General features: G+C 38.9%; 5 protein-coding genes across 9 annotated transcripts; 2 read left to right on the forward strand and 3 right to left on the reverse strand.

Moving 5' to 3' along the window:
• Positions 1–5,961: 5,961 nt before the first annotated feature.
• Positions 5,962–17,255, reverse strand: tmem102 (transmembrane protein 102). Its single transcript, XM_087790153.1, has 6 exons — positions 17,048–17,255; positions 15,148–15,366; positions 13,517–13,864; positions 13,262–13,455; positions 12,062–12,274; positions 5,962–11,656 (listed from the first exon to the last, which is right to left on the reverse strand). Exons 2-6 carry the CDS (start codon positions 15,347–15,349, stop codon positions 11,057–11,059), a joined length of 1,557 nt encoding a protein of 518 aa, XP_087646279.1. The 5' UTR covers positions 15,350–15,366; positions 17,048–17,255; the 3' UTR covers positions 5,962–11,056.
• A 595-nt stretch (positions 17,256–17,850) lies between these two features.
• On the reverse strand, positions 17,851–20,539 carry tmem256 (transmembrane protein 256). Its single transcript, XM_087788314.1, has 4 exons — positions 20,453–20,539; positions 19,974–20,011; positions 19,827–19,907; positions 17,851–18,245 (listed from the first exon to the last, which is right to left on the reverse strand). Exons 1-4 carry the CDS (start codon positions 20,529–20,531, stop codon positions 18,102–18,104), a joined length of 342 nt encoding a protein of 113 aa, XP_087644440.1. The 5' UTR covers positions 20,532–20,539; the 3' UTR covers positions 17,851–18,101.
• A 4,836-nt stretch (positions 20,540–25,375) lies between these two features.
• nlgn2a (neuroligin 2a) lies at positions 25,376–103,664 on the forward strand. 3 transcript variants are annotated; one of them, XM_087790154.1, is made up of 9 exons: positions 25,376–25,857; positions 51,509–52,278; positions 66,651–66,704; positions 75,288–75,437; positions 93,376–93,561; positions 95,979–96,244; positions 97,936–98,089; positions 98,312–98,678; positions 98,762–103,664. In XM_087790154.1, the coding sequence occupies exons 2-9, from the start codon at positions 51,801–51,803 to the stop codon at positions 99,594–99,596; spliced, it is 2,490 nt and encodes an 829-aa protein (XP_087646280.1). In that variant the 5' UTR covers positions 25,376–25,857; positions 51,509–51,800; the 3' UTR covers positions 99,597–103,664. The 3 variants fall into 3 exon arrangements, with proteins under 3 accessions (XP_087646280.1, XP_087646282.1, XP_087646281.1); XM_087790155.1 differs by lacking the exon at positions 25,376–25,857 and adding an exon at positions 41,405–41,493; XM_087790156.1 differs by lacking the exon at positions 66,651–66,704.
• A 10,173-nt stretch (positions 103,665–113,837) lies between these two features.
• epoa (erythropoietin a) lies at positions 113,838–123,500 on the forward strand. Of its 2 annotated transcripts, none has more exons than XM_087788316.1 (5): positions 113,838–113,974; positions 120,552–120,682; positions 120,769–120,855; positions 122,499–122,663; positions 122,733–123,500. In XM_087788316.1, the coding sequence occupies exons 1-5, from the start codon at positions 113,962–113,964 to the stop codon at positions 122,895–122,897; spliced, it is 561 nt and encodes a 186-aa protein (XP_087644442.1). In that variant the 5' UTR covers positions 113,838–113,961; the 3' UTR covers positions 122,898–123,500. The 2 variants fall into 2 exon arrangements, with proteins under 2 accessions (XP_087644442.1, XP_087644441.1); XM_087788315.1 differs by lacking the exon at positions 113,838–113,974 and adding an exon at positions 114,137–114,265.
• A 710-nt stretch (positions 123,501–124,210) lies between these two features.
• pop7 (POP7 homolog, ribonuclease P/MRP subunit) lies at positions 124,211–126,013 on the reverse strand. Of its 2 annotated transcripts, XM_087788317.1 has the most exons (3): positions 125,911–126,013; positions 125,563–125,616; positions 124,211–125,060 (listed from the first exon to the last, which is right to left on the reverse strand). In XM_087788317.1, exon 3 carries the CDS (start codon positions 125,047–125,049, stop codon positions 124,594–124,596), a length of 456 nt encoding a protein of 151 aa, XP_087644443.1. In that variant the 5' UTR covers positions 125,050–125,060; positions 125,563–125,616; positions 125,911–126,013; the 3' UTR covers positions 124,211–124,593. The 2 variants fall into 2 exon arrangements, with proteins under 2 accessions (XP_087644443.1, XP_087644444.1); XM_087788318.1 differs by lacking the exon at positions 125,563–125,616 and having other exon boundaries at positions 125,911–126,000.
• Between the last annotated feature and the right edge of the window lie 18,166 nt (positions 126,014–144,179).

Consider the following 144,179-nt stretch of genomic DNA (forward strand, 5'->3'; position numbering starts at 1 on the left):
TGACTGCTTTATTGAGCATTTGTGTGTGTGTCACCTCCAGCTCACCTCAAAATCCCTGCTCACATTCCATCATAGTACTTTCTGCTTCAGCAGCACCTTCTAGATTCATATACAACAAATGAGACCACGTTGCTCTTCATCACCTGCTAAGGAGGGTTCTTCACCAAATTAATGAAGACTGCAGGGGTTTCTCACGCAAAGGGTGAAGGGGGTGGAGGGTGGTTTGGCTGGAGCAGAGCCTATTGATTGCTCAAAATGATAATATCAGATGGAACAAGTTTCTGATAGATCAGCTCTATTTCGGAGTTGGTGAAAGTGTGAAACGGAAAGATATATCGCTGCAGTTTCTGTCCCCATTTGGTCTATCAGGCTGAAACGCTTCTGGCGTTCCTGACCTCTCAATAAGATCTGAGCAACTCCTTGAATAGGCGTTACAGGCTCGTCTGGGAGAAGTCCCCCATTAGCCAGATGTAATTTTCATATTCAAATAACAGCAACTGGATTTAGGTGCCCTTAGACTTAAACAATTATTTCTAAGCATAAAAGCTTTAAAAATTGCTTTCTAATGGCCCTGGCATCATAGGGTACTATTTTATTCTTCGCACAGTTTCCTAGTTTTGAAGATCATTCATCCCATCATTCACTGAATGACTTAAAAGCTTCATTATAAAAATATAACAGTGGCTATTTACTCCTGACATTTGCCTCAATAAGTATATGTTAGTACCGTAAACTAGAAACCCAATTAACAGATTTTAATCCTAAAAATGCAAAATAATGAAGCAGAATAGAAAAATAATATTTCTGAAAGCATAGGCTTCAGTCCACACAAAAGAGAATATAGAAAATAGATCTGGTTGAGTCTTGCATGTTATTGTTTGACCAGGTTTGGTGTTGTTGATAGAACAGATGTTTTGCTGTAATAATGTTCAGTGATATGCAGGCATTTAGCTCCACTAGCAAGTCAGTCAAAAAGTCATATTATTGCTTTCAATCATATCATATCATATCATCATTTATTCTATATTTTTAATGTCCTTTCATGGTCTACTTAATGTTTTGCATCGTGGGTCTGAGAGGACTACAATTTCATCTATGCTGTATGTCTTGCATACATGTATATTTGACAAACAAAATAACTTGAACTTGAACATGAATAGTGAATAAGCCAGTTAAAAGTTGGGTTTGAGGAGAGTTCTAAAAACAGTTCATGTGACGGATGCCCAGTGGGATGGCGTTCCAGAGGAGGGGGCAAAGGCTGTGAACCCCATAGTAGTCATGTGTTCAGGATCTGACTAATGCCATTTTGGACTAGCATCTGGATCAAAAGTATTTTAAAGGTTTCGTCACTATCTAGGGTGGTAAAAATAAATCTGTGTTGTGTGAAGCTCCAGAACGTTACTGCCACCTGCTTGCCCTCATTGCACCAATATTAAATGTTTATATTCAGGTCTAAGGGACAATCATGCATGTTATTTCCTTACCAACCAATCGATCTTTATAAAACAAGTTTCCCTAAAGAATAAAATTATATCTGTATCATTTAGGGTCATTGTTTGGTTGCACTTGATAAGAACTGAAAAATATTATATCGTTGTTCATCTAAAACAGCCACACTGGATCAATATACCAGTCCTTCTCTACATTACAAATGATTCTTCGCATTTTGGGTTTGGACCAGCTCTGAAGATTTCTGGCTCATTTGCTGAAGTGGAGAGAGAAAGAGCAAAAGCTCCTATGAGAGCTGCTCGAGAGTAAACACTGAGCTAAAACAGACAATAAAGACCACAGAGTAACGTATAACGAGCAGAACAATGGCAGAGACTCTGCAGAGGCCTGGCAGGAGACGAGCACTTGGACAGAAAACCCCATAAAGAGCACGAGCTGGCAGGCGGGTCTTACAGGCTGGAACCAGAGTCGTGTGATATCAGAGTGAAACAGATTGAGATTACCCTGCATGAATCCAGAAGAAGAAAAAAGAGTGGGAAAGTGGAGAATGGTGGAGTATGCAAGGCATGGAAGAGCTATTAAAGGTCACATATTATCGCTGGTTCCACTCAACAAAGTTATTCATTCATTTGTTTATCCGTGTTGTAAATGTTTATTTACTTAATTATGGGGTGTATTGATGCATTTCTATTATTATATTATTATAAAATGTTTAAAATGTCCAGCACACATCTTCACACAGCCCAGTGAGTCGACATGGATCAACTGTTACCAGATTCACACCTCCTTTATTACTCCCTTCAACCATTTCTTTATTCTTTTGGCCCCGAACAAATATTATATAGGTCCACAAAGAAGTCCTTGACCTCTATAGGTTATGAAAAGATTCATGAGATTGCTCAACTACAGGTCAGCCACCGGTAGGGACATGCCTCAAGACCACAGTTGACCTGCGGAAGGAGACAACAAAGTTGCATAAGCTTTTAAATATTCCTGTTTTGCAAAAGAAATGTAGCAGGAAATGGGAAAAACTATATATTAGGCTTCAAAGGACAGATTGATGAGAGTAGATCAGTGTTAAAGCAAGAATATGGTCGGAGTACAGGACCTGATTGCAGAGTCGGTGACTAATTAGAGGTCACTGGCCAGATCAATCAAACCATAAATCAGTTCTGTCCAACAATCGTTGTCCAAGTCATCCGTCACTGGCTCGTCTGTGGCGCCAGAGGGGATTCTGACCAACAACCCCAGCCTGATGGAGGAACGTCGAAGAAATCCCAACCGGAAATCAAGACCAACCAATAAATCAAAGCGCAGATGTCATTACAACATTCCGGAACACTGTGGGAAGAGTTACTGATCCGTGGGTGGATCAACAATCAGAATCTGTAGACAAATCTATGGATCTGACCCCCACTAGGGGAAATACAAAGGATGCTTCCTTTGCATGATGTTTCCTATCAAACCCTTGTGTTTTGAGCTTAAAAATGAAACAAAATTAATAAAGAGTGTTAGAAAATATCCATATGGTGATATATATTGCAACATTTTTATTCCATGATACTGTATCGATGTTCAACAGCTGTGTATTGAAACTCACACTTTTGTTTATGAAAAGAGTTGCGAAAAGAATAGAAACATAGGTAAGACTTGACAAGATTAGAAATAATGATTTTTATTTGAAATAATAGTTTGCCCTTTAAACTTTGCTTTCGTCAAAAGAAGCTTCCCTTTTCAGCAATCACAGCATCTCAAACTTTTGGCATTAGGCTAGCTGTTCATTTGTTGAAGTAATCTGAGGAAATTTCAACCCACACTTCCTGAAGCATCTCCCACTGGTTGGATTGACTTGATGTGCCCTTCTGGCGTACCATACGGTCAAGCTTCTCCCACAACAGCTCAATAGGGTTGAGATCTCTCGACTGTGCTGGCCACTCCATTACAGACAGAAAAACAGCTGCTACTTCTCTAAATAGCTCTTGCATAACTTGGAGGTGAGCTTTTGGTCACTGTCCTGTTGTAGGTTGAAACTGGTTCCAAACAAGTTCTCTCCACAGGGTATAGCACGGCGATGCAAAATGGAGTGATAGCCTTCCTTGTTCAAAATCCCCTTTACCATTTACAAATCTCCCACATTACCAGCACCAAAGCATCCCCAGACCATCAGATGACCTGTGCCATGTTTGACGGATGATGTCAAGCACTTTTCCAGCATCTTTTCACTTGTTCTGCATCTTAAAAATGTTCTTCTGTGTGATCTAAACTCCTCAAACTTTGAATCATCTGTCCATAAAACTTTTTACCAATCTTCTTCTGTCCAATGCCTATGTTCTTTTGCACACATTAATATTTTCCTTTTATTGGCCAGTCTCAAGTATGGCTTTTTCTTGGCCACTCTGCCTAGAAGACCAGCATACTGGAGTCGCTTCTTCACAATTCTGAAACCAGAGACTTTAACGAACTTGTCTCCTTGCTTAGTTGTGCACCAGGTCTCTGGTTAGAGCCTGTTCGTGCTGCCCTCTGAAGGGAGTAGTACACACCGTTGCAGGAAATCTTCAGTTTCTTGGGTATTTGCCACATGGAATATCCTTCACTTCTAAGAACATGAATAGGCTGACGAGTTTCACATGAAAGTTCTCTTTTACTGTCCATTTTGAGTAGAAGGAAGTAATGCCTGCTGAATATATACAGTATATATATATATATATATGTATAAAGTAATATGATTTTTTTCATTCACAATAAACATGCAGATATTTGTTCATTCTTTTGTTGGAAGTAAACGTCATTACGTCCTAAGCAGATAAGGGAAGCACAATGGGGGGTCCTAGCGATGACTAAGGATGAGAGGATACAGTGGACTCCAGCAGCATTTAAAGCTGATGTTTGGACAATTTTTTTAATTTTCATTGAGAGCAGTTACAACTTTGAGAGTTCTTCAAGAGTCATGGGGTCCGTAATTTCTGCAACACCGGAGTCAAATACTCTTTTGGTGTCTCCATTAAGTGAAGTTTACACACATGAGGGATGAGACCTTGTTAATAGTGATGTGTTGATGAGGCCTCAGGAAACAGCTGATAACGGTATCATGATCATGGCACTCTTATTTGGAAAGCCTAGCAGCGCCTGAACTTCCTGAGACAGATGAGAAAGGTGTCTCCCCCCCTCCCATCCTCTCCACCTTCTACAAAGGGACCATTGAGAGCCTACTGACCAGCAGCATCTCCATCTGGTCCGGAAAATGCAAGGCCACCGACTGGAAGTCTCTGCAGAGAGTGATGAGGACCGTGGAGAAGATCATCGGTCTGAACAGAGCCCACTAATCAATTATCAATTAATTGTTGATAAGAAATTACTCGATTTAAATAAGTGAGACCCAGAATAAATCTTTGATTATGGAATACGATTTGCATTTCTTCTTTCTAGTTTTTATATCATAAGATAGCGTTTTATGTTATGTATACAGAGTAGATAGAACCTATTCGGAAGGAGGAATATTCAGGTTCTCAGTAAAATTGCCCCTCATCAGTTAATTGTTCAACAATCGATAAAATGAAACGACTATCGATTAACGAATTACTCATTTTCATCCCTACTGTTCATATTTTAAAAAACAAACCAAAGGTCAAGGAAGCCTTTTTAGCTACAGAGGTTAGAATTATTCTAACGTCCCATAGGCGCATCTATCATGTCACAGGCATGCATGTCTTTTCCAAATGGAACTAAAGTGTCACCTTCAATCACAAACAATTAGTATCAAATTACAAACACATTGATTTTTGTGTTGCTCTGTAATGGAAAACTAGTGATTGAGCTGGCGCCACTGACAGAAGCCTTGTCTCACACGTGGTGTGTGTGTCTTTGTACAACCAAGTAAACAGAGTCATCCCTCATTGGGAATATATTAAGATGATTATGAATATGTGAAATAAGGGGGGAGACTTATGTTATCATAACTGATAAAACACAATAATTAGTCTTTGATCAACATGAACCTGAATTTCAACTGAACAAGAGTCCTTCATCATGGAGAAAATCCCATTAGAAAAACAAATGTTAAGTGTGTTAACAGTTGCAAGCTTGGTAAGTTTAGCATCTCCTTTTAGTCCCTGTATAAATGCTTAGTAATGGATATATAAACCTACTTTAACTTGGGATATTCAATTATAAATATGAAACACAAATTTTAAAGGAATTACTGGATTCTCCTTAGCTCACAACAACAAACGACAACTCTAGTCTTAGTATATAAAATCATGATTTTCTTGGACTCCTGTGTCTTATCTTATGTGTTATGCCTTTTAAAGCATGCATTTTAAAGGTGTATAGTTGTTGATTGTTAAAGCCCTTTGTGACCCTGGTCTGGAAAGGTGCTTTACAAATAACCTTTACTTACTTACTAATAGCGATCTTTTTACCTGGCGTTCCTTCAGTCCTGGGGCGCCACCTGTGGGACAAATGGTGTACCACCGTTTCATATACGATCAGCAAACGAAAGGATTCTGACACGACTTCATTAAAAATGATTTATTTCATGCTAAAGCTCCAAGATGAATCAATAATCTATTTAAATTAAATAGAGTAAATCAACACATACACGCAGGGATATGAATATAAGTTTGTAGTGATTTACAAATGTTTGACACTTTATAATACATTCATTTGAGTTTGTAAAATCCTGTTTGCATGCAAATAATACCAAAAAGTTTGAAACTTGAAATGACAATGTACATTTGTTTTGTGTAAAGAGAAACTTTGATCATCACGAGGCAAGTAAACATTTCCCTAACTCAATTTTCAACAAACAATTAAAAACAGTAATAGAAATCCTTGTGCTTCTTTGCCGAAAAAACAAGAAACTCTCGATGGAAACAGTCTTGCATCGGTTATCATTCCGATACTCAACAATCAGTGCTCACACATGGCCTCTTAGTAGTCATGATCGAGCACACAAACGCGAGAAGCCTTTGAGTCCATCAAGCTTTGAATGTCTTCTCAATATAAATGTAGGCCATTTGTAATAAGGTTTCCACAATTGCAGCGTTAGAATCAAACACAACCAATGTCCACCACAGCAGTCGATTTGTTTTTGTGCAAGAAATGTGCACAACTCTTCACGATAAATACTTCTAATACAAAACACAAACTGACTCTTCATCCACAGCAGATCATCTTTACATCCTTCCATCTACATTAAACTTTACCTCAAGCTTAATAAAAAGTTACATTTCAGCTTTAAATTATCTTTTGTACTGTGCAGCTTTAGAGACTTAAGTCAGACTTTGTACCGTTATTTAGTAGTCATTGAAGATCTGAACCCCTACCTTCTGTTTTTAGATTTAGAAAAGAGAAACTTTGCAAAATTGAAACAGAGTAAATATATAATGGGGTGATTTCAGAAATGTTACGGCATATAGAATTGATTGTTAATTAGAAGAAATAATATGTTGTTCTGTCTATTATTTCCTATTTCTTACATGAAATCTACACCTTTCTATTAATCTGCCACCTACTACTGATCTTTGGTGTACAAATAAATGTTAAAGTGAATCGATAAAGATATGAATCATACCTGAGAGTTAAGAAACACACACACACACAAGAGAGAGGTACTACACATACTTTAGTCATAAAAATGATTTATGACCCCCCTGGGACATTCGATCACCTTTTGACCCCTGGAGAGAGTCAACTTATGATGCCCCGCCCCCTGGTACACCAATCATCATAATGTTTGATGACATACAACGGTCCCCTTAGCACTCTGGAATGTGTAACTTGAAACTTAAAACAGAAGAATTGTTGTAAAGAAAACAGACATCTTTGAACAGGTCTCTACTGGAAGTGAAAAATAAATAGACATCACAAGTTAATATACATTGTAAGTCAAGCCTCTTGTTTCGTCTTGTGTTTAGAGCATCTTTTAATGACTTTGAGTTAGATTTTTACCAAAGTGATTTGTGCTTACAGAGTAAGCTGGACAGTTGTTTATTTCAACATTTTCCAAGTCTGACGTAATAGTGGAGCGAGTTCTTGTGAGACGTTCATCGGATGTTTGGACTGTAAAAGATCAACACTGACATCAAGCAGTAAGGCGTAAAAACACAGTAGTCGACTTATGGTAATTGTCTCTTTTCCTAGTTCTTTAAAAATATTTTTGAAGGTTTTTGAAAATCCTCCTCGACATATAGAGGACGTGGTTCGCACCACAGTATCCCAATGATGTCGGTGAAGTGATCGTACTTGCTCCAACATGATTTAACGCTTTTTAAATTCCTCGTGTTCGCCGGATGAAACTTTGATTTCAATGGCTTTATTCAAATATCCTACAAACTCCCTCAAGTGGGAATGTCCGGGGAAATAGTAGGCGAGAATCCCGTAGAGTTGACCCATCTCGACTTCTGCTCGTGGTTGAAAAATCCAGCTCTCTCCCAAATTTCAGATGCAGACTTTACGGTTCTGTTCTCCATCATTTAGGATGAGCAACTATGTTTTTGATGTTTGTTTATTTTAAGCTTTTTACAAAGTTTTATGGCTTCATCAGTGCAATGACTTAGGATTGCTCTTCATTTCAACACCATAAGCTTTTAAAGGGCACCTAATGTGAAAACCCAACTCTCCTGACTTATTCACATGTTGTACATTTTGAAGTTGTCCTCTTCAAAATGCAGTAGGTCATTCATCATGACGTAGCTCTGTTTTGAAGTTATTACTTAATAAAGTTCTCTCCCATCAGAAATCTCGCCAAACGAGACTACGGCTTAAATTAAACAGTCTGACGTCAGTCTGGTGGAGGCCTCCCCTAGAAGTACCTAGATGTTAATCCTGAAACAAAATAAATATTTATGTAAACATGGTGAGAGTTACTTCTGCCTTTAGGCGTTTTTGTAATGTGTACATTAAGCAGCAAACCTTATTTTTATTATTCGTTTTTAATGTACAAAACCGGAATTTAAGGGTGAGTTTGAAATTGACGAGAGTCCTTGAATGCAACTTGTGTTTTGTGACCATCAGAACAGAGTGGGCGTGGTTGCTTGGACGAGACTTCTTCTCCAGCCAAAACGGCACATCTTAAGTGGGCGGGGCTTAAGCCCATTTTCTATTGTAAATATCTTTATTAAATGAGAGTTTTGTGCAAAATGAAACATACTGATTAGTATAATAGAGGTCCTAGAACTATTTAAGAGACACTTAAATCAGCACATTAGGTGCGCTTTAACGACGACTAAGGGGCTGAATAGTTTTGAGTGGAGCTAAACTTCTTGATGTGAATGTTGGACAAATTAAAACATCTTGCGGAAAAAATGAATCCTGGAAACTTCGAACATGTACGTTTTTTTCATGGATGACCTTCATTTAGAAACAGAGGTTACATGAACAAAAAATCTGTTTTTGAAATACATTGTTTAAAGTAAAGTTATATAATAAAAATAACTATATTGCTTTTGCATGGCTTCTGTAAAGTTACAATAACTAAGTTCATATTTTCTGTTTAAACTCATTTCTATCTTAAACATTGACATTCATTTTGAATGACTAACAGAACAAAAATAATATAACCAAAGTATGTTAAACGCATTTACCACATATCATTTATGACTGCAAGCAGCGGGTTGGTCTGCTTTAAGAAATGAGGGAGTTGACTTTCAGGAATTTGTAAGAGGAACACGGCACCTGTGACCTTAAGGATAACAACTTAAAGTAGAAGAGACAGATGTGTGTGTCTTGGCACTTGACACTTGTCTTGACACCATTCTATGAAACCAAAACTATAAACCATTTATACACGATGTGAAAACCTACAATTCCAAAAATACATAGCCATGATAAACATTTTAAATGTTTCCATCATCCTGTTGAGAAAACCATTAAAAGTTAGTTATTATCGTGTACATACTTTTAATACAGAAACAGGAAGAAAAATAAAATCTATTTTTAAAAGTTGAGAATGTTATTGATAACTTTTCTTAACCCGTTGTTGTGTTTCCCTTTAGTAGTTTTGTCATATTGATTAAAAACAAGGTTAACGTACCTTTTACTTTAAAGTGTGCAATATCAGTATGTGTGAATGGCTGAATTTCCCCTCGCGGGACTAATAAGGGTTTCTAAAAAAAAAAAAAAATATTCAAGATTTTTGGTCATAGTTTTTAGAAGAAAACGTATAAGAGCACTTTTTTAGTAAAACAACAGAAAAGTAAAAACATAACACAGCACATTGAATTGTTATAAGGAAAGGTTTACAATTGCAAATTCTTAGAACAACAACTATAAAAAACTTTAGCTTTAACAATTCTTCAACCAATACAGTATAATTTTTCCAACACAGAAAAAATGTATTTCAATTTAAAACTCATTAATGATTATCAAACAATTAATTCTCCTTTTACATGGAATTAACCTCCATAAAGTCTATAAAACATATCAAAATGGATTCCTAAGTTCTTATCTTATGATACAGTGTGGGTTGTGTTTTAAACCCAAAAACACTTTCCTGTATCAGTCAATTATGCTCACTCCATTCATGTTAGGTACTGACCACTGCACAATTCTAAAATTCTAAACTATGCTCATCATGGTTTTGTTACTGGATCTGTAATTTCACTCTAAACCTTTGTTTTACTTTTGGAGGAACCTTATACTGTACAGATTCAACCAGCCCTCTTCTGAACCCTCCACCCCTTTGTGGCTCATCATTGATGTCATGGCACATAGGAAAACCTTATTTTTTCCTTTGTACCTTTATTTCCCTCTATATGTTTTTTAAAATATTTGGTTTACAAGATTAATCTTTTTATTCAGTAAAGTTTGACCAATATTATGTTTAGTTTTGTATAGTAGTGTATAATAAGATGTCAAGATTAGTGTTTTTGTTCCGTTTGTACCCTGAATGACAATCAAATGTATTTAAGAGATGTGTGAATCGGACAGTTGGAAAAAGTTGTTACAATATTGTAAGAAGTGGATTCAAATGTTAGATACGAGAGAAAACAATTTAATACGTTGGAAAGTTCTATTTCCAAAAGACCTCAACATGTATTTGCTACTCTGTAAGCACAAATCACTTCGGTAAAAATCTAACTCAAAGTCATTCAAAGATGCTCGAAACACAGAACGGAACAAGACGCTTCACTTAAAATGTATATTAACTTGTGATGTTATTATTTTTCACTTCCAGTAGAGACCCGTTTCGAAGTTGTCTGTGTTAGGAAGATACTAAGTTAAGAGATTAAGAGAGTGCTAAGGGGACCGTTGTATGTCATTAATCATTATGACGATTGGGGTACCAGGGGGCAGGGCATAGGAGGAGGAGGGGTCAGCATAAGTTGACTGGTACCAGGGGTCAAAAGGTCATCAAATGTCCCAGGGGGTGATAAATCGTTTTTATGATGACTAAAGTATGTGTAGTACCTCTCTCACACACAAACGGAGTGAGCCCTCTGCTTAAGGTCAGCTTTTTAGCAATTGGAGTGGCCGTCTCCATAGTAACAGCTGGGGGACATCCATCAGTAGTTTTGGTTATTAGTAGTCAAGCAGTGACTTTGTTGTTGTTGTATTAAAGTTCCACTGTTAGGTGGCAGCACATTCAGGTTCTGCAAACACTTGCGTGTTAGTAGAATTTGTCGTCGATGCGAAAGTGGGGACGGGTCACATCGTCAGGGTTCAGGAACACCGAGATGGACTTTCCGGGGTTCTCGGTCACAAGCTGCTGCAACCGCTGAGCGAGTTTGTCCTCAGAGGGTGAGATGATGCCATTCCCCTGCTGGTGCCCTGGGGAGTCATGGCCGTTAGTGGCCCCGCCGAGTTCCTTCTTGAGCTGGCCTGCTTGCTGAGCCTGGTCCAGAGCAGCCCGCAGATGCTCGCTGGGGTCTGAGCGGACGTGGGCCAGCTTCCTGGCCACTAGCAGGGCCTGGCTGTCCGTCAGGTGCTCAAGCATGTTGCACTGTGGCAGGAAGTAGTTGGGGCAGTTTTTGCTCAAGATGCAATGAGCCAGGTCATCCAGGAGACCCAGCAGCAGGCGACCAGCGGTGTCGGTATCGGGGCAGGAAAGGTAGGTGGCAGGCAGTCGATCGCAGGCCCAGAAGAGAAGAGTACGCAAATGGTAAAGAGTTAGACCGGTGCGAGGCCGAGTTAGGATACGAGACAACACTGCCCGAGCTGCTTGGAAGGCCTGAGCCACAGGGAATGGAATGCACTTCTTTAACTGGACCTGGAGAAGGGAAAAGTTGTGTGTCTCATTGGGGACCAACAAACAACCTATTGGCCAGTCAGAAATAAGGGTTTAGAAAAGTATTGATAAACTTCAATATCTTGATTTTTTTTCACAGTACTGTGTATTCAACAGCACCGTTAACCTTATTTGTTTTCAAATTGTCATTGATTTTTTCTTTTAAAGTCAAGGTTAGTCAAAAAAGTGAACTCAAATTATAGAGCTATTACTTTGGGAAGGTATCAATGACTTGTTCTTTAAAGTCACCTTCTTTCAGCCATTTGGTTGAACAATTCTTTATTAATCCGAGTTAAAGAACACAAAAGGTTAGGTTCAGAATATCAGTTCAATGACAATATTCCTACTCATAAACTATTCAAAATAAATGATTGAGTTTGAATATACCTCACTGCGGGAGAAGGCTAGTCTCCATTCTCTGTCCGGTCGACCCCCTAGTGGTGAGCAGCAGGGCAGCAGGTAGAAGCCCGAGATGGCCTCCTCCTCTGTGATCTTTCCATCCCAAAAGTGATTGGCTGTTAGCCAGCCTTGGGCCACGGCGGGCCACCCTCGGAATGACACAACTGGCAGGAGGTCGTACAAAACTCGACTGGATCCAGCCTACAGAAGGCAGAATGGTTTAGGAAATAGGCTGGTTAAAATAATTGATTAAGACAATTTTATAATATCAATTATAAGAGCATGAGATCTATGATCTGCAGGTCATCCAACAGCGACACATTTATGTCAGGTTTAAGCTTATTGGACGGCACAACATAAAGATACCATGGCCAGTGCATGTAAAATTACGACTGTATTAGATAGTGGAACAACAAAGGCTTCAAAAGGCTACGCAATTGTGTAACGTAAACTTCTGTCTGAAACATTCTTTCCCAGGATATATTAATCAGTAGAGAGTTGCTATAACTTGTGGCACAAGCACATCAATTGATCCTTTTAGAAACAGTTATCTCACCGTCACCAATTAAGAAAAAAATAATCATCACTGGACTTGATTAAAGTTGAATTTTGTTGAACTTAATATACACTTGGAGACACATAAAACACCCAAGTAACATTTACAGGCTTAGAATTAATTCAGAATCTTATGAAACAAAGTCAAATTGATTAGCTGCCCATTATATTCACTACTGGTTAAGAACAAACGTGCTGAAACATGTAAGTCGGTAAGTAAGTAATTTTTATTTGTATAGCGCTTTTCTATACCAGGGTCACAAAGCGCTTAAACAATCAAAACAATATTCAATAAAGTATATACTTCAAAAGGTCAAGATAAAACCGATAACACAACAGGAGTTCCAGAAAATCAAGGAAAATCCTGAACAAATAAAAATGTCTTAAAAGTTTCTTGAAGGAGTCAGTAGATCCATCAAGCGCAAAGAGAGAGGAAGATCGTTCCAAAGCTTAGGAGCAACAGCCTGGAAGGATTTCTCTCCTCTGTTCCTGAACCGTGTGCGAGGAACCATCAGTAGATTCTGATCCACAGACCTCAGAGCCCGAGCTGGGGTGTAAGGCTGGATCAGATCACTGATGTAAGGAGGAGCCTGACCATGAATAGCTCTGAAAGTATGTGTGACAGTCTTGTACCTGGAGAATGATTGTAGTGAGGGGACCATTACGCTCCAGACGCTCAGGGGTGGGGATTCCTCTCTGTTGGCTTCGTCGGAGCTCTTCCACCGCCTCGCTTACCACATTCCAGAACCAGTCGACCACCAGAGAGGGGGAGAAGTAGCACCCGTCTAGAGACTGGGGAGAGTCAAGCGATGGAATAGAACCTCTCCCTGAATTGAGAAAAAATTATTTAAAGTTGAATTCTGAATCCAAAAACATAGTGTCACTCACCCATGTCCCTCTTGTCGTCTTCCTCCACATCTGCTCCATCTGCAGGAAGTCCGTTCTCTTCCTGGCAGCAGACGCTCCAGCGAGACAAGATGTTGGAGTCGCAGAGGCGCAGACTGAGCCAGGAGTGACAGGGTGGCGAGTGTCTCATGTCAAGGGTCACTGGCTGGTTCCGGTCATGCAGCTTGAGTGCCGGAACCAACAACGTGAAGTCCAAGTCAAAGTCAGCACCTTTGACGTAGTCGCCCAAGTCTTCAGGATTCAAGTCGAGCACGCCTTCGCGTGCTCCGCCCGACAGCAGCAAGTACTCGTTCGCTACAGGAAGGCGCTGGTCCACCTTCTGAACAAGACCTATGATGGAAAATAACTGGATTGTAGTAAATAATTATGTACAAGATACACTGAAAATCATATTTTTTATTTTTCTTGCAAAATTGTATATATATATATATATATATATATATATATGTTCAATTTACTACTATTATCACATGATATGTGTTTAAAAGTGCAAATTAGCTCAAATATGTATTTTTATTACTAAGTAAGTAAGTAAGTAAGTAATATTTATTTGTATAGCGCTTTTCTAGACCAGGGTCACAAAGCGCTTAAACAATCAAAACAATACTCAAAAAAGTACATACTTTAAAGATCAAGATAATACTGAGAACAACACAGGAGTTCGAGAAATTCAAGGAAAAGCCTGAACAAATAGAAACGTCTTAAGATGTTTCTTAAAGGAGTCAGTAGACGCCATCAAGCGCAAAGAGAGAGGAAGATTGTTCCAAAGCTTAGGAGCAACAGCCTGAAAAGATTTCTCTCCTCTGGTCCTGAGCCATGTGCGTGGAACCATAAGTAGATTCTGATCCACAGACCTCAGAGCCCGAGCTGGGGTGCAAGGCTGGATCAGATCAGTGATGTAAGGAGGAGCCTGACCATGAATAGCTCTGAAAGTAAGAACCAGAATTTTAAAGTTGATCCTGAAAGAAACTGGAAGCCAGTGAAGAGTTTTAAGGACCGGAGAGATGTGAGTTCTTCTACTTGAGCGGGTCAGAATTCTCGCTGCAGAGTTCTGAATCAACTGCAGACGAGACAGCTCCTTCTTGTTAAGACATGAAAACAAACTGTTGCAATAGTCCAGACGAGAAGAAACAAATGCATGGATTACAAGCTCCAGATCATGTTCCGACAACATTTTCCTAAGTTTAGAGAGTTTTCTCAGTTGAAGGAAACAGTTTCTGGTCAGTTTTCTGCAATGTCGAACAAGAGACATGTCTTTATCAAATACAACACCCAGGTTTCTCAGGCTCAGTTTGACAGACTGACCTAAGTCACCCAAGTACTGACTCAACCCTGGAATCTTATCATCAGGAGCAATCACCAGTGTTTCAGTTTTGTCCACATTTAGCTGTAAAGTGTTTTCACTCAGCCATTGTTTGATTTCTAGCAAACAATTGACTAAGCTGTTCAGCCTCTGGGGCTCAGTTGGATCAAAAGAGCAGTAGAGCTGGATGTCATCAGCAAAAATGTGATAAGAAACATAACTAGCATAGATATGAAGTCCAAAACATGAAACCCAAAGCAAAGAAAAGCCACAACTGTAAAACAGACATGAAAAGGTAAAGAAAACATACCCAGCATGTTAAATATGAAGTCCTTGGCGGTGTGGACCTCCAAAGCAGTCTGGTCTCTGAACTCTCCCTGCTCCAGCAGAACTAACTCAGACACCTGAGCAGAGAGCTGCTCCAGAGAAGCTCCAGATCGGAAGTCCAACTCAGACTGCTTCTTGGTGGGAGCAGGGGACCGCGGTGTCACAGCACTCATTAGGGAGTCCATTTCACCGACCCACAACCCTGAGAGTGGGAAGAGTTGACAAATATGATATAAATACACAGGAATTTAAACCAAGTCTCTTATTGGAATAAAATGGGGGCATTTTTTAAAGACAACATATTCTAATAATATCTTTGTTGTTGAAATGCTGCTCACAAATAATTCTACCTCATTCATTAAGGTTCATTGATTTTGCTCCAGACCTCCATGACCCCTTTAAAGATTAAGCTGAGGAATATGAATGATTATATTTACACCTTACCAATGGGTGAATCAACTTAAAATTTAAGGGAATCACAACAGATCACAATGTTTAAAAACTAAAGGTGAAGACCCTGAGCCAAACCATCCACACACGATCGTTAAATATCAGGAACAAGAACATAATATATTTAAAATGGTATTTAAAAGTAAACAAAGTTTGAGGCACAACATGCTTGACTGGGGAGAGTCAAGCAATTGACTCTCAAAACTGAATTTGAATTATATTACGCATTGGGGGTGTTAGTAAATAACAATATGGCGATATATCGCCATACTGTTTTCCATGATACTGTGAAAAATATATATATATATATATTTATTTGGCAGCACGGTGTTGATTAATGCATGAAATTATATTTTATGCAAGTAAGTAAGACATTTTTATTTGTATAGCGCTTTTCCAGACCAGGGTCACAAAGCGCTTAGACAATCAAAACAATATTCAATTAAGTATATATTTTAAAGATCAAGATAAAAACTGATAACACAACAGGAGTTCCAGAAAATCAAGGAAAAGCCTGGACAAATAGAAACGTCTTAAGATGTTTCTTATGTGTAACCATAGTTTTTTATTGTTCAATTTAAGTATTGTGATACAATTCTTTCCCAATATAATACATCTTGCTCTATCCACGATTCATGTGATTCATCTCAGAGAAAGACATTTACTAGCAGCATCCATTTGCAATGACTTAACAGGGAAAAATTAAAGTGAAATGCCAAATTTTAAAATAATCCAGTTAAAAAAAATCGAAGATTAATTTATTGGTAAAAAGGTGTTACAATAAAATAGATGTTATGTTATTATAAACAATCTATTAATGGTAGGTGTCGATTGACGCTGAAGTATGACGTCGAATGATCGAAGAAATCTGGTGTTTTCGCGACAAATGACAAAAGAAATGTATGAAAATATACAAACTTTAATCCTTAGATGAGATGCCGACTTCCTTGCATGACGCTGTATAAAACAAACTATTTAATAGGTAGTGTGTCCAAAAGTTTGTAACGGTTCTGTGTCGCGCGAGTAAAACTAAATCTCAAGTTTCGTTTAAAAAAAACTCACTCGCGGCCTCGAAGTGGGTCAATTGGCTGCTAAGCTAATAGCAGCTAATTACCAGGTTTAGCAGATTCAACTTAAGTTTTTCAGTCGTGTATCTCCTGCGAGTGTTTATTTAAACATGCATTTATAACATATATCATAGGCGACGACGTGTAACTATAAATGAGTGTCTTTAGGATTATACCAATAATGCTTAGCTATTATTAGCAGGCTAGCCGTGTCAACTTACGTTCTCGTATAATGAAAAGCTAATAAATAAATAACGAGCGACACTGGCTTTGAACAAACACGCTGGCGGAGATATGCACCGCTTGTTTACTGTTAGCTTCACAGTTAGCAGCCACGCTACGTCGGTCCAGATCCAGTGAACACACCTTAGACGGAGCCGGAGGTGAAGCTTCTCCGCCGCGGTCACTCGCTGATCGAAGCACCGCAAACAAGTCCACGGTGCCACCTTTGACCCGGTACCATCGGTCCACGAATCATGATCCCGTCTCTAAGAGCTCCGGGGATTTGGGGCTCAGGTAGGTGCGACCTAAAGTCCTTCGTCGGGTTGGCATAAGTTGAATCACAGGCGGTGTATTTGGCCCAAGAGTCGGGGGGCCGTGAACGCAACACAATCAACCGAGTTTGCCCACCGTCTTGTCTTAAAGATAACAATTTGTCCTGAGTTTTGTCTGAAGGATTCGGAAACCTTGGTTTGCAGTCGACCTAGACTGCAAGCATAAACGTTTAAAAAATGTATAATGTATAAGTAAGTAATTACTAGTATTAGTAATTAGTATTTATAGATCGCTTTTCCAGACGGGGTCACTAAGCGCTTAAACAATTAAAACAATACCCAATAAAATATATACTGAAAGGTCAAGGTAATACCTAAAACAACACAGGAGTCTCAGAAAATCAAGGAAAAGCCTGCACGAATAAAAATGACTTGAGATGTTTCTTAAGGAGTCACTAGATCCATCAAGCGCAGAGGGAGAGGAAGATGTAATATTGTTACTAAAACCATTGCTTGCATGTATTATGAAGAAGTTATGGGTGAATTTCTAAAGCGCTTTACAAATAACTATTACTTACTTACTAAAGTTTTATTTAAAGGCACTTTAAAGGCTTTCTGGACACTCGTATGTCAATGTTCTAAACTAAACGCTATTAGGAAAATAAATAAACAGTCCCATGTAAAACCTTTATTTTCCTTCATTCATGAAATTTGACTAGAAAGCATGTTCACATGTTAAAGAATCCGACAGAAACTGCATCATTAACCTAAAAACAATATCAAGTCTTAATCAGTTTTTCCCCAATTATTGTGAGATCATAGATGATATAAATGAAAACATTTCTTCTTGCGTATGAACAACCCTTTTGAACAAGTTGGATTTTTATTTATTTTTATATTGGTTTTCCTGTTTGTCAAGTGATCTGTTAGAGGATCATAGCCAGCCAGCCAGCGATCAACGCCATGCCACCTATGGGGGCCACTTTCCTTAATCCCGGGTCCCCTGTAACAGCTTGATGGTACAAGGAGCCACAGAACATTCCCATTCCTGCCAATAAGAGCGGCCCAGCCTGCAGCAAGAGGATGAAGGTCAGAAAAAAACTTATATCATAAAAGGCATTCGAACTATGGAGATCGATTTTTTAAATTATTAAAAGTATATATACCGTATTTTGCACACTATTAGGTGCACCGGATTATAAGGCGCACCTTCAATGAATGGTCTATTTGAGAACTGTTTTCGAATATAGGGCGCACCGAATTATAAGGCGCATAGAATAGAAGATACTGCAGTCAAACGTTTGACTGGGGTTGCGTTACACATTCACTAGATGGAGCTGTGCTAAAGGGAATGTCAACAAAACAGATAGATAAAGTGAAAGACAACTGCATTCACTTCCATGGTAACGATGTTCAAATGATGTTTAAAAGGCTTCAAGCAGCAGGTCTTTAAATTGCCTGCATGACTAAGAAGTGCGCCCCCTACAGTGCTATCACTGATAGACTGGGAAAATGCTGGCATCTTCCCAGATGATGACAGTGGTCTGAGAACAGCACGTTTTTAATAATTTTCGTTAAGTTGAGAACTTAAGTTAAATATGGCCTGCAATGGCAAATGAATTTGTGTTATTTTTCATTGATTTCATTGAGTTGTTGATTGAGTATCATTGTATACAGGCCTTCAGTTTTGAAAGACAATTTGTATAGCCCATTTTACAGTTTGTCACAAATCTGTGTTTTTTTTTTGTTTCGGTTTATCCTTAAATAAAGTAACATCATGTTACTCTTTGCATATCTATATGGTTTGTGCATAGTCTGTGGAAAAGTGTAAATGACAAAATAATCTAAGATCAGTTATCTAAAATGATGTAAACTAATGATCACACATATTTTAATAATTACAGAGGGTCTAGTTGAATGTTTTAGAGTGTGTAGCGTGCAGTGTAATAAACATTGATTGATTTGTGGGGACTTCTGACTGAGATGAAGGATGAGATCATATATATCCTGGAACTTAGCCTGGTCTGTAGCAGGCTAGCTCCATAGAATAAATCTCCAGGGTAACTGATGCCATAACATATCCCACTTTCTTCAATCCCGCTTTGTGCAACGGGATCATAGATAAATTGAGCCAGGATAAGCAAGATAGCCCGACTTAATCCTTTATCCTACTTTTGTGCAATAGGCCTCTGGTAATGTTCATATATAAGGCACTCCGGATTATAAGGCGTTTTTTGAGAAATGTAAAGGCTTTTAACTGCGCCTTATGGTGCGGAAAATACGGTATGCTTCAATTAATGTAATAATATAATTCAAAAAATGTTTAAATAAAAACAACATATTCAATAAAGAAATGTTTTAACACTTTTTATCCTGTTTTTTTTTTTCAATTAATATAGTTTATGTTTGGGTAGTCCATCCGTTTCTTCATTATTCAAACATTTTTTATTTTTAAATTAAAGAATCGTTTGAAATATATAATATATATACACAATTTATTTTCTTTTAATTCTCTTTTTTTATTTAATAATATAGAACCGAAGCATTCACAATACTGTGACTCGGGTTACATAAGGTCGTGATTCTATTTTGTCATTTTAGAGTAAATAAAGTAACGTTTCAAACTAATACATATTCCAGGCGATACTGACCAAAGCAGGCTTTCCACAGTGTGCTGCCCCCAACAGTGCCAGACTGTGGTAGAAGTGATACTTGTTTGCAGTTTCAAACAACTGTAAAATAAACAAAGTAAATAGTTATTTTTGTACATCGAATAGTTTTGAGTTTAAAAAACTTACCACTCTCTGATAATCATCTGGGTCACTGTTTTTAAATCCTAAAATGAGGAAATAACCATTAAAAATATGTTGCATTACTATTTTTGCATTAGTGCATTTCACTAGTATCACTTAATGCTGACGTGAAACACTTTATAAATTCTGGGATTATGTGACATATTTGAATGGAATCTTTATGACCACCAGACATGTATATTTAAAAGGTAACTAACGTCAGTCTACAGTTGCGTGTGGAAAAAAGTCAGTGGTTTATTTGTATTGTATAGTGTTCGCAGCAACAAGCTCGACACAAATAGCCACACAATTTTCTGTTTCGATCGATAAATAATGTCGAAATATGACTCAACTGTCTAGTTCTAGTCAGATACAATCTATAGTGAATGGAGTCTTGTCCCAAAGTAACTCAAGATCAATGCTACTTCCGTTCACCGTTGAAGGAGCTACTGTCACGTTAACAATAGGATCATCTGCAGTCCTACCGTGAGCACCGTACGCCCCAGCACCCACGGCAGAAGCACCGGACAACCCCGCCAACCTTCGGACTATGGAAGCGGCCATGTTTGCTTGTAACCACAGGACCAATAACAGTGGTGCGTTCAATGTCTCCCGTTTAAGATTCAACTGGTAATTTCGAGTGGCGTTCAATTACCCTTTCTTTTATGACCCAATTACAAATATATTTGCTGTCCTGTATAATGTCACAAAGGTTATTCGTGTGTTAATCGATCGTAAAACAATGCACGTTTATTTACTTTATCTAAAATTACTTTTTAACTGAAAGAAAAGGTGAACGTTTTGAATTACAACAGTTAATTTTGTCCACGAATGCATGACTGTGACGACATTGGTTTGATAAGCAAAACGCCCTTAAATATTTCTGCCAGAAGTGCAAATCTAATTTTTATAAACGTGATTGCGAATAGCATGTTCCTGAAATAAATTGACAAATTAGAAAACGAAATTTGTCTTACCTAAAATTGTAAATGTGTTAAAGGAAATATTGTTTTTTAGAGTTTTAACTAATTATTTTAGAATATTGTCACTCTGTTTCCGTTTCTAAAATTGTTTTAGAATATTGTAATTTTGTTGAAGGAAAAAAACAACAAAAAAACATTATTTTGACTCATCATTTAATGTTGTTTCAGAAAATTTTGTTTCAGTTTGTACATCTGTTTCAGTTTGTTTTAGATTTGTAACTTTGTTTCAGTTTTTTTTTTTTAATGTTATTAAGGTCAGTTGTAATTTTATTTTTGAATTTGTAATTGGATTTGTAAATGTGTTCCAGAGTTCGTAAAGTTGTTTTGCGCTTCTGTGCCACGATATGCTATATTAACAGAATCATAAAGAACTTTTGTTTTTGTGAAAATATACATGTCGAGTGGGATCTGGGCTCTTCTTCCTTTTTTTCATGATTAGAAAATCTAATTTCAACGACAATCAACTCAACTTTTTAATTTAATGAAGTGATAGGCAGAGCTCCTGGTGATTTTTGTTTCCCTGCTTCATTTATCTAAGTTATATTCCACGCACCTGGTTCATCTCTAAATCCTCAATGAACGATAAGCTCCTTAATTAAACCTTTCTATATTTTACAACACAACGTAGCAGCCCATTCACCCACCAGAGCACTGTGTGTTTAAAAAAAATCTAATTGTATTTCACCACGACTTGAGGTATAAATGTATTCCCCTTCAGGATATGCAGTACACGTAAATGAAGTCAGTGACTTTAATTAATCAGGTTTAATTAGAATGCTCTAATTCTTCCTTGAGAAAGATAAGAGTCTAATCAAATCAAACTTTAGAATTTAACATCTCTAAAATGTGTTTATTTTTAGCTTTCTTATAAAGAATAGCCGTTGCTTGGCAACGTATGGATGCAGGTTAATGAGGATGGAGTAAGGAAAATGTCAACATCAACATTTGGAAAGGCCTCTTGTTGGAGCATATATCGAATGAAAAACCGTCAGCGTCTCTTAATGACCAAATGTCTAATTTTGAGCTAACCTGGACCCATGTTATCTCACTTTTAACCACATTAACTGCCTGACTTCCAACCCTATACAAACAAATAACTTTTTACGCCGGGGTGGTCGGTCTTTCGGGGGCTGCCTGGGAGGTGGGGCTGCACAGTGGGCAGGGGAGCAGCCGGTGCAGTTGGCGGACCCTTGCCACCACAGAGACCGTGGACCACCCATGGAATGCTGCTGTCCCCCTTGGTGCTATGATGAATGGATGGGCTGTGGCTGTTACTGTAAATTGTAATACGGTCTTGGACTTCGGGAGGTCCAGGACAAAGCCACATCCAGTGTCCATCAGAGGCGACGAGGTGGAGATAGTTGATTCTGGCTCTGTGGATGGCATGAAGCTGGACTCACTGGTGACAGTTGCTGAGAGGAGATCATTGAACAAACTACTGTCCATCATGGATGATGACAGTCATCCTCTGAACACTGTCATCAGTGAGCAGAGAAGCAGCATGAGTGCCAGAATGCTCCCTCCCCGGTGCAAAACATATAGACTCAAGGACTCATTCATTCCTCGGGCTATTAAATTTTACAATTCTGAGTTCGGGGGCAGGGGTGGAGCGAAAGTATCTGGATGTTCTGTTCTATGTTAATCTTTGTATCCTTTGTCTTATTTCTTTTTCTTTTTTTTATCTATGTACTTTATCTTTATCTTTAGACTTAAATTGTATCATCTCGTTCTTTCTCTTTATTTCTCTTTTTTCTTGTTCTTATTTTATTTTTATTTATTTTTTATGAAAAATTGCTGTATTTGTATTTGCTGTGGCTATTGGAAAAAAACTTCAGAATTTCAGAATCAATAAAGTTCTACCTTACCTTACCTTACCTTAAATCTACAGTAAACTATAGCCCCCCCCCACCCCCTGCTTCCCTGATACCAGGTTTATGGTTTCTCTGCCCACACGACCGTGGCCTCCCAGTGACCTGGGTGACACTCACTGGAAGACCTCGACTGGCACTTGGCTGTACTGCTCCTAGGGTGGTACTCGACCCAGTTTTACTGCTGCTGCTGTGGTGCTTTTCTATCCCTCTGGCTTGTCTTCTTATGGTTCTCTGTTGTGAGCGGGGTGGCAGCCTGGTGGCCGGGGGGTCTTCTGGGGCTTGCCATGATGCACCTCTTATGAATGTTATCGCTGGCTGACCCTCGCCGGTTGGCCCTCGCTGATTGGCCCTCCGCCCCCACTCACGCACACACATGATGGAGTCTACTGACTCCTTCAAGAAACATCTTAAGACACTTTTAGTCGTGCAGGCTTTTCCTTGATTCTCTGAGACTCCAGTGGTTATCTTGGTGGTGTCTTGACCTTTTTAGCATATATATTATCGGCTTTGTTTTAATTGTTTAAGCCCTTTGTGACACTGGTCTAGAAAAGCGTTCTAAAAATATCACATACTTACTTACTTACTTACTCTTGGCAGGGAACTAGAGCTGCACTGTAACAATGAAAATAATAAACCATGAATCCACAGATTGAATCTCTGTAATTAATACAAAGATTACTCATTTAAGTACATATAAATGTAGTCTGTGCAGCTCTGGTCCTATCAGGTCCTATATTTAACTAATCACAACAATAACAGCTTATCTTACATTTTCTATTTATGAAAAACTGTTGTTGGACACCTCACCACAGGACGAACACAATACTATTATGCCCTGTGATTGTTATTTTTCTTTCTTATCTGTTTGTAACTGGTGAAAGTATGCTAATAATAAAAATAAATAAAACAGTTTCCCAACTATTTAATACACACTTGATCAAATATGTACAGTATGTATAGTAGATTCCACAAGGTGTCGTCAGAGGCCTTTTGGTGTATTTATGGCCATTCGAGGGAAAAGTCAGATGAAATTTTCACGTGTAGATTTGATCTCCCCTCCCCTACTTAAGCAGTTATCTGCTCCCAGCATGGATCAGCATGGATCAGTTTGATCTTCGACACCAGAGGGCTGTCTTCTCTCCAGATAGCAGATTTAGTGAGGAAGACATAGAGATATGTAGGTTACTTAACAGGCTTATTAAACAGTTCTGTTGCAGAGGAAATGAGAGCTGTAGGTGGGTAAACAGAAGCATCTCATTTCATTTCCCAAGGGAATTCCCCTCCTCTTTGTTTTCAGGGGTACATGATGAAAACCAAAGCATTACATTGAGGGCAGATACATCTCCATATTTACTATATACCCTTCCTTCCATTTTCGGATATTATCTCATGAGCACTACCATCTTTTCGTCTGCAACGTGAGGCAGCACTGTGATGGAACCACCAGTTTCAATCCTTGACATGCCCGGATGTCATTGACTTTTTTCACATATGGAAAGACAAAGACTTGTCTTTTGCACCTTGTTTTTTCCCCACCTTTTATGCCAATTTATTTATTTCATTGCTGCTGCTTGAATGTCTTTATGTCTGATAATGAATTTTAATAATGTTTTAATATACCTTTACTGAATGAACGGCATCAAAACAAAAGGCTTTACTCTTACTTATTATTATTATTATTATAATCATTATTATTATTGGTATCCAGCTATTGCCAAAGACCATCCAGGTTTTCTTCATCCAAAAAGACACACTTAACCGAAAACAAATGTGTTTTTGGTATCCTTTAACACAGGGTTGTGGGATAAGGGTCGTGGGGATGCCAGAACTAAAGATGTTGTTCAAAAACAATTAACTACAGACTATTTATGATTAGATTCCAAGACACCAGAAGCTCAAAACCAAAATTAATTCAGTAATTTTAATAATGATAAGAAAAAACATATATATTTGTATAATTCTAGACATCCTGTTTGTTGTGACAACTGACACTGAGACCACTAACACTAATTTTGGGAAAATAAAAAATACATTCAATTATTTAAATTCGAATTATTATTAGATTTTTAAAGAAGATGTACTGCGCATCTTCTCACAGGTGTATATATTTGTATTCTGCAATGCATTTTCTCTTCATTTAACATTGTCCATATGCCTTACAGATATTTAAACACGTATTGCCTGTTAATTGAATTATGAATAAATAGAAGACATAATCTCTCAGATTTAAATTTGACATTAGATATATTTTGTCATATATTTTGTCAGCTCCATCATCTCTAAATGTCTCGTGTGGACGTCGAGTGTCTCCCTGATGATCTGGTCGGAACCAGCGACACCTTCCTGCCAGCAGAAGTGGAAGCCAACGCAAGTTTTCATTTAAAAAAATAAAAGCCAATCTATTGAGGTCAGAGAAAGCGTTGCCATGGTAACCAGCCTGTGAGCGCGTGCCTCGGAGCGACGGGAGCGAGCGTGCAGGAGCGCAGGCGGGAGCGCGCACGCTCGCATCATCAGCATCCTCTAGCAGCAGCAGGAACAGCAGCAGCAGATCCTGTCCGAAGTCCCATCGGTACCGAACCGGGCTGGAACGACAGCCGCCGAACAACACTCTCCGGGGACGTATTTGCGATCTGTCGACACTGCTTTCAAGCCAGATCCACATCTGCTGCTGACTTCGCCCCGGTGGACGTCCCGGCTTCAGTTAATGTGATCCTTTTATTTGTGCTTCTGGGCCTCGTAACAGCCCACATCTCGAAGGAGGGGAACCGAACCGAACACGCTGGAGACGAATCCATGTATTCTTTACGAATCGACCACTCGGTTGGACGGAGGATTTTGTTGTGGTTGAATGCTGCAGTAGAGTCCAATTCCCCTTTATTTCATTATTTGTAGAGTCATGAATACGCCATCCGGGTTGGATCAGGTTCGGCTCTATAAATAATACCCTTTAAATTAATATTTTAAAGAGTTGAGGGGATATAAAATCTGCAGCAAATTCCCAGAAGAAGAGTGGATGTAACGTTTGCAAATGAGCAGGTAAGCTGAGATGAGATATGTGTGTTTGTGTATTTCAACATTAATGTGACACTAAGTTGACACTTAAGATCTTTATCGCAGTGATCATTGACAATCTGTGGTTCAACAATTTTACACCAAGTGTGTTGACTGAAGTGTGTGCTCCAAATTTGTGGATTCAATCCTGCAGCATATTTCTGCGTGTGAATGTCTGCATGTGTGTGTGTGTGGGTGTGTGTGTGTGTGTGTGTGTGTGTGTGTGTGTGTGTGTGTGTGTGTGTGTGTGTGTGTGTGTGTGTGTGTGTGCGTGTGTATGTGTGTCTGTGTCTCCCTGACGTGAATATGAATTCCATGAATGTGACTGCTTTATGAACAGAGGTTCTGTTCTCTCACTCCAGTTCTGTGAACTTCCAGTTCTGTGAGCTGAATGGAAGTGTTGCTTCCAGAGGTTCTGGAGATGATAGAGAAATGTTTCCTACTAGATGATGTAGGCAATGCTGGAGGAAGAAGTAGACCCCTCGAGGAAAATGGTGTTGTACTTTGATCTCTACTCTTAGCCTCATTTAATAAACATGTTGGGTTGTTTTTTTTTATCACACACCACTAGTCAATGTTGTAAAAAATGGCAATAAATATAAACACTCTTCATAACTATATGATTGTAATAGAAAAGCATATTAACAGGAAATTACAACTATATTACACTCAACTGAGGTATCGTTCAGCCAACCAGACACATGGATAAGTGGCAGTATTTGGCTGTTATCCAAACACTCCTGGTTTGATCCTATCAAATGAATGAAAGAGCAGTTACTGCTTAGTTGCATCAGGACATTGATATAATTCTCTCTGCTGGTTTTCTTTGTGGCTTTTTATTTATATTTATAATCAGAACCTCTGACCCAGGACATCTTATCTTTCCTGCGTTGTTTTTTTCTTTTAATTATGTATATTTTTTAATTGGGCTGTTCTAACGGTGTGACTGTGTGTGTGTAAATTTATATTGACAACTCGGGCATCCATTTTGCTGCAGCAGCAATTCTTCTCTCACCTGGTGAACAACGATCATCCTGAAATCATTCACAGAGAATCTGTAATAGTGAAGAAGAAACCGAGTACTCAGCACAAGTCCATCTTGTTTTTATCAAAATAAGCTATAGCAAAAATAATATAAAGTTAATGTTTGGTGCATTTTAATATGGTGACATTGTCAGCCAACAACTGAACCCAAGACTCCACCAATCTCTGTGAATACTGGTGGTCGACATTGAAATGTCAAAGATTATTCCATAAAAAAATCCGTCAAAGATTAAAAAAGATTTTGCATGCTAAAATTAACCATAATTTGGGGTCCTACAACTAGTAACTTATAGAAGTAGAAATGTGTTTACTTCTTCATGTCCTTCTTTTCAATGGAGATCTGAGCTAGCTTGTAGCAATCCTTTCATGGATACCCACTTTATCTGAAATTGCCAGTTGAAGGCCTTTTGAAAATGCGCTTGGATTCCAAGTAAAAGGTCCGATTTTTCTCTTTCTTAGATACAAATAAAGGTCATGAGGTAATGAATGGTTAATAGTGGTTAATGGTACCTGTTGTAAGTAAGCTGTGCTGTGTCCCTGGTGGGCTCATTAAGGTTAGATCAGGGTTGAATTCTTGATCGACAACCCATGATATTCCTGATAGTCTCCCGCGCAGCAACAGCCTTTAATTCACAGGCCCTCCTCCCTCGACAGGGAGCTGGTTGACCACCAGCCAAGATCAATGGAATCTTTCCCGTGTTCACACTAAGGAGATAAAAGTAAGAGGGAAGATGGGGAAGGGACACCCAGAAAATACACTGGGTTTACTTATTCTTCTGCCTATGTTGAAGCAAACTGTCAATCCAAAAAAATATTTAAAGTAAGCCCATCAATCAATCATCATTTTTTGTAGTGAATTGAAACCATGAAAGAGATTTGATGGATCAGCATTACTGGAGTCTGCTGAGAGTGGGATTAAAAGCATCCTCCTCCCCGGCCAATCGGATTGACTGACAGTTGGATTGCAGTGGAGAGGCTCCTCCCTGTGGACAATCCCTGGTGCAATTTTCCAATCCTGATGCTTCACACTTGACCGCAATACTGATAAGAACATCTACAGTATCAGCAAGTGTGTTAATGTGTTTGTGTGTGCATGAGTGTGTAAGAGTTGTCCACTAACAGCAAAGCTTTGGACTGCTGTCCAGGCGCAGGTTGAAGTGTAAATATCGGCGTCACCATCGTCCCCTAACAAGCGCCACGCTATGAGTATAATGTAAGTTACAAATACACATGGAAAAGCATGCAAACAAGTGTAGATGTTTCTTTGAAAACAGGAAAATAATGGACACAACACAGTCAGTTAAAGCTGGAGATTACATTTCTCTGTATAAATTTCACACTCAGCTGTATAGGTATGTCAGCTGAAAATGCTAATAAGAAGCAGAATGGTGACAGTGATGGCTCCAGAGTAAATGTAACACTAAACAGCAAAGATTTAGAAAAAGCATCAGCTATGCCAGTCATTGATTTAGGCTCAAGTGATGTAGCACAGTTTTCTAGTCAGCGTTTTCTATGAGAAGCTACTGACCAATGTCACATGTTGAGGAAAACACTAAGGTGAGAAAGCTGAACTGTGTAAACTGAGCACTTAAATAAAGAAATAGGCTTATGTTTGGCTCAAAGGCATCCTTCTTTCTTGCCTAATTCATCCAACCAAACTTGAAGACAGGTTAGGCTCCCACTACACCATCAATGTTGAAGTGCAAATACAGAAAGACCAGCAACATATATTTGGAAGACTTTATATATTTTAAGTTACTCTGGTAACCCCCTTTAAATACCCATCTCCCTTCTTATTGTCACTTCTGGCAATGCAGCCATTTTTCCTTTCTTTCCACTTAATAAAGGCATTGATCTGGAGACACATACATTAGAGAGGGGCCCCAGATGGTGAACTGTGTCAGAGCCCAAAGCCAAACTTTTGTTCTCTACCTCTTTTACAAACAAGGGGCACCTTGGGTCACTTTTTTGTCAACCTCATAAGGATGTATATTTTAGAGGAATTAATTCTGGATGGTGCAGTGGGGTTTGTTCTGGGCATGCCTAAAATGGTAACAGAGATGAATGAAGCTTGTTTTTCCATTAGTCTTGTCTTCCTTTTTCCCAGAGAATCCAACTTCAGCTTCATTGACAGAGTATATAGTGATTCCTGGGATAATAGTAGCTCTTCTGTTAGACATAGCCACCTCTCCGGGTTAGCACTACAGAGGTTCAGAGCAGCGGTGCTAGTCTGAACCTCTCCAAGAAGATTTCATATGTCATTCTCTTTAATAGTCCAGATTACAACCAGTTTACCCAAAGATAATAACCATCTCTTAGTTTATCTATCTATCTATCTATCTATCTATCTATCTATCTATCTATCTATCTATCTATCTATCTATCTATCTATCTATCTATCTATCTATCTATCTATCTATCTATCTATCTATCTATCTATCTATCTATCTATCTATCTATCTATCTATCTATCTATCTATCTATCTATCTATCTATCTATCTAATCCATCCATCCATCCATCCATCCATCCATCCATCCATCCATCCATCCATCCATCCATCCATCCATCCATCCATCCATCCATCCATCCATCCATCCATCCATCCATCCATCCATCCATCCATCCATCCATCCATCTATCCATCTATCCATCTATCTATCTAATCTATCTAATCTATCTATCTATTTATCTTTCTTTCGCCTCATACCTGGCCCAACATCTTAATAGAATGTTTGGCTTCTCAAAGGCAAAAGTGGGTTCATTGGCCAACATAATAACACAATCTGATAATAGTGACTTCATTAGCATGTTTGCACACGGTGAGTAGACTCTTTGTTGAACCTCTGAGGTAGCAGAGAGCATAGGGCAGCCATGCAGTATTATTTTATTTTTTCACCACGTTGTACCAAATAGTGAATGATAACAGTTAAGTTTGCTTGGTATTTTCAAACGTCAAAGCGATATTAGTCAAACCTTGTTGTGGCGTTATGAAGCAAACAGAAGCAAATCTTCTTTCAAAGGTCACGACAGCCCTATTCCTCCAGACGATCAAGTTGAGCAAAAATTTGTGAGTTTTCTCCACATTAAGAGAAGACAGATTTATTTTCATGTTTTCCCCATTATTTTTCATTTATTTGTTAATTGAAACACATAATTATTATACCTTAAATCTTTACGAAGGTACAGATGATCCTTTGGGTAAATGAACCGATTATGTCTTTCTTTCACTTATTGCTTGATTTTGTATTTTACATCTCAACTACCACTTTTATGTTATTTGTTACATGGTTTGAATAGTGACCTCTAGAGCCTTCATTGGTTTTTAATGTACACTAGAATGTTCTTGATCAACAGTTAAATCTCACAGATATTGAGGTCATTTTGGTATATCAGTGGCTGAGAAGGTTCTTGACAATGTTTTGTCACAAGTGTGTGCCATGAAACATTAACAGCCCAGAGCGGTTTCTTATGATCCACTCCGACAGGAACAAACCTGTATGTGTGTTCGCCACCATTTCTGTGTACTGGCAGTCACAAATGTTTATCCGCTAAAGTGTTATTGCCCCATAATCTGACTTTACCTCGCCTTTACATGTGTCCGTTCTATCTGGAACACAAATATGTGTATCTGCTGTTAAAGGCAGGTTTTTTTTGGTGAGGTGATAAAACCAAGCATCCTGGACGACAATGTCATGCCAATGCTTGCTCACTGCAGGTGTAGAAACGATCGCCAGATTAGAGTCCATTTCTGATGATAAGGATGGCTTTTAGGGAGTGACGAGCAGTCTGACTGGAGCTTGTGAAGGATTATCCCATTACACCTTAGTTCAGCTCACCTAAGGGAACGATAGAGCGGAAGAGCCGGCGACTCACACATCAGAATGGAAGCTCTAGAGAGACACTGGTTGTGATGGATGATGGAGGCTGATGCTCACTATGAGGGAGAACAGAGTGAAGTGGATGTGCCGAGAGAAAAGGGGGAAGAATCCAGGAGATAAAAGCAAGCATGAAGATGTGTAGGAGCTGCTGTAAAAGAGAGAGATAGAGAGTGCATTAGGGAACAAACCCATGAATGATGCATCAAAGAAGCACTGGTGGAGATATTCAGGGCAGGGACGGGGGATAAAGGGAGCTGGGGTGAAAAGGGTTTTATATGGGGAAAATAATAAAGAGATGAATGCAACAAAAGAGAAGATGGTGGATTTTTGTGACTAGATTAAAGGAAGATATTCCTAGATCAGTGTGTGTGAAATATGGATAAGGAGAGAGAAGCACCCTGATGAAAACAGAGGACGGGTCATTATTCTGTCAACCTATTCTCCTGAGGTTGATCCAGCTGTCCCCATACACACACACACACACACACACACACAAACACACGCCTGCCTGCACACCAGGACACACAGGGCAGTTGTCTTTGACCCTGCATTACGGTCTATGAGGTCCGCGACGGTCATTTATGTTCTCAGTTTTATGCGAGGCACATACGAAAGTACACACATGAGCACACACATTCCCATTTAGAGTACTTGACAGCCAAACAGAACGTCCTTGGAATGGCCCAACGGAACGGAATCTATAAATTCAAGACCTTTATAATAAAAAACGGGGCAATCAAAGAAAACAAGATTACAGATGTTTTTCACTGGGGTCACTGGAACAAATATGAATGGGTCATTGTCGAAGCAAACAAAAACAGTGATGTTAAGTCAGAGGGAAAATGCAACATTTACGTTTAAATCGTGGATATATATATGCTGCAATTCACTGTTTGTAGCTGCTTTTTAAAAATTCACTACTTTATGTAACGCATGTGCATTTTTAGGAATATTTACATGCAATTTAAGTTGTTTTTTTTTCTTCCAGAGAACCAGCTAAAACTTGAGGACTGGCTTAGCCGGGTTGACAAGACTGGTCTGCCAGGGATGTTTCACCACATGCAATTTAAGTTTTTTAGTGAGCAAAAAAGAAAGAAATTAATTCAATTACCACTGGATATCTGAGTTTTTAAACCTTTTTGTATATACATTGTGTCTTTAGCTGTGACTGTATTTTCAATTCAAGAAGACACAATTCAACAAGACACTGGGAGCACAATTGTTTTCAGAGTAGTATTTTATGTAATATTTAAGTTTTTTTCTTTAGTAAAAGGGCAACTCCTTAGAAACTCTTCTGACTCACTCTCATGTTTCAAATGTGGAGTTTTCCTCTCCAAGATGCAGTAGTCTCATCTCATGACATGTTTTGAAGGTATTATTTCATGAAGTAACTCTGAAATCTTGGCGAAGATTATGAGAGCGGAATCCATTCTGATAGAGAAAAACAATGGCTCACTCCTCCTCCAGCCAGCTCTAACCAAGCCTTTGTTAATACAATAAGTCCCTTGGAGGTGGAGACTTCCTGGATCGACGATGGCGGTGACAAACCAATCACAGCAGAGAGCATGTGGTTATGGTAAACATGTTCAGCAAAACAATGCATTTTCAGTGGGTAGAGCTTAAGCAGATTTTCTAATGTGAATATTTAAATGAAAAGAGACTAACGATGCAAAAAATGAAGTAAACAATGAAAGGACATTAAAAATTAAATAAATAATCAACAAAATAAGATAAAATAAGTAATCAACAAAACTTAAAAAATCAACTAATAAACAGAATATAAACAAAAACATAGTTAATGCACAGGTAGTACAAGCGGAGGTGAGATTGATGGTAGGACAGGGAGGGAGTTGAGTCTCCTGACAGCCTGGAGGAAAAAGCTGTCCTTTAACCTGCTGGTTCTGGCCTGAAGACTGCGCAGTCTTCTGCCTGAAGGCAGCAGGTTAAAGAGGCTGTGGGACGGGTGAGTGTGGTCACGAGTAATCCTGATGGCCTTACTGGTGATGCGGGTCTTATCAATGTCCAGGAGGGGGGGGAGAGACACCAATGATCCTCTCATCTGCTCTCACGATGCGCTGCAGGGTCTTGCAGCAAGACACGGTGCAGGCGCTGTACCACACGGTGATGCAGCTTGACATGATGCTCTCGATGGTGCCTCTGTAGAAGGTGAGCGTAATGGGTAGCGGGGCTCTTGCTCTCCTCAGTCTGCGGAAGTGATATTTTATTGTGGTTTGCACCTGATTCAACACAGCTGTGAATCCGCCCCTCAAGAACTTTGTATATCATTAAAATTGATGATAAACTGACAAGAGGTTTTAAATCAACACTAAGAAGAGTCCCATGAACAACACAAAGAAGAGTCCAATGAATCATGAAGAATGTTTCACCAAGGGATTTTTAGAAAAATACTATGTGGGTGAGTGTTTTCCTTTTATGATAAAGAAAAGCCTGTTTCATGCTGCATTATTCAGAAGGTCCTATTTTAAAGATGCACTGCACTCAATGTGCAGAACACTCACTTCTTATTTAAGTGAAAGTAAACCAACTTTACTGCCTCTTTACGATGAAAAAGCTGGCTCAATATTAACGTGATTGCATAAATTGTGGCGTGAAGATGAGCAGCGAAGTGTTTCTCATAGGAAGTCTGTGAGTTTGTTTGTGGCATCCCCCTTGAGGTTGCTGGTTGTTAGGGTTTTGTTCCTATGAACCGACTCCTCCCCAGTCTTGATACATGGTGGTGTTAAAGAAGGACACAGACACAGGAAGGAGTTTAAGAGAAAATGCTGGTTTGGTGAAATATGCAAAAGTCAGAGACACAACTTACATGGGCCTTGGCAAAGCGAAGATTTATAGCAGGGACGTCTTCAAGTGCCAAATGCAAAGTTCTTACGAAATGGTGGATCTTTTATAGTATGAATATTCAGGTAAACGCCTCTGGTCATTTCCGCTAGTATTATTGTTTAGTAACTCTAAACCAGGGGTAGGGAACCTGGTCCAGAAAGAGCCGGAGTGGGTGCAGGTTTTCGTTCCAACCATTCAAGAGGACACATTTTATCCAATCAGGTGTCTTAGGAGTGTAATCAGTTGATTGTCAGTCTGGTGTTGCTTGTTCAGCTGAAACCTCATTGGTTAAACTGTACGTGCTTGATCGGTTGGAACAAAAACCTGCACCCACTGCGGCTCTTTCTGGACCAGGTTCCCTATCCCTGCTCTAAACACTTGTCGTCTAAGATGGCCGTGCCACGTGGTGGTTGTGGAAAGTTACCATAGTTTGATGTAGTCTAGAGAGAAGTTGACTTACACAGATGTCGGTTCTTGTCCTTGACTAGCTGGCTCCATCTAGAGATTGTTTTGTCTTTCTCAGTGTGAGTATAGACTTGACCTGACCTGAAGAATAGCTGAGCACATGGATTTTAATGCAAGGCAATGATTATTTCATATGAATTTAATATGAAAGATTATCGTTAATCAAGTGATTATTTGATTTGTCTGTTAAATTTAGATGATTGATACAGTTAAATTGGTCATTTCCTAACGTTATCAAGTGGGCGGTCTTTCTCTGTATTTGTCAACATTTTCAAAATATGAAAGCTATTATTGTTAGCAGAAATTATATTGATGTTTTTGATGATGACGCCGTAGTGGGAGCTGCTTCTTGAACGGAAGTGGGAGTGTGAAGTAGTTGGAAAGTTGGAAACACGAACAAAAGAATGACATGGTTTAATAAATTCAGTTTTACATTCCGCTTTAAGACTAGAAACTGGTTCTCGCTCACATCAAACAAGTGTTTATTATTTGTTTGAAACCATATTGAGCAACAGATGGGAGTCATTAATCTGCAACACAAAATACATTTATATTTGTTGTCTATTATGAAAATATAATGAATCATTTATCCCTCAATGATCACATTCGTGTATTCATTTTTTTCTATTACTCAACATTAAAACTCTTCTCACGATCATCATAGGAGTTAAGAGACTGTGTTTATGAATGGCCGTTACATGTCAGATAATACAGCAGATATTTAATATTGCAAGTGACTGATAAAAAGTAAATTTTGAAGTTGCATCACTACATGGCCTCCAGACAAACTCAGAAGCTTATCATGTGATATAAAAAAAATGATTTTGAAGTGCAGCGTTTAACCAAAAGAGACTTAATTTGTTTTTCCCCGTGTTTAGGCTGGCTGAAAGTCAACTCGCAGAGATTTGTAATTTATAAAGCATAACTGCTAAATGCCGCCCGGAATCTCTTTATATTGGCTCAGTGTTCACACTAATTGGAAGTATGGTTAATTCACTGACAACAAGAGAATCAAAAATGTATAATAAAATTATATTATTATTCAACATTTCTAATGTATACTGTTATTTACAGTCAACAAACACATGGCAAGTTTTGTTTTTTACGATGCTTTTGTTGATTCGCCAGCAGTGTCCACTTGCCTCCTTTTATGAAGATGATAATGATATCTCCGACAGACCCTCAGCCCCTGCCCGCCATGGTGGAGCATCATTTGAGAGCGGCTTGAGTGGCTTGTGGGTGGAGGTTTGACTCTTCAGACTCCCTGATACTGGTACAGGGTCATCCTAGGAATACTCAAGAGTGTTGAGGGAAAGTGACAACAACAGTACATAGTTACAACTATCTGTTAGTTAGTATACATAGTTATATAAAACTAAAACTTTGGCATCATCTATCTAATACAGGTGTGGACAATTCAAATTAATGTGAGTAAGAAAAAAAGAACGAGTAAGAAGTGTGAAAGTGTTAGACTAGATTAGATAGACTTTATTAATCAGGCCACAACATTTATATTTATTATAAATAAATACATTTATCTATAAATTGTATACTTTTGTATTAAACTTAAATAATAAAAGAGTGCAAAGTATGTCCTAGAATTAGATATAGAGTCAGAAACATTTCAGCATTAATAGTTTACTCTGACAAATGAGGGCCGTGAAACTGTATAAACCTCTTGGATCCCGGGTAAAAGTCTTTCCAAAACTCTACTCAGTCCAGTTGCGTCACTTTGGAATTATTTGGATAACCATAACCTGGATAAAATAGAACCTACAAGCAAGTATTTTGGACTATTTTCATGACTATTGTAGGAGTTTTAAAATCCATTTTAAAATGCTTTCAGTATCCCACCATAAAATTATCAAGGATAAGGCCTAGTATCGAACTTCAGTTCTTTTGTGGCCAGTATGAAAACATGCGTCTGATTACACTTGATAATGTGTTAATAAGTAAAAATTTACCAAAGCAAAAAAACGTAACTAAAGTTTCCACCATCTGTAATTTAATTTTCTTAAAAAGTATTGGTCAGAAACCGATATCAAAGTGATGATATTGGTTTCAGTTCCTGAATCGATGAGCATATTCTATTTAGTATTTCAAGTGTCAACCCACCAAGGGATTTTACGTGGCCTGTCTCAAATTCAGAGTGGATTAATGTCCATGGTGATGTGGTGACCCATAAAGATGGCAGCTTTTAAGACAAGATAAGGAACAGAGATTTTAAATGTGCAGAATTATGCAGAGACTTCCAATAAGAGATAAAAACGATGTTGATGAAGAAAAGAAACCTTCCGGTAGTATGTGAAAAATTAAATGACAATGTTAAAGACCTAGACTACTAAACAATTTTGTTTTTTTGGGCTCTGCAAATTACAACATGAAGTAAAAAGAAAAAATCAAAATCTTGTAAAACAAGCAAACTCCACTATTTTTTTTTTTTACAGCCCTGCCTCTATAATGTCAGCAACTCTTGTAGTTGAAGACATAGTGATGGTGGTTGACCTTTATACGAAACAATCTACTTAAATTGATGTTTTTCCCATGTACCACTCTGCTTTCAAAATATGTAATATTAATTTTAACTATAGTGGATCATTTTCTTTATATTCTTACACTTGGTTTGGAGGAACAGTGGATTAGTACAGCACATCTCCATTAGCTAATTAAAGAGCTATTTATTAGAGTAGTTTTTGCCCCCTTAAGAAGTTATATCAACCCCAAGCCCATCTCCGAAACCTTCACACGAGTCATGGGTTTGAGAACCCAGCTTGTTTAAGTTATGCTTTTCTCATCAATGTATAAAATTCATTCTGAAAGCCTTTAGAGCGAGTCAGAAAGAATGTAGTCACACAGGCATGCTCTTGCAGAACATGGTTTTAATCCGAACCACCACAAAGAGAATAATAATCCAGCACTACAGTAATTATCCTCCTCCGTCAGCTCGCTGGGATGAAAGAGAATTACTCATGCATGTTAATATGGATGGAAGATGCTTTTTAGTCGGCCGCCTCTATTTTTACACCAGGAGTGTGCAGGAGAATACTGAGCAACGTCTGGCTCATGGGCATTTAGCCCGCGGTCAGGTTGGACATGCTAAGTGGTAAGAAAATAGCCCACACGCTTTAAACAACACGTCTTCGGTCATTATGGCTATTTTTAGTCACACAATGAGCGCACAATTTTTCTGCACAATATGAGTGAAGGAGAATCCGTAGCAACTGCAATCTGCGCTGTGATTGAACTGGTCTTTTCTTCAATTGTGGCTCCCGAATGATTCTCACGGCGACACACGTCAAGATACAGCATCAAGCTCTTCTCATGAATGTTACATTTTATATGCGACAATGAGGATGGAAGCAGAACGATGGCTGACGTTTGAATTCACCAGAGACAGATGATGTGTTCATCTATAAATACACACAGGTTTTATGACATCATCGAAGCTGTTCATTTTATGTCTCGTGTCGGGATGCTATACTGTCAAACACTGTCGTCAGTTTCTCGCAACACCGTCAAACACCATCACACAAAATGTCACTGCTCCACCTACCCCCTTTTTTCTCACCCTCTACCATACACCAAATATAACACACAAAGCGCAGCCCTTTAACTGTTTATTAACTGTATTAACTGTGGCCCCGAATAGGTCTTACAAGATGAAACTTTTTCAACACTAACTATTTTACTTTTTATTTATTATTAACTCTTAATACCTGGTCCTTTGTTTTGCACATTTTTCCAAGTAATTTCATATCCATAGTTTTATAAAGGCTTTATAACTAGTAATGGCATTAATGGCAATAATAGTCAGGTTTATTTTAGGTTTTTGTAATGCCATTTTAATTAATTATCCTCTCTTTTGGCTTGTTGGCCCCTTACACCAGTATATAATGTGGCCCCCGAGGTTCTTTAATCACCTTCCCTTGAACAAGATGATTGTTGTAGTACCGGCCGTACTAAATTGCTCCTCTCGACCAGTACCTTGTTAAAAAAAATTGCTCTAACGTAGCACGATCTGCTGGATACACACCACCACATGGTTCTAAATTGCCTTCTCAAAGCTTCCAGCCACGATACCGCAAACAACACAGCTCACAGAACTTGTTTGTAAAGTCTATCAAGGCACTTTAAAAGATAATCGAGTCTGAAATTGATGAGAATTGTGCACTAATGTGTCTCTTTAGCTTCTGGTTAAATGAAAAACGCTGTTGAAATTCTGAATGTCTGCTCGCTGCATTAAATCAGGTTTGGGCAACGTTATATAACATCACGCTGTGGAAGCTGGCAAGCCAGGGTTTCTATTTTTAGAAACACTTTGATGAAACCCCGTGACACACAGACACAAAAAACATGATCTCTCTCTCTTCCTCTATCACTCTGTGTGTGTGTGTGTGTGTGTGAGTGACTGATTTTGAAGAGGACAAATCGGTCTCAAGAAATCACAAAATGTTTTTTAGTCAAAATATAAAAAAGGAAACACATCATTCAGAGAGGAAGTTATGTAAAGGTGAGTCGGGTGAGTGGACATATTAACAGGTGCAAAAACAACACACTGCTGTACGGAACATTTTGTTAGTTTTAACAATGGGAGGCTTTTTTTATTTGCCCAGTTTCCCATATGCAGCTATTTCAAACAATATTACTCATTCATAAGTTACTTTGACCCACTAATTTTCTTTTAAAACACACCAAATTATGACTCTTCCCATCCTTCACGTTCACTCCTTTATCCTCTGCCTTTTGGGAGTAGAACACCACACTGAGTTAACATTGTCCTGTTTGGTGGTTACAACATATGTACTAATATATATTTCTATTTTTACATGGAATAAATTTATATTGTCATCACAATATAGTCTCATCTGTGACGAGGTGAATATAAAGCTAACATACAAAATGTTTTTGGGAGGTAGTTCTGGGTATAAGCAAACATTTTTCATTGTGTTTCAGATACTGATACCTACTTTCTACCTACCAATTCTATATGATCAATTCTTACAAATACAAAATAATTCAATTTATTGAGGAATTACACATGGTACACATCTTGAGTTTAATGTTTTCAGCTCTGGAAGATTTCCGCTGAAGTGATGTAAGTAAGTAAGTAAAATGATTTGGAAAGCATCTTTTTGCAGATGTGCAAAAGAACACTTGCTAACCAGTCACTCATCAATTTTTCTTTGGAAAACCTACACATTATGAAGTTGGGATACTACATGTGTACCGAAACATGGAGCCAAACATCTGAGCATGTTTTGATACTTGGTACTGAAGCATTTGGACGATGCCACAGAAAAACTGAGGTTTGATACACAGTAATATGTATATATCCCCATAATATGTATAGGGTATTTATGTTTTAATCATTCAATCCCAAAAAAGTTGTTCGAATTAAAAGAAGAAAACAAATGTAGTGTTTTTTGTGTTATTGAAGTGAAAACTGTTGTTATTTTTTTATTTTTTTATTAAAGCATTTTTCTTATTAAACAGTAAAGGAACAAATGCCTACCTACAATAGTTAATACACATCATAATGAGGCCAAAATTGATGATGACAACATGGTTCTAACATTTAGCTAAAAAACCTAGTTGGTCTGTGATTTCCCAACTGAACATTGCTAGCAACCAAGCCTTTTAGCAAACCACCATTATTTATGACACGTCATGTCATGGAATACATATGCTCCAATTCTGTCAACATTTTACATACAAAGTCCAATCAGATGCTCAAACCAGGGCCCATTAATTCTGTCTCATGTTCTCTCCATACGCTAAATTAGCTCCCAGCTGTTTACATGAACACCCACTTCCGTGAACATGCCGGCTTCTACCTAGAAGCACGTGCTCACCCGTCACATCTATCACGACCATCTGCAGCCAAGCATTCTCTGGAGAGTGTCAGTTACTATATGTTACCCTTGAAAACATCGGAGGACTGAAAGAACTTCCATGGTTACCTGCAGGAGTTCAGATGATGCTGTCAAAATGCCTCTCAGCCCGGGATGAATTGGAATTCCTGTAACCTGCAGGTGTCTCTACAACACATTTAACTTTTTTTCTTTGGCATTATATTTTGGATTATTACGAGAGTGTATCTCTGCATGAGACGTAACAAAATAGTCTTTGGAAGACAAGTCGATTCATCTTCTCTTCGCCAGCCTCCATGTTTGGTCCCCACTGGTGGCGATGGGTGGATTCACTAGTCTGTCTGATCCCTCATCTGTTTCCCCTCGACTCATTTATCCTTGTCTTTCTCAGGTTGTTCTGTTTTTATTTAATGCTCATAGTGTCTGTCATCATCGTCGAGGAGTAGTAAATATATCACTGCTCTGACAATCTGAAGAGAGAGAAAGGAAGAGGGGTGGATTATTAAGAAAGTTTCTTTATTACATTCACTATTCACACTCTAATCTTAGAACCTATTCATAAGAGGCTGTGCTTCTCACATTTTTCTGACTTAGAGAGACAGAAAGACAGTCAGACCGACAGAAGGAAAGACAGGCAGTCAGAGAGACTGAGGGACAGTTAGACAGACAGATGGAAAGATAGGCAGTCACTGAGAAAGACAAATAGACAGAAAGAAAGACAGACATTTAGAAAGATAGACAGATGTAAAGACAGGCAGTCAGAGAGACGGAAAGAAAGTTAGACAGACAGACGTATAGATAGATAGCCAGACAGACAAAGAGAGATGGAAAGACAGTCGGACGGAAAAAAGGACAGACAACGCATAGAAAGATAGATGGACAGATGCCCCAAAAAGATGAGAAAATGAATAAATGTGTTGAATAATAATGATTAAGGTGTTTGAAAGTGAGTCCAATCACAGCTTAAGGCTACAGGAATATTAAGTCACAAACAAGGCCACAAGTGGACTTGTTATCGTGCATCTAGACATGAGCCTAAAATATATATTAGTATTTCAACCTAGATAGAAAAAATATATTGAATATATCAGAGGGACAAGGACATTATTATTAATCACTCTAAAGTGATTACACAATTCATTTTTTATATATTTTTTAATTGAGATCATAACAGCAGATTAAAATAAAACCACTGCTTTGAAAGTACATCTTTTTTTATTACAGTGCTTTGAAGAAATATGGCATCAAATATGATTCTGTCAATACGAGAGTTATTTCATGCAGACTTCTGAGCAGGCGGAGCAAAGGACTTGGCTGCAACACACCAAGATAGATGTGTCAATGCTAATTGGACACTTTTGTGAATGTGCATTTATTTTTGATGTGATTATGAAGCCTTTTGATCTGATAGAATATTCTTTTGTCCTTTCAGAAAAATCAGTAATCCCAACACAATGTTTTAGGTGACTTTCCTCCAACCCTGTGTATGATCAGACTTCAGAAGACACTTCACACTTCCAGGTACATTCTTTAAATCAGAGTTTGTTTATAGTGCTGGAAAACCAGAAATAATTGTTAGCATCTAATTTCGTAATTCAGTCCAAATATGCAACGATAACTCTGCCGAAGAAACTTGAGGTTCTATTGGTTCATAATATTTTGATAACGGTAAAGGGTTTGAGTCTCTGACTCTCATGACTTCACCTACCTCTTTCCAGTTCGCCTCTTCTCCTCCTCTCTCATATAAAAGAGTTCATTTGCAGAGATGTCAGGGGCGCTTAGAGGGGTTGTGTACATTTGTGTATTTGTAAGTGTGATTGTGGAAACTCTGCAGTGTTCAAGTAAACATGTTGATCGCCTGGCAGTGAAAGTGGTTTGTTTAAATAATACATTTGTGTGGGTGTGTGTGTGTGTGGGTGTGTGTTTACGGCTTTAGTTTGAAATACGTTAGTTAATCAGGTTGTTTGTTTTTACACTAAACAGTAGATGATTGCTCCTATCATCTTAGTTAGTCGCCCACAATCTTTGGTCCAGCCCCCACGCAAATTTCTGAAAATTGTATAATTATAATTAGATGCAGAAAGGAATTTATCTACTATTGAAAACTACTGACAACTAAAAACAATAATTTAATATAGTTGTTAAAACCTTTTTAAAAAATACTTTGCAAATATTTTGTCAGCCTAATTTTCTAACAAAGGGTTAACACAAAAATTGTTGTAATTTTAAGTATATAAAATTAAATAATGTACTATCATATAAAAAAATGTAATTGACTTGCTTGGACTTAATTGATTATTATTTATATTTTTAATTTCTGTCATTTTGCTTGACACAACCCACAGCATTCAAAGTAAGTAACTTATTAACTGTAACTTAGAGTACATGCATATTATATTTTATTCTCAAAGAAGTCAATATTATCGTAAATGCAATTGGTAGGAAACAAGATTGACCTCAAGAAACTCAATACAAAGAGTTTGTGTAATTGTTCAGCGTAAAGAAACCGACAAGCTCTAGAGATTAGGAAAACGAGCTAACAGCTGATGTTGGCAGATTTGTGCGTATCAAGCAGACTGTCACAGCCAATCTCACTTGCATCTTTTCGCTAACAGCCCTTGACACCCGCTTGCCTCCTAACACACTGTCTCACACTAAAAGCTGTTAACTGTTAGCTGCAGCAGTGCGAGAGCAGGTGCTACTGTAGTGTTGTCGGACCCAGATGACGTCTGAACACAAGTCGGATTGATAAACTGCCTGATTCATTGGTCATGATTTACATTGGCTGATACTTTTCAAGCTCAATTTTATTTTATTTATTTTTTTTAATGTTATGATGTGATCCAGAGTGTCTACAGTAATCAAAAGAATCTGATTAAGTCTTACATATTAAGCACGTTAATACTAAGTGTGCAGCATCATGCTTCAAAAAGTGCAGACAATCCAACAGTAATAATAAAAAAAGACTTCTTTATCTTCGGTAAAGGAAGAATTCAGGAAATTTAAGACAGTTTTTGAGTTTGCCTCATGTGGTCACAACTGGCGATCTTGGTTGGTAAATAAACATAATAAACAATATGTTGATCTTGTAAACCAGCAGAAGAACAGAAATAAAGGTTTAAAGAAAGAGGTGGAAGAAGAGGAGGGATATTCATCTGTCAAACAAGCCCACCAAGTCATTCTAATGGCCCACTGAATCGTTGGATAAAATTAAAGACGTATCATGATCGTGTTGGTGACCTATAAAGACATGTCAGTGTTTAAAATAAAATAAGTCACAGAGACAACAAGATTAAAACTGATGTTGAGGTAAAATAATTTATATTGCTAACGAAGAATAAACACAGATCATTTTTTTAATTGAGTCTCAACTCATACTTTCTGTTTGGTAAATATACATTTTGTTTGGTCTGTGACTTGGACTGCAAAAAAATGTTGGCCCCCTTGTATTATTGAGTTTGACTCTTTGGGTTCATCGAGAGTGCTGCATAAGACATACAGTCCAGGTAAACAACAGAAAAAGGTATCAGAGCAGTATCATCATTCATAGAGTGCATCATTCCATTACAAATGCATACACAAAGCAGTATAGATGTCCCCTGTGACCCGCATAAGCCCTCCTATACAAGAAGATGTGAACCTGACCGCTTCTTCCCTCGTGAACGGCCGTTCTAAACGAACATGACATTATGCTTCTGAAGCCGTAGGGCAGGATGCAACAAAAGATGAGTTTGCAAGAAGCTGGGTTTGTCAGACTCCCTGCTGTGCTGCTGCTAACGTTGATGAAACCTTTAAAGTCGCAGGATTTTATTCACAGAGGCGGGAGGGGAAGGAGATGGGGGCACTTTTGGAGGAGATGATGCCTTGTATGAAGAAGTTTGAAACAAACCATGGTGTGAGTTCAGGGTTAAATCTGCCGTGGAGTAAATGTATATAAAATAGTGCCATGCTCATCACAGATGGACTGAGACCGAAGATTGTAAACACATTTTGACACAACAGAATAAAATAGATTATTTATGGCCCTTTGTATAATCATAGATAGGGATCATTGTGTGATTGGATATTGTATTATTATTCTTGACTACCCTGTGACAACTAAAGAAAAGGGAAAACCTTTGATTTTCAACTGTAATGTAAAGTGAAGTAAATTTTAAAATGAATGTCATATTTGTCTTAAGTCATGTGTTTGCGAGGCGTCACTAAACAGCTGATATTGTGGTATTATGATACAGTGTCTTTATTTTGAAAGACCACAAGATGGAACTATCAATTTTAACTCAATGCCAGGTTTTATTGAATTTGTAGACATCTATATATATAAAAGCAGGTATTCCTATCTATACCAGGACATTATATCATATCTCATCAGCTGTTTCATGAGGCCTCATCACTACTTGTCACTATAAAAGCAAACTCAAGCAAAGTCATTCACACACTTACTTTGTATACCTTTTGAATATTTTGAAAATTCAAATCTATTAGAAATCTACAACTGAATAGCAAGTAGTTTCTTAGACAATTTCAGTTCATGGTAACACTTTAGAATGGGGCACACATATTAAATATTAATAAGCTACTTATTCACATGTGTATTGACAGCAAAATAGCCACTTATTAACCATTTTTAACCATTATAAGGTACTAACTCACACCTTGTTCATTGTGACGATATTCTACCCTTAATATCATCATAATTAATAGTTCACTCTTATCACCACCTTAATTACTGACTAATAACAAGGAGTAAAGAAGTAATTAGAGGTTAACTATGATGACAACTAGCTTTTCTCGACAACCCTTTTTTTAGGTGAAAACCATAAAGGTATTAATAGCTTATTACTCAAAATAAGTAATTATTGAGAATATGTTCCCTTTTCTAAAGTGACAGCTTGTTCATACTTAATTAAGGTATTAGACAGTCATAAAGTAAGTAAGTAATTTATATTTTTAGAGCGCTTTTCCAGAACAAGGTCACAAAGAGCCAAAATTATCAAAACAATACTCAGTAAAATATATACTTAATAGATAAAGATAAAACTGCGAACAACACAGGAGTCTCAGAGAATCAAGGAAAAGCCTGCACAAATAAACGTTTCTTAACATGTTTCTTGAAGGAGTCAGTAGATCATCAAACACAGAGGGAGGAAGATCATTCCAAAGCTTAGGAGCAACAGCCTAGAACGATTTCTCTCCTCTGGTCCTGAACCGTGTGCGTGGAACCATCAGTAGATTCTGATCCACAGACCTCAGAGCCAGGAGCTGGGGTGTAAGGCTGGATCAGATCAGTGATGTAAGGGGGAGCCGGACCATGAATAGCTCTGAAAGTAAGAACCAGAATTTTAAAGTTGATCCTGAAAGAAACTGGAAGCCAGTGAAGAGATTTAAGGATCGGAGAAATGTGAGTTCTTTTACTTGAGCGAGTCAGAATTCTCGCTGCAGAGTTCTGAATCAACTGCAGGCGAGACAGATCCTTCTTGTTAAGACATGAAAACAAACTGTTTCAATAGTCCAGACGAGTAGACAGTCAGTTGGATCAAAAGAGCAGTAGAGCTGGATGTCATCAGCAAAAAAGTAAGGCTTTCTCCGTAGAGTGATGTTTACGGAAGCCAGACTGAAACTTCTCATGAATGTCGCTCTGATCCAGGAACAAAGACATCTGCTCAGACACCACCTTCTCCAAGATCTTGGACAAGAAAGGGAGCTTAGAAATATTACTGATATTACTGTCAGTCGGGTCTAAGCCTGGCTTTTTAAGCATAGTGTGCATAATGTTATGATAAATAAAATAATGCTTAAATATATAGAAGAACAAACACTTTCTGGCCTCGTGCTCTTCATGCCTTCTTTTCTCTTTGCGCTTGGCCTCCTCTTTAAGAAAGTCCAGCATTGGATTGGAACATCTTCACTGTTAACTCTTGAAAGTTTATAAGCATGGAATTTCGTCGAAAATAAAGCTTAATTAGCCTCGAATTAAACTCTTTTTTTGTGTGCAAGAAATAATAATTTTCACATGAAATAAACAAACAACTAGCATCTTTACTGTTACTCTTAAAAGTGTATTAGCATGGAATATCAACGAAAATAATGCTTAAGTAGCCTCGAATTTAACATTGTTTTTTAAGTGCAAGAAATATAAATACTTTTCACATTAAAATACACAAACAACTAGCATCTTTACTGTTACTCTTAAAAGTTTATAAGCATGGAATATCAACGAAAATAATGCTTAATTAGCCTCGAATTAAACATTGTTTTTTAAGTGCAAGAAATATAAATACTTTTCACATTAAAATACACAAACAACTAGCATCTTCACTGTTGACTTTTAAAAGTTTATTAGCATGGAATATCGGCAAATATAATGCACACTCACAAGTTTACGAACAGTCACTAGCTAGCTAACGGTAGCATCTTCACCGTGACTTTATCATCATGGAATATCAGCAAAAACAATGCTTTTACGAGAATTTTATGAAGACATATTAGTTTTAAAGCGAGAATACTCACATTTGTGTAATGCAACGCTTGCCTGGCTTGCCATTGTTTTCCACACTTCACAGCACACCGTTTAAAGTCTGCCTCCGACCTCACTCGTGTTGAAGGGCTACCTGGCGCTTCGTTTAAACACTCCCACATCACGAAAAGTAGAATTGGGCCTCGGCTTCACCTAGCGAGCACGCGCAAAAGAAGGGTTAGGGCTGAGTGGAAGGGCTCAAACTGAGAATCGGAACTGGGCCTAACAGTGTCGTTCACTTACCACTTCACTTTCTCGTTTCTCAAAGAAGAAAAAACTTGATTTTCCATGTAGTAATAAAGTCTAAATGAGATTGTCGCCTTGAAAAGTGGTTCTATTGTGTGCGGGTAACCAATTGGTCAAGAGAGATGTCAATCATCATTTAACGCGTGCTCAGTGGTTGTTTTTTCTTGCGAATTTTATTAGACAGGAGCCGAACACATATTCAAGTCCAGTCAGTAGCTAAGCTAACTACAATGTGATCAATAGTTACGCATTTCTTCGGCATATTTCAGGTAATGCCTGAAAAACAATCAGTAGCTAATGAAAATAGCGCTCCCATGTTGGACTACAAAGATGGATGACACTTCACGTATCTTGAGGATTGTTTGTTACTTTCTGAACACATGTAAGGACAATATTTGATATTACTCAATTAAGATTCAATATTTTTTATTTTCCTACACACACATTTATGCAGGCATTTGTTGTTATTCATACATTTTTCAAGTATGTATTAGAATGTAATTAATATTTTCATTCATCATTTTATAAAACAATTGATTTGTCTGAATTTAGAAATTTCAGAACAACACAGTGTGAGCGGCAGAGGTTCCTGAGTGTTTGGAATGCTTGGCATCAAGGAGGAGCAAAGGAGACTATTCTCAGGGTTGTACAGCAGCTCATAGCCGAGTGTGCGAGATTGTGAGGCAACTGCACAGAAACTTTGACTAAGGATCACATTGATGTCACTGAATGGACGTACTGATATTCAAACTGTCATAAAAATAGATGCAATGTTTTTGAATAACAATTGAAAAAAATATCCTTTGAAATGAAGATGTTGACCCGTTAGTTCAAGTAAAATGCTATATAATCTTTATATAATAATTTTACATTTCTTTATTTCTGTTTATTAAAAGTTAAACATCCATTATTTTGATGTCCATTTTACGGTGGTTTTGTAATGTACTTAGTGTGAAGAGAAGGTCACTTTAGAATAGGGAACATCTTCTTTGTTGTTAAGTCTCAATATTGGGTGGTTGTGATGATAATAACAATAATAGATTTATCTTCTCCCCTACTAAAAATAGACTGTCTATAGTAAACATACAAATAACATAAAGGTATAATATATATATATATATATATATATATATATATATATATATATATATATATATATATATATATATAATATATATATATATAAATCTATTATTGTTATTATCATCACAACCACCCAATATTGAGACTTAACAACAAAGAAGATGTTCCCTATTATATAGCAAATACCATAAAGGTATAATATATATATATACCTATATATATATATATATATATATATATATATTATACCTTTATGGTATTTGCACCTAATAAAGGCTTGTTGAGAAAAGCTAGTTGTCATCATAGTTAACCTCTAATTACTTATTTACTCCTTGTTATTAGTCAGTAATTAAGGTGGTGATAAGATATTAATTATGATGCTATTAAGGGTAGAATATCGTCACAATGAACAAGGTGTGAGTTAGTACCTTATAATGGTTAAAAATGGTTAATAAGTGGCTAATTTGCTGCTAATACACGTCTGAATAAGTAGCTTATTAATAGTTAATGTGTGTTCCCCATTCTAAAGTGTTACCCATTTCATTTCAATAATTTCACATCATCAGGAAAATCAAAATTTATATATTTTATAAATTGCATCAAAAATCATGCGAGTAAAAAAAATTACACAATGAAAATTATAATTACAAACATTTTTTGCACATCATATGTTCCTTTAATTATGTCTTTGAAAGGACATTTGAAGTAGAAATGGCAAATATGTTGTCAAATGACCCATATAGCATCAGAGAATCATTAAAATTAATAAATAAGCTAAAAGGATAAGTTTAAATAATTTAAATGAAGAGAAAAGATGTGTTTCCAGTTAGGAATCAAGAAAAGCTACATACTAAAGTTTTTTGACTTCAAGATTTTCTTGATGCAGATATGATACCAATTGACATCCTCACAGCAAGCACTCACTGGTCTATGCCATCTCTACCTCAAAAGGAGATGTCAGAGGCTCACAGAGCCAGAATCATTTGAATTCCTGCAACACAAACCCTGATCATGAAGAGGATTTGGAGCACCGGTAGGGTCTTATTTCTAACTACATCAATTACTCTACCTAATTGGTCCAGCTTCTCCATCAGCAGAGGCTTACTTCATCGATGAAGCGTTGACAATAAAATATGGAATGATGAGATTTAATCGCTCTTATGTGGAGATTAAAAAAAAATCGTTTTACAGATTTTAACACCATGTCACTCTGGTGTATGGGTGAGAAAGAGTGACCGAGTGATTTTCCTCTGTTGTATTTGAACAACTTTATTATCACTTTAATTGAACTTTTTTTATTTGCTGCCTTATGTCTTTGCACACAAGCTATCAACTTTAATTATACGCCAGCCCGCCTCAGGACCCTCGGTTCTCACGCGTGCATTCTCATCTACTGGCAGAAAAATGTAGACGGAAGCAGGGCCAAGTGCAGGCGATGCAATAATAATACTGCTAATGATGACTTTAAAATGGATGGTTATTTTGGAATGATAGAGCAAGAGAGACCAGTCGTTCCTCTAAATGTCAAAAATTAGAAGACGAAGGAGAGTTTCATCATCTGCTTGATTATGGTCCGGTTCTCTAATGCAATTGCCACCTTCAATGTCGTGACATCTTCATCCGCTCATACCGTGTGCAACTCCAAGAGGACCTTGATGTTTGTTTGATAGATTAGTGGACATTGAAGACATTTGTTTATGCCCGAAGATAAACCTGCGTCTTGATAATAAGCTGCTTACAGACCACAACCTTTGACCACTTTGTGAGAACTAAGAATCTTTTGGGACAGTATTGTTTTTGGCGATTTTGATGTGAGGTCAGCTGCAGCCACTAGGGCACACTGCTCTGTGTCAGTCTAAATTAGGGCATGCAAGGATAACACACAAAATACACTTTGTTTATGTCATTAGCCAGCCCGTGTCCCTCTGACAAATATGAATCATTAATCCGCTTGAGCTTCAAACATGAGCATGAGCTGACACACTTATGTCATATATTTACACTTGACTTCTTTCAGAACCTACATTTGGTTTCAGAAGTTGGTTCTCGTCTCTCATAAGTTCAATTTGGGTGAAAAGTTAAACATCTGTTTTCAATTGAGTTTTCAGAAATTCTTGAAGATCTACAGACAGTGTTGTGCTTGAACTAGTGCATGAACTATCATATATATCATATTTTAGATGAACATGAACCAGATATACAGAGCTACAGAGCTTTTTAGGCAGAAACCCACCAAGACACGTTGTAAACAGGTCTTGATATGAAGCACCGAAAACACCCGATTTAGCAACATCACTCACCAGTTACCTACAGCAGCAGGGAAAGCTTGAATTATGAACTAGGAAATCAGTTCATTTTAAAATTGGTGAACTGAACAACAATTGCTTGACTTCAATAGAAGCATATACTAATATGATCGTTGTTGAAACACCGATAAGACATTTGATTCAAGTGAAAAATGTGTTTTTGATTTTTGAAAACTATTGTGAACAGCGATACAATTTGGAAGTTTGTATCTCATAACTCAATGTAGTTTTCTCAAGCAGCAAAATCTATTATCAAGAAGTTTGAAAACGTTAAACCTGCGAATGCGGGAACAGCACAACCAGGAAGTGACATAATGCCTGTAAATTTCAAATTTCTCACCTGAATTCATGTAGAGACAAATATGCGAACTTGACCAATGTGATAAATCTCGCTATTGCCTTATTTGACATGTGTCAAACTCAGAGCTGTGGACCAGATTTTTCATTTTATGTGGCCCTATAAACAAGTGTTAGACACCCTTTTTATATTAAGTTATCTTTAAAAAAAGAGATGACCTACAATTCCTGTTGATATCGTAACCTGATAACATGATGCTTTTCAGGCTGTATTTTTCCAGACAGTGTCACGAGATATGAGAATATGTTGAAAGAGTGTATCTTATGGTGAAAGAGTTCTGACTCTTATTTGTACATGTTATTTTTTTCAACAGAGTTTAAAGTTTCGGCCCCTTGCATGATGGGGTTTGACTGTACTGCCTCTATTCTCATGCATGCAAATATAGTCATTGTTCCCACTTGTCTTTTTAAGATGAGGCGACCGATCAGAACTGCAGGTGTTGCAGATGGGAAAACTGTGAATTATTAGGGAGCAATCTGTCGACAGAAGACAAAAAGACCTCAAGTGGAAACAAAACATCTAGTTTTGTTGGGTCAGCTAGAAACGACTCCGGCAGTATATCACACATACTCAAACAAATCACTTCAAGAGAGTTACAATAACTGTTGTGCCGTAAAGGATCATTTTCTGCTGAAACTAAATATTCTTTCAGTGTTGCTGCCAGGAGTCGACAAAGAGTCTATTTCGAAACTGAAAGAAGCCGTTTGGAAAGTGCTTGGCAGGAGGAAAAGGAGAGGGTAGGCTAAGGCCAGAAAGAGGTTGTTCTGGTTCTGGGTTAGAATATACAAAAAAAGACCAACAAATGCAGGTTTTAAGAACAGTGTGGACAGTGTATTTAGAAGTAAAACTCAGAGTAGGACTGCTAAAGGGATTGGAAACTTCAGTACTCAAACAGAATGGTACGATAATAGATTTCCACAGTGTGTTGCAGATTTAGATGTTACAGTTTTTGTTATTATGTTGGATGGAGAAACCACTCGCTCCTGTCCCTCTAAATCATTGTTTATTCTGACCCTTCGATTTCAGATTTGAAGACCAACCCTGTCACCTGAAGACGACCAGGGATGGAACGTAACAGAATCATGATTCTGGAAACATTTTGGATTACACCAAGGTGGACTCAGCTCTGAGTCCCCCCAACCCCCCCATAAAAAGGCTCACATTTTTCCTAAGCCCCCAGGAACCCTCCAACTTTTCAGAGCACAATTGATACCCCCAAGCTGCCTTCATTGGAACATTTTAATTTTCAGTTGGAAAATATCTTTACACTCCATCTAACGGGATTCAAAGCTGGTTTGTGACCAGTCCTTAACCAGCCATGAACCCATTTGTGCTTGTTTTAAGTAAACTAAGTGGTTGGGGCCTGCAGTCCAAGCGATGCAGCCCCATGACAGATTGGTGCCTGATAGGTCTTGCTCTTTTCAGCATAGCCTGGAGTCAGAAGCTAGATCCATCAAAACATCCTGTAGTAACGACTCACTATGGAAAGCTTAGAGGGATCAAGAAGGACCTAAATAATGAAATCTTGGGCCCGGTGGAGCAGTATCTGGGAGTGCCCTACGCCACAGCCCCCATTGGCGATCGCCGCTTTCAGCCACCAGAAGCACCGGGATCTTGGCAGGAGATCCGAAACGCCACACAATTTGCCCCTGTGTGTCCTCAGAACATCCACGGTGTGCTGCCAGAAATCATGCTGCCTGTGTGGTTCACGGACAATCTGGACGTGGCAGCCGGATACATCCAGAACCAGAGCGAGGATTGTCTCTATCTCAACATCTATGTTCCCACAGAAGACGGTAAGTTCATATGACGTTTACAGGGGAGGAGAGTGCTGTTTTGGAAACTATTTTTGAAGGTTATGAGAATGAGATAAGAAAACTGCAGGAGAAATTCCAAATTGCTTTATTTGTTGTTCAACTTGATCTTTTTATATTTAACACAGGACATTGGAAATTCCATTTCCGAGTCGCAAAAAGAAGCCTGCAGTAGCAGGTGTTTCCCTTAATTGAATCTTTAAATTACTATTTTGCCGGTAACAACTTTTCTTCCTTGCCTGTATAAGAGGCACCACTCAAAACAAGAAGGTGGGTGTTCGATCTTGTTTAGATTTTCTGTTAGAATAACCATTTTTAGTTGCTTTTGGATTAAACAATGGATTAATTGTATTTTTTAGGTTATGGTTACCTTTATTTGAATTTTAAATAATTTATTGATCTTGGTTTAAGTGGGAAGGGGAAAAAAACATGTTTTGAGCACACGTTCGGTGTATTTCAATATCCATCTTGATAACTATGAGTTTTTTTTTCATTAAATTTTAACATTTGCATTGTGCAGATTCCCATCAGATCCCCACCCAGTGGCAGCATTGTGGAATGTGATTTTTAATATTTGATTCTATGCTTGATAAATGCTGCCAGGACAAATTGGTTGTTTAACACTTTTTCCATCCACTTTTCGTTACTCAGGTTATTTAAATTGTGGGCATTGTTTTTTTTTCATGACCAAAGTTTTTTTTGTGATGCACGTCATGTTTACGTGAATCTTATCTGGTCTGATTTGTAAAGTTCTCACAATTTTAAACATCAATATCTTGGGTCAATGGTAAACAGGTCAATTTCAACTATAATGTTGCTGTTGCTTTTTTTTAAGAATGGTGACACACACCAGCCGAACAATCAAATCAAATGTTTTTTATGGTTGTTTTATTCCATATGTATACACAGCGTGTTTGGCGTATTGGTTTGTATCCTGTTCATCTAGGTCAACGTTTACAAAATCACTGTGTATGATAACCGACTCTTTGTGAGCTTGTCATTGTTCTGTTTTCACAGTTTAACACCTCCTGTTTGTTCTGCACTTCCACACTTCACCAGCGTCACTAACACCTCAAGGCCACGTATAGGACTCTCTCCACCAGCAGCAGAGTCTGTCTGACAGCATCACACAGTTCCTTCTTTTTTTTCTTTTTTAACTCTGACCATAAATATGACTATGTCGTACTATCAGTGCCATGAGAGAGATATACACTCCTGCTCCCTCACACATGCGTCTCACCCTCTGGAAATGTCACACCGTCGTAAAATATTTTAAGTTGGTGAGGTAGCAGAGCTGACATCAGTGTGTGCTCAGACCTTCATTTATCAACTAAGGGATTAGAGTTATTGCCCAAGAGGATTAACCAGAGCAGATAACTTGTTTTGGTTATTTTTACCTCTCAAATCAGAATGACTTATTTCTAAGAATAGCTTTTTTAGCATGATGAATTACCAAGATAATTAAGCTTTAAGCATGTTTTCATAACAATAAACAGAGAAAATCATCGCATGGATTATAGTTTAATAAACATAATCACAGGCTTCTTTGCGGCTTATTTAGAGAAAAATCGATTTATATTTTTGTTAGTAATTTGTCTAAATAATGACTCATCATCTTACCCAAACCAAACACAAATATTTGTTTTATAGCAGTGTAACACGCCAGTGGAGATTTCCATGCATTTTAAATGGGGTTGCCCGTACGGTGTAAATATTCCAGAGAAAAGTAATCTTGTTTAATGGTTATTTTCCTTTCAGGCTTGCAATTAACTACGGCTACGAAAAAAAGGCCTAAAAGACGACGTTCGATAATCTGACAGGCTTTAAATGGAAGAAAAATCTGACTGCCAATGTTTTACATATTTATCACCGACACCGTGTTCATGAACTGATGAACGTCACTAACTCATTCTAGTTTTCTCTCTCATGCGTGACAGTAGAGTGAGAAAACTGCTTATTTCTTTCAAGGTGTGGATGGGAAATGTCATACAGATATGAAATTAAATAATGCCTATGACTAACTGTGGCCCTCACACTCATTGTAACATTTATTTATACTTTCAATACATGTGATGTTACATTACGCTTATAGGATCAGAACTTGTCCTGTTTATTATCAAGGAAGACATTTTGTTTCTTTCCCCTCCAAATGAATTTGAATTAGGAATGCCTGAGTCAGTGGAGGAGAACACCAAGTCTCTGGGTCCCAGTGAGACCTGGTTATGCCCTTTGGCAAGTTGATTTCTGTAAAGAAGGGGGGCTGATATCCCTTAAAATGACATCCCATAAATCATAGCAAGGTTCTCATCTGACTCCTGCGGAGTCATGGTGGATCGATGGAGGTGTACGAATGCCTCCTGCCTTAGCTGCTACTGCCTCCAGCCCTCAGACTAACCACACGCGTCGCGTTGCAGTCAGCAGCTATTAACTTCACGGTGGAGCTGCCACAGAGGAAGAAGTCAGGACATGAAAATACATTTTAAATTTACGTCGGGTCAGACCAAAGAACCCACACATACTTGATGTTCCTTGAGTTAGTCCTCCACCATGACAGGGAAGTTTCTCCATTTTAAACATGTCGATTCATTAAATGTATTTTAAGCTGTAATAGAAAATGCACAGTGGTGTAAAGGTTAGTGCAACGGACAACAAGAAGGTAGCTGGTTTCTGTATGGAATACAGAAAGTTGAATACTTTGGGCACTCCAGTTTCCTTCCACAGGCTAAAACATGTAGAGGTTGATAGGGAATTCAAAATTGTAAAAAAAAAAAGAACAAATAACCTCCAGCAGAATAAAAAGGACACTTAATACTCACTCATCAATGTCAGAAATAAAACTAGCAACCTTGCCAATATGATGTTAATAACAATAGGAGTAAGATAATAAAAGTATTTTAGATGTGACTTCACTTTGATAAGCTGCTGGGGTGGCAAAGACCTTTTTTAACCCAAAGAGTTTTTTACAAAACATTTTTTAAGTCACTTGCTCTGGTTGATTACGTTGATCGAAGAGGATGAGTATTGCATTTGGCAGATATTCCGAAAGGATTTGTACCCAAGACCTCGTCTGCACAGACCAGTTGGGAGCAAGTTATTCCCCTCCGCACTTCATCTATCTTCAGGCATCAAACTCAAACTCCCACATCTCACCATCCTTTCAACCAGCGCTGATCGCTAGAGATTCAAGAGTTGAATACTCACAAAGAGACGCACGTGTGAAGAAGCGGCGCACAGGGGGTTGTCAACCCTGGAGCTTCAGCAAGAGTTGTAAATAAAAGATGAGCTCAAGATGAATACACAGAGGAGCGTTTCCAACCGTCGTCCCGCCTATCAGTGCTCAAGAACGGGTTTGAATACCTCTTGAGCCTGTAGCTTTTATATAGGCATCTTGTATTGTCCATTTAAGTCTGGGACACCAGAGCTCAGTTTTAGAGCTCACATTTCATTTTACCAGGGTGATATTACAGTAACATCTGAACATTAGATATGATATGCAATTATATGAGTTGATACATTCAATACTGAAATATGAATACAAACAGAAATTAAATGTTACATTTTGCTACTTAGTAGTTTTAATCCTTGTGCAATGGATGACTTTGTCTACATCCTACTGTCCCACATTTACCGACCATCCTTTGAAACAATCAAACCCTTTTTGGATCAGTTTGTTTAGTCAAAGGCTCTCCACTATGTTGGGGTATTAATAATAAATTGAACTGCGTTTCCATGAATAGGCAGCCCATATATTTGAAAGCCAGTGCTTGTATTAGCAGCTATGGCAGAAAGTTGTATTAATTGTAATTGTTCCGCTTTAGTCAATACTATATAATGTTTTGTAAATTACAATTAAAGTACTGTGCAAAAGTTTTAGGCAGGTGTGAAAACATAATGTAAACTAAGAATGCTTTCAAAAATGGAAGTGTTAATGGTTTATTAACAAAATGCAGTGAATGAACACCAAAATGTAAATCAAATCAATATTTGGTGTGACCGCTCTTTGCTTTAGAAACAGCATCAATTCTTCTAGTTACATTTGCACACAGTTTTTTGAAGGAACTAGAATGGTAGGGTGTTTCAAACATCTTGGACTACCAACCACAGATCTCCTGTAGATGTTTCTCAAATCCTTCTGTCTCTTCATGTAATCCCAGACAGACTCCATGATGTTGAGATCAGGCCACTGTTGGTCCATACCATCACTTCCAGGACGTCTTCTTTACGCTGAATATACATGACATTGGCTGTATGTTTGGGTTCCTTATCCTGCTGCAGAATACATTTTGGGCCAGTCATACGCCTCCCTGATGGTATTGCATGATGGATAAGTATCTGCCTGTATTTCTCAGCATTGAGGAAACCATTAATTCTGACCAAATCTCCAACTCCATTTGCAGAAATGCAGCCCCAAACTTGCAAGGATCCTCCACCATGTTTTACTGTTGCTTGTAGACACTCATTCTTGTAGCGCTTTCCAGCCCTTCAGCGAACAAACTGCCTTCCGCTCCAGCCAAATATTTCAAATGTTGATACATCAGTCCAGAGCACCTGCTGCCATTTTTCTGCACCAGTTCCTATGCTTTCTTGCATAGTTGAGATGCTTTGCCTTGTTTCCATGTCGGAGGGTTGGCTTTTTGGCTGCAACTTTTCCATGAAGACACTTCTGGCCAGACAGTTGATGGGTGTTCCTGGGTCCCGCTGGTTTCTGCCAGTTCTGAGGTGATGGCACGGCTGGACATCTTCCCATTTCGAAGGGAAATAAGCTTGATGTGTCTTTCATCTGCTGCAAAGGCCAAGTTTCCTTGGCCTTTGATTTTATTTATACTTTTGAAAGCATTCTTAGTTCACAGCTACTTTAAGGTTATTTATCCACCACAGGGATCTGAGTGTGTACTTTTATAGGTAAATAAGACGTTAAGATCAACATCAAATGAACACAACATCAGCCACGACACACATGCTCTGCATCGTGTGTATAGATATATGTATATATATATATCTATATATACATATGTATATATAGATATATATATATAAATAGCATATTTGGAATTTAATTCATGACAAAAGGTTTTCTGTTTCAGTGACTCATTGCTAATTGATGTTTTCAAAGGATGCAACCGTCAGAGTACAAGCTAAAAGGACCAAACGCACAAGATGAAGGGTTGGAGGGGGGCCAGGGGTGAGACGTAAGGGGTTGTCTTAGCAACCCTGCACCACTTCCTGTCTCCTCCCATTGTGCCATCAAAGACATTTTGCTTTCCGCCGTATCGTCTTAATGGAGGAATTAGCCAGTGCTCTGATTCAGCTATTTATAGCTCGGGGGCCTGATAGACCGAGGGAAGAAGAGGAAAGGGATAGATGTCTTAGTAATGATCCAAACATCTTACACATTTTTGTTTCCTGTGTTTTATTGCGTTGATAGACCTGACATCCCAAAGTCCTTTTCTCATTTTTCCTACACGTTCTATCTCCGCAGTTTTGCTGCCACCATTTTAGGTCTCCTGCCTCCTACCATCCTGATTCATTTTACTCACCCTGACACCCTCACAGCTTTCCAGGCTGATGACGACAGGAGTATCTGCTGACAGACCAATTAAACTTCTTTTTTTTAACCCTTGGGGGCGTTAATAGAATTACTTAAATAATAGTGCAATTTAAAATCTAATTTCACTTCATGTCGTAGTTATCCATTCACATTAATAAGAACTTACAGTCCGCTGGCTGCCCACATCCGAGGACGCATGTTAGAAAGACCGTCATGTATCAGCGAGGTTTAATTCTCTTTTTAGTTGCTCCCAAGGACTTTTCCAAGGATACGAGAACGCCAATGTAGTTGGGTAAGTTCTCTAAGTAATGTTCCATGATCAACTCCAATAAGCAAAAATCTGCAAAATATTTAAATTTAGGAACACAATATATAAGTACAAACAGCACCTATGTATAAATACAAATGTTGTTCCCACCATTGAAGAATGGACAAAACTTGAATCATGAGTTATACCACAAAACCTTTGACAAACCTTTGCAATAGAACACAAGTTAAGTGAGAGCAAAGCGTCTGACACTGTGATATGTAGTGCTGTATTAGCCAGTCAGCACCAAGCTTAAAGCCAGTGGCAGCTGGTGTAAAAGTTCTAGTACGTTTCCCTGTCTTCACCATGGACAGAATCAGTCGAAAATATTAGTGTATTCATGTAATGTAAAAATATACGCTTTGACAGCTAATAATCATACAGAATAAACCAAATTGTTTACCGAATTATACTAAATACCACTTTTAATAACCTGTCCTTTACATTAGAGATACTTTCTACCCACTTATCACGGTAGTGAAGTAAAAATGTCTCTGTCACTTTTAAGACGGTGTATAATATAGCCTGAGGTACAGAAACATGATGTCACTGATGTGTTTTGTGAATGTATAAATGCAAATATAGTTTATCAGTGTTTACAGGTCTACAGCATACAAAGTCATCATTGTTGATGATCATTTTCAAAATAAAAAAGTATATGCCCTTGTGTGGAATAGATAATTGATTCACAAGCTTCTGGAAAAAGCATGGCTCTTGGAACATATTTGAGATATAAACAAATAAAAGTTGAATTGTTTGGATATACAAATAAATATAAATAACAATTAATTAAGCATATTGCAATCTCACACTATAGTAGAAAAATCCGTAATATTTAAAAACCTACACACCCAAAACAAAAAATGTAAAAAAAAGTTTTGAAGCCACACAATATGAGCCACGATACAGCGAGGGATGAATGTATTTATGATATTATGAAGTTAGCAATTTTCCTCAATATATACTAGACATTTTTAATAAAACTTTAAATACATTTTATTCGCTTAACAATGGTGCAGTAGTAAAAGTGAAATTAGTAAGAGAGGTATTTTTTCCTTAATAATATCATGTCTTAGCTTCGCCATCTGCCTGACTTTCAAACTTATTGATAGTTTAAAGTCAGTGCTAGTGAAGTAACGAAAGGTTTTGAAAGCACTATACAGTTGGTCCCAAACATTTGACGGGATTATTAAATCGTCGTGTTTTGCTTAAAGCCAGTCGACACATGTCTAGATAAACCAGAAATCGCAGAGGATAATTTATATAACGTTCAAATTAGATATTCAGCATGGTTCAGTTATTTGCGATCTGCTTCAGTCCTGCCTCCTTGCTGTCCTCTCAGGCACTGCTGTGAAGTCATAAATCTACTTGTGTTCCCAGAGTTGCCGGCCTGCTTGCTTGTAATTAATTATCGCCGTTATTGATACAGACAGATTCCCAAATGCTGAGTCGGATGTTTGCAGTTGATGTTGACGACTGGACAAGACCTGGACCATAGCTCTGCAGACATCAAGGGATCGTTTAGCTTAAAATAGAGTCAACTGATGCATTTCTGCGTGTTTTTGCGATTCCGTAGGGATGAAATATTAAGCTGATGGTTTAGTCATGAGAGGATTTGTTTTTTGTTTACATATAACACACCCTCGAGCTGTTTAGGTTTCAGCCAATCCCTGCCATTATTTATTGGACATGACTCAAAGGATATGATCTGATTCATGATTGGCTGAAGCTTTATTCTTAATGCTGGTTTGGGCAGATCTTGTACTGGACTCTCTTTACAGCTCAGCTGTTGGTCTTCAGGATGTCTCCTGGTTACCAGCAGCAATTAAACATACAAATTACTACTGGAAACCAGTCCTCAAGTCCTGAATGTAATTGTACACGTTGTAGTATCTAATTAGTATCTCGAGTCTAAGCAAAGACATGCAGATAGTAAGGTCCATTTTCTCTCTTAACACAGAGCATTCCCAGGAAAACTGTGAGACCTAATATTCAGAGAAGATACCTCCCCTAGAGAACAAACCCAGAACACCTTGCTGGGGGGCACCAAGAGCCATGTTAATTGGATGCCTAAGTCTCTGTCAATGCAGAGCATCAGGACTAATAAATAAATATCTTTTCTTATATCTGAGTCTATTCCCACATATTATCTAAGCTTCATTTTTTCCTTCACAATGTAGGGCGATACAGTTCTTGTACAGGAAGTTCCAACATCTCCGAAAACATCCGAAAACATAACAGAAGTTACTGACCCAAGTTCCTGTCATTTCACTGTTAAAAGTTCCTTTGACTTATAGAGGTCCAGCTTGATAAAGTTATTAAATCAACATTATCCGCAAAAGATCACAAAACGTACAAACCAAAATTTGTCTTTAGCAATGTTGTCGGCCATTCTGTGAATGTACAGAACACAAAGAGCATCCCTTACTTAAAAGTTAAGTTAATATCCATATTTTGATAATTACTCTAACACATGGAAATGCAGAACACAATGTTTTTTTTGTTCATCACTATCTTAAGTGGCCATTTAAAGGGCAACTAATGTGTTGATTTAATTGACTTTCAAATTGATCTTGGACCTCTTATTATACTCATCAGTATGTGTCTGTTTGTACAAAACTCTCTTTTCATTGAAATATTTACATTAGTAGTAGTAGTAGTAGTAGAAGTAGTATTGTTTATTCAGGCATGCCAGTTTAAATCATTAGCATCACACTTCATCTTAATTCAAATATATCCCATTTTGACTCACTGTCAGAGCTCTCTTCTTGTCTTTGGTTGGTTTTAGAATTAACCATTTTTTCTCACGCAGTGAAATTACTCTAGTCTCAGATTAGCTGCAGCAGACAGCAGACAGCGACCTTCACAGCCGAGCTCCACTGTTGGACTGAATTAGAGAATGTGCTTAAGCCACACCCACTGAAAACCCTTTGTATTCTGGTGATGCATCTTATTTACCATAACCTTAACCACTCCGCTGTGATTCGTGAAACATCACCGGGAGTCTCCACCTCCAAGGGACTCGTTGCATAAACAAAGCAGGGTGTGATTATAGCTGGCTGCAAGAGTAGTAAAGCAATTATTACTCATGCTATAATGGTCTCCCCTCTAGTAACCTTTCGTTCGCAGAGATTTTAGACAGGGAAGAACTTTATAAAGTAATGCCTTCAAAACATTTTTATGATAAGGGACTTACTGCATCTTGGAGAGGAAAATTTCAAAATTTGAAACATGTAAGTAAAGGCAATTAATGTTAAAACCCAACCCTCCTGACTTACTCACGTGTATCAACTTGGATTTTAGAACTTTGATTTTGTGTTTATTCACACTTACATTTTACAAAGGCTTAGGACAGTTTACTAAAAGTGAGTTCCACCTAAAACACCTTTCTAACTCATGGCCCAGGGGCCAATTCGGCCCACTAAGTAATTTAATTTGACCCACTGAATGGTGGGCTGAAAATCAATTTAATGTTTAATGAGTAATGCTTTTATTGATATGGTTACATGTAAAGATGCAAGTGGTGAAGAACAGAGATTATGATTGTCACGGATGTGAAGGAGAACGAGCCCAGAGATAATTAATATACATTAAATCTCAAATAAAAGGAAATATCAAAATCCTACTCATGCATACTTTTTAAAGAAATAAATCTTTGGTCTAGCCCGGGACTTCTACAAGATGGTATGATTTTGACGCCTAGTCTAAAGCAAGAGAATGACTATTTGGCATAGTTTAAATACCTTTTCCGCATTTAAAATATGCAAAACAATGCCTTTTTAAATCACTTGGGACAATTTTATTATTATTATTATTATTATTATTACTATTATTATTATTGTTATAAATGTGTAAGTTTAGAGGGAGGACTAAAGACATGGGTAACATAAATCTTGTTCCAGGGCAACCCAAAGCCCTCAGGCCAGACTTCTAACATGCTTGACCGAATGAATTCAATTCAAGACTGGAATAATCAAATGTTATGTTCTACAAACCTTGGAATTGATGCTTCGTTCACACTCCCAACAAGACGTATAATACATTTAGTCATACCGTGTTAGAACACTGAGGCCAAAAATATAAAATGAAGAATTTGAGAACCTGCGATAAGAATGTTTAATTCAGCAGCACACACATACTCTGTGAGTGTGCCTGAAAGGCCTGTCTCTTTAGGCCTGAGCTGGTGCGAGGCGATGAATGCTAATGAGAGCTCTGCTTCCTGCCAGCTCGCTCGTCTCCAAACTAAAGAAAAGATGGATGACACCAGAGATGGTGAGGAGGAGCAGAAATGAGAGGATGGATTGACATAAAGGTTATCCAAGGGTCTGACTCTGGACGGCCAAGATGAGCGTGAAGGCAACAGGAATTATTATCTACGGTTCCTTAAAACGTACGTCTTCATCACCATCACTGATTGTTGAGGTGTCAGTCAAACCTGAGGTCTTTACACTCCACAACCAATCTACCTGTGAACCCTCCGAGCTCCGGAGCGTCGAGGGCTAACGATGAATGTTGAAAGGTCGGCTTGACGTCGACGCATTATGATGATGCACCTATCTGAACGTCTTCATCTTGTCAAAAACTGGATGTGGAAAAGTCTGTGCCAATAACATGCGCGGATATCTTCAAATGACGCTTCTGAGCTTTGATTTGTCAACGTGAGGAATACTTTCACCATGAAGTATCTTCTCGTTACACATATTCGTCCTCGGCCATTAATGTCCTTATTAGCCTATCTTGAACCTATGAAGTAAGTACCTTCATCACTGTTCAATCAAACATCAATTTATATTGAAAAATAAAAAAAATTGATCACTGTTTATAGACACAAATTAATTATAATGAAACGTGCTGTTTCGTATTGTTACACTAATGATATGTTGCCGATGAGGTATCATGATACAGTGTCTTTATTTTTGAAAGACCAGTAGATGGCACTGGCCTAATTTTTTCCAAACATAGACTACCATCTAGTGACCTTTGAACGGTCTATCATGATACCTTAGTATACCTAGTATCTAGTCACAAGACTAGTTCACATGGTACAATACGTCCGTCAATACTCTTCTGAGCATAATTTGTAAAATTCTTTAAAAAAAAAAACAACCGTTTTAGAATTTCCCAAAACAGCATTTGCTTTTTTCTAAGCATTGTTTTTATGAATTAAAAAAGAGCTGTTACAACAGTTTTGACTCATTCTTCACTCTTCCTTGATAGCGCTCATAGATTATGACCAGTTTAACTCCTGGTCAATTGGTCACAATCTTGTCATTATTAAGTAGTAACCAATTGACAGACCTGTACATACTCTTATTTGTAGGAACTTTATATTGTTGTTGGATCTTCTGGGTAACCCAGATTTGTATCAAGACATACTTGGTAGACATATCTTACCATCTGATAAACAGACGTGTTCAAATGAAAATATCTTACAGACCTCAGCCAAGACACTAATTTACGCCTTTAACGCTTTATTAAATATATAATTGCACTGTATTTCATCGATATATTTTCATTTATTTCAGTTTTATTCATGTATGTCATTATTTTATATTAGTATTTATTTTTACACAGACATTTTATTTTGTATACATGGTACACATTCGATTTTATATAATCAACAACTCTAATAAACAGTTTCATCTGATCAAACCTTCCATCATCCAGATGTCTCCTCAGAGTGCAACCACAGTATGTTCTTTGTCTCAGCAGCACATATTTTTCTGAAATCTGTCTTTGACTTACAAAAGATACAAACACAGAGATAAACACAGAAGCAAGGACTTGAAAAAAAGCTAAACTCCAGGCATTGAAGTTGGATCTTCATCTTTCTATGTTTGATTGTCTTTGCCATGTGTGTGCTTCACACTTGTGTTTGGTCCTGAAGAGTTTCTTTGACGAGATAAAAAAAACAACTTTTAAGATTTTAGCATGACAACGAATGCCACACATTTGTGCCAAGACATGCATGTGTCCAACACATGTCAAAAATAATTAAAAATGACAAGCCTTTGACTTTTTATCAACACAATTTACTGTATATAGGGAACTTTTTTTTTGACATCTCTTCTTTTTTAATTACTTCACAGTGTTTTCAGAGATTGTCTCAGCAACAACCAGAATGATCATGGTATTCTTGTTTCAGCCACACTACTTTAAACTGGCTGCTGAAAACAAGTGGAAGGTTTTCTTGTTTCCTCTTCTCTCCTCATACAACAAATCATTATTCTCCTGTTGTCAAATCATGATCTGGTGCTAAAAGGTACATTTTGTTTTTAAATAAATTTACTTTTCCAGGTCCGTCTCTACGTCTGTGTTAAAAATAGAAATATATTTTTCGTGTCAGTCCTTTAACTGACCAGTTTTAGCGTCACGTCAATGTTCTTTGTCAACAGGTATACAATGAAGAAAGAAATAGACCTACTATTCAGTGTTAAATTGGACCTTAACTATTCAAATTACGTTCTTGAGAAAATAAAAATCGCTCGGTAACGCATAAGCGGTGAATTGTAGCAGTCATGTGTCTCCAAATTTCTCCCTAAATGTCCCAGTCTCTGCCTGCAGGTGGTACATGGCCTTGGGAGCTGGTCCAGAGAGGAATTCAGGGTCCGTGAGGGGGTGAGGGGGGATGGTAGCGGCCTCCAAATTCAGATTGACCCAGACCTTGTTTGGGAACAGGCTGGAATTTTCCACAGACTTTGAGTATGGCCTCTTCTCTGTCAATCCAAATGGCCAAATTATGCTTCAAACCGAGCGGACATCCTCTCCAAGATGGTACCTGATGAGCGGGCGAGATCATGAACCGCAGTCAGCCGACCACTCTGAGCGAGAATGGCGTCCGTTTTCCCACCATGATCCGTCAGCACTTCAGTCAGAGTCACATCAACGCGACGCTGTACTGCATTCGAGATTCCAATCACTTGTGGAACTTTGCGACACACCAGATATCCACCAGCTCCAATGAGCAGAAATCCTGTTGTCATAAGACCAAAGAAGTAGATGTCTTCCACGTCAACGGAACGAACCGACAGACACAAGATCTTCCACTTTCCACAGGAATCCATCATATATATATCCTGCTGTCTCGCAGGACATGTGGGCTCCCCATCGCCAGGTCTTTTGGTTGAAAACATTTTATCCATTGCTTTGAGAGACCAGCTGACCAGATCCAAAGTTGATTTAAATTTAGGAAGAAATGTCGAGTGAGTCTCTGATAGATAAGACAGGACAAGTGCAGTGGGAGTGTAGGGCAGGGGGGGAAGAAAAAGTGACCGCCTCCGTCGAGAGCTGAAGAGAAGTATTATAGTCAACACAGACGATTCCATATAAATATAATTTTGGACAGCTTTTCTTTCGTAGAGAAGTTATATTTTTGTAATTGTTACGTGCAATTTACTATTATACATTCACAAAGTCAGGGTGTCTGACATTTTCTTCTCCTTTTTTTGTATTCTGTGGTGAATGAATCCCCCCAACCTCTAAAAAAAGGTTGTTCTATGAAGTATGTGGTCTGTTTCTGGGAATGATGTAAAAGCTCTTTATGACTTTGACATATTCTGTTTTCAAACCAAGATCCATCCACTTGAAGTGTTGTTGGTGGCAGGGTTGGTTAACCCCTTCAAGTTAAGAGTCTTGGTGCTTCCAGCTGGATGAATCTTGGTCCCATAGGTCTTGGAGACTTGGAGGTTGTGAAAACAAAAATATATCAGACGGAAATGTATGTTTTTTTTAAAACAAATATTAATAAAAAGGTACATTTTTTTCTCTCATTTAACATCAGTTCTGGTGCTACCCGCTATTCATAGCTCTTCTCTCACTAACATAAATCATCTTCTTGACACCTTCAAGTGCCTTTACAAAGATGAAATATTATCATATCACTTAAAAATTGACGTGATGTCTATATTTATTATGGTTATATCATGCACTGCCAGACAAAAGTATGTCTCCTAGGATCTACCTTTTGTAAAACCTTGTACATACTTGTTTGTCATTTCGCGTGCTCACTAACAGCAGTCCTCTTGATTTTCCGGGACAATTTACTTCGTTTCCAACTTGTATATTTGCATGTCCAGTTTTCAACTCCTCACTGAAATATGCACATCATTTCTTACACGTCCACTCAAGGCACTATCACATTAATGTTTATTTTTATTTATGCACTGACATACTCGCAGAGTCAAACACTCCAGCACAGCCTAATAATAAGCCGGGCTACAAAAGGATGAAGAAGACAGAAAACCTGAAGCATTTTCTTGTTTGGGGAAAAAAAATCTTTCATCTTGTCTTTTCTTGTAATAAATCTGTATCTGTGATGCTTTTTGTGTTTTTTTCTTTTTAAACAAAAAAAAGGAAAATTCTTGTTGTTCTTTTTTCATCTTGCTTCTTTTCTTTTTTTGTTTTTGATATTCTTTTTTTTTTGTCTTGCGTTTTTTGCCAGTAATCTTTTTTGAATTTTCTCTTTTCTCTTTTTCCCCCCTTTTTTCTTCTGAACCCTAGGTCCGCTCACAAAAAAACATGACGAATCTTCAGCCAACAAGCCTCGAGACGAAGGTATTTTTGCTGCATGTTTTCCCTTTTTTCTTCTTTCCAAGTCTTTTTGGGGGAGAAGGGGTCTTCTTGGAGAAAACACACTTGCATACAGAAACAAACTATATCATGAGGTGTCTTTCCTAGTTCAGGAACAACAAGGTATTTTTCCAACAACCAACAGGAAGGTGTGTGTTTTCTCAGGGGTCCACGTGTGACCATCATCATTAACTGCATCAACCACATCATTTAGATTTGAATTTGATTCAATCTGAACACCTTTGCCATTATTATCACCATCATCAAAAATATTCACAGCCAACTATATCATCTGGGTGAGTATAAACATTTTTAGTCAGTAAAACTATGTGATCTTTCATTTCCATCAACCTCAGCATTTATCCTCAACAATATCATAATAAGCATCTTGTTGTTGCTCTTTTTCTCAACATCAGCATCATTGTAATTCAATAATTAGAAATATTATTGGAGCTAAAGTTAGCAATGTATTCATTATCCTCTCCTACTCATCATAAACTTCACTATCATCATCATTTGCATCATCACTTACTAAATTTGTATATATATATTTACATTTTATTGTGAAACGATTGTCATTATTGTTAGTACTGCCATCAACACTGTGTTATCATTTTCATATTCTCCGAAGTAACATTAGCCTGTGACTATACATGTCAAGGAAATTAACTTAATATTATATATTATTTATATATATATACTGTATATATATATATATATATATATATATATATATATATGTATCTTAAGGTCTGTCCGTGAACATAATAATGCCATTAAACGGCTCCATGGTATAAAAGAGATTGTTGATCTTTGATTTACTTCATCATCACATCCACATTTTCAACAACATCATTGTCATGCCTGAGCCCCGTATTGGTCATAATTATAATCCTCGCTCTGTTGAATTTTTTAGTTCAAAACTATCATCTACATCCTCATTTAGATCAATTTCATATTTAGTCCTGATCTGCTCACTCCTGACGTCACAGTAGCAATCATGTCATTGTCAAATCATCCCCATCAACATTTTTCATCAACACGGCCAGTTATTTTCATCATTATTTTTAATCACAATTAAAATCATTTTGTTTAACAGTATAATTGTACGACCTTTTCAACCAGTAACCAACTCAATAAACATCTTTATCACTGTCATTTTTTTAGTTTAGGATCATGATCTGTACAATCTTCCTTCAACCTCCTCGACAATTATTTCCATCAAAGAAAATGGTCTTTCATCTTATCACGACAAACCTCTTCACATCCATCACGAGTCCTGACGAGTCTTCTACCCTTTGATTTAAATGCAGCCATGAACGCAGTGATCATGAGTCACTATTGTTGTAGTGATAATAGCCCACAACTGAATCCTAAGTCATCTCCACCTTTGCTCATCTGGTTTCTGACATCATCTCATCAAATATATACCAACCCAAATGCTGTGTGTCGCGCAGGCGTGCAGGCGCAGCAACCAGCCGCCATTGTTGCAGCAGATGCAGGTGTGAGGGAGCGCGAGAGCTTCTGGGTCAGATAGCCTAATAATGCTCTGTAACAGTTGTGTGTCTGCGTGTGTGTTTGTTGTGTGTCAGGAGGATTGGACTGAATCAAACAAGTTTGTTACATCCTGTGAGTCATTTCCGATCAAACACACACCTGAGCCCGGTTCAACCTATTTGAAAAAGTATCTCATTTTAAACCAAAGTCAGAGGCAGCTGAACACGAATTGTGTTCACTCATCCGCCTCTTTTTGTATTTGCTCTCTTTAGAACAGTCTCAAAGTCCCGATCCATCATCGGCCCCTCTTCCACCGAGCAATTTTCCTCCGTGCTTTCGCCTCCTGCTTTTTTTGTTGCTTCACTTTACCTCTTTTAGAGCAGATTTTAAAAAGCAAATTACTTAATAATAATTACGTCATGCAACACAGGCCAGTTGACAAAATGATTTATTCAAAGATAATTTCAAAAAGATTATTGTCATGTTGTTGGGCTGAACTTGAAAGGTAAGTTGATTTCCTTTTAAAGGTTGAAGCTTTTTTTTATCTATTGGTTTCTGATTTGAAGCATAAGTCAAAATTGTGTCAGAAATACAGAGAAATTGAGTTATAAAAATTTATTTAAAATATCTTCTATTGATAAATGTGATTTTAAAGGATGACAAATAGCTAGAGCATTCATTAGTGTGTCGCACATAAACGAAAAGGGGGGTTTTGTAATAAAGAGTACAAAGTTGAATTTTTGTAAAGACTTGTATTGTTCGGGCTAAATCATCTTATTATGCACAAGCAAACTCACGGGTCACTATTGAAGTCAATTATTTATAAACTGTGAAAATAAACAAAAACATTTTTTGCTTATCGTACTCACCTACTCCCATAATGCAATACAGCAGTTAAAGCTCTCATTTTGTTATATTTATTAGATATTTGTGAACAGAGTGCCAAACCCCATTTTTTTATGGGATTTCAAAAAAGCATTGTCACACAGGGACATGTCTCTCTATGTTAGTTGTAGGATCTGCCTCATGAGACATGAGTACATGAGTTCGACCTCTGTAAGAGGGGAACCCTTCTGTCATGATAAACAATAGATACTGAAAAATATAATTCTCTTATAGCCAGTTGACCAGAAGTCAATTTAAAACAAAGGTGCCCACAGAAATTAAACACCAAAAAAGAGATTATTTGAGTTCTTTAATAATACAACTTTAGTAACAAAACAAGATGCATTTTTATGTAACTCATATTATACATGGTTATATATACAAATAGTATGTTTAGTAAAATAGTAAACCTTTATGTTAATACTAGATATTGAATATTTGTAGTTGCTTAAGGCAGTGATGTGTGACAATTTAATACTTTCTGGTTCCATGAAATAACAGAAGAGTATAACTGCAATGTTTTGCAAAGTTGCCACAGGTGTACACATGTGTATTGTTTTTTTGTTTTTTTTTCCAAAATAAAATGAAGGCTCTTGTTGTGTTAGTTTTATCTAGCTGATAAATTCAAAAGAAATTTCACTATTGTCTTATACCCTGTAAATTAAAGTCGTTCGGTGGTCGCAAGCGCTACACGATTTTCTTGGCAGGTCACACAAGAAAGGTTAGTAAAGTGCATCGTAAAAATAATGGTTAGAGAGTCGTGATTTATTTATTTATTGTAAACATTCTGTCTCCCTACATACCTGTTTGCAGGACCAGTTTTACATGAACTTGGACAAAGTTTGTTTTCCACAACTCATCATGTGGTATACTATTTATTGCCTACCATGCTGTCCAGAACCACAGATTGCAATCTGTATTCTCGTCACTGTCAGATCACTGCTTTTTGCTGTTGTTGCTTTTGTTGTCACTTTGTGAAAAATAATTTCCGCTGGAATGAAAAAAAAGACGCATGTGATTAGTTTCCAATCGTTTTGTACGCCACGATTGATGACTGCGATAAGACACATGAGACAGATTTTTAATTAAAGCTCAATATTAAATGGCATCAATCACAAGTTGCCCGAAGTAGCTGGGATAGGCTCCAGTCCAAACCGAGAACCTGTTGTCCTAAATTTGGATGATAAAAAGGGAATTTGGAAAAAAAAACGATTGCTGACATCAAGAAAAGATCGTCAAGTTACCAATATCAAGTTTTTTCAGCAGAATGGTGCAATATTACAACAATATACTGTATGTATTACATCTCTTCTTAACTGTGTCCTGGGTCACTGTTGATGGTTCACTTCTGAGCCTCTCCTGACCAAACTTCAATGTTGTTTTGTTTTTGTTATGTGTAAATCAACATGGGCTGTTTGTGTGTCTTGTTTGAGTGATTGTGTTCACGTATGTGTGACCGTATGTGTGCGAGCCCCGTGTGGCTCTGGCGCTGCTAGTGTTCCTGTCGGATTGGAGCCCCTGCGTTGGAGTAGTGTTCCAATTAAGAAGCTATTGTTTTGTGCGAGCAGGAAAGCGGTGGCAGAGGAGCGCCGGAGTGTATTATTTAACGCAAAAAGACATCTGAGACTACCCAACACTAGTTTGTGTTTCTGCTTCTACGATTCACAAATGGCAGACTACAATAAAGCGGCAGCGCATTCACCCGAAGGCTCTTAAGTTCACTGAAGCGTTTAGCAAAAACTCTTGTCTTCTTTGAACAATGCAAAATATAGTTCAATAACTGAGTTCATACACTTGCAGAGACATAATTATATCCTACAACTTAAGACATCAAACACTCTACTCAGGTAAAAGGACACTTCAAACTAAACCTCCCTTAGAAATCCTCTGAATCTTCTCAGATTTCGCTTTTCACTTATACACCATCGTGAGTTATTGATTATCTGAGGGACAAAAACAAAGTTCACAACCAGGAATAAACATCGCCTGGAACAAATTACTGCTGATCTTAAATGAAGCAAACAAGGGTTTTGTGTTCTTCCTAAGGGCTTTACCGAGTTAAGCTAGTACGTGTCATTTTGAGAAACTTCAACACATTCCATTCCAAACTCAGAGAAAGAAATACTTTAAATCACAACCAATGTTAATACCAGTCCGGGAGGACAATTGATTCAGAACTCTGCAACGAGAATTCCGACCCACTCTAGTAGAAAAACTTCTCCGATCCTTACATCACTGGCTTCCAGTTTTTTTCAGAATCAACTTTAAAATTCTGGTTCTTACTTTCAGAGCTATTCATGGTCAGGCTCCTCCTTACATCAGTGATCTGATCCAGCCTTACACCCCAGCTCAGGCTCTGAGGTCTGTGGATCAGAATATACTTATGGTTCCTGAACACGGTTCAGGACCAGAGAAGAGAAATCCTTCCAGGCTGTTGCGCCTAAGCTTTGGAACGATCTTCCTCTCTCTCTGCGCTTTATTGAAAAGCGCTCTACAAATATGAATTACTTACTTTCCTACACTCAACACACTCTTACATAGTACATTTTGAATCAACATTTGACCCATTGTCACATTTAGAAACACTATTACACAAGTTGGCTGCGATGTCAGACTTCGACTACAGTCATTTTACTTTAAAAACGAGAAAAAAAAACAGTGACTTTTGAACAATCGTGTCTCATGATAAATATCATGTGACGTCCCAGCGTTGCAGGTGCCACACTTTGTTTCAAGATGATTTAAAAAATTAAAAACTAAACTTTCAACATTTGGAATGTTGATTTCTATTATTATTAATACAATTATATTCAATATTCTAATGGAACAAACATATTTCCATATTTAAACAACACTTATTAGCTAAAATTTCACAAGGTTGAATGAACTGAATGAATGACACCTAAATAATGCAGAAGATATTTGAATGGTTTTCCCATGGATTGGCCAACAATCGCATGCAGAGTTCAGGAAATTCACTAATTCAATATGATTCAATAACCAAATTTGTTGTTTTTACACTTACAAAGTTAATAATTTCATATTTATTAATTGTCTTTTGTAAAATAGTTTTTTTGTAAATTGAAAACCATCTAAATCCTGCATCTTCACACAACAGCTTTGGACCATTTTCATTCTCGTTGAAGAAATATGCTTCAGTAAAGACATATGCTCAAAACCTTAAACACACAAACATGCCTGAAAAAAAAGGCAATGTTCTTTGTGTGCGCTTGAAAAGATTGCTGCACTAAATTAAAGAACGACTCGGAATAAAAGCTCATGGAACAGCTGAGTATCCCCCAGAAGGGTGAGAGGAAGTTTCCTGGAGAAAGGGCATCTTTTCTTGGACGGCTGCCACAGTAACATGACCTCTGCATTATTTGGAGACGATGCATGTATGGACGGTCTGACTCCTCGGCCAGGACGACAAGCATCAATAAACTGATCGATGAGGCTCACTCTACACCTCATGGGTGATCCATTATCAATGAGGACCTTCCTCTCGTGCTCATTAACCACATACCAGAATCAATGCGGTCGCTAGGACCCAGGCCTTCTTAGTGGTCGTAGACTTATGGGCGTTTTCTTTTTTTATCAAGGCTTCTTTGTTGCTGTTTGAGAACACACACACGAACACACACACAACACACATTACCAGTTGTGGATTTTAGGATAGCTTTAGGATATAACAAGAGGGATATCTTGTCTTAGCTCTGTTGGAGAATTAGGGTATTCCACGGATCCATACAGTTCCACGGATCAATGAGGAGAATGAAATAAAGAGAGGTTCAGGAAATGGAAGCAGCTGAATTCCAGAAGTGGAGTTGTGGAAAAATGGAACTGCAGCTGAACTGAAAACAAGGACAAAGACTTTTTGTTTCACCGAGGCATTTTAAAGAACAGGCTTTGTGTGTGTGTGTGTTTGTGTGTATGTGTGTGTGTGTGTGTGTGTGTGTGTGTGTGTGTGTGTGGGGGTGTGTGTGTGTGTGTGTGTGTGTGTGTGTGTGTGTGTGTGTGTGTGTGTGCGTGTGCGTGTGAGTGTGCATGTGTGTCCTGTAGCTGTTTTGAGATATCTGTCTAATGGGAACAGAAAACGCAGGCTTCTTATAAAAGAAAACAGAAAAATACTCGAGCAGAATGTTTGCAGTGGCCCGAGATGTGAAATAAGCTGGGAACGAGAGGCTGCTCAGTCGAAGAGTGTCCCACTGTGTCTGAACGGATCCTTAAACATGTCCTAGTGCGACTGGGATGTACAGTATGTACATGGTCACATGTCTGCATCCTGTCACCCGAAAAAAATAGCGTCAGTCAGTCTCCTGATGCAAAGTGCTCAAGTGTGTGTGTGCGTGTGTGTGTAATAGAATAAGATTCAGGTGACAAAGCTGCGATGGGCATCATGGGGCTGGAAAGGCATGAATGCAATATGTTGCTATGGTAACAGTCAATGGCACTTTGTCCACGAAAGAGAGAGAGAAGCAGTCGCCATAGCGACCTTCCAACTAGCTGCCTGAACATTCCTCATGTGAGTGATGCAGTGTCGCACGTCATCATAGCATCACTTCACGTCTGCAGAAGGTAAAGAGGTCCATAGCGAGAGAGAGAGAGAAAGTTAGATTTTCTTAGACAACATCCAGAGGCGCTTTTTGCATCTTTTTTGAAGTTCTTTAAAAATACAATCGTTGTCTGGATGCACCTTTCAAAGTCTATTCAGAGAAGCAGCAAACTCCACCAAGCAAAACAACCCGGGGTTACTCAAGTTCTCGCTCTCATCGTAGCCACTTCAATCTACCTCAAACACTCTGAAAATTCTGAGACCAGCTTGTTCTAAAAAGTTTCTGCTCTCAACTCTACTTTCTCATTCAAATTCTGTTGCTTCGTGTTCTGCACGAGGTTGGACTCTTGTCCTCTGATGTGAACAGGGTTGGTCCGGTCCAATTCCATGCTTCGTTTTCCCCTGAAATGACTGTTCTGAAAAAGAAGATTTCTCTTGTCCACACATATATTATGAGGGTCATTAATATTTGTGGTAGGTGGAGAAATATGTATTTAATATATTTTTTTTGTAGTTATTCCTATTCCTTATTAGTTATTCCTTTAAAACTTCAAAATCATATCCTAAAATGATGTCTTGTATGTCTGTAGTTAAATAAATTCAACCTTGTCAATTGAGCTAACTTTATTTGTAAATTAACTTAAACATATTGTTCTAGTTATTGCCTTTTTTTTAGAATCAGTCGTCATTTTTTTTTATTCATTTATCTTTGAATTCTCCAACCCTGACTGTTGAGAAACCAAAGAGAGAGCAGCCACAAGTCACACTTACCTGATATTTAGGCACCTATTATAGTCAATATTACCAAAACGGTTTTGTCTTGAAAAGTTATGCCGAACTTGATTGAGGGGACTAGTTTTGGGTCCAAATTTGTTAAAAATTAACAAGTTAGGGTGAGAAGCAAGGTAATCCAGGAGAGGCTCGGAGTAGAACCGCTGCTCCTCCGTGTTGAGAGGAGTTAAGTAGGCTTGGCCATCTGGTTATGATGCCTCCAGGACGCCTCATTGGTGAGGTGTTCAGGGCATGTCCCACCGGTAGGAGACCACGGGGCAGACCCAGGAGGGACCGACAAACTGGGCCTCCCTGCTTAAGCTGCTGCCCCGCGACCTGAACCCGGATAAGCTGAGGACAACAAAATGAATCGAAACGAATAAAGAGGAAGACTGTCAACAGAAAAATGTCTGAGATCACTCACCCACTACCATGTTTCTACTTCAAAAAATCCTGCTGTGAATGAATCTGAACAAAGGAACTAAAATATATTAACTTTCAGCATGTACAGTTATTAAGTATGTCAAGCCAACTTGAATAAATTGTGTGCTTTGCTTCACTACAAATAATAGGTTTTCTATCTTCTTTTTTCTGGCTTCAAGTTTTACTTAAGGAGGCCAGCCTTCCATTGATGTGACTGTTTGAAATTACGTGAACAGGATAACCAGTTTGATCAACGTCAACACCGAGACAAATGCCTTGAAGAGAGAGACTTAATCTAAAAATTGAATGTGTAATATGTTTTTTTACCTCATGCATCCAACATCCATCGGGTGTTTGGTCATCATAGCTGTTGAATTTCCAATGCTGGGAGGGAAAAGTCTGGATTTTAGGGAATTGAACTGTATCTGTTGTTTCTGCAGACATCCGAGATCGCAGGAAGAAGCCAGTGATGTTGTTCATTCATGGAGGATCTTACATGGAGGGAACAGGGAACATGTTTGACGCCAGCGTGCTGGCTGCCTATGGAAACGTCATTGTGGTGACCATGAACTACCGCCTGGGCGTACTCGGTAAGTCCATACAGAAGTCATAACGAAACTGTCCTTTGAGGAAAAAGTAGACATAAACTTTAGACCCAGATGTGCCTTCCTAGTTACACATTTGTTTTATTCTCCACGGTGCGGAGAAGCTCCTGACCTTTTCTCCCTTGCAACTGGGTTCATACGTGAGCTCAAACCACAACTGGTTTGTGTATTGGAAAGAGATTTTGAGAGATGATGGAAGTGACAGCGCAGTGGGCGGGAGGGGCTCTTTCTGCCTGTGTCTAAAAATACGACCTGCAGAGATTTTTGAGTTCATTGGAGTTTTGCAGACACACACACACACATAATCTTAGGTAAGAAGTTGAGTCTGTGGTCATTTTTGGCAGTTGCATTGGTGTACGCTAGCATGTGTGCCTCGTGACCAGAAAAGAAAGTGACTTGGGAAGACTCCAGTACACTGCATACACACCTTTTCTTTTTGTCACCATAGCAACCTTTCAGTAGAACCGGTGATGTGCAGAAAGTGTGTCTGCTGGTTTTAGTTTGACTTTGACAGAGGACACACAAACACGTAGAGGTTTATGCGTGTCAATCCTTTTGTGTTGATGTATCGATGCTAACATGCTACGTATGTGTTAGCCGACTTCAACATGGTACATCTGTATAGTTTTGAGCCATTTACATTTGGGAATGGAAATGGGACTCCCTGGTCCGAGAGGTTTTGACAAGTGACTCGTCGCAACTACGCATCCTAAGAAATTCTCCATTTCTTCTCAGGAAGGCTATTGGCTCTTGGCCTATTTTAGAAATCCTCCTGGCCCCTCCCATCAAATATTTAAACATAATTCCCACAATTACTGAAACTGTATCTCAAAATAGCAACTGGTTGTATATCTCCAGCTCAGATTCATTCAAATCTGCTCATGATATGAATATCAACATATCATCGTCATATCTTGGGTTTAAGAGTGTTTTTGCGGAGGAAGGATTGTATCCTCGGCGTGTCAGCCCTCATTAGGAAGCTGCCTCAGACCATTAACTAATCAACCAGCCGTTTCCTGGAACGCAAACCTTTGCTAATTATTGGACCCTAACGAGGCGTGAGTGCTTACCTATAGGGAGGATGTCCACTTAGGTTCCTCTGCATGTCCCTGAAACAGGTATCAGACCAAATGCAAACAGACATTCCTTGATCATTGTTGAGCTACAAATCAAATCCGATCTCAAGGGGTCAGATGCGCATATTAATCAACTCAAAATGAGTTGTAGCGGCAAACAAGAAGGATGCAAAGGTAAGAGCTTATTTTAATGATGTTCTTGTTAGGTTTGAACCCTTTTATATTATGCTTCGAGTAGCTTAGATCGAATCATACATTTGCCTCTGAGATCTGCCATTTGGACTTTCCACTTTCAACTCAACTTTTTTTCTGCAGATGTGCCCTGAGATGAGTGTAGATCATTTTGTAGATGAAAACCAACAAACAGTTGGGTAGTAGAAGCAAAACAAGTGGACGAGTGTTATAACATGGAAATGATAAATGTGTCAAACTCAAGGCCGGGGGTCAAATCCGGCCTGCCAAGTCTTTTTATGGATTTTTTAGCGGATGGTTGGCTCCAAATCAATTAGATTAATGTTCATGTTGATATCCTGACCTATAATGACACAAGTATTTAAGATAACATGACTAGAGATTATCTGAAAGTAAAACCGTTGTTTAAAGACATTTTTAAATTCAATTCAATTCAATTTTTTTTCAAGTGTCTTATCATAACAAAGTTATCTCAAGACACTTTACAGTTGAAGTAAGACTATAGTGGAGAAAGAAAAACCGATCCCAGCAATTCAACAATGAGCAATAATCAAAACACTGTGCAGTGAGCTATGGCGAGGAAAAACTTATTTTTAAAAGGCAGAAACCTCGAGCAGAACCTGACTCATTGTTGACGGCCTCCTGCTTTGACCAGCTGGGAGGAAGGATGGGGGGATAGACAGATGATTTTTGGTTTCATATAGGAGACAACAAACATGGAGATAATTGATAGAATGAGCCTCCAAAAGAAAAGACAATGTTACATCAGATTCATACTTCCTGTAAAAAACTATTTATTTGACTGAGTTTGACAGCTGTAACAAGGTTCGCTTGAGGGTTGCTAAGATTTTAAACAACCAGGATTAAATCCCATTGATTTTGAAAACAATCTAATATTTGTCCCTGTAAACAACTTAATTTCAGCCAGCATTAGTAGCCATGTGTTTCATTAGTTCATCAATGCTTACGACAGGATGTAGGATAAATTACATTTATGATTAAGTATTTCTGATTCAGTCGATTCCACGTATGTTTTACATTCCTCAGCCACATCCCTGTTTGTGCATGTTTTCACACATGATGTGATTCCTGTTTTTTCCTCTTAAGACCTGCAGCTCTGTGACCTTCACTGCATGTTACTGTTTGAAACATTAACACTCAAGCCCCCCTGGGGTTCTCGACTGCCAGACGTTGTGTGAAGCATGATCTAGTGGAGGCCACACCATGCTTCTGAGAAATATGTGTGTGTGCTGAAGATTGGCTAGTTTATAATAGATTATTTGCACTGAATTATTTTAGATAATTCCTCAAAATAATTCATTGCATCGCCACTTAGTGGGTTAGAGGATATTTTTAGTAATTCGATTACGATGTCCATCAACGAGTTTCAATCCAGTCCATCATGAACGTGCTTGGACACCAACGAGGAAGGGAAACACTTGTAATGACCAAATTTGTTTGAATTTGAATGAAAGTTTTTTCAGAGAAATGTATGTTCTTTGTGTGAGTGAGTCTACTACTTCTGATTTCTATCACAAATGAACAAACCAAATCCTTTCTCGTGGTTCATTATGGTTCAGGCCTGTCCGTCTGCTCCTTCAAACCTTCTGCCTGTCCAATCTTCAGCTCTTCCCATCCTCCTAATCCTCCCTCTGCTGTACTTCCTTCCTTCCTGCATCACCAGCTTGACCTCAATGTCCGACAAAGGTTTCCACCACTTCTTCTTGCTGTTGTCTCAAACGTAGGGAAAGGATAAATTCTAAAATAAAAATCATGTTTTATGTCTGTTGTGAAAAGGATTGTAGAAAAGTGATTATTTCAACTTTTATATTCATTTTAAAACTAATTGTAGCCATACTGTAGGATTACTATCTAGTACCGGCTGACCTGTATATCCTGGATATTAAAATCCAAATAGGAATATGATTGGTTAAATTGAATGTCAATTGACATTTTATGGTAGAAAACAAATATTTAAAAAATAATTTAATAGATCAGGGGTCGACAACCCACAGCTCCGGAGCCACATGCGGCTCTCTGAGGGTTTTTTTGAAAATTAGTATTGGTATAAATGTGGATTAATAATTAAAATGTTATGAAGCGTATTTTCCAATGATGCATGAAAAACAAGCAGCTCTATCCTTCACTTAACCTTCTATTCAACCAAAACTGTTACTGTAAGACGTATCTTTGCTGATATAAGAACAACATTAGTTCTTCACGATCGTCAGAACTCTGACTCCTAGCTCCCCCCTCACTCACCTGTCTCACTCTTAAAGGAACAGTGACACAAAAAAATCAAGACCTTTTGACCTATAATTTCTTTCAGCACACATAGAAAAAATCAGTCAGTTACAAACATGTACATTATTATAAATTAGGTTAAGTTTCATAGCAAATAATTTGATTTTGAATGTCCTATTATTTAGTTTTCTGCATTGTTGAAATTATAATTATAATAATAATAATGATTCAACTGTTTTAATGTATATATAACCCTCTAGAGTCAAATAGTGCTTTACATAAGAAAAAGAGAAAAACAAACATGAGTCCGTTCATCAGGACAAACTGCAGTTAATATACAAAACATTGTTATGATAATAATCAATGCTTAAAGGAATAGTTCTGCCAATTTTCAAATGTAACATATTTTCTACTCACCCTCATGCCAAATAAGGGTTGGGATTATTTTCTGAGTAATACGTTCCTTTTTAGAGTTACAGACAATTTTTTTTATTCATTTAAATGTACGAGTGGAAATCAGTTGTTGTCATTTTCATCTTTGTCCAAAAAGACACTTAAAATATCACGAAATCATCTTAATACCTCCATACTGCTCGTTTGTAACAACCATCTTGTAATGAAGCCTCGACATGAGAGATTTAGGCTGACGGCACAAACTTATTTACGTTTTTTGGGAACCATTCCTTATATTTGAGTGTTTTTAAGTGACTTTTTTGGACAAAGATAGATACAAAGCAACCAAACTCCTGTTGCTACATTAAAATGAACATACATTTTTGTCTATAACTCTAAAATGTAACAGAATACTCCAACATTAGTCGACATGAGGGTTAGTAGAAAATGAGAGGAGTTTTAATTTTGGGTGAACTAACACTAAATAAGGTTTTATTTATAGTTTGTTTATATATTATATAATATTATTATTATATAATTTTAAAAGTCAAAAAGAGTTTTGCTACTCGCAGGGAATTATTTTACACTTTTTCATAAACTAATTTGTTGATATTAAAATAAAAAAATAACATTTGATCGGACGATTCCATCTGCTCAATGAAAAATGAAAGTAAATTGGCGTTGGTTTTCTCAATAAAAGAGTGACTTTCTGCAACATTGTTCCTGTTTTTTAAACATCATTAAGGTTTTTTCTCTGATAATGAACAGATTAATTAGATTTGTCTAAAAACGAAGAGACAATATTTCTCAATCCTGCTCAATTCTGTGTTGATATTACACACGACCCACGTCACACGGCATCTGATCAATAACCTCCACTAACAGATGGCCGGGAGCCCACAGGAAGTGACCCTGCGTCCGGACAAGTCTCTGCCAGATTTAACACCTCATCTTCAGAGGGAATCGATCTTCATTTTTCACACTCGTCTAAAATGCCTCTCTTTTTTTCCCATCTTAAAACAAAGCGCTCTAAAATGAGAAATGTATATTACAATATCTGAAAGCTTAACAACATTTTATCGATTTTACTCACCAAGAATTATTACAAATGTGTTTCCTACAACAGTGATGTCATTTATTTGCTTTAGAGACGATCGATACGTCCGCTAATGAAGAGCATCTACAGAAAGACTTGAAGAAATCTTGGAACAAGGATTACAAATAAGGCTGTCTGAGCCTCAATAGGCTGCCCTTTCTTATGTGTGGCAGAATCAATGATCCATTGTACTGCACATCATACGTAAAATGTGTAAAGGTTGTTGTGCGTCACCAGGTTCATCCACGCAGTTTGTGTAATAACTACTGTGTTGTAAGCTTTGAAAAATGTTTCACGCTGAAAGCCAAAAGTCTTTTTGTGAAGATTTGTTGCCAGTGGCATGTTGCCTCCTGGACGTCTCCCCTCTGAATAGTAATGAGTTGATGAGCCCTCATGAGACAGCTGATGATGTATCATGATACAGACCACTAGCTGGCACTCTGGCACAAGTTTTAAAAGGATACTGGGTTTCATGTCATAATCAGACCTTACACTAAAATTTATAAAGCAGAGAGTTTCTTCCAGTGACCTTTCAAAATGAAGACACCAAATCATGATACCTCATCAACTGTTTCATCAGGCCTCACCAACCCATCACTAGTGCTGATCTACACCAGAAAGTGTTTTGTCTGTTTATTTCAACATATATTAATAAGTCTTTTGACAAGTTCAGGCTCTCATTTTCCAAGGTTACCACCTTGTTTGTGTATGAATTGGTGCTGGTTATTCATCAATTAAAACAACCAGCCGGGGACGTGAAAGAGCCCCTCCTAGAGGTGTGATGAGGCGCTTTATAGCAGAGAGGAGGGGAAACATTATAGTTGTTGTGAAACGACAAGCGCTTGATGAGGACACAGAGGCACCATCGAGGAGGGTGGGCGGAGTCGTTGATGAGAACGAAAAGAGACGGATCACAAAAGCGAAAGGGACGGCAATCAACACCTTCTGATTGTCTCAGGTGTCCCCGGGGGAGAGGGATCGATCCGCCAGGATGCAGAGGAGAAAAGGTGGAGGATGGAAGATAAGAAAGGGCGGTCTGAGAATACAAAGCGGCGTCGGATGCTCTCGGGTGGCTCTCGTCGCTCTCCCGGCTACTTCAGGGCGACTGGCCAAGGCGGAGCAGGTGTTTGTTGATGGCAGTTTAAGAAGACTTGTGTTACCAATCAATCATCCCACAACAGTCATTACTTCAAGCGCTTTCAAGCCTCCAGGTAGAATATGGAGGAATAATGGCAGGATCCCGGTTTTCAGGGGTGAACATCAGGAAGGATAAAATAAAGGAAAAAAGACGAAAGTGATTTATATATTGTTGTGTACTTTTTTTAATGGATTTTTTTGTGGTCCATTGTGAATTTTGGCCATTTATGTCCAATTGAATGTGTTATTTAAGTTTAGAAACCTGTTCCATTCTCTTTCCCGATCAAACATATACACACTTTATTCCTTAACTATCAGATGTTGAACAAAATGGAGTCCCTTCCTTTGCCTGCAATCATAAAATTTGGTTGGTTGCAGACTATCGTGCCTTTGGCCTCAAATGTTACACAAGCCACACGTTTGGGACCATTAATAAAATGATTACTCAGCAAAAACTGAAATCTAAGCAACTGTTAGCAAGAAGAAGAGGAAAAATGAGGATGACAGGAAGAAGATTGAGACGGAGATAAAAGGGCATAGTGGCTATGTTTGAGGGAAGAGAGGTGCCTTAAATAGTGAGTGTAGTTCTTCAACTACTACGTAGCCTTAAAGTAAAAGTGAGGAAATCATTTTCCGTCATCATGCATGTCTTTGCAGTGGGTGGCAGACCACCAGAACCACAAGTGCTCCTCCCTGTCATCTCTGCTACTTCATTTTAACTTCAGTGGTTCAGTTCAAAGTTTTGACACAAATAGAAGAAAAGTGTCCGACCAGGAAGAAGTCCCTAATGACGAGCGGCTTCTCTCGCGAGGATGACGACGAGTGCTTTTTAATCAAAGTTCAGTCAGCCATCCCACAAGTGGGAGTAAGAAAGTAGAAAAATTGACCCAATTACCTGCAGACGCTGATTACCTCGTCTGGGAATCATTGAGAAGCACTCAATCACACATACTTCCTGTCAGCAGCTCACACTTTTTCTGTCACTTTGACACACACACAATCCTTGTGCAGTTTCTCAAACACATGAGCCTGCACGAGGACTGGTAATGCGTTTTCCTCCTACTGACATCTCGGTGGTGAGTGTCTTTTCACAGTCTCTGTTTTGCTGATACAAAGACTATTCTTCGGAGAGGAGACTCCCAAGCTTTTATTAGCCACTCACTACAGTACCCTCCCTCTTTCTATCTATGAAAGAAGACACTTATAGACATGTTAAAATTTAAGTGACATCATTTGCACTTAGTTGAGAATGATGTGACATATTTTAGGACTATGCTACTTCAAAAGGTATTGGCCATATTCATGGACACTGTCTCGGACACTCGGACCCTCAACACTGGATCCCTTCAGGGCTGTGTAATTTCCCCCTGGCTCTTCTCCAAGTACACCAACATCTGCTCCTCCAGCCATCAGTCTGTTAAACTGATCAAGTCTGCAGACGACACCTTCCTCATCGGACTCATCTCACACTTTTTCCTGGTCACCACCATCACCAAGGACCAGAACTTCCCACCACAACAATTCTTTCTTCCCTCCCGCAATCAGACTCACAAATACAATGTTCTTTTAAACGTCCACGCTTCTTTAATTGTAATTGCACTATGTAAATAGCTACATTTTAAATTGTACTTGTATGTTCAACAGGTTATTTTCATGTAGCACCAAAACAATTTCCAAATTATTGGACTCCACTTATAATGGCATTATTAAATAATTGTGATTCTGATTTTGATTTTGATCCTGTAATTTTAGAGAAAATGAAGATGGTGGAAATGACAGAAAATACTTCTCGGTCACAACCAACTCGAAGGTTTTTAAGATGTAATTTTCTTGCTAATCTCCATAACATTTGGCAAATTCACCAGGAAATGACTTTGACCCGTTTATACATCATCTATCTAAAATACAGACAATACAATTAAAAAAAACTTGAGTGGGACAGAAGATAAGTTCAGTTGGAATATGGGTCTTACCATTTCAGGTATATTGAATATACTGTATATATTAAATATGGTTAACATTTCATCGTCAATAAATCTCAATGTAAGTAGGGCCATCTGCCTATACCTAAAATTGGAAAAATAAGCTTTAATTCTAGAAACTTTCAGTCCTTGTTATTGATGACATATGGTTGAATCAAAATGGCATATATTTTATTTGGTGGTCTTCTACAACCTTTCTTCCCCCTTCCCCTTGACCAGATCAAGTAACCATCTTTCCTCAACCTTTAGTAAGAAGTCGGTATACTACATACAAATTTGTTGAGCAGTCGGGGATTTAATAAGATAATTGATATTGACTATATGTACAGTATGTTCGAATCATCTTTCATAATATACATAATACAGCTCTCCCCCACGTGTCAGTCAAGGTTTGCCAGCTCTGAATTCTTAACAAACCAGCTAATCATGGGTGTGAAAATGAATTTGTGTATTCACAATCTTTGTTTTGTGTCGAGAAGAAAACAATATTAGCTGAGTTTAATTTGCCCATCTTTCTGCCTGTCAGGTGCAAAACTCTCCCTGGCCAGGGTCAGAGAGGGATGCTAGTTAATGGAAAAACATTATTATCCTCTTATCGGGGTCTCAACAGACTAACTCACGGCCCTGTCATGAAAAACAATATGCCTTTTGTCGTGACCAACATTGAGCGAATCCAAAAAAAAAGGGGCCTCTAGCCTGTTTACACCTTGCATTGTTGTTGAACTTCACGCTGTGATTAAGCTGCATTCTGTAATTAATTGTTTTTAAACCATGGTGGCGCCGTAGTCAAGTGATGCTGGAGTAAGACTGAGAACAAGCGCAGACAAACCTGAGCTTTCAGCGACCTCAAATCATCTTGTCGTAATCACAGCAGCAAGAATGAAGGATTGTGTGAATAATTAGCAGATCTTGATAACGCTGGTATGATTTAAAGGAGGGAAAATGGGGAGAGAATGAGGGGAGCAGAAATGATAATTGAGAGAAAAAAAGGGTGATCAGAAAGAAGAGGAAATGATCAAGAGAATAGGAAGAAGGAAGGAGTTTATGAGCAGGGCTTGAAGGGAAATGGGAATGATTTTTAAGGTAGGAGGGCGTAATGAGAGAGTGAAGACCATAGTGATGGGATGACAGGGTGAGCAGAGAGAGGGAAATGGAGATGAAATGATAATGAGGTAAAATAAACTATTTACGGGGCAGGGTGGAAGAAGAGATTGAGTAAGAAGGAGTGAAGGAAAGAATGGGTGGCAGGACAAAGGGGAACAACAAGGAGATCTGCAAAAGAGATCCAAGAATGGAGTGATGAGAGTTGATAATAATAGAAGTCAAAGACCAAAGAAAGAGAATAATATGAGAGAGAGATAATATTAGTAGAAATATTATATAGTGATGTGTAAATGAAGTGATGAATATGGCGTGTCATAGCTCAGATGGTAGAGTGTTTCCCTGCTGTGACCCCGAAAAAAAAACTTTGTTCAATCGAAACTTGATCCCAATTTACTTAAGTAGTTTCAAATGAGGTATCATGATACATTGTCTTCATCTTGAAAGGCCACTAGATGGCACTCTCTGTTGTATATTTCCCCCCTTTCTTACACCTTTCTCATCTCTTAATTTAAACAAAACCTTAAAGCAGTCTTAGGTGCATGGCAAAACAAAAAGTTTTATTAACCTGACAGGAAATTTCCTCCACCAAACACTCCAACCCTATTCCTGCACTTCAACCTCAGCTTAACCCTTATTTAAGGTCGCTGTATGATTATCGACATTTACAATCAGCATGAACTTTAATTTAATTTAATTTTGAGTCAACCATCCAGTGGGCCATGTATAAAGACTTTGCGGGCCACATTAAGCCCCTGTGCCTTTAGCTGAGTAATGTCTATCCTTAATCGTAATGATAGCAAGGAAGCATAGAGGACTTTTTTTCCCACACAAAGACATTCTAAATACAGACAGCACAGATAAATGAACTCAATGCTTAGGTCTCCAAAGGTGATCAAGAGGAGGATGATGTAGGCAGAGGAACAGGAGAAAACGTGGAATAAAGAAGAGGAGTGTAAAGGTTGAGGCAGTGTGATACATTATCATGTATGAAAAAATGCAGCCAATTGTTAGAGAATAGAGGATCATGGGAGGATGAGTGGGAATAATGGCCAAAGAAGAGACTAAAGAAGCAGTAGGGATGATGAAAGTATGTGCCTGGTTGAGAGTAGACAACAAAGAAAATGTCATTGAAATATGTTGGTGATTGGAAGGAAAACATGTTAATGAAAAGTTGACAGCAGTTTGAAAGGGGATTGGGACTCGGAAGACAAGACATAAGAAAGGGATCAACAGAGAAGAAATAGGGGTTCATGTTGAAAAGGTAATCATTATAGAGGGAATGATGAACGGCGGAGGAAGGATATTGGAGTCTGGAAAGAAAGGAGAGGATGATGGAGGGACAAATGAGGAACTGTGAAAGCACAGAAACGTTAATGGATGGCAGGAACAGGCCTGATGAAAAGTAGAAAGACAATTAAGGAGGGAGGTTTTCATGTTAGGCTGGAAAGAGGTCATTGGATGACGATAAAGTTCAAAAATTGAAAGACATAAACGGATAATAAAGCAAAGAGAAGCCAACCTAGATGAAAAAGAGGATTGTGATTCATATGTGTGAAAATAAATGTTGATATTCCTATAGATCCTGTCTGTGTACACCAGGCAGCAGCCTCAGTAATCATGTGATCAGCAGACCAGCTTCCTGCTGCAGGCTCAGAAAAAAACCTTGTTTTGCTGGCGATCAACTGATCAGAACATGCACTCACACGGGACTGTAAGAAGAAAAGTCCCACAGTGCTTTGCATCTACTTAAGTGGCTGCATGAATGATTCATCAAGGTCCTGGACTCGTTCATCTGACTCATGCGAAGATTCGTACTTTCCCCTCAGTCTGGTGTTGACTTAGAATTTCTGACATTCTGCTCTGTATCACTGACAATTTCAACATGGCTCAACTGACACTGATTGATGTTCACGTGTGCAAGCTTGTTCACTCTTCTCAACCCGGACCAGGCGTCATGTCTTATCCATCATGACCACATCATCACAGACCACCACTCCATGTTGTACTTGGATTTTTGAAGAATCTTGGTCATGGCCCAGAATTTAATGAAGATGTTGGACAACCCAGAAGAACACAAAAAGTTATCAATGTAGCAATAATACTGGTCATTATCAGTATCTAACAACAATGGATTTCTTATTTATATTCACAATGGTAAAGTTTAACACCTTACATAGGTATGTCAATCAACAAAAACAAAAAAGTGACATCATTACAGAATCTAAAAAAAGCAGCAATTCATTAAAAATCTGCTGATGGTTTGTCAGTGTGTTGTCTTGGCCTTTTAACGTTTTTTAAATTGGACGTGTTTTAACTGTGTATTTTTTTTTGTTTGTGACCCTAGTCTGCGAAATGACTATTTACTTAAGTGTCTTCAGGCAGAGTCATGTACGCAGCAGCAGAGTGGGCAGGGGAAGAGTCAAACCTATTGTAAAAGTCATTAAACTGCATAATCGATGAAGGCACAGAAGCACACTCAAACTCGGCACGGCACTCTTAGTTTGAAAATGATGCCAAGTTTCATTGAGTTAGTAGATCGGAACCAAAGATCACAAAGCACAGAGTTATAATATGAAGACATTATATTATGATACCTGATCAGCTGTTTCATGAGGTCTTGTCGACCCATCGCCACCAGAAGGTCTATTTTTCATGCTAGAAATGAACAAACCTCCAACAAAAAGAAGAAGGTCTGTTGTTTGATATCAAGAGAAACAATTTTGTTTAACATATTCCACAATATCTGTGACTTCTAAGAACTCAAGTTTCCTCCTACTTATCTTATCGGCGCTACACGGTTACCTTTGTTCATTTGTGCTTTGTTTGGGCTGCATCAGTGAGTAGATATCTGAGTATTTCTTAAATTAAATAATCCCCTCCTCCTGTCATTATCGATCATTGTCTAATACATCTATAGCGGCCATACGACCCTTCCCTCTTCATTCTAAAGACTAGATAAGGCTAAACAATGGTGAAATAAGATGAACTAACTAAGGTTTGACATTTTTGATAATATCTTCATTCATAAATGAGAATTAGGACTGTCAATGTAAGTGAATTCACCAACTAAATATGAACTATCTAACCATATCTGTAAAGGCTTGGTTTGTACAGAGCAGATGGCATCCTGTCTTTGTCCACATCACACTGAGATTGGCTTCAGTGACACACTATGATAATCAAAATGGCTCCGCATGTTGTGTCAAAGACATAGAAAATGCCTTCACATCTGTATCTGCCATGATTCTACACATAGAACATGAACTTCCATAGTAGTAAGGCAATATCAACACTTGAGGTATCACACACACACACACACACTCGCACCAATACACACACACACACATATTGTGTCACGGCTGACATGTGGAACACCTATTTCACCCACCATTACCCTCTGAATGTGAGTCCCGGCCTCAGAAAGAGCACAGCTAGGTCATAAAGATGACGGAAGTTGAGATGTGTGACAACATGAAAATAGATCAAGGAAGATGATTAAGTGTGACACACACACACATCTGCAGTGATATTACATCTGAGTCTGTATTCAAGAGGCATTAACTGTGAAGAAGGACAGTAAAAATTATAAATCTTTTTTCCTAAAGCTACACCGCTTCAGTCACTTCGTGAAGCAATATCTCAACTATCGATCTCCCTCTTCAGCTATGATGATAATCCATGTTTACATGTTACTGAGCTCCATCAGAACATTATCGATTAGGTTGTAGAGTCCAATAAATGTCAGACTTACACTTTTGAGGCTTCTCTTGTTTGTGTTAAGGGAAAAAGGGACTAATCCTTTATGTTTTAACTAGAATAATATCACTTTTTCTCTTTGTTTATCCATTTATTTAAGGGCAACTGATGTGAAAACCCAACTCTTCTGACTCACTCACATGCTTCAAATGTCAAGTCTTTCTCTACAAGATGAAGTAAATCTCTCATCGGGACCATGTTTTGAAGAGTACTTTAGAAAGTTCTCCTCCGTCTGATATCTGGACAAGAGGTTACCAGAGCAGAGTCCAGTACGGCATAATTATGGGCTTCACTCCTCCCTCTGTTTAAACAATGAGTCCTTTGAAGGTGGATACTTCTTAGATTGATGATGCTCAGTGACAAACCTTGATGCTTTAATCACAGCAGAGCAGCTGTGGTTATGGTAAATAAGTACTTAATCACTAATCGTACTTAATCGTAAGTATTAATTTCCAGAAAAACAAAGTGTTTTCAGTAGGCAGAGCTTAAGCACATTTGTAATGTAAATATTTAAATGAAAAGAGAGTTTTGTACAAACAGACACATACTGTTGAGTACAATAGAGGTCCAAGATCTATTTAAGACACACTTAAATCAACACATTAATTGCCATTTGAGGATCAGTTAACCAGAGCAGTGGACCTCATCTGCCTGACCGGGGACTGGTACCCATCCTTGAAGGTTTTATTGCATAGCAGAACAGAAAGAAAATATATTTGGCAACATTAACCTGTGACTCTTGACGTGTCAAGACACTAATTTTGTTCAGGTTTACTTGGAACATTCACTAAACGTTTGTTTTATTGCCGCTCATGCATTATTTTTTTCTCTACTTTTGTCTGAAATAGGGTACTTGAAAAAACATTGAACAAGTCGGCAATGCAAACAAAAACTGTTTAGGACCCATGATCCAGAGTAATGTTCAAAGATAAAGTCATGTGAAGAGGAAAGTGCAGGCCGAGTGGAATAGGTAAAGAAGATCTTTGACAGACTCGAGAGCTTTTGTTTATTTTGAGATCTTATGTAGAAAATATGATTTAAGGATTTAACATTTGAAGAGTAATTTTCACTCTTCACATCAAAGGTCTACAGTGTCCCTCATAATTCAACTTCCATCCTGATCCCAATTACATTTAAAGAGGTTAATTTGGAGTGTCGCCTGTGTGGGATTTGGGTCAGATATTTTCTGACCGTCTGCGGTTTGCGCCCATGTTATAATGTGTGACACACTTGGACAGGATGCAGCCGACACACTTTAATCTCAAGACACACACACACACACACACCCACACACACACACACACACATACACGCACACACACTTAAAGAAATATTCATTTGAAGATTGGGGCTCAGAAAAAACCCTTGTGAGGAGTTTTGGTCTTCAGGGAACTGGCCTGATTTCTCTGACGCCTGTATCCTTACGTACACACCAGTTGCAGTTCACAAACATAAAAACACCCACACTATGTGACAGTGCAGTGTAAGAACACTTAGCTTGAAATCACATCAAAAATGTTGTGATGGAAGAACAACACACACAGAAACTACTAATAACTAACAGAAACTTCCGATATTTCAGTGTTGATTTTTAACTGTTGATCCCTAACAGGCGGATGTTGAGGGTCAGAGAGTGATTTGATAAAAAAGATGATTTCTTTATATGATGTCGACAGCATCTTAACATCATCACATTATCTACCAATTGAGAAAAGAACGGAGATCAAACAATAAAAGCGGCTATTTTAAGAACAAAACAAGTATTCCTGTTTCATCCGTGCCGCTCCTCTCAATGATTCGATGTGATGCAAAGATGTTTGCAGTGGAATAAATAGAGCAGCAAAGGGAGGGATAAAAAGGGGACGTGACCTGACAGCAAGCTGGTTCTCTCTTCATCCCCTCCATTTGTTTCCCTCTCAGTGTGGGAATGCAGCATCACACGTAACCACACCAGCACATTGAAAAAGGTCCTGACCAGTGCGAGAGTGTGAAATCAGAATAATTTCACAGATAATTTGTTCGTCTCAGCAGGGAAACAGTAATAACAACTTTAGAAAGACCACAAAGGGACAGAGCGGAACGAATTACCCGCGGCTGATTGCTGCATCTGAGCCAGGGATGTTTTGTGGATAAATCAGGAATGTTTTTCATTTCCATCCCCTCCACCCCCACTCCCTCCCTTTACCTCCCCCACTTTTAGCACAATTTGCTGTGACCCTGTGGAAGAGCTTCAGTGTAAAAGAGGGATGATAAAACCTACTGGGGGGATAGAAGCAACCATTACACCGCTGTTTTTTTGAAACCGCGCACTTCATCAGAGTGTGGTTTCATACGAGAACATTTGTGTTCTACGATGTTGGCCCTGTTCACACTTCTGTGAGATAGACGATGATGATGCCACCAAGGACACTGTCGCTCAGAGTGAGAAACCATGTCTCCATGTGATTTAAGCAGCCTTGAAGGGACTGCACACACATACCTTGAATCAGGAGATACATCAAGTCAACAATCTTGTTTAAAAATGTGCAATTCAGAAAGATAACTCTATATCGCGAAACAGTTACGTTTGAAAGCTAAGGTGATCGGAGGTTTAAGATTATCTCATTTCGCTTCAATTTTATGGAACTGAGATGAAGCTGAAGAGAAATATAGGTCGTCCTCCGTGTAGCGGCAGATCAGAGTCTTACCAAAAGCATTTTAGAGAGGACGGGAGATGAGGGATTAAGTTGGTCAAGTGAGTGCAGGTGTGAGGTGAAATGTGAGAGTAGAGTGAAACAAAACAAGGATTATATATAGGAGTGTCAAGAAGCTGCCATGATTGCCAATTTGCTTGATTGATGTCTATTCATTCATAACAATATAAATCTATTCAATAACAATATAAATCTATTCATTAACAATATAAATCTATTCATTAACAATATAAATCTATTCATTAACAATATAAATCTATTCAATAACAATATAAATCTATTCATTAACAATATAAATCTATTCATTAACAATATAAATCTATTCATTAACAATATAAATCTATTCAATAACAATATAAATCTATTCATTAACAATATAAATCTATTCAATAACAATATAAATCTATTCATTAACAATATACATCTATTCATTAACAATAAAAATCTATTCATTAACAATATAAATCTATTCATGGTCAATATAAAGCTGTTGATCACTTAATATATGAATGTGTGACAATTATGATCTGTGGAAAAATATAGTTGTAAGGTGTGTTTACAGATCACTGAAGGACTCAAGGTCTGTGCAAAAAAAAAAGCCTGTTCCTAAACAAAGTCTTATCTTAATCTGGGCTCCCCAAATCTGGTCTTGGAGGCCATTCAAAAAGTTCTACTAGGAAGATACGTCGATAGGACCACTTGGTGACCTTGTGACATACCAGGCCACAAAGGAGAATGCTTGACGTAACATGTTACGACAAAATGACATGAATAAAATAAATTGTTATATCAAACCGCAAAAAGAAAATGAAAAGAATATGATGAAGATTTCATTCTGAGGCTAATGGGGGCGTGACTAGATAAACCTTTTGCTTTAAATTGAACAGAAGATTCGAAAATCAGAAAAAGACCTATAATTAAAAAATGGCTCTCATGCGTCAAACATATACAAAAAGGACTGGATAAATAACTGTCTGTCGACCGGAAAAATTGTGGTCTACTGTTGTAACATGTTAATCGTGATACAAAACAATAATCTGTTAAGCCAAAGTGAAACAAGCTCTGATTTAAGATATAATTATATGTATGATTTCATTTCTTTACCACTACTACTACTACTATTTTGAAGTAAATGGGGGCGGGACTAGATAAGCTTTCGCTTCTCCCGCTTTCCCTTTCGGAACATGCATGTTATATGTGAACTATGATGAAATGTGAACTGTCATGCCTACACATTATACATTTGAGTCAAAAACAAATATGTTTTGTGGACTGTTAGAGTAAAGCATAGTTCCATGAAAGCAAACCCACGGAAACAATGGGAGACAAACATGCATCTCCACACAGAACGGACGGACGCAGATTACTCGGTTTTGCATATTATGTTTTAATTTTTGAGTTGTCATTGACGTATGAAATGAGAAAATGAGATATGACGAGTCCATCGTGACAGAACCTTAAGAGTAGTGTGTAAGTCAGAAAGGTAGAGGTTTTAGAAGTGGGTCAAATGAGACAGTGGAGAGGCATGCATGTGTTGAGACTGTAAAGAGTAAAGAAAAACAGAGTGAATAAGAAACCAAGAGGATAAAACGAACGGTCAGAAATCGAGTTGTCGTTTTAATTGAGCTCATTTTGCTCGGTCATGTGGGAGGGATGACATCTTATGTGGGTTGATAAGAGCAAAGGCACCAAGAGCAAAGCAAACAGAGAAGCTGCGTGAGTCGAACAGTCAGGCGGAGGGCAGACTACTGTCCTCCTGGCTTCATTCTTCTTTGGCTGGCTACTCTCCGGGCAAAAAGCATGTGAGTGTTTAAAAGAGATGGAGCTAAGCAAGATGGGATTGGACAACAGTGTTATGCTATCTTATTAGTTTTTGTCTTCCAGTAGATGCAAACTTGTAATTTTTCGTTTCCTCTGATGAAGATTGGAACCTTAGAGCTACATCACAGTGTTCCTCTTTGTACTTTACATCTTGTAATATGAGCCAACATGTGTCACCAATATATGTTTAAAGAGATGCAAGAAGCAGATTCTTCGAGAAAGAGGGCGTTTTTAATAATCTCACGAATAATAATGATATATATATAGTTATGTTGATAAAAAAAGTAGTTCATTGACATTTCGAGGTAAATAAGGTAAGGTAAATCTCAAAGTTATTCAACTGGAATTCAATACTAGTTTCCAATAACCATTGCACTCAATTTGGACCATCTCTACATTCAGAGTTTTCTTTCTCTCACTGCGCTCCAGGCTTTCTCAGCACCGGGGACCAGTCTGCAAAAGGAAACTATGGACTGCTAGACCAGATACAGGCGCTTCGCTGGCTCAACGAAAACATCGGCCACTTTGGAGGAGACCCGGAGAGGATCACCATCTTCGGCTCTGGTGCTGGAGGGTCCTGCGTCAACCTCCTCATCCTGTCTCATCACTCTGAAGGTGAACATCCATATGTTTTTCCTGCATCAGACATCGACATCACATCACACTTCCTGGCATCGTAACAAATGTTTGCCTTTACTTATCCTACCCATTCATTGGTAAGAAACAAGAAAATATAGGATATAATTTAGGATATTTGTGTATGCTGTTGTCAAGTTGTGCTACATGCTGACAAACACTAGTTTTACATTACACTTTGAATGAAATGAAACACAAAATAAAAAATGATAATTCAAGAATTTTAGTGATTTCATGAACAGATCATTTCAAATGTTTTGGAAAACTTATTCCTAAAAGCGCAATGGAAAACGCAATATACATTGGCACTGGCTCCCAAGTAACAGTAACAGTCGTTAGAAATCATAACACAAAGTATATTGTGTTTCCCTTGAATTTAAAAATTATCAATCCTTTTTCCAGGTTAATTTAATTTAAATACACAGCCGCTGACTGCTGCATCAATTTTTATCATTGCCTTGGATCATCAAACTTATCTTATCTTAAACACTTAATCCCTTACTTAATTGCATGGGGGCTGGAGAGGTGGGGGACACCCTTGACAGGACGCCAGTCTGTCACAGGGCACACAAAGACAGACAGCCATTCACACACACACTCACACCTACGGACAATTTCCCCAAGTTCCCAATCAACCTCTGTATGTTTTTGTAATGTGGGAGGAAACTGAAGCGCCCAGAGTAAAAACCCAGGCAACACAGCGAGAACATACAAACTCAACACAGAAAGGTCACAAGTTGGCTCCCTCCCGACTTGGAAGCGAACCAGCAACCATCTTGCTGTGCTGCGTGGTGATCATGCTAACCACTTCTCCGCCGTGCGTCCTTGGTTTATCAAACTTTTTGGGAAAAACGAAATCAAAGCTAAAGACCATAGTTAGAAGTCAATTTATAAATTTACTGGTCAATCACGAGCATTGACTTTTGGCTTAGCTTTCAATTTGCCCGTGGGCACCAGAATCCCCTCATGAGCCATGAGATTAGAGCCTCGGGTTTGTTCTCAAAATCTCATGATTAAGCATCTTATAATGTTGAACTGTATCATAAAATCTTATCAATGAATATAGCATTGAACGAATAACATGATTCAGCTCTCATTATAAAGTATGTTGTAGGGCATGCAAGGTTGTTGTAGCTCCTTTCGTCTCGTAGTACCTTTGAATAAGCTGGAGATATCAAGTAGGATGGGGATCTGTGCGACATCCACTTAAAGATGTTGCTCCTGAAAATCATACTATTGCATTCGTCCCCTTAATGTCACCTTAACAGATCAAGATCTGGCATTTTAAGAAAAACATTTTTGCATCAATGTAAGTCAATAAAACAACTTTAAGGCTTCCACGTTTTCCAGATGTCGCTTCTTTCCTGTCCCACTGTCTACTAACCATTTCTTATAATTACCTCTTGTTTTCTGTTGCTGACTGCCCCTCCAAACTGTACTCCCATCACCTCCATCATCACTCTCATCATCGTCTCCATCAGTAACCCCTGGCCTCGTCTGTCTGTCTTGTGTCCTCTGATCCAGCAAAGGAAGTAAGGTAAGAGTCACCAAGATAGGCGTGATTGAAGTGTCGTGGATGAGAATGGATCATGAAACAAGAGTAAACACTAGTGATGGGTTGACGAGGCACATTAAAAGCAACAAAAAAAAATGTGTTGCTCTTACACAAAAGTTAAACAAAATTAAAGTTGCTTTATTACTGTTGATTTTTTTAGGTTTTTGAAGAAGTTCAATATAAATAAAATAATTCCTTTGTGTTGGTCCAAGCTATATCAAGCAGGAAGTGGAGCGCAGGAAGTTATGACTACGAGCAAAGGAAAATAAATGGAGAACAGGAGGCAGACAGCACTCAGGGATTGAACAAGAGCAGAATAAAGCAACTGTCTCTCCGCACTGGGTGGAGGTGTAACCGTTTCCAAGCTGCTTCTGAATGTAATTGATTTCCTGGGGAAAGAGTTTCCTCTGCAGCTCTGCTTAATAATTAACTGACCAATCTGGAGCTCAGGAGAGGCGTGAAGGCGGACCTTTAACGAGCCACTAGAGTGGCTTCGACAGATGCACCCGGATCCAGACGAGAAGAAACAGCTGGAGGACAGAAAAGAGAGGAAAATTGCTCTTTTGACATCTTAGACGTCATTATGCACACTCTTGACGGATACAGATAGATGTGCCTCGAGGTGCACATGTGCAGGCTGCTACTACTGCAACACTTTCACCTTTCTATAGACTCCAAAAAATGATGATCTGTGTTTGCCTACTTATTCTGTTGGTAACCTACAATTTGATGCTTTAATATCTCTCCCATTTGATCAAGTTCAGCTTCTTTGCATTGCTCTATCATCTCTGGGGTTTTGGAGTTGCCTTCACGTCTCACTACTCTGTCCATGTCGTTGCAGGATTGTTCCACAGAGCCATAGCCCAGAGCGGTACAGCCATCTCTAGCTGGTCTGTCAACTACCAACCCCTCAAATACACCAAGATCCTGGCCAGGAAAGTGGGCTGCACCTACTCCGAGACGGCTGACCTTGTGGACTGCCTGAGGCGCAAGAACTTCCGAGAGCTAGTGGACCAGGATATTCAGCCGGCCCGCTATCACATCGCCTTCGGGCCAGTGGTGGATGGAGACGTTGTCCCCGACGATCCTGAGATTCTGATGCAACAAGTAAGTTTGCTCAGCTTTGATTTCTTAAAAAATAATTTTACCATCAAGGGAAACCCTCCGCCAGTTTTCCTCTCCTCTGTGTTGATTTCTATAAATCACATACTATGGCTAGAGATCATTACGTCTTATGATGTGTCACAATTCTTTCTCTTCACCCTTTTAAAATCATCAGAATGCGCAGAAGGTTGTGAATTAATTTTGGAAAAGATTAAGATGGCACTCTAAGTTTAAGGAATGTAACATCCTAAAAGGTTGATAAGATTGGATTAGATCTTTAATGTATGTTGGTGCTAGGCCATGTATAACTTTTTAGGTTAAAAGAAGGATTTTAAATTGTATTCAATTCTACTGGAAGCCAATGTAAAGAGGACAGCACAGGAGAAATGTACGCCTCTTAGTCTTAAGTTCTTAGTGAGAAAACGAGCTGCAGAGTTCTGAACGAGCTGAAGAGCTGAAAAGAGACTTTTTTGAATATCCGAAGACAGTAGAGAATTACAATAGTCCAGTCTAGAGGTAACAAAATATGGAGGAGCTTCTCAGCAGCATCCAAAAGGAAGGAAATGCTTGATTTTTGAAATGTTATGAAAGTGGAAGTAGGCAGTCTGTGTTGTGGATGAACTATTAGAACCTCAGTTTTTTCCGAGTTCAGTAAAAGGAAGTTTTGGGTCATCCAGGACTTGATATCTGTAATACAGGGCTTTAGTCTTGTATTTGATTTCTTTCATCTGGCATTATTGACAAATACAGTTGAGAAAACTTATAGAGTGTCTTCTGATCAAGATGCCTAGTGGAAGCATATAGATGTAAATAGGATTGGACCAAGAACAGAACCTTGTGGGACTGACCTTAGTGTATGTCGATGTGGTTGATTTACATAATTAATTATGTGATTTAATCCAGTTTAAATCAGTTCCCATGATACCTATTTGGTTTTCTAGTCTCTGTAGAAGAATATTATACGATTTTAGCCATACAATTGTCGCTTTGATTGGCATTTTAATTATTAAAAAGCCCAAATAATTAGGTATTTGCCCTACTAGTTTTTGGAAGATGTGTTGTCAGTAATTAGAGAAGAGTATTTTATGCATTTGTTTCTTCCAAATTAAATATGAAATTAAGGCTATGAAAGTAAACAGGCAAAGCAGCTTTTATTGAGTTCTAGAAAATGGCAAACTTTATATGAAAGAAAATCTTTTTTAATGTTCAGGATTTTAATACAGGAAAACACTGAATATGTGTTTGTGTATATTGCTAAAATGTGCTGTTGATGAGGTATTTAATTAAGATTTAATAATTTGTAAATTACAAAAGAAATCCATGAAATCCAAGATAGTTTTTATGATCTACACTAAAAAATGTTTTTTTTATAAATAAAAACAACATTAATTATCCTTGTTATGTAAAATAATAACACTTTTTAGTTGAGGGAAGTTTCATACAGATTTCTCAAATTTTTTTTTCCATTAAACAGTTACCCTTAAAGTCTGTCCAATTTGTTTTAATTTGTTTCACTGTTTTAATAGATTTTAACAGCCATTCTAAAAAATGTATTTAATAAGTGATAATTTACTGCTAGGATGAATATAGACAAGTAAATGTCAAATCCAAGAATACTTGTTAGAAAACCAGGTAGAGAAGTGTCTTTTTTCAATCAAATGGATTTTTTGCTCCTGTTTCCTTTCGCAATCCAGGGAGAGTTCTTGAACTACGACATGCTAATAGGAGTCAATCAAGGGGAGGGACTAAAGTTTGTGGACGACAGCGAAGACAGCGATGGAATCTCTGCTGCAGCGTTTGACTACACTATCTCCAATTTTGTGGACAACCTCTATGGTTATCCAGAAGGTCAGACATTTTTTTAATTTTGTCAGTCAAAAATTTTACTTTTTTGTTTTAATCTTATTTGAAAAATAATTTGAGTAGAAATGAAGTTTTTCCATCATTTTAAATAAAATGTTTATTTTGTGTCTCTAATTGGAATATCTTTAATTTACTTACTTACTTTATCTTTTAATAGGTTTATGACAGTAACAGTAAAACATGCCTGATCCTTTTTTCTTACGCCAGGTAAAGACATTTTAAGGGAAACTATCAAATTCATGTACACCGACTGGGCTGACAGAGACAACGGTGACATGCGCAGGAAGACGCTGTTGGCTTTGTTCACTGACCACCAGTGGGTTGCACCAGCAGTCGCTACCGCAAAACTTCATGCTGAGTTCCAGTCTCCAGTTTATTTCTACACATTCTACCATCACTGCCAGACCGAGACTCGACCAGAGTGGGCAGACGCGGCCCACGGAGACGAAATACCATACGTTTTTGGCGTACCCATGATTGGAGCAACTGATTTATTTCCCTGCAACTTCTCAAAAAATGACGTGATGCTGAGTGCTGTGGTGATGACCTACTGGACCAACTTTGCCAAGACTGGGTGAGAAGCCCTGAAAGAACAAATCTCAATCATCATAATTTTCAATACTCTTTCAATTTCTGATTCTTTTTGTGTTCTTCCAGGGATCCCAACCTACCTGTTCCTCAGGACACTAAATTCATCCACACCAAACCAAATCGGTTTGAGGAAGTGATTTGGACCAAGTTTAACTCAAAAGACAAGCAGTATCTTCACATCGGACTGAAGCCTCGAGTCAGAGACAACTACCGGGCTAACAAGGTTGCCTTCTGGTTGGAGCTTGTACCACATCTGCACAGCCTCCATGAAGAGCTCTTTCCTACTACTACCCGCTCTCCATCTGGCCCGGGTTCTGGTACTCACAGACCTTGGCCAAGAACACCGGGTACTCGCACCACTCGTCAACCCTACCCAACTCTCCCTCCAGACCTCGACGTTGAGGGTTCAGAGCGTCCACCTCAGAAACTGTTCCCTGGAGATACAAGAGACTACTCCACTGAGCTCAGTGTCACTGTGGCCGTTGGGGCGTCACTCCTCTTTTTGAATATCCTGGCTTTTGCAGCGCTGTACTATAAGCGCGACAAACGGCATGAGATGCGGCGCCATAGGTTGTCCCCTCAGAGAGGTGGGACAGCCAATGACCTTGCTCATAGTCAGGAGGAAGAAATTATGTCGCTACAGATGAAACACTCTGAGCATGACCCCCACCATGACATGGAGCCTCTGCGGCCGCATGACATCCTGCGACCCTCCTGCCCTCCTGACTACACACTGGCGCTCCGTCGCGCTCCAGATGACGTACCACTGATGACGCCGAACACCATCACCATGATTCCAAGCACCATCACCAGCATGCAGCCTCTTCATGCTTTCAACACCTTCCCTACCACCGGCCATAACAACACCTTGCCTCACCCTCACTCGACCACTCGGGTATAATCTGGACTGGCTCATGTCATTACCACCTAAGGACCAGTAGTTCTCTTGGATGTGAACCTTTAGGTGTGCCGTTTTTCTTAGCTTCTTCAAAAACAGCCTTGTGCATGCTGTTGCAGCACTAGTGGTGTTTTGGAGGAACTGCATGGTGGCAGGTGACTGGGTGACAGCCGTTTTCAATCGTAAAGAGACTGAAGAAAAGGCCGGTTTCCAGAGAAAAATCCACATGCATCAGATGGACCCCTCTTGTCTCTTCCTTTCTTTGGCACAATTTTTTTGTTTCTTGGTGCATCTTTCATCTTATTTCTCAGTCTGCAACTTCATCATGTAATTCAGCCACACCATGGCTCTGAAGGACAAACTGTGGGGAGGGACAGGTAATATGTATTCTAGCTGTCAAACCCCTTAAATCCCACCCTTCTACCAGCATTATTGGTGCCAAGTTGTACTTTTGTGTCTCTTAAGGGAAAAAACTGTTTACCATCAACTAACTGATGCTTTGTGTACTCATGACCAAGTGCCAAAACTGGCCCTCGATTGTGTTTAGTTTTAAAATTTATGTTTGCATTTGTTTCAATGTTGTTGCTTTTTTGTGGAAATAGTTTTTGTCGGAAAAAAGATCTAGCTATAGAGAAATGATATATATACTTCTATATAAATGTGTACAAAAGAGAAAGTATATTAAGGGTTTATGTTCCATAGCGGGGCTCTATGCATGTATTATTTTTTAAAATTATGAGGGTGCAGTGTTATGAGGGTGGGGGGGTTCTGTATCAGTCAATGCACGTTTCCCAAAGCTAATTAAACCACATCCACCCCTTTCAAATAAATCAGTCTTTGTTTTATGCCGCAATAATCAACGTTGAAGGAGCACGACTTTTCCTGTGATGCACAAAAGACTTTCATGTGGAGTGAGACCTTTGGAGTAGATACAGACATTTCCAACCCTTAGTCAATAAGAAAAAGTGGCTTAGAAATCCAGAGAAAAATCCAGAAAGGTAAAGGCATCAGGAGGAGATGTAAGGGTAGAGGTTGAACTAACAAAATATAAAGTGAAAACAGAAGGTCAGGTTTTAGAACCTCCGGAGTAAATAAAAAGTTTAGAAAGGGCTCCTGGATTTTGAAATTGTGTCCTGTTTAAGAGATTTAAAAATCATCTAAAAAACTTCTTTATCCTGGAGGGGCTGCTGTTTTGCTAAATTTGTAATTACCTGAAACATCTTTGTTTCTCTCAATCACGTTTACATCAGAGTGTCTGTCGAGATCCTGAGCTGGCGGGTCCTTGAATGACAGCCAAGAATCGACTTTTAGAAAGAGCTCAGCATTTAATGTTTCATTTTCATAAGATTCTGGATTTTGGTGGGGGGAAAATCCTCTCTATCCCGCACACATCTGTGTGACCACACGTGATCTACAGATGAGCTGGAAGACCAATTCAGCCCAAATGAGTTCCCTCTGTCCTTTCCTCCGCCCACTCACCACCATCATCATCATCATAATCCGTTCTCTACTCGTCAGGCCTGCATCTGCTTTGTCCACGTAAACTCACCTAACACTGTCACAGATACTGACCTCGGTTTGGCTCCATTTGGGAGAGCTAGTGTTTCACCGAGTTTCGAATTAAGCACAGCAGGTGGACCCCACAAGGAAGTTTGGCCGGATCTTCTTGACTTGGAACAAGACGCTGCTTCCCTCTCATGTTTCTTGAATGAGAGCATCCTGGTTTATTTGTGCCCGGCAGGCTCAAGGTAGCCTTTATCTGACAATGGTCAATGGTGCTGTCTTTGCTTGTGCTCTAGCTTTAGCTCGTTTTTCTATTTTATATCCAAAAATATCGGGGGAGCGCTAAAACCTTTCGGCTTCCTTGTGAGAGGAAATATGGACTAAGTGACAGACACTGCACTCTCCATGTGGGTTCTTCACCGGGTGATTGCAAGACTCTTGAAAAAAATGAGGTCAGAACATGAGAAAGGATGAAGTGGACGTTTCCCACGCCCAGGAGCTACACTAATAAAGACTCTTATCATTTGTCTTGATCTTTTACCCCCAACCCCTGTCTCTGTTTTATAAGCTAACAATGGTGGATGCCATCTTGATAAAATCACTTGTGGAAAGGGAAATTAAACTGTACATTTTTAAAGAATCCGACAAAATGTGTAAATATTACGATTTTGTTCATTTTCTGGGTTTTTTTTAAGGACTGAATGAAACTATGATTTCGCGGACAAGAGACGGCAGGTGCAGTTAAGGCAAGATGTATTATTTTTCTTCATATACTTCAAGTTGTTGAGACCAGTTTTATGAGTACCCTGCTGTTGTTCTCACTTCAAACTCATATTTAAGTGGATATATTTGTCTTCTTTCTCATTTCTGCTGGAACAGGTTGTCGGTGTTCCTTTATCCCAGCACTTCTCGGGTAAAGACCATCGGGTGTTTGATGAAACCCAATATTTCATCTGCATAATCACATCAGTCCATAATCACGTGTCCGACATTAATTCAAGACCACAGACGATGCCTGACAAGTTGGGAGAAAGAGCTCACTATATCAGTCAATGTGATTCAGCGGTAGAACTGGATCCATATTTCCCGCAACACAATCCCTGGGCATTTCTCCAGACATCAGAAGAGTCTTCTGTTCCTCCTCCTGACACATCACTGATTGATGAAATACCAGATAGGTCTGTTATTGGCAGTTTTCAGGATGTTACTGGTAGGATGGTGGACTCTTATGTAGCAATCTGCTGCTTCAATGCTGTACACGCATGAGGGCTGTCTTACCATGAGATGCCTCCACTATGTCAGGATCAAACCTAAAGTCATACATTAGGCACCGCAGTATGAAGTCCTTTTGTTTCCTTAATGTGACATGATGTGTGCTGCCCTCGACAAGGCCGTCTTTACTGCTCTTTTATCTGTGCGTGTCAGGTTGTGTTAATCTGTGTGTGTTTGGCCACTGCAGGTTCAATGAAGGCTGCAACGATATTGTACATCCTCCTTTTTCATAACGTGTTCAGAGAAAAGACAAACGTCCAGTTTTAAATATCAACCTCCTCGGCATGGTTGGCAGTATAGAATATCAAGAGATCTTTTTCCTTCAGGTGATTTTGCCTCTGCGCTCCTTTTTAAAATGCATCTTACAGCGGGTACCTTTAACAAAGTCACCCCCCAGCAATGTTATGTGGACCTCAACAGTGTTTAAATATAAAGTCAAGAATATTCAGTAATGGATTAAAACTGAATACAAAATTTACCGATTTGATAACAAATGTCAATCTCCAAATTTCAGATAATAAAAAAGATGTTACACAATTGAATTTAACATCATAACTATAATGCTACACTAAAATTAGGGGAAAAGAATATGATTGATTTAACCTTATGTCATTTGAAGTTTGGTTTCTTTTCAAAGGAGGGCCAGTTATTTACTTCTCAAGAAATACGCTGTACATTTTGTTTTGCCCCTGACCTAGATGGTAGTTGACGTAAAAGTCGGGATCATCTGCAGCAGATCATTTCAAATCAGGGTCACTGAAGGCAGGGTTGGATATTTGCACAAGAAGCTTGAGACATACTTCTTGTAGGATCATTATCTACATTGGCAGTGAAACAGAACTTTGAAGTTAAGTTTCTCTGGCGACTGTGTTTTGTCTTAATTTCTGAATTTCCTCATATGAGGCAAAGTGATGTTGTCTAAAAATAGACAGAAAACTCCAGGATGGGGCAGAAAGCTTGAGCTACATACGTGTCGTGAAATGTTTCTCTACTGCCCTCTTGTGCCTGATCTCAGTGGTCCATCCTAACATCAATCAGCAAACGCGCTCAGTTTGAGGTCATTTTAAGGTTTTAAGGTGCTTTTTAAACACACACCCAGGACAGAAACACTGACTGAAGGTTCGTTTTCATGCGTGACCTTTGTTTCCAAACTGCACCTGTCGTTTCTTTTTTTATTCTCTGTTGACATGAGGACAAATGTTGGGAAAAATATAAAGTATATAAATACAGATGATTTTCTGTTCTACACTGTACGCTGTGATTCTGACCTGGAAACATTAAAGACTCATAGTCGCACTCCAGCCTCACTGTTCTTCTTTAAACTTGTTTATTTTGACTGGTGACCAAAAAAAAAGCTATAGCTAAACTGACAAAACGTTTGATAACAGGAACATTTTTGATCAATAACTGAAAGCATTCGTCTTATAAATTATTCGCTTGAACGCGAGTAAGTTAGTTGGAAATAAAAAAAAAGGATCTAGAAGAAGTAAATGACTGAGGATGAAAAGGGATATTTATAAATTGTATAGTGTTGATGGTTATATTACAATTAACTTATATGTAATGTATTTAGGAGGGTTATTTCGTAGCACATATGTGTAGATATTTTGAATTTATATTAATATCTGCTTCCTATATGCATATGAATTATATTTCATATTATATAATATTGTGTTATATTATATTTATTTTTTACAAGGAAATGTATGTAGTATAATTGTATATGTTAATTTAAATGTGTATATAGATATGTATATAGTGTAACGTATGAATTTTTGCGTTTATATAATTTGTATTTATAAGGATATCTATGATGCAATACTAGGCAGATTTTGCTACAAACTGAATAATAGATTTGTTTGGTCTTTTCTGTGATTTGTTATGTTTTTGCTTTATTTTATTTGTTTTATTTTGTATATAAACATAATTAAATGTTTTTATACATGTTCCAAATAATTCATTTGTTAATAAACTTCAGTTTTATTACTGATGTTACGAACCTATTGTTCCGAAGTTATCAAATCGTTTAATATCACGTCGTCAGGAAATGTTCACGAGTTTGCTCACAAGATGTCGCCACCACCTCTGAAAACACTTCATCCTGTTATACGTTTTATTCTGAATACATTCTTTTCCAACTGAATTCAGCAACACCTTGGCGGAGCTGTAGTCAACCAAAAGCATCCTTACATAGGAGTCAGGAGGAGGGCAGCAGCAATGGCATCTGAGGTGGATCTCTTAGACCGGAAGGCATTCTGTAGGGGGTCCAGTGTGTCTGGTATGCTGCTCTGAATGTGGGCCAGCACCACTTGCTCAAAACACTTAATAATGATCGGAGTGAGTGCTATTTTGGAGAGGATTGGAGACAAGACTTTGCTGATCATTACATCACTGTCCCACATGGATGTGTCCTGAGCCCTGTTCTCTACACCCTGTTCACCCACGACTGTGTTGCCTCACACAAGGACAACCTCATCCTTATATCATCATCCTATGCATAATTTTTTTACTAAGGAATTCTGATGGTCGCTGTTAGTACACGATCTGGTAAGCAATCCGAGAACGCATGGTTTGTTTTCAGTTCCCATGTTATTATGGCAAACCAATTCGGGCAAAAAACATTGTACTGTATTATATTGTCAGTTTACCATCTGACACATTTGTATGCATGTGTGTTGCATTCAAAAACCTAATTTTATATATATAGTTAAAAATTTATTGTCTTTATTGAGTCTCAAAACATTGACCTTATGAAAGAAAAATGGGGAAACAAATAATGGAGTCTGTGTACATTTACTCTAAAACATCAGGAAGTTTTCTACCATCAGTTGAAACATGACACAATTATTAAGCCTATGATAAAATTAACCGGCGTTTTGTAAGACTTTGTTTACTACGATCATCGACACAAATAAACAACTGTGGAGCTCACGTCATGTTTTCTTCAAAACTTAACAGATGTGCTGGCCAACAAAAAATTTCCCTTGAACGTCTTAATAATTATTTTAATTTTAACCAATAGATGGTATAGACACAATGAATTATTTTCTTCTCATCTTTCATAAAATCGAAGAAACAATATGTCACTGGCTAAATAAAGAAAGTTGTGTATTTTGAATGCAATCGATCGCTAATTTACCAGAACAGGTTCCATGCAATATCTTTGTCCGAATCAAGTTGCTGTAAAAACATGGAGGATTAAAATATGTCACTGCGCATGCGCTCCCGGTTACGCAGAATTCCTGGATCTTGCACTAACAGTCCCCAAAGTTGTTGAATTTTTAACTAAAATACATTTTTAAGAAGTTGTGGCGTTATAATAACTATCAGTTCAGCTTCCAGATCAGCAAATAAAATGTAGACACATTGGTGGCAGCTGTATGTATAAGTCTGTTCTCATTCCCAATTAAAATATCAAACAAGTTTAGAGGTTTGGTAACTGGTTTGGGCCCCTCCATAAACATAAACAATTTCCCGAAGGAGACCTCCAGAGAGATCAATAAAGTTCTATCTATCTTCACAATCAGGTGGGCCCGCATTAGCGCCAAAAAGACTTGTTTTTTTGTATTTAATATAAAAACAATATAATAGCTCATTAAACCAATTACATTTTTCCGTGATTTCATAAATTACTTTAATACAAGAAAAGCAAGGAAAGTTGGTTTGTTTTTTTTATTTTAAAAAAAGGGCAAACATTTCCGGAAGTAATTAATTATTTTGTAAATCAAACTGATGCACTTAAAAACATTATATCACCCTTCCTGAATAATCGTATAAATTTTGCCATGACATGGATTAAATAGGAACCCATCCTACTTTAGCTAAGGGAACATTGGTTCTGTTTTTCAGACAGCAGCAACCGCTTTTGGGATGAGTCTGCGGTTGGTTTCCATGTTCGGGTCATTGCTCTTCTGTTAACAGTGCTGGAAACAAGCTTCTCAATGTCCCTTACAGCCTTTTTCGTGAATTCAAGGGGATGCCGAAAACTATGAGGGGCCGTTTCATCCAAAAGACAAGTTTTTCTCTCACCTCTTCTATCAAACTCTCTCACATCTACTATCAAACTCTCTCACATCTACTATCAAACTCTCTCACATCTACCATCAAACTCTCTTACATCTACTATCAAACCCTCTCACATCTACTATCAAACTCTCTCACATCTACCATCAAACTCTCTCACATCTACCATCAAACTCTCTCACATCTACCATCAAACTCTCTCACATCTACCATCAAACCCTCTCACACCTTTTATCAAACTAGCTCACATCTACTATCAAACTCTGTATGAGCACTTAATAGTACATGTATGAGTACTTAATTGTATGTGTATGAGATCTTTTATGAAGATGCATGAGCACTTGGTAGTGAGTGTGAGAGATCTTGACATAAAAGGAAGCCAACTTGATCTCAAAGAAAGCCGTCCCCTTTTAAAAAAGAAATTCAAAATAAAGTTGTTTAATCATGACTTAAGCTCCAGCACTTTTTTTTTTGGATTGGTATCATGTTATTTTTGATATCTTCATGTTATTTAATGATATCAGCACATTAATAACGTAGTTAATAAACGTTTCTGCTGAAATATGTCTTATTTACCTGAAGTGCGACTAAGCGCTGGATTTTTTCAAAGCTGTGCCGTGTGTAATTCCAGTCGGACCGTTACTTGTGTTACAACAGTGAAAAAGTTTTACGGTTTATAAAAGTTTGTTCCTCCAGTGGACACCTTATTGGACCCCGTATTTCCAAACGTCTCCACTCGGAAATGTTTGTTTCTGATCTTTTACTTCCTCGTCTCTGCCTCTCATCCCTCGCAGTCTCATCATTTATCATGAATCTAAAATAGTATAAATCATTTTAAGAATCTAAGCTTGTAAATATAGTATTTAAATGTGACTTCAACACGGAAAACTAACTTTTCACTATCCTTTTTTCTTTTTTTTTCAGATTGATGTCATTCGAAAACAAAGAACCAAATGATTTATTAACTAAAGGGGGATATGGCTAATGTACTTGAGATCAGTTCTCTTTTTCCTGAGGTGTGACACAAGGGAAATACTTCAGTTACTAAAAAAAGTGACTTCATAGAAGAAAAAATCCTTTAAAAGTTTCATTATTTCTCCTCCACAGATGACCAGGACATGCAACAGGAAGAGCTGCAAAATATTCATTATCCTGGGACCAGCAATGCTGTAACTCCAAGAGGTCGTCAACTCATTTGGTGGTTGGATCATGTCAAGAGTCTCTCAGGAAACAACGATCATTTGCAAACACAAACAAAGGCAGATGAAGCAGTAGAAATATTTTTGGGCGAGATTTATATACTTAATTTACCATTTAAATTTTTTAACATGTGGTTGGTTATTGTGGTTATCTCTGTTACATTATCTTCAAACTGTGTTAACCTTCAGAAACTTACTCATTTTACTTTATCTATATATACTGAACAATAACTTTCCGTTCATGTGCTTTTCATTTTTACAACTTGTATTTTGTTCACTTTTTAGGTCTTATGGTTCCTTTCTGTTGCCAAAGAATTTAAGGAAGAATATTAATCATAGGTAACCCACAGTCAATGTTTTTTGTGATGTTGGTTGGTTTTTATTCAAATTCTCAAACCACTATGCAAAACTGAAACTAAAAATAATGTGTTTTGTGTTGTGTTAAACGTATATCTTTTATAATTACTGTAATTGTTGATATATATATTTATTTCTACACAATCAAACATGGAATGTTTTGAGATTGATTTGTCACAATTGTTTGCAACAAATTTGCTAATATTAATAAGCCAGATTAGTACAATGAAGAAAGACTTGTGTACCTCATCTTCCCAAGAAACGTGTAAGAACACAAAATACAAAAAAAGGGGACAATGGAGCAGCTAACAAACACAGCATGTGTGCTGACGTCCGTCTGCAACGGAGACACTTTCACTGAAAGGGAAACGTCACAACAAAGCAAACAGGAAACCCGGACAATCAGTGAGTCTACTGTGTGACACCATCATCGGCGCTTGTGATAAATAAGTTGATTGTTGGGAAGTTTGTTGAAGTAAATTAAAATAAAGAATTAAGAGTCTATAATTCAAGGCACCACTCTGGCCTGTCCCGTCCTATCCCCTGTTTTGCTTTAATAATGATACATATTAATAATACAATACTGAAATGTTTTCTTTGGAAAACCCAAGAAGCCAATGTAAGATTGACCAAATTCAAGCGGGTCTACTCAGAGCGGCCATTGATGACTGAGTTCCTGTGACTCTTAACCCTGACAATTATCGAATATTTTGGGGGCATGTTTTATTTGGAATACGGTCAAATCATTTCATTTGTAGACCACTTTTAATGGCTATTGTCATTGTGCTTGATGGCCACAATAAAGGAACTCGGTCAATATAACAGATTGGCCCCCAAAAAAGAGGCCTGACTTTCATTGGGTCTCATTTATTTATATTATTCAATAATTTACTTCATTTGGGGGTACGAGAGTGTAAGCAAGGAAACCCAGGACCATCTTCTGAACTTAGGGAGGCATCAGATTGGAAATCAGGGCCAATCAAGGGTCATTCTTGTCATGGATAATTTGTGTTAAAAAATGTCCAAAAATTGAAAGAAATGTTGTGGAATAAAGACGTAAAGTTTTAAGACCCTGATGTTTCACTATGTTTTAACTGTAATAGACAAGTTGTACCCGAGGTACCATTCAATTCTAGAAGACCAAATAGAAATTAGCCCTATTGAAAATCACGGCCTGTTTTTTTCTGTCACCCTGTATTCCTCTCCTCTTCTGCTTTGTCATTTTCATTTAGGGCTTGCCACAGCAAGTAAATCTGCTCCACTCTGACATGACTTAATCTTCCTCCCGGTCACATATTCCCTTTTCTTGTCCTCTTTGACGACATTGCATTGGTTGTCTCCTACTTCTTTTTTTGTGAAGGTTACACACTAGACTCAAAAATCCAAGATTTGAAAGCCATTCTGACTTGAATTTGAATAGGTGCATCTTTGGTGTAGACAGAGAAACAAAATAAACCTGCTTGTAAAATGGGTTAGGGGATAGAAACTGCGGCCTCTACTGACACCGTTTCCATGCAAACATCACAGTCTATTGTGACTCCTCCCTTACCTTGTCAGACAATCTGTCCATCCCAATATCCAAGGAAGGCTGATTGTGGATATAATACTAGTGTTACCTCGAATCCTTATGTCACTCCTACAGCAATCTTTGTCACAGTACCACTGTCCTCACACTTGTCATCTGATGATTCCGACTCGCTCATACAGCAGCACACCTCTATAGAACTCTTGCCATAGACATTCTTGAGATTTATTAGAAAACATGCAAGACCTTCAAACTCTTTACCTCTCTATAAACAACTACAACTTCTTTACATACTGTAGGTCGACCTCTACTATCAACATTCAAGTCAAGTCACAAGTTTACAATTTTCTGTTGGGACCACATACCATGTTTATTTTATTGAAATTCGATTAAAATCTATGAAATGCATGTTTGACTTACTAATAATTTCAGAAATGCTGTTTCTCTTTAAAATGAATTTAAAATTGGTAGCCACTCAAGGAACACAAAAAGTTCAGTTAAAAGGAGACATTATCCTTCGAGCTGCAACAATAACTTCCGAACTGTTCTGGGCCATCGCTTTGGCTCAGAGGGCCCTCACAGTCAAGTGCTCTATTCTTTCATGTCAACTTCCTGTCTTGTGTCACGCCATGCAGTAGAGCGGACAGTCAGCAGGCCCATGTGTACGAGAGAGGAGACACAAACTAAAAATAGCAACAGAGCACTTTTACTCTGACCCATTCCTACATGCCTTCCCTGGACACACCTTGCTATCTAAGTTCTCCTGAGGCACGTTGAAAGAATCGGAGTCAGTGTGACTGGATAACCCTGCCCCCACGCCCCCCACACATCCCTGACCTCCCACCTCGATCCAATGCTCTAGTATGGACGCATGGCTCCCCGCACGTACCTCGTCTCCCTGTCCCGTATTCTGTTGGCTTAGACCAGAGTAAACACAGTCAGTCAACAGTGTTTTTCATGTAGCAGTGGAGGTGGAGGGAAACGCATTGATCACTCACAGAGTTTAAAAATGTGTGTGGCCAACAACTCTGCTCCAGTTTATGAATCAATGTATAGACCTTACCTTGACAACCTCAAACATTTTTCCACTACTCAGAACATCCATTTCATTCACAACTTTAAACATCCGAGTCATTCCCAGATGTGGGAAAAATAAAGGAATATATTATCTTATTCTAAAACAAAAAAGAAGGGCGTTTTAATCTATTATCTCCATGGTAGCTTCACAGTATCGTAAAGCTGGTCTCACCCCATCATCCACAACTGGCAAACTAAAGGCCCCGGTGCCAAGTCTGGCTTATCAAGTCATTAAATGTGGACCAAATTAATCACTGAAATTAAGGCAATTAGATCACTTTTTGTTGGTCTCAGTCTTGTCTCGGTCCCGAGGGTCTATGCTACCGTTTTGGTCTCGACTTGTCTCAGGCCCTAATTGTTGTTTCAACTTAGATTATTTTTTCACTCCTTTAACAGTTAATAATATTGTCACCAGCAAGCCTTCATCATGTGACTTTAAACAGACAGGACATCAATGTGGATAATTTCTGAAAAGAAAACGGACTTGAACAAGACAAAGACTATACTAAAACAAAAATGAAGCACAATTGTTTACTACTTTCTTTAGTCTGTCTCAATCTCAATATCAATTTGGAAAAATCAAGAGTCAGTTTGTCTCATTCTTGGTTTCTTCTGGGCCTCCGGTATTCTACGGTACTGGTGGTGTCTTGGTGTCTTAATCTAGACTTCAAGTCTACTTCAAGGTAATACTTCACAGTACTGATTGGTTGATGAGGCCTCATGAAACCGCCCCTCTAAGTTTGAAAATAATGTGAGGCTTCATTGAATTAGTAGATGATATCAAAACATTTAAATGAAATAGTGCCATCTAGTGGTCATTCAAAATGAAGACGCTGTATCATTACACCTAATCAGTTGTTTCATGATGCCTCATCAACCCATCAACAGTTCACAGCAACATAGTGAGCAAACACTTTCGACCTGTATCTCTGCTACGTTACTACATTACTACACTAATGCTGAGCACAGACCTGGTTGTCCACATCCACTCTGGTTGGTGTCTTAAATAAAAATCAAAATAAATAAAAACTTTAATTGTTTTTTTCCGGCAAAGCATGTGAAATTATACGAACTGCAAGAGTAGTATTTAACTGAACACAAGCTCTGATGATATGTATCCATCAGCTTGCATAAACGTGTGTTAACAGCTGCTGTGTAAATTTGTCTGCCCTACTGACTGTCAACTTTAACTTCTGATTGTGAAGCTGCATTCTGCTCCTCCTATTAGATAGGCGGACTTACAGGAAACTTCAATACACTTCCTACAATGTGGCTCCATGAGTCTGCAGCGGGTTCATTGGGGTTATTTGCATGCTGATGGTGAAATGGATGACAGATGCTCCTCACAGAAAGTCAGGGACAATGGATGTCTACTGCTCCTGAATATTGATCGCCAGTATGAATAGATAATTGAATAATAGATGCATTTTACTGTCAAACGTCTAGATTTGTCTTTATCCTCACACATGCTGTTCAAATTCTGCTTATCTTAATGGCATTTACCTTTGGATTGATCTGTTTCCAACAACCACATGTTTAGTGGAATTGGCTTTCGTTCATTGCATATGTGTCAAAATATTCTAGAAGGAATATTCTGCTACTGGCCAATGCTTCATAATCATGAACTCTTGAAAAACAGTTTGTCTGTGTTAGAGCCTACGGAGCTTTACTTAATATTCATGTTGATATGCTGACCTATAAATATGCCAGTGTTTAAGATAAGATGGATGATCGATGTCAACTATTATACAGAGGCTGCAATAATACTCACAGTGATGGGAGAAATGAAGGAGAGAAATTTGCTTTGATAGAGAAGGACAATAATAAGATAGATTAAGCCTCCAATAATAAAAGCAAATATGGACTCATACTTCATGGCGGGGTCAACTTGGTCAATAGACATCTTGTTCGCCCAGTGATTTAGACGACTTAAGAAAATTCCTAATTTTAATAATGTAAGATATTTTCCTTACTTTTTCTGGGTTGAGCCCAGCAGGACATCAAGTTCTTGGCACCTCAATGATGTTAGGAGGTAATTTGTTGAAAGTGGTAGATGTAGAGCTTTGGTAATAGAACATCAAAAAGAAAAAGGACCAGGCTTTTGTAAGAAATTGACTAGATTTGTCATGTCGGGTCACCTTGACCCAGAAATAAAATTAGCACCTGTGAACATGTGAAATCAATATACATATTTTTTATTTTAATACATATCATCCTTACAATGATTCATTGTATGTGATACAACATGTTTTTATAATACAAGTATTTTGTTTTAATATTAAAAAAAATGGTGTTTATTTCTAATTATTAATATTACAAGCACAGTGTTCATTTAAAGGGCTAATAAAGTGAAAACCCAACTCTCTTGACATACTCACGTGATTCAAGAGGCAGTCTCTCATCATGATGATGTTTTGAACGTATTACTTTATAAAGTTGTAACAGCTGTATCTGGGTGAACGAGAGAGCGTTATGAGAGTGGTATCTGTTATGACGTAATAATTCACTCCTCACGCCAGCTTTAATCATGCCCTGCTTTGTTTATAGAACGGGTTGAGACTTCTGGGATTGATGACATGACAATTGCAAATATAGCAGGAGCCAAGGTATAAGCAGCCAAATTCCCCACACAAGTTGATATCATTTGTTTTCACACTATATAAGTTGTTCAATATTCTTTCCGGAAAATGATAAAATAAACGTGGTAATTGAACTTGTCTGGCAGAATGAAGAGTCTGGTAATCTGCTTTTGCCCCCCCAAAATTTGGAATACAACTTTACTTGATTTGGGGCTAATTCTGGTAATAACTTTTGTAAAATATGTTAAATTGATTGGTTTATAAACTGAAGAGGTATGTTAACCCTTTAATCCAGGGGTCTCTGAACCGGTCCTTGAAGAGCCAGGGTGGTGCAGGTTTTTGTTCCAACCTATCCAGAGCAGAGTGTGATCAGTTGATGGTCAGTCTGGTGTTACATGGTTAAGATGAAACCTCATTGGTTAAACTGTACATGCTTGATCGGTTGGAACAAAAACCTGCACCCTCCTGGTTCTTTGGGGATTGGTTTGAAGATTCTTTAATCCAAGTCAGTTGTACTAGTGTCCACAAACATGTTTGGGGTGTTTAATGAATGATGGTCCAATAATGATCTCTCCATGATTCTGTGTTTTAATGTGTGGAGCAGTGACTCATCTGAACAATAGATGGAAGTGCCCATTCTTTGCTTTTAGTCTGTTTGTTTGTGTCTAAGTCTGTTTGTTCGGAAACAATGCAACATTAAAGAAAATGAGACACTTTGGGAGAGAGACACCTCCAGGGCTGATAAAAGACCCCGCGGCTCGGTTCTGGTTCCTGTGGTGGATCTGCGGTCATGGAGCCGAACCCTGAGACCGGATGAGGGTCCAGTAGTCGCCATGGACTCCCCCAGTGAGTCACAGTCTGAATGACCTCTTGTGTGTTTAGTGTGTTTGCGTTTTCGTGGGGCGCGCATCCGTGGGCGTGTGCGTGTTCGGGTTCTGAAAGGGCGCGTCCTGGCGCGGCTGCCGGGAGGCGCGTCCGGAGCCTCAGTGGACTCTTGGAACTGTTCGAGTCCCGAACCAGCAGCTCGTGTGTGTCCGTGACAAGCGGGATCTCTGTCGGTGCGCGTGCTGTTGATTCTCCACCATGTTTTTTAAAGATGCGCCGTCAGTTTGCGAATGTTGCAGAAAACTGGTAGAGGTAAGACAGCATCATTGTCTTGGGTCGTGTCAGCGCCACCATGCTCTTACTTTGAAAGTATGCTCACGCTATGACGTTATAACAAAGCACGGATGGCGGTGGTATTTTATCAACAAGTTATTTTAATGAAAAATGTTTATTGTTGACTGCAGAGCTCCAGATATGCTGAGTAATGCTCTGTCAGTTGGGAGTTGAGATGTGTGACTAAATACCTACGCAAATAAAACCAACCAGTACTTGTCAATATCTTCTTAATACTACATCAAAGTAAAGGACAAATGAACACAAACTTCTGTGTACAATTGAAATTCAAACTCATTTAAAGTACTTAAACGTGCCGGCAGTTTACTTTAATGACCTGTGCAACCTTTTTTATATATACTGTATATATGGGATATATATGGCAATATTATTAGATATGTGCAACATACTACATGTTATACTTCTTGGCTATCAGGTATAATGTTCTATATTTCATACCTTAAACTTTCTTAACGTCATTTCTTTCTTCTCACTATACTTGAACTGTTCTCTGACTCCTTTAAGAAACATCTTAAGACGTTTCTATTTGTTCATGCTCTTCCTTGATTTTCTGGAACTCCTGTTGTGTTATCAGTTTTATCTTGATCTTTAAAATATATACTTTATTGAATATTGTTTTGATTGTTTAAGCGCTTTGTGACAATGGTCTGGAAAAGCGCTATATAAATAAAAATGACTTACTTACTTACTTACTTACATCGTTATGACAAAAACTTTGAACATTAATAAGCAATTGTTGTAAATAAAAAATCCTATTTAAGTTTATATACATATACAAGTATGTACACACAGACACACACATACACAAGTTTAACGCAGGTGACATGCAGTGAGAATATTGAGATTCGTGAGAGTTTCTTGTGCAAATCCACTTTCAGCAAATCTGCAGAGCGCTTCAGATCAGGAAACTTCTGTAATCAGTTTAACCTCAGGCTCAGACTCACGGTAAATTTTAAGAAATCACAAGGTGCCCCAAGAATCAGGGAAACTTTGTGTTACCCAGAGAACTTGATAAATATTCAGAACACAGTACAAGATCATGGAGCAGGTTTACATTTGGATATGTGTAAACATAAGTCAAAGTCAAATAAAAGCCAATTAAAATGTAAAGTCAGGTTCTCAAAACATTACAAATAAGAAATGAAGGTTACTTAGGTCACAACAGCTTCGGAGCCCACTAAACTAGATCGCCTACTGAGCATAACATGTGACCGTCAAAAAAGAGTTTAACCTTTGCTGTTCAACCAGCTTTAGCTATAAGCGTCACTGTTGGCAAAAAATCAAGAGTTTCCCCTGGGGTTCTGATTCAAAGGTGAATCAGTAACTACACTAACTTCAGAGATGCGAGGGTTAGCCTTCAATAGTTGAGAGGCAAATTGAAATAATTTCTTGTTTTCAACTGCTATTCTCTCTGATGACAACAATATTGGCGCAATAGAAGTTGCTGCAAATTTAGACCAACGGCAAAACACTTATATTAAGTTGATTTTTGCTCATGTTGATTTTTATGTTAAATAATTCAACGTTATATTGTGCATGGATTCAACGCGGAGGTGTTCAAATTAAGATAATTGATTCAGTATATTGCGACTTTTTATCTTCTGGGTAGTATTTTCTTACAAAGAACTTTCTTTTTAGTTGCTGTTTAGCTGAATAATCCTCACATGTCAGTTTGTTGGGAAACAGAAGGTGTAACAATTGTCGTTGTATAAATGAAGTCCTGTTGATCATTAATGTTTATCAGTTGCGTATCAATACGTTAAAATAAAATGTTTTCTATTCTGGCCAATCAACAGTTTCTGCTGACATGTTTTACTTCAAAAGCAGCAATCTAGTCAATTACAAAAATAAATCTCGCTGAGTAGATACCTAAAGAGCCTTAGGATGCTTATGTGGGAACATTGCTTCATTTTGATTCCCATGCACTCTCATGTTGAGTGTTTTTGTAAACCGCTCACAGATACTGAGGAGCACGATACAGCCGAGCAGCAGCGGTGTCTGAATCAGCAGCTCATGACATCAGCAGGAAACATGCAGTATGTTATCAAAGCCCAACATGAAGTACTGTCACACTACCGTCTCCTGCACCTGATTGCGTGACGTCGTATGTGTTGGGAATATATTTTGCTCAGAGAATCACCACATCTGACGAGGCAAAAGGGTATCAAACGTCCTTCCACTTATGGGGTTGCAGGTATAAATCCTCCTTGGGGAAATACAGCGAGTTTTACAGCATCCAACATTTATTTTTCATAAACAATTTTGTATTGCCATTTACAGAAATGGGTAATATTGTTTCTTTATCTACATTACTAATGTGTACTTTAACTATTAATAAGGTTTTACACATATTACAGGTTAATATGATTCATTTTGTAAAAAGTATTTTCCACATATCTTTTGATATAATTAAATGACCATTTATGCATATCAGCATGAGTCACACGAGTATGTCACGAGAGTCTCTGGTCTTTATCGGAAGTCTGGTCACTGACGAGTGTTGTATCTGACTTTAGTTGGGCCATGAGCCTGGACTGCAAATTCAATCATCCCACGGTGTGTGTGTGTGTGTGTGTGTTTGCGTGGGGGGTGGGATGGTGAATGCATTCTCACATGGGCAACACCTCAAGAGAGAGTTAGCGGAGCCACGTGCTGAGTCACAGTACTTCGCCTCTTGTTCTCAATATAAATTGTTGTTCAGAATTGGAGTCGTTGTTAAATGGGGTCGTGCAAACGTTCGGTCTGTCACAAGTTTATTCAGCCACTCTTGTGGGGCCACTATGTAACATTCGCTGGGTCTCGGGGTGTCCTACATAGACCCACCCTCTGCTGCCACTGAAAAGGACTGCATCGCTGAACGTCATAAGGTTTCCTGAAGCCTCATCATACCATCTCCTCTTCCCCTATCTCCTCTTGGCAAGCAAGCAAAACACTGCGACTCTTGGGACGTTTCGAGTGTTGGTGACTATCTCTTAAAAATCAGATGACCAACATTTGATGTGTAAGTTACATCACGATTGTTTGACTCTTTATTTGAACAGTCAATCTAGTTTACATAAAGAAAAACCCTAATACAACAATAGTGGGACACACCAAAGTTTTCTCTTTTTCTTCTTGGGGGTGGGTCTAAAGAGTAATCCCCTGAAATTCTAACTTATTAAGCTTTATCATTTGTTTTGTTTTTGTCACTTCTGTCATTGAGTTTTACTCCCCTAATGGTGCTGACCGAAAGTCAATGTGTGAATCTCTTTTTCTCTTTTTACCCTCACAACTAGACAATGTACCTTCCTCTGTCTTTTGCCTTTGAGAAAATGCGGCAGTTCTTTCCATGCCAGAGCACCTTATATTGATTAAAAGATGGTCTGTTGATGGTGGCAGTGTAAAACTTTGTTTAATGTCAAACACATGGACAAGTGGCCTAGTCATTTTACATGGCACTCTGGATGTTTGACTCAAAATCAAAGATAAGTAAGTAAGTAATTTATATATGTAGATATGGTGACCTATAGGGATTATAGATGTCAAAAAATATTGGCAGACTCTTAAGGGAGGAAGGAAGTCAAGCTGAAGATAAGGAACATTCATTTATTCATTCCTTGTCTACTGCTTTATCCCAGGGTCGGGGTCACAGGGAGACTGGAGCCTATCCCGGTATCATAGGGCGAGAGGCAGGGGACATGGAACACATATATCATTTTGATAAATTGACCCTCGAAGAATGAAAAGGCAATATCAAAATATACTTTATGTCTGGCCCGCAACCGTGACTGCAGGAAGATTTTTGTCCCTTTTGTGCTCTAAAGCATCTTATTAAAGTATTTTATATTTCATAATAAATATGGATGAAGTTCATTAAAAAAGATTTTACTTATGCACTCTGTTTGTCCCTTTCTTATTATAATACAAATGATCAATTTGGTATTATTGCAGTGTTTAGTGGAAAATGTGATTTATTCTATGGTTTTAGACCCTAAGTAAAGGGGGTTGTCGTCTAATACGTGACTTAATGAACAATTAAGGCTTGTGGGTCTGGAATATGGGCGGAAAATAAAGGGATGGTGTCTTTTTGTTTAGACTTCCAACAGATATTGTGAATTACGATTGAGAGTTTCCTGATATGTCTATATTTTCTAACCACCTTGAAATGTATAAAAGAGTGTCAAGGGCCAGAGTGATGCTGAATATGACACCAAGTGGTAGCTTGTGGAACTTCATCCAGCCAATCGGCCACGAGTTTCAAAAGACCTCTTCTCTGAATGATGTGTAAGAGCTGCATCATATCCAAAATCCTGTAGCACCACGACCACAAGACCTCACAAGAGTATCTGGGTTTTATAACCAGCCCACACCTTTCTCAACAATAACCCCGACCGCCCAACTTAAAAAGAAATCCCAAATAATGATATTAGAAGATCCTGAAACTCTTTGTAGAGTTAATTTGATTCAATACATGTCAAACACATCAAAAACACACATTATAAGACTCAGACTAATTATTCACTTAATAACAACATTATTTTCTCAGTCAGTAAGGGCCTGGGGTTAAGTTAGCTGAATAATTTGTAGTTTTACAAAAGAGGACAATGGAAGCTAAAAAATACTTTTCTTTCTCACTTGGCTATTTGCAGTCTCTGTATTTGGTTTATTCTGCTAGTGACCTGCGTAACTCTAAGAATCATCTTAATTTTCTGCAAGCCATCTGCGTCATGCTCCCTCTGCAGTGAATGAGTGCATTCAGCATGCGGCGATGAAGGGAAAGGCTGTGTGCCCACATGACCTTGAGCAGAAGAGACGCTCTCACACTCATGACCACCTCATGGAGCAGGTTAGAATGTAGGGTTCTTGGAAGTTAAGAATGACTAATGGATGACTAAAAATATTCTAGACGGGCTTGTTCTAAGAGATTTCCCATGAGCCCTGTCTGCTGCGTCTATCTTAATCTCAGTTTAACCAGTGCACTGAAGGAAAAAAACGGGCCGTGTCAGAGGTCTTTGTAGCTTTAGATACATTTGTTACTCGTGCAATTCTCTAAAAGCCTTGATGGTGATCATTGGACAAGCAGAGGCCGGCAGTCGTCTCAGGACACAGATAAAGAGACAGCCATATATGAAAATGCTGAGTCATCATTAAAGAACACACAAGAAATAGAATCAATCAATATGACCCATGAGCAATGCTTTCAAAAATATGCACTTATGTGAAAATTAAAGGCCTTCATCTTCCAAAAAAAACCTGGAAACACTAAGATATTTACAGGTGGTCAATAGGCTGTTAGCATAGTAGCATGGATTGTCCTGAAAGCACTAGGGAAGGATTGGAGAAGCATTTTTTTATTGGCAGTTAACCCTTGTCTCAGGGCCAAGGTGACTGTGATGCCATGGGTTAAGAGTATCAGGAGTGTGGTTCAACACACATTAGATCCTTTGGAGCTGTGTATCCAGTATATATGACAGTTTGACACAAATCTGTGTAGCTGTTCAGGCTATGAAGTAGCTGAAAGTGATGTGTGTTGAGTGGATGGTTATGGCTAACAACAAGACTTTTTAGAATTTTGCATCTGCCCGGAATGGTGTCAAAGACCTGCTTGGTTGGCTCTCCCTCTAAGAAAAAACAGTAAATATGTGCACTTTTAAAAACGTGATGGTATTGTACCCCAGGATTTAACCATTTCTAAAAACTTTGGGGTCTTGGATATCCAACCACATTTTTCTTTCTACCCAGCTGGAAGCTTCCTGTTGATGTACTGACAACCAGCAACCAATGTGTTTCATTTATGCCTTGATAGAAACTTAAATTGTTATCAGTGAACGTTTGTAACTTCGTCTGCCTGACACAGGAAACTCTGAACATATAGTATAGGAGCCCCCTATAGTAAGATCAATGTAGAAGTTTCACCATTTTAAATTCTATATACATATAGATGCAAAACTAGTTACCGGCACTTGTTATGTTTGTCCATTGCTTGGAATTCTTGATCTTCAAAATATACAAACACATCTGTTTGTGCTGGTTTCCAAAGATACGTATTAATAGAATAACATTAACATTTGCCGGAATCTTACATCATATATTTGCACAATGCTGATGTCAGTGATTGTGGGGAGGTTTAGAGATGCAGGCATTGACTTCAATATGATCACAGGTTTGAATCCTGACTAACCAAAAGCCTAAAAATCTGCTTGAAAAAAGTTTTTGATGTCCTTACAACACAACACAAAAAGGATCTTTGTTTTTTTCACTGCAGGACTAGTAGTCTTGCTGTTAATACTGCTGGAGTGGACTCATCCTAGCCTGCCAAACCCTCTCAGACCCATCTGTGATCTAAGAGTACTTAATCGGTTCATCAAGGAGGCACGAGACGCTGAAGTCGCTATGGTAAGTAAAGCATGAGATTATCTTTCAGCTTCATGCATTAAGACCAAAAGTGATACAAATATATCTCTTGCTCTCTGATCCTGCAGAAGTCGTGTAGAGAAGAATGTAGTTTGTCAGCATCCATCACTGTTCCACAAACCAAGGTTGACTTTGGAGTGTGGGAGACTAAGAAAGTAAGAAACAATTGATTTTCATCCTTTCTAACATGCTCATACATACAGACATTTGCCGAGACCTGCTGCTCTGTCGAGTGGGTAAAGCAGATGGCCTCGACAGAAGTAAAGTTAAAAAAGTTCAAAGATAGCAGCAGAGAGCAAACAGTGAATACTTTGTAAGCTGCTATAATGAACAGAGAACGAAAAGATGTACAACTTAAAAGACAACACTATCAAGGGCCACATGTTAATATCCCGGAGATCTCCTGAGGGATTAATAAAGCCTTTCTAAGTGAATCTAATCCAATATGATATTATGATGGAACTGTTTCTTTGGGGCTTTAAATGATGAGAACATTTGAAAAGTATATAAAACCAAATACACTATTAATTTAATCTCTCTAAATTATATATACAAATATATATATATATATATATATATATATATATATATATTATATATATAAATTTTGTTAGTGCGAGTGACAAATGTTGCAAAATAGTAAAGACCAAAAAAAAACAAGTTTGTAAAAATGTAACTTCGTACAAATCGTACAAATTCGTACTGGATTCATTCGAGTTGATCAAACATCAGGATTCAATTCTAGAAGTCTCCACCTCCAGAGGGCTCATTGTATAAACAAAGTGGGTGTGATTGCAGCTGGCCTGGAGGAGGAGTGAGGCCCTTTATTACTTCATAATGGACTCCGCTCTCGTAGCCTCTCGTTTGCCCAGATTAAGATGAACTTTATAAAGTAACAAGTTCAAGGAGAGGAAGACTTCAACATTTGAAACATGTGAGTAAGTCAGGAAAGTTAGGTTTTCACATTAACTTTAAGTCCTTGGTTCCTGGACTGATAAGGTTTCTGCTGCAGATGTTTATTTACCACATTTGCCTGCTCTTGGTTTGATACTGCACATTGATTTTCTGGAACTCCTGTTGTTCAGTTTTATCTTGACCTTTAAAGTATATACTTTATTGAATATTGTTTTGATTGTTTAAGCGCTTTGTGACCCTGGTCTGGAAAAGCGCTATACAAATAAAAATTACTTACTTACTTAGTAACAGTTCAAATTAAATTGTCTTATTTATACAACAGCACCAGTTTCAGTTTCAGATTGGGGTGAGCAGAAATTAAAGAAAAAATATAAAGATAGCACAACCTGTAGAGTGTGAGTAGTTAGCTGGCGCCTCGCAGCCTACTCCTACCAGTGTGTTGGATCAAGTGACATAGTGAGTATTGTAAGTAGATTTCAGACTACTAACAATAGAAGAGAAAAGCGTCTGCTAAATGCATTGAAGTAAATGTATGTAAAATTGACATAATAAATGCATAAAAATCAGCCGATTTTATTTTATGAAAATGTATTTTTAATTGGATTTTAAATGTATCTTTGTAGTTAGAAATGTATAATACAAATATAGGTAACCATAATAAGATGGTTGCATAGCTACTTCCAAAATGATTGTGTAGTTTTAGTCCAACTTTGCATTTTGCCTGGTCTGGCCAGTCACAAGGAAAAAGTTATATGATTTCCTTTCTTCGTAAGACAATTTGAGTATTGTTACGGTCTGTAATTAAAAGCTGGATTATGAAAACTCCTTGTACCACAAGTAAAGTTTGTGTTGTATATTAAGTAAATTAGCCTTTTATTTTTAGCCTGAAGAGAAAAGACAGGAAGTGCAAACAGGATTATGGCTTCTTCAACGTGCCCTCAGCTTGTTACGGACGTGGATCACCAGCACAGAGCTGCACAGCCACATAGACAACTCCATCACTAATCTTCACAGCATCAACGCAGTGCTGCACAGCCTCAACATTCAGGTGAGCATGATGATAGACAAACTGTTGCGTGTGTGTGTTCCCGAAGCCTCAAATGTTGTTTCCGTTCAGGACTACACTCCCCCGGCCAGCGTCACAGACTTGGAGGGAACCTGGAACGTGACCACTGGAGCCGAGATTCTTGAAGTCCACTTCAACTTCTTGAGAGGAAAACTTCGCCACCTTCTCCTGGAGGCACAGGCCTGTCAGCAAGATGCCAACAGCTCATCTGTGTGAAGTCCCTAATGAACCTGAACACACCACAGCGTAGTATGGACCAGTCCTGGACACTGACAAACTGAGGCACTGCTTTTGCACTTTTTTGTGTTTGAACGAGTGTGTGTGAGTGTGTTTGTCTTTCTGTGTGTGTGTTTGTGTGTGGGTGTGGGTGTGTGTTCGAATGCTGGAAATCGTGTGACGTTTTCAACTTTAGTCACTGGAACTTTTTTACGAAGTGAACTTATAATATATATTTGAAAATATTTATACAGATTTTCTATTTTACTGCTTTTTATTCCGATGTTTGCTGCTGCCCGGCTTCTATTTCTTGTTGTGTCTTCCTGCTGACTAACACTATAGAGGGTCGTATGAGAAGCTGCTTCATCCAGCACACTGAAGTCCATGAAATCCCGACAGGAACACAATAACGTCAGCTCGTTAAAAGCGCATCCTGTGACGCGGACGATTGCTCTGGGAACGCTGCAGATGTTTGTATCCTCTGTCAAGATGTCTTCCGTATTTATACTTCCAGATGACTGTAAATTGTAATTGTGACCTAACCTGGTAATCGTGAAGGATGTTTGCGCACTGTAAAAACCTCTATTTAAAAACTTGTAAATGTTGGATAAAGAAAACTGTTGTGACCAAAGTTGCTTTATTTTTATACACAATCTTGTGAAGGGAAGCGGTGAAGTATTGCAGATGACAGATTTTTACGTCAGCAATGATTCATTTTCTTCTTTTCCTCCATTTTCAAGATTGCCTCTTTAAACACTGGAAGACTTGGTCACTGGGTTCATGAATTTAATCAAGGAATCTTTGTCAGAATCAGAAAACTTATAGTCAAGGTTCAGGACCAGAGGAGAGAGATCCTTCCAGGCTGTTGCTCCTAAGACTTGGAACGATCTCCCTCTCCCCTTGCGTTTGATGGATCTACTGACTCCTTCAAGGAACATCTGAACACATTTTTATTCGTGCAGGCTTTTCCTTGATTTTCTGGAACTCCTGTGTGGTTCTCGGTTGTGTCTTGATCTTTTAAGCATATATTTTATCGGGTATTGTTTTAATTATTTAAGTGCTTTGTGACAGTGGTCTGGAAAAGCCCTCCTTAAATATTACTTACAGATTTACTTAAATAGGAGCCATTAGATGGAAGTTGCATACAGATATAAATGATTAACACAATCTATTGAATTGAATAAAAGCCATGATCCAGACAGCAGGAAGGTAGACCAAATTCTTTAACAGGGACTTTCTGGTGCGGCTTGAGGTGAGAAGAACATGGATCCATAATTCCATCTAGTGGACATCAAACACAACTGCAATGGAAATGGATTTTGAGTCGTTTAATTGAGACAAGGCGAATTAAGTTTTCATACAGACATAAAAAAAAAAGCAGAAACAAAAGCACATAACAGCATTTTTCGTTGCAAAAATGTTATCCTTTTCTATTTCCCCTTCTCTTTAGTGGTCACTCATGAAATAAAATCCACTTTTACAAATATTACCCATCAAAGAGAGGACGGTTTAAGTTCAATCATAAAGAACATATTCATCATTAAAAAATAAATAATGCATTCCCCAAATTCTAGGCGAAAACTTTGTTCTATAGCAACAGAGATACTCTTCTTCGTTTGAATGTGTGAGGTAACAAGGCTACTTAAACCCTCTGAGAGGAACCATTTTCTAAAACAGCTAAACCCACTTCAGACGGTCACTGAGGGTCAGGGTAGAACACCTTGATGTGGATGGCAGAGTTGTTCCTGGTGCGGGTCAGAGGCTCCCCTTGTTCATCTGGGTCTTCAGGTTCCAGGTCATCCACCAACTCGACAGTAGAAGTGTTGGCAGCCAGTTGTAGTGCCCCCTGGCTGCTGGCCTGCAGCTGCAGTGCTATGTTGATGGCACGATTGATAGCCAGGCCAAGACCATGGATGCAAATTTCCCGGTGTGCACCACCCTCCAGTAACTTCTGGCAGCGGGCCAGCTGTGCCCTGAAGTCGGTCTTCATGTTGACGTACACGTCGTTGCGTCTCTTGGGCAGCTTACGGGGGAGGCGTTTCCGTAAGGTGTACTCAACCGGATCCATGTCCGCTGCTGGAGGGGCGCCGTCGGCGTGGAATGAGCTCATCTGGGAGTTTGTGGAGACGCTCATGTGGCGCTGGTCGGTCATGGCTGTTTTCGCTGAACAGAGACACAAAAGATAAAAAATAAAAGACAATGAATTAAATGAAGGATATCCACGGTCCCTAAGGCTCAAGGCAAGAGTTTGTAATGCAATTAAGTTAAGGTAAGGTAAAACTTTATTGATTGAAATTGTTTTTTTTCTAATAGCCAATTCCAATTAGATATTCATTTTAAGACCAACCTGAGTCTACAATAAAAAATGAAAAAAAACGGCAGACAATTCTCATTCAACATAACCTTAACATAAAATATTACTTATAATCTGTTAATCTCGAAGACTTTAGGAAATTTGATTTAGGAAAACAAATGAATGAAGGCCTCGTTTTTAACAGATTCTAGATAAAAAACACACGATTCTGTCCTGCACCAACCTTTGAATGATAGCTTGTATAAACCGTATATACGTTTGGATGGTATTTTGAGTTATTTTAGTATTTGAGAACGTAAACATATAAACGTATATAAAATAAATAAATAGAAGATCATGGGTCAGTTTTACCTGTTAGAACGTTTGAGCAGAACTGCCTTTTTAATCCTCGGACAGGAAACAAAACTGCATCGTAAGGAAAGTTGCATTAGAAATGGTTACAGAAGCTAACGTGCTAGCCTTTCTGTGTTGATGTGGAAACACAGCGTCATTAAAGCAAAAACAAATAACGACCAATAACATATGGGTGTCGAGAGGTACAGAAAAAGCCTGTTTATTAAATATCTGTCGACAGATGCAATTTTTTTTGTTTTCCATTCCAAATACAGACACATATCAACAGCCTTAAGAAGACACCCATAAACCGCTCTTAGTCTTGTTAAGAAATGTAAAAAAAAGAAAAAAAGAGGTCGATCTTACCCAAAACGTTGTTTCAATATATATGATTTAAGATAATTTCATTTTAACGGAGATTGAATACGAGATGTAATGTTTTTCTTCTATTCTAAATTATGGTTCACAAGCAACAAAAAGCCAGGACATACTGCCATCATGTGGCATGGAGACCTACTACAGCTACAGGGTTTTTTTCTATACAAATGTAACCGAGTGAAAATGTTTCGCCACTAGGTGGCACTATTTGCCTGCAATCAAAAGGTTCATTACTTATTATGTCCTGCGTGACTACCTGGCAGGGGGACGGCATTCACTGATGACGCTGTGTGTTCGTTCAGTGATCGCATTCAGTACAGGATTAACACCATTACAGTATTCACACGAGCATGCGCACTGGCGCCCTCAGACATGCGCACTGGCCTCTCTAACTCCGTCAGCAACAAGGCAGAGACAGCCGATCACAGTGCAGATTGCATTACTGCAGTGGCCCCCAAGCTTTTCTAACTCAGGGCCCACTTTACGTCTCAAAAACCTTTGTGGCCCACCTACGAGCCCAGGAATACGAAGGCATTATAATCTCACATGTATTACTCGTAGGAAAAACAATATAATGAAAAGAATATTTAAAAATGTTTAATATCCTTTTAGACTTTACGAGTTTTAACATTTAAAACATTATTATGTGTGTTTTTATTTTTATATAATTACGTCCACCCTTCCAGAGCGCACGGTGTAGCAGTAGCGCGGTAGCCTCACAGCAAGAAGGTTGCTGGTTTCAATTCCAGGCCGAGACAACCTTTCCGTGTGGAGTTTGTATGTTCTCCCCGTGTTCTGTGGGTTAACTCTGGGCACTCTGGTTTCCTCCCACAGTCCAAAAACATACAGAGGTTGATTGAGAACTTTGGGAAATTGTCCTTAGTATGAGTGCGTTTGTGAATGGTTGTCTGTCTTTGTGTGTCCTGTGACATGCTGGCGTCCTGTCCAGGGTGTCCCCTGCCTCTAGCCCTATGACTCTATGATAGGCACCAGTCTCCCTGCGACCCCGGGATAAAGCGGTTGTCAATGAATGAATGAACATCCACCCTCCCGCAAAAAAATGATACCATTTTTGAAACTATTTTGCGGCCCACTGGCAATACCTTTGCGTCCCACAGGCTTGGAATCACTGTATCACAGTATTGACAAACTGAGGATGTTTTGATTTAAAGTAAAACTTTGTTTCATAGTGTTTGGCGACCGTTTTGCACAAGTTGTGTTTTCTAAAACACAACTTTATAAGCGATTTGAAAATACTAGAAACAATTTATTTGGAAATTATTGTGACAATGAGTTTTGTTTCCACTGTTTGTCAGTGTTGTTGGTGTATGTGTGGAGTCTCGTCAGATCAACAATATTGACATTGAATAAACGTTGTTTGTAAATGTATTCCTGTGTGTGTTTGTTTAAGTGTCATCATCAGAGAATGATGATGGTTTGATATTAACCATTATGAGTTGCATGTTGTTGTATGAATAAAAATAATAAAAATAAAATGAATAATTAAATAATATGCCATTTTACCTTCTTATAATTGACTCCATTCATGGACCTCACTGCAGGTCATTAAGAGCTTAAAATGTTACAATAAATCTACTGGTTCAGTAAATAGTTTTCTTCCAATTGCTTTTAATGTGTTTTGTAAATGAATAAACTTTCACAATACGATCGTTAGTTTAGTTTTTTCGAAAAAGTGACATATCCGTCAAAGCGTCGTCACCCGTCTGTGAATACTGTATTGCGATCTAAATAGTGATCGATTGTTTCTTTTTTTTTTGGCTGACGGAGTTAAAGAGGCCAGTGCGCTTGCTTATGGATGGCAGTGCGCATGCTTGTGTGAATACTGTGATTGTGTTAATCCTGTACAGACTGTCGCTGTCTGTCCACAGGTGTGTCTGAGGCCGTTTGGTCTGAGACCTGACGATGTCCTAAAATGTACACCACATTACGCATACCGTATTTACTTTCACGTTCACTGGAAACCACCTGATTTCCATTAAGCTGTTACCCAACAATCCCCTCCCTCAGTAGAGTTTGCAGATTATGTTTTTCACAATAAACAGATTCCCTCTTCTGTTGTTTCATACATCATTTTCAACAATTGCGGCTCGTAGAATCGTAACATCTCTCAATGCATTCTAAAAGTGGTTTAAAAAGTGATTCAAGCCTTTGCTTTGTTTTAAGGGCTCCAGCTTTGTAGAACCACATGCAGGAATACCTCATCGCACCACTGAGAGCAATGTTGAATGTGGATCGTAGGATTTCACGACCAGTTTAAATCAACATTGAATGATTTATTTAACGCTCCATTAAAGATTCTTTCAATTTTGACACGTTGTATCCAACAATATCCTCATTATTTAGAAACATCCTATTCTTAATACAAGAAACGGTCGATAATTATAGAAGACAGATAGTAGACAGATGGATAAGGAGAGGAGTGAGGGAGGATATAGTGAGAGAAAAGAGGAGAGTGTAGGAGGGTCCATGGGGGTGCTGGAGAGAACTCGGGATCTGATGACGTGGTGAAGTTCCTGGATCAGCAACAGCTCTGGAGGTGGATCCCTGGATCAGCAGCAGCTCTGGAGGTGGATCCCTGGGGCTCCGGGAGAGAAATAAAAAGGTGTGGGTTTGGGACAAATGTATACAATACACAGGTATACAGACTCTGGTGACGGGTGAAGATATATAGAGGGGAGAGGGGGGGGGGAGGTTGAAATAGCCAGGCCAGAGGCCACATACCTAGCACAGCAGATCCAGACACAGGGGCCCAAGCCGCGGCAGGAACCCGCGGGAGACCAGGACCCGGCAGGCGAGATAACCACCAGAGCCGACCCCAAACACCAGCGAGAAGGCGGACCACCACCGGGGGCGCGAGAGGGCAAGCACAGGCGAGGACGACTGAGGAAGCAGAGAGGGGGAGGCACCAGGCGCAGGCACCGGGGCAGAGGGGCAGCCAGAAGAACCAGTCAGGGGATAGGGCCCCGGGGCCAGGCCGGGCGACGGAGCACCCCCAGACCGTCAGGCTGCCACCAAGTCCATAGCAGGGGACCGAGTCAAGGAGATCGGGATCTACCACAGCAGCGGCGGTGGAGCCCCCCCCCCAATACCCTGCAGACACGGCCAGTAGCCGGGTCGAGTGCCACCGCATGAGCCCGGGGGAGCAATGGCCAGGCACCGGCCCAGGTCCCCTGGGTCACAGGGGGGCCGCGGTTGTGCGGGCAGGGCGGGGGCAATGGGGCTGCAGCCGTCCGGGAACGGGAACTAGTCTTTGACTAGATCTTTCATCTGCTATGAAAATCAAAAAGTGCAAAAGTAAATTAGTAGTAGTTTTAAATATTTAGTTTTCCTTTAGCATAAAAAAGGTTGTTACGCCTTTAAAAGGCTGTAACCTGCTTAATATCCGGGCTCTTTGTGGACGAATAAGACAAAGAAAATTGGACCTAGTCCAGACAGAGATCACTACATGGCGGTCAATTTGAGCCCATGAGCTCTGTAGGACCTGTATCACATGTTAGAGAACTGAAGTGCCCTTTTTATCTTGTTGTATGTGGTGATATACTGTTTATATGTTCTTCATTCTGCAGTGATGTCAAAAGTCATGTCTGAAATTGAAGAGTGCAAAAGTTACATTCCCCTGTCTTTGTTTATCTTACATAGAATAAACAATTGGACGTGTGTTCCTGTTACACAGCTGCACAACCTTACTTTGACCCCGTGTTCTCATCCTTAACAGAAACTCTAAATAAATTCTCCTGTAACTTGCTGCTCTATTACAGTGGTCATAAGGTCTGTCAGAAACCCTCTTCTATGAACTTAAACTGGCTCAAAATCCATCTTTGCCTTCAATTAGGTATGAAACTATTCGTCTAGAAAATCCCCTGAACATTCATTTCCCTCTACTTCCTTTCCTCTCACTCCAACCTTGCGACTCCAGACTTTAGTTGAACTTCACTTTACTGCCTCCATACGCATTTAATCCAAGAGAAAATCCACTCAAAACACCAATACCCCTTACTTTTATAAACATTAGTTTAACACAGAGAAAATAAGCTTATCCAGGGTAAAACAAAACAGAAAACCTGTTGGTATAAACCAAATAAAGCATGATCTTATGGAAGTGGGTCAGGAAAAATATAATCACTTGACCAAGATCAATGTATTTCCAAACAGCAATCTGCCTTTGTGGCACCTTACACTGGTAATAATACCTTTAAGCATGAATTGGTATGACCGATTATTACTGATGCCACCCAAAATTAGTTGTGTTCATTTGTTAGCAAATAGAATAACTCAATAATGGTCGAGTGTGTTCTGAAAGAAACAATAAGGAATGGTTGAAAGTTCAAACAGATTTAATTACGGCGATGTTCTGTAGTTTAATCTGGATATTTTGAAGCTTTTGTTGCTGAATAATTTGTGCTGCTGCTCACCCGGGCCAGATGCAGTAACAACTAGATGGTGAGGAAATGTCTTCCAAATGTAGGAATGTAGCAAATTGAAAATCACGGCTGGCACATTGGTTAAGCAGTTTCAAGTTATTATTTGATTGTTTGCCTTTTATTATTAAGTAAGCTTCTTGTTTTGCTGTCGAAGTGTTTGTCTCGCTATTACTACTATAAGCGTTGTTATTAGTAGTAGCCGTAGCAACGCTTTTCATTTATTTTTTTCATTCAACCGGTTAGCAGTGAAATACAGATGTTTAAAAGTGAAAGGGACACCCTGGAGCACTTGCACTTGCTTCTCTCCACCCTTCCAGCCGCTCACAGCAGGAGGCCGTTAACACCGACTCTGGTTCTCCTTGAGGTTTCTCCTTCTAAAAGGAAGTTCTTCCCTGCCATTGACACACCCTGATTTAATTCATGTTGATTCTCTGGGATCAGTTCTTCTTCTCTCCAATATATTCTTACTGAAAAAGTCTTGTGGTCATTTTGTTAAGATTTGACACTGTAAAGAAGCTTGAATTGGACAGACAACAGCTCAAACAGTCACACCTAGAAAGGATTTAGCATCACCTTTTGGTCGGGGGATGAAGGAGAAATGTGCACTACGAGAAGAGAAAGATTGAAAAAAAATTAATATATACTGTATATATATTAAATTTATTTTTAAAACGTCAAGAAGATGTTTTTTTAGACTTGGATTATTTCAAATAAATGGTAAAACTGTCCATCTTTAAAGACAGGACTTTAGTCAAATTGTTGCCAAGGTTACGATTCTTTAACAAGATATTGATCAGTTTTACATACACCAATTAATATAGTCCAAGGGTCAGCAATCTTTTTCCTAAAAAAGGGCCATTTAAAAGCGTTCAAATAAAAAATCACTCAGAGCAACAGTATACAGTACTTGAATATAGCTAAAGCCACAAAAATATTTTACAAAAGAAACCACATATTCAGGAGAAAAATATCGGCAATTGTTCTTAATTAAACTAAAATAGGTCTGTTTAAATCTTCAATAACTGGGGATTCTGGAGAAATATTTAGAAACCCAAAACACAGTTAAAAAAAAATCTGGTCTATTTGATCCTAATATCAGTTTATAAACTGACTGTACTCAAAAACAATTCATGATTTGATTCAAAAAGTACGATTAATTTGTTCTGAATGGATATTCTTTATTCACACCTCCTCCTTCCAGGCTACGATCCTCATGTTGCGTGCGTTCCACCCACCACCTCATGCGGACCTGGAGCAGGAGCATCTCCACCTGTTGTGTCCACTGAGGGCATCGGTCTGTTATCTGCAACGGGTGGCGGCGTTCAGACGTTCAGATGCGTTGCTGGTCTGCTAAGGCAGATGTCGACGTGGTGAGGCGCTCTCCTTTCAGAGGTTTTCTCACTGGGTGAGGTCGGCAATTATCCGGGCCTACCAGGCAACAGGCAGGCAGGGGTTTTCACCTGTTGAAAGAAAGATAAAATAAAAATATGATGGATAAGGATACGAAAATGAAGCGACTGGCATTGTCAGCCCTTGGTCTTCTTGTTGTGGAAGAAAGACTTCCGCAGCTCGGAGGCTTTTCCGTATGTGTCGAGCAAGATATAGGGAAATAATTGTGATTATCTAGAATGATCATTAAAGTCATATACTGTCAACAATATTGTCCTTCTGTATCATTATAAGCACAAAATGACCATGAATGAGACACAGTGATAATGTAAAAATGTTGAGATGAAGGTGAATCACATGAAAGGATGTGAATAAAACAATTCAAGACATTAACATAAATGTACATGGAGCAGGAGGTGATGAGATGTGTTCCTATGTTATGATAATGTGCGCTGGATGCATGTGAAAGAACCAAATAACCATGTCTAGACTGCGCCGCATTGAGCTGCTTCATTCACATAATAATATTGGTGTGAAGTTTTCAATAAAAGTGTAGTTTCATCCATGCCATCGCTGCTTATCTAGTGTTTACAATAGTCACTACAAGGGTTTTCCAGTTCAATAAATCCCCAGGTTATCTTCTTAACCAAAGTTCTATGAATGTATGTGGCGCTCTCTACAGGCTGTCATTATGGGTGACCTCTTGAGGCTCTTCTTCGTCAATGAGAAAGATCAATCGCAACTCATTAGAGAGTAGTAGGTTGTAGTAGGGCCTCAACTCCCTCAAAACGTCAGTATCTTCGACTAAAGGAGGGGGGTTATTCGTAGAACCTTGGTTACAAAGGTAAACTGGGGATTCTCACAAAGTTGACACTAGGGCTGTGTTTTAAGGCCTTGACACACCGCGCCGATTATCGGACGTCTGGCTGTCGGGCAGTCCAGTATGGTTGGCGCCCCGAGTCACTGTGGTCTTTCCCCCAGTCGGGAGTCGGCGTCCTAGTTGGTCCAAGTAGGACTAAAAAAGAGGTGGGAACCCAAGTCCAGTCTGTAGTCTCTGTTGGGTCAATCTTATTGGTCAAGCGCTAGGTTTAGTTAGCTAATCAGTGCAGGAAAATCAAACAGAAGTGACTATTGTAAACACTAGATAAGCAGCGATGGCATGGATGAAACAACACTTTTGTCGAAAACTTCACACAAATATTATCATGTGAATAAAGCAGCCCTCTGAGCTGCCGCTGTGACATCCAGCACTTCAATCACTTTTTCTGCGACGTCTTTTTCTTCCACAACAAGAAGACCAAGGGCTGACAATGCGAATCGCTTTATTTTCGTGTCGTTATCCATCGTATTTTTATTTTATGTTCGTTCAACGGGTGAAAACACAGACCGTTCTCGACTAGTCTCAGAGCTTTTCCGGTTTCCATTTCTCTCTCGCAGCGTCACCCGCTGTTGCACATACGCAGAACATACACTTTTGCCGACAATCTCTTTGGGGATGTTCCGAGGCTTTTTTTTTTTGACATGCCGGACGGCGTCAGACGCCCGACAGTCGGCATGGTGTGCCCAGGCCTTTAATAATCGTTTGATTTGGCCTTGTTCACTTGCCCCAAGCCCTTGCTATGACGTCACACAAAGGTGCACTTGGAGAGTGGAGTTGATGAGAGTGAGGTGGTTTGAAATAGATAAAGGAAAGTCATCTGCCCTCGTTTCACTATCATGATTGTCCAGAAGTTTCTGGAGTATCGCAGATTTCCCGGACCAGGTACTGACAGGTACATTTTCTGGAAAATGTTTATTGCCAGTAGTGTTAGAAGCACACAGGATTTTTTTTGTAGTGCATACATTATAAAAATGGAACACATTAAATAAAAATAAAATGACGATGAGAATAAAGTGGGCACATATGCATTAAAAAATGAATTTAAATCAGGAAAAAAATCGAAAGAAAACTAAACAACTACTGAGTTGTTTATGATTCGAACTACAGACAGGTAGAATGAGTTATAGAAAGGGGAATACTCTAACATTTTTGTTATTTGAGCGAATTATTATGTTTGTATTGCATTGTAAAGTTATGCTTTATTATTAGTAAAACAGCTTCAGCCAATCAGCGGCTTCGTCACATGTAGCGTGGGCACTTCGGTTGGTGTCAAAGTCACATGTATCGTCAGACCAGGAAATGAAAGAACGGAAAGTGATTAAGTTGACGAAGATCATCTTTGTGACAATATAAATGTTTCATGTGTTCTCTTCTGTCAGGCTGTTCTAAAAAGTCTCTCAGAACTCTTCAGCTCATTCAGAACTCTGCAGCTCGTGTCCTGACTAAGACTAAGAGGCGCGAACACATTTCCCCTGTACTGTCTTCCCTACATTGGCTTCCTGTAGAATTTAGAATACAATTTAAAATCCTTCTTCTAACCTATAAAGCCTTACATGGTCTAGCACCAACATACATTAAAGATTTAATCCAAACTTACCAACCCTCTAGGACCTTACGATCCTTAAACTCTGATCTATTAGTTATACCACAAATCTCTAAATGTAGATTCGAAACCAGGGCCTTCAGTTTTCAAGCCCCTCTGCTGTGGAACAAACTACCGGCTTCAGTCCGGAGGGCAGACACCCTCTCTATGTTTAAAAATAATCTTAAAACCTTACTTTTCGATAAAGCCTATAATTAACTTGACTGTTTATCTCTAGCTGTCATAACTAACAAAACTGTTTATCTTAGCTGCTATAGGCTGAGAATGCTGGAGGAGTTTTAGTTTTAGACACCGAGCTCTGTATATCCTTCTTTTCTCACCGGGGCCATTCTGGCTTGGCCGATTCGGGTGTGAGGGGCCCGGCGGGTGGGGCCTGTGGGTGCCTTGGGCCTGGTGGTGGTGACCGCTGGTGCCGCGATGGCCCCGTGTGCGGGGGGGTGGCCCGCTTCCGGGGGGTCTTTGGTGGTGTGTGGGGGCTGGTGCTGGCGGGGGTGGTTGGGGTGGTGGATGGGGGGTTGCGCTGGGGGCGGTGCTGGGGCTGGGGGGTTGCTGGTCCCGCTTACGGGGTCGGCGGGTGAACCGTTAGGGGTGGGGCTGGGGCTGGGTGTTCTGGATGGCCTTCCGGCCCTGTGGTGGGGGGCCTGTCTTGGGGTGGGTGTCTGCTGCAGCGGTGGCTGTGGTCCTCTACCCGCCCTGTGTGGCATGTGCTGTGGTCGGGGAGTTTGTCGCCCTTGGTCCTGGGGGTTCGTGGCCGGGTTGGTCGGTCTTTCAGGGGCCTCCAAGGTGGGGGGGGCCACACTGGGCGGGGCCACATTGGGGACCCATGTTACCGTAGAGACCATGTACCGCCCATGCAAGTGATGCTGTCCCCCTGGGTGCTGCATGGTGGGTAAGGGCGGGGGCTGGGGGTCAGTACGTGTGATGGGAGGGGCCTCTGCACCTTAGAGACTGTGGACCGCCCATGAAATGCTGCTGGCCCCCCAAACTTCCCTCATGACATGGGGGAGGTGGGCTGTGGCTGTTGGGGACGGTCTACAGTTCAAAGATTGGGGGCCGTTCCCGGAGGGCTGCAGCCCCATTACCCCCGCCCTGCCCGCACAACCGTGGCCCCCCTGTGACCCGGGGGACTCTCACCGGGGGACCTGAGCCGGTGCCTGGCCATTGCTCCCCCGGGCTCATGCGGTGGCACTCGACCCGGCTACTGGCCGTGTCTGCAGGGTATTGGGGGGGGCTCCACCGCCGCTGCTGTGGTGGATCCCTATCTCCTTGACTCGGTCCCCTGCTATGGACTTGGTGGCAGCCTGACGGTCTGGGGGTCTTCCGTGGCCCGGCCTGGCCCCGGGGCCCTATCCCCTGACTGGTTCTTCTGGCTGTCCCTCTGCCTCCGTGCCTGCGCCTGGTGCCTCCCCCTCTCTGCTTCCTCGGTCGTCCTCGCCTGTGCTTGCCCTCTCAAGCCCCCGGGGGTGGTCCGCCTTTTTGCTGGTGTTTGGGGTCGGCTCTGGTGGTTATCTCGCCTGCCGGGTCCTGGTCTCCCGCGGGTTCCTGCCGCGGCTTGGGCCCCTGTGTCTGGATCCTGCTGTGCTAGGTATGTGCCCTCTGGCCTGGCTATTTCAACCTCCCCCCCCCCCTCTCCCCTCTATATATCTTCACCCGTCACCAGAGTCTGTATACCTGTGTATTGTATACATTTGTCCCAAACCCACACCTTTTTATTTCTCTCCCGGAGCCCCAGGGATCCACCTCCAGAGCTGCTGCTGATCAAGGGATCCACCTCCAGAGCTGATGCTGATCCAGGATCTTCACCACGTCATCAGATCCCGAGTTCTCTCCAGCACCCCCATGGACCCTCCTACACTCTCCTCTTTTCTCTCACTATATCCTCCCTCACTCCTCTCCTTATCCATCTGTCTACCCCCCCATCCTTCCTCCCAGCCGGTCAAAGCGGCAGGCCGTCAACAATGAGTCTGGTTCCGCGCGAGGTTTCTGCCTTCTAAAAGGAAGTTTTTCCTCACCATTGCTCACTGTACAGCTCACTGTACAGTGTTTTGTTTCTTGCTCTTTGTTGAATTGCTGGGATCTATTTTTCCTTAATCAACTGTAGTCTTATTTCAACTGTATAGTGTCTTGAGATAACTTTGTTATGATAAGACACTTTAAATAAAATTGAATTGAATTGAATTGAATTGAATGTGTGGTAAAAAAGTGTCATGCAAACGTTCTATTGGCATTTCTTTGACTTGATATTATAAAGAGACGTTCGCAAATGTAGAATGTGACGTCATCATCAGATGGGGGACAGAAAATGTAACTACAACGTAGCTGTGTCTCAAATCGCAACAAAAGTACTTAAACTTAGTATTTTTAGTGTACTGAAGGTTTAAAGTTTAAATAAATGTTTGCTATCTATTCATTTATATGAAATAAACGGTGTTTGTTGAACAAATGTGTTCCTGGGTGTGTGTTTGCTTATGTGTCACTATAAGAGGAATTATAATGGATTTATATTAAGCATTACAAGTTGCATGTTCTTATAATTGATATCATTCATGGACCTAACTGCACGTCATCAAGTTCTTAAATGTTATAATAAAGATACTGGTTCAGTTAATAGTTTGTCATATCTTGCAACCGCTTTTAAAGTTGTGTTTTGTAAATGAATAAACAACGTTTTTTTTTGTTGTATTTTTAAATAGAGTCATATGTTTGATGTGATAAGTCACATCCGTCAAAACATCGTCACTTCATGTTTGTGAATACTGTAGTGCGATCTAAACTGTGATCGATTGTTTTTGTCTGGTTGCTGCCAGAGTTAGAGAGGCCAGTGCGCAAGCTCGTGTGAATACTGTAATTCTACTAATCCTGTACTATAATGTACTGACAGGGACATCAATGATCACTCGATCCTTCATATCCTACTTCAGCTATTCTGAGATTTGGAATGACCCTTAAGATTGCGGCAGGGATTCCCCTGAGGGGCGGTGCTGATGGCAAGTGAGCGAGGGCACATAAATCGAGTAATGAAACTCAGCCATATATGCAGTATAACCTTTTATCTCACCCGCACTTTCCCCAGGTGCAGTGGGTTGCTACTTGCTCTGTTTTGTCAGTTTTCACTGTCTGAGTCATTCACTTGCTGCTTTATCTAACGTTGCATATTCACTGGAATAGTCACTTGTTTAACTTCTAGATGGTCTATATTTAGACTGTAAAAAAAAAACCATTAGATATCATCACAGCACTCCTGCTGTGTTCAGATAGTGTGTGCAGCAGGAAATTGTCCTCAAAATGTCCATTTGTCTGTTCTCTGTGCCCCTTCTGCTTCCTAGTATTGACTCCAAGCAGTGCACACTGCTGTTGTGGGCTATGAGGGATATTGTCCATAAATACAGGCCCCAGTCCCTCTCTGAATCAAACGGCTTTGTTGAAGACCAAACTGTTGTTGCTAAACTGCCTCTTGTATCATTTGTGAGACAAGGCAAATGCTTGTTATCCAAGTCAGAGATTCTCAAAAAGATACTATGTAATTCCCAGCAATATCATGACATCTTTGTTTATCACAACAGACACAACAACACAGAGTGCGGGAAGATTTCAAGTGGAATGGTGGAAATTACTTGGTATCTGCATTGTGGAAACAAAAACATGGACCATTTCAATGTACCTGTGTCAGTGACTAACCTGCGAGGAGATGTTGAGTCATTTGACGCACATTACTCGTTTTTTGTGAAATATCAACGGCTGTTCTTGGTTAGCAACAGTCAAGACGGATGCTTTAACGTTGAGCATTTGATACACGTTGCCTCCAAGTTAGAATTGAATAATAAGAAAATCATTCTCAAAAAGTCTCGAAATAATGAAGATGACTTTCTCAGATGTTTGAGGGATGTAATCAATTATGCGTGGATGCCTCAGATATCAGGATGAGCATTGAGGGGATGACTGATGTTGCCCATGAATTGGGGATTTTGGTGGATGAGGACTTGCAGGCGTGTCAAAGGGCAAAGAAAAGTGCTGATGCCATCACAGAAGAAATAATGGACCCCATCATATACAAAGAAGTCAATCTACCAAGGCAGGGGGATATCTGGAAGAAGCTAACTTATCTTGAAAAACAGCAATTCCGTTTGCAAAAAGCTGGAAATCAAAGTATAGAAATGTACAAAGGCCAACTAGACACCAAGAAGAAACACTTTCGTAGCCTACAGCAGTCTTAAGAAATGTCCTCTTCTATGCAAAGATTTATAGACGCAATATTAACTCCAGGAATGGAGAGGGGATTTTTCCTCAAATGGATGAGAATAAACCTTGATAACTTGTCCAGGGAAAAGCTGTCAGAACTCTGTGAGCAATACAGGGATAAATGTGACAGTTCCAAAGACAGAGAGGAAATTCAGACACACTGCTTTCCAGTAGCTCCTTGGAGATGGAACATTTCCTCCCGGAAATGGGCCAGATCTAAAAGGCTTCACTAGCAACCAAATCAATGGCCATGGTGTCAAATTTTATAGCATCTTCCAAAACTGTGCGCAGAAATGATGCTAATGGGTTGCCACTCGAGCTTGTTGATGGGGACGCATCTAACACCCCCCTCATGTGGACAGAGGACGTCCTCCTCCAGCTCAATGCCTTGGTAGCTCCTGAAGTCAGGATCAAGGTTATCACAGTTCTTGGAGTCCAGAGTACAGGAAAGTGCACTCTCTTAAATACCATGTTTGGAGTGAAATTTGCTGTCAGCAACGGACGTTGTACTCGCGGTGCCTTCATGTTACTCATAAATGTTGGTGAAGACTTTAAAATTCTCAAGTGTGACTTTGTGGTTATCATTGACACAGAGGGGCTGAAGTCACCACAACTGGCCCAACTTGAAGATAGCTATTACCATGATAATGAGCTTGCCACACTTGTTCGTTTAAGCGACATCACTATTATTAACATATCAATGGAACACATGCAAGAAAAGGAGGATGTCCTACAGATTTTGGTGCATGTCTTACTTAGGATGAAGGAAGCGTGTAAAAAGCCCAAATGTCTGTCCACCAGAATGTGTCTGATGTTTCTGCTCATGAGACCAACATGAGGGACAAGAAGGTGCTGCTGCAGAAATTTAACAGAATGACCCAGAAAGCAGCCAAAATGGAGAAAAGGGAAGAGAACAAGCTCTTTACTGATGTGATTGAGTACAACCCAGACACTGGGAACTGGTATATCCCTGGGCTCTGGAATGGAACCCCTCCAATGGATCCAGTCAACTTGGGCTACAGTGAAGCTGTTAATGATCTAAAAAACCAAACCATACATAAACTTAGCTACTGTTACTCCTCTGACAAGAACATTAAGTCCTTTACTGAATGGTTGACCAGCCTTTGGAGTGCAGTGAAGCATGAAAACTTCATATACAGCAGATGCATATATCAAACTGTGCACTGAGTTCAACAAATGGGAGTGGGAATTCAAAAAAGCTATATACACGTGGACTTCCAACACTGAAACCACAATCTCAAATCTTTCTGGGGACTCTAATACAGCCAACATGGCAACTCCTGGATTCTCTGAAAAGAGAAGTTGAAGAGGAATTGTCTCTCTGGGAGCATATGCTTCTGGACAATCTAACACAGTACTTTGATGCTGCAGATAGTTCTGCTCACCTTATTGAAAGATACAGAGAGCAGTTTGAAGAAGAAGAGTCTGAGAAGGGAAACACAAATTATGTTAAGATCCAGCTGGAAAGGGCCTCAGAAACAAAACTAGGGATGATTAAAATTGAAAGACACACACAGATGATGTGGAAGGTAGTGTGCGTGACCTGATTGATAAATGTCGAAAGACCAAGATGACTGATGCCCAACTTAACCATGAGTTTGGTAAAATGTGGAACGAAACTGTGAACAAACTGTCTTGATGTCTATGCAAGTATTGCTTAACTCCTCTGGGAAAATTACATTATTACATGAGAAGAATCTTTGTGAATGTGGATTAGAACCTTTCACATTCAAACCTGACAAATTCATTTCTATTACAGACGAGGTTTGAGATTTTGCTGAGGTTTGGGATTGAAACAACACATTTGTAGAACTGTGGCCAGGGATTTCCTCCAAATGCACACCGATTTCAACAATCTGAATGACCCATACAGGTGCCTGGCTCAGAAAAAAGAGAAATTCCTAGCCGATTTTAAAGATGTGTTTCATGAGCGGGACCAGTGCCAGGGCAAGGCAGACACATTTACCAGCAAATGTCTAAAGCAAGCAAGAACAGACTTTGTCAACCCCTCTCTGGGTCTCAACATTGTTGATAAAATGCTGACTCAGGAAGAGTTTAATATATTTACAATGCTCTTGGTGACAAACTGGTCATCCCCCAGACCGCTTGTGGAGATTTTATCATTTTGAACAAAGCTGACCTGAAACAGTTTGCTTATTGTCACACAAAGAGTCTCGAGGACATGAGCAAAACTCTCAAGAAAGTTAAAAAGAAGATAAAATTGAAAAGAAGCTTAAAAAGCTTACTTTGAATCCAGAGAATGAGTTCTTCTTAAAAGTCATTGAATGTGGTAAACAATGCCCGTTTTGTGTTTATGTGAGGCCATAGGCCGCGCCCACAACGAGCACTGGGCATCCGCGCATCGTCCCTCAGATCTGGCAAGATATAGAAATAATGACGGTCAAAAACATGACTGACATTTGTTCATCTTTAGTGATCAGTGATCAAACCTTTAGCTGCCTGAAGACAAACAATCTAAGGCATCCCTACAAAATATACAGGGAGATCTATCCAGACTGTAAAATGTATCCGGATGTCAGCCTTATACCATCAGACTACTGGAAATATGTTATGATGAGGTTCAATGAAGTCTTTGCAGGAGAATATAAATGCAACCTGCTGAAATTCATCAAATTTGTGAAGGTATCACACCCAAACAGGCAGAAGATAGTATCAGTCCTTTAACAGTCACTAACTACAGTCATAGTATTTACTGAAATAAATGTTTTACTTTGACTTTGTCAAATAATGGTTTGCAATTAGCAGTGATGACTCTGGCGACCTCTTCTGGTTAAAAAAAGGATTTCTTGTTATACTGTTGTAAAATCAAGATGGCGAGGTCGGCTGCCACAGTGTTTGTCCGTAGTTTCTTTTTAAGTTTTGTTTAAACATTTGTGTGAATTGTTGTGTACTGCACTGTCAATGATTGTACTTATTTGGACATGTAGCTTTTTAGCAACTTTACTTAATCACTTTGATTCAAATTATTTTGCACATTTTATTTGTATGTATACAAAAAAGAAAAGAGTGCCATTAAACATTAATGCAATTCATATTCTTACAAGGAGCTATGAAAATGCAATACATAGTAAAATAGTAAAATAAAATAATAATAATAATAATAAATTGTAAAGCAAATTTGTTGAAATGCTTTTGTGACATTATAAAGAATGGCATTGCGCAGAAATGTGCGGAAAGAAAACATGTCAACCGCTCTCTGGGTCTCAACATTGTTGATAAAAATGCTGACTCAGGAAGAGTTCAGCACACGGATGTCCTTCCAATAAGCTCTTTTAAGTGATTTATTGTCCAAGATGGACTTTCAAGAGTATCTGGGGTATATAGGCTCCTATGAAGAGTATGCTAAGCGTTGCATACATAAAAAATGGTCTCTTACTTCTCAGACTCTAATGGAATGCTTGACTTTGAGGAATCGACACCTGCATTTTAGCATCAGCAGCATCAACGATGCACTAGAGCAAGGCAATTCGGAGAAGGGGAGAGATTCAAGGGGCTTTATTGAATATATAATAAATATATATTTATTGTGTTTATTTGGTTTTGCAGATGTGTAAAATACCATTACACATCAGACTCTCATCCACCACATTAAAGTATATGTAAAACGTCCTCCCTATCAATCTTCAGTTTAAAGATCATCACACACTTGTTTATCTCAATAAAATAAATAATTCAGTTAGCTTTCGCAAATATCTTTATTGGTTTAGATATCTTCAAACTGAAAATGTTTATTATTGGTAATACAACTCCTATTGTAGGTCTACGTTACCTTAATGTAATTTTTATTTGTTTATTGAAGTGTCATCTTTGCACACAATTTGTTTTAAATTTATATATATATTATTTATTTTTGGTAGAAAATATATCCATTTCCTTGGTATATTCAATGACTTTAAAACATTTACATCCAGGGCCTTTTAACCTTGCAACAGTAAAAATATTGGATTCTGAAAACCTTTGAATTAATCATTTTATATGCTTTAAATTCATTAGGAAATGTAATTCTTAATATATTAAAATCAATATTAGATTCATTACCTCTCCTTTTAGGTTAACAAATCTTCATTCATAGCCAATAAGTCAGTGCTATATTAAATACAGTTAATTAATATTGATATTAGTAAGAATTCTACTGAATGCAATATTTTGCTGACTCATCTGGAAGCCGCCGGTAGCACTGTGAGAGTCATGTTTTTTGACTTCTCAAGTGCTTTCAACACCATCCAGCCGGCGCTGCTAAGGAAGAAGATGGAGGACGCAGGAGTTGGGACACAGCTGGCAGCATGGACGATGGACTACCTCACCAACAGGCCGCAGTATGTGAGGCTGCAGGACTGCAGGTCTGAGGTGACCATCTGCAGCACCGGGGTGCCTCAAGGGACAGTGCTGTCACCTTTCCTTTTTTCCCTCTACACGGCGGACTTTACCTATGACTCCAGCAGCTGTCCCCTCCAGAAGTTTTCCGACGACTCGGCCATTGTGGGCTGCGTGTCTGGGGGGGGCGAGCTGGAGTACAGGTCAGTCATCAAGGACTTTGTTGACTGGTGTGAGAGCAACTACCTCTGCTTAAACACCGGTAAGACAAGGGAGATGGTGATTGACTTCAGGAAAAAGTCCCCAACACATCAACCGGTGAGCATCCAGGGCTCGGACATTGAGCTGGTGGACAGCTTCAAATACCTGGGTGTTCACCTCAACAATAAACTGAACTGGTCCACACACATCAACGCCGTGTATAAGAAGGGCCGAAGTCGCCTCCACCTCCTGGGGAGACTGAGGTCCTTCGGAGTGTGCAGACCACTTTTAAGGACCTTTTATGACTCCGTGGTAGCCTCTGCTATCCACTACGCTGTGGTCTGCTGGGGAGCAGGCAGCACGGACCGGGACAGGAAGAGACTGAACAGGCTGGTCACGAGGGCCGGCTCTGTCCTGGGCCGCTCGCTGGACTCGGTGGAGGAGGTGGGAGAGAGGAGGACACTCTCCAGACTATCCTCCATCAGGGACAACACTCTCCACCCACTGCACCTGACCGTGGAGGAGCTGGCCAGCTCCTTCAGTGGCAGGCTCAGGCACCCCCAGTGTAGGACGGAGCGTTATAGAAGGTCCTTCATCCCAACTGGTGTCAGGATATTTAACTCTCTACTCTCTATCCTGATGCTAATCCGTAGTGTGTTTTTCTTCTCGTGTGTTTTTTTTATTTATTTTTTTCCGTTTTTTATTTCTATTTTATTTTATTTTTATTCTATTTTATTTTGTTAATAGTGTCATATTTCTAATTTTGTAAATAATTTGTATATTCTTAAGATCGTTTTTATTTTATTTTGTATTATCTCTTTTATTATTTCTTTTTCCTTGCACTTTATTTTTTTCAACTGCGCTGTTGTGAAAGTGTGTTTCCCCTCTGGGGATGAATAAAGCTTTTCTATTTTCTATTCTATTTTGCTGTTGCAGGGATCATGAAATTACACTCCAGTGGTAGCCTACATTGCTAAAATAAAGGCTGAGAACCACTTTTCCTAAAATTAATTTGTTCAGTTTATTTCAAACAGAATGTATTATTCTTGTCTGTGTTCTGTAGGAACCAAATAAAGCGGAACATAAATGTCACTTGGCATATTTTAGGTATTTTGGTTAACACAAATAAAGTTTCACAATAGTTACA

The sequence above is a fragment of the Callionymus lyra genome, chromosome 4 (genome assembly GCF_982586985.1).
Source record: "Callionymus lyra chromosome 4, fCalLyr1.hap1.1, whole genome shotgun sequence".
NCBI classification, from domain to species: domain Eukaryota; kingdom Metazoa; phylum Chordata; class Actinopteri; order Syngnathiformes; family Callionymidae; genus Callionymus; species Callionymus lyra.

Bases quoted from the DNA above. Each gene is read 5' to 3' on its own strand.
- tmem102 (XM_087790153.1), bottom strand. From the start codon at position 15,349: ATGGACTCCCTAATGAGTGCTGTGACACCGCGGTCCCCTGCTCCCACC. The intron at 13,456-13,516 runs GTGAGTGACACT...TTCTCAATTCAG, and splicing joins AGACGACAAGAGGGACATGG to GGAGAGGTTCTATTCCATCG. The intron at 11,657-12,061 runs GTATATTCAAAC...TCCCTTCTCCAG, and splicing joins TAGCCTTCTCCCGCAGTGAG to GTCCAGTTAAAGAAGTGCAT.
- tmem256 (XM_087788314.1), bottom strand. From the start codon at position 20,531: ATGGCCGCTTCCATAGTCCGAAGGTTGGCGGGGTTGTCCGGTGCTTCT. The intron at 19,908-19,973 runs GTAAGTTTTTTA...TTTATTTTACAG, and splicing joins CAGATGATTATCAGAGAGTG to TTGTTTGAAACTGCAAACAA. The intron at 18,246-19,826 runs GTCAGTATCGCC...CTCTTGCTGCAG, and splicing joins ACTGTGGAAAGCCTGCTTTG to GCTGGGCCGCTCTTATTGGC.
- nlgn2a (XM_087790154.1), top strand. From the start codon at position 51,801: ATGAACCCATTTGTGCTTGTTTTAAGTAAACTAAGTGGTTGGGGCCTG. The intron at 66,705-75,287 runs GTATTTTTGCTG...TTGTTTCTGCAG, and splicing joins CAACAAGCCTCGAGACGAAG to ACATCCGAGATCGCAGGAAG. The intron at 96,245-97,935 runs GTAAGTTTGCTC...TTCGCAATCCAG, and splicing joins CTGAGATTCTGATGCAACAA to GGAGAGTTCTTGAACTACGA.
- epoa (XM_087788315.1), top strand. From the start codon at position 114,244: ATGTTGCAGAAAACTGGTAGAG. The intron at 114,266-120,551 runs GTAAGACAGCAT...TTTTCACTGCAG, and splicing joins GTTGCAGAAAACTGGTAGAG to GACTAGTAGTCTTGCTGTTA. The intron at 120,856-122,498 runs GTAAGAAACAAT...TTTTATTTTTAG, and splicing joins GAGTGTGGGAGACTAAGAAA to CCTGAAGAGAAAAGACAGGA.
- pop7 (XM_087788317.1), bottom strand. From the start codon at position 125,049: ATGACCGACCAGCGCCACATGAGCGTCTCCACAAACTCCCAGATGAGC.